The sequence below is a fragment of the Chionomys nivalis genome, chromosome 9, assembly GCF_950005125.1.
Source record: "Chionomys nivalis chromosome 9, mChiNiv1.1, whole genome shotgun sequence".
Classification (NCBI taxonomy): domain Eukaryota; kingdom Metazoa; phylum Chordata; class Mammalia; order Rodentia; family Cricetidae; genus Chionomys; species Chionomys nivalis.
Window position 1 is genome coordinate 13451931 of NC_080094.1, and position 113427 is coordinate 13565357.

A 113427-nucleotide genomic window follows, 5' to 3' on the forward strand; every position below is an offset into this window, starting at 1 on the left:
TTGAAGCTAACCAGGAACTTCACATCACTGCAGTGAAGTCCCCTCCACCCCTTCGCCAATGTTCTAGGGAAAACAGGATTCAAGCCACAGGTGACAGTTATGCCACGTAAGGACATGAAAACCAAAAACCTTTGTTTTCTAGCAGTGGTCTAAAAACACAGCCCAAACAGATCTATAGAAAGCTACAAACTATGATACCATCACAGAAAGCAATAGCAGATGATATCTATGAGTTAATGAATTCATTGCGAGCCAGGCCTGATTCAGAGAGCTATACATACAAAGCTTACGTGCTATGGCATTTTACCCTTACTTCAGCTGAACATAACATGCAATACTCTTACTCCCTGTTTGCAGATGAGGTTCAGGAAAGGGTCAAGCACAAGTTCCAGTTTGCCCAGCTGCAAAGTGGTGGAGCAGAGAGATGCGCATGGGCCATTCTGATCCCATAGCTTGTGTTCTCATCCACTGTGTCTTCACAAATGGTGAGGTCTGCCTATAAATTTGAGTCAAGGAATTTAAAACAATGGAGATCTGTTACTGGCTAGAGTCGCCCCATTGCCAGCCTAAGGGCAGCACAGGCAAGCAGGCTTCTAGTCTGTGCAGCCAGCTGAGTGAGGCTGCTGCTCCTTCTGCCCCAATCTCCATGGGTTCTCACCTCCGTCACACAGCTCCACGGTCCAGGAATCCCGCTAAGGGTAGTGCTAAGAAATGTGGATTGCTTTGGCTTCTATTAGCCCCCGTGAGCCCTTTGAGAACTGCAAATAAGAGAGACTAATCCCTTCGCCTAGACAGTAGACCTGTAGACACACAATGTTCCAGGGTGCTCTGACAACAGGGGAGTTAGAAGAAAACACACTAATGATCCTCAACCCTTTGGTGGCTGATGTACCAAGATCACCACAAGCTGGAGGCCAGCCTGAGCCACAGAAGCAAGGCTTCAGAAGCAAGCAAAGACAAACACCAACAGATGTTGGCGAAGATGCAAAGAGGAGGGCGGTGCTAATGGGGACATGAATTAGTACAGCTGTTACAGAGATTCAACTAGAGGTTCCTCGGGAAGTTAAGGGAACTAGCCTGTGTCCAGCAATTCCACTACTGGGCATATATCCAATGGCATGTGTCTCGGTGGGTGTTCCACTGCTGTGAAGAGACACCACGAGCACAGCGACTCTTAAAGAGGAAACTGGTTATTTGGGGGCTTGTTGTAGGATGGGTGTGGGCTTAGACAGGTCTGTGGAAAGGAGACACAGGGCACCTTAGGGACGAATCCAGCCTTTCCAGCTGCAGTGCTCAGCATCTCAGACTGAGACCCTCTCCCTTAGCCAAGGGCCTTTTTATTGTTCTCCAATTTACACCTTTAGAAAATTGATTTCCATATCCCCAAAACATCCTAACTAACCTTCCAAAGGGACAATGCCAAATGCAAATTCTCAATGAAGGAATATCAAAGTGTGCAGGATTTTTCCCAGTCAAGTTCTGCATAGGTTTAATACCCTTGGGAAACTCTCTGACAGGATTCATGGATGTTAAAAAAGAAGATGCTGAGGACAAAGTGCACATTAAGGCTAGTGTGACATTCTGGAGCCTGAGGTTGCCTTACAGTTTCAGAGGTTTAGCCTACTGTCATCATGGTGGGAAGTATGGCAGGGTGCAGCAGACACGGTGCTGAAGAAGGAGCTGAGAGTTCTACATCTTAATCCGCAGGCAACAGAAGACAAGAGACACACTGGGCTTGGCTTGGGCTTCTGAGACCTCAAAACCCACCCCCAGTGACACACCTCCTCCCTGTTAGTGTTAGGGCCACACTCCTAATCCTTTCAAATAGTGCCTCTCCCTGGTAGCCAAGCACTCAGATATATGAGCCTATGGGAGCCATTCTTAATCAAACCACCAGCATACTGAAATCAAAGATGCATTTGACATCATCACCAGCTTTCATCTTACTCACCAGCCATACTTTGGAGTCTACTAGTGATGAGTTAGCAGGTATACACGGATCTGGTACTCTTTATCGCAAAGAACAATGTTGCTTATGGGCAAAAGAGTGTATTTGAGCACAAGGTTACAAAGCTTTCATTCTGAGCACCAAGGTCTTAACTTTGCTTCTTTTGTGATGAAACTGTTGGGAAGCTTGGCCCAGCCTCACTCCTCCCATTCCAGACCCCGAGCCTGAGAAACCCTGCCATGGGCACCTATGGGCTCTTAAAGACCTGGCCCATTGATCTGTCACGTGTGCTCTCATGTTTTCTCTCTTCCCGAGCCTTCCTGAGAGCCACCCAGGAGTGCTCTGCTTTGCATTGCCCTGCTTATTAAATCTGGATTTATTAATTTGGTTTGATTTGGCTTATTGCATCGGCAGCAGAGGAACTCAGCAACTGGAGATCCAATGCTTACCAAAACCACCATGACCAAAGCAACTAATAAAAGAAACCGTTTAAGCCGAGCAGTGGTGGTGCACGCTCTTATGCTCTCTAATGGGTTGTGTACATCCCAAGGACAAGGATCTTGTCTGTTTTTCCCTTATATACCTCTAAAATCGAGTGATTTTGCCTTTTGCTTACGTTAGCTAGGCTGGCCTCCAACTCACTGAGTAGTAGAGGATGAGCACAGACTTCTGATCCTCCTTCCTTAACCCGAGAGTTAGGAGTATAGGCCTGCAAGAGCACACCAGTTTATGCAGTGCTGGGGATGCGTTCCAGTGCTTCCTGCATGGTGAGCAAACACGTTGCCAACTGTGCCATGCCCCAGCCCATACTTTGGCTAAATAACCTGGTTGGCATTTTTAAATTTTTATAATTTATGATTATTTTAAGTATTTATTTTTAGGTGTATGAGTGTATTGCCTAAATGCATGTCTGTGTGCCATATGTGTGTCTGGTGCATGCATAGGCAAGAATTGGGTATTAGAGCTCCTGGAAATGGAATTACAGACAGTTGTGAGCTGACATATAGGTGCTGGGAACCCAATCTCAGTCCTCTGCAAGAGTAGCAAACACTTTCAACTGCTGAGCCATCTCTCCAGCCCCATACCTTAGGATCTGTTTTGGAGAAGAAAGGATGAGTGTCTGTGGACGACCTAATTGACAGATTCTGTTTTGATCTCTAATTTCATGCAATTTTATCGTAATTTCTACAACTGTTTCTCCTACTTCTTCCCCCAGCACATACCTCAGTGTGCAGCTGCACACCCTAAGGTGGTTTCTCTTAACCTGGTCCATCTTTCTACTAGTCTCCATCTTCCAAGGGAACAGAGGAGGGTCTCTATTTTCTAGGGATGATAGGTACACAACAAGTCACAGAGTATTTTAAAGAATTATTTTATAATTAAAAAGAAAAGTTTTCAAAACAGGGTCTTCCTTGTTGGCCTGCAACTCCTTATGTATAGGCTGGCCTTAAACGCATAGTGATCTACTTGCTTCAGCCTCCTGAGTGCTAGGATTAAAGATGACTTTTTGTCTTATCATTTAACATCTCTCTCTCTCTCTCTCTCTCTCTCTCTCTCTCTCTCTCTCTCTCTCTGTGTGTGTGTGTGTGTGCATGTGAATGAACTCAGGTCTTGAAAGCATGTGTCTTTACTCCCTCACCAGCCAAGTTTTGAGGGCAGATATACAACAAACAATGAGTCAATGAGCAGACTGAACATAGAAGTGGATGTTCAAAGAAAATAGGCCTCTCGTCCTAGCTAAAGCAATAAGACAACAAAAGGAGATCAAGGGGATACAAATTGGAAAAGAAGAAGTCAAACGCTCACTATTTGCTGATGAAATGATAGTTTACATAAGCAACCCCAAAATTCTACCAAGGAACTTCTACAACCCATAAACACCTTCAGTAATGTAGCAGGATACAAGATTAACTAAAAAAAAAAAAAAAAAAAATCAGTAGCCCTCCTTTACATAGAAGCTAAATGGGCTGAGAAAGAAATCAGAGAAAATCCGTACCCAAGTTATGACAAAAAAAAAAAAAGAAAAGAAAAGAAATCAGAGAAACATGACCCTTCACAATAGCCACAAATAGCATAAAATACCTCAGAGTGACTCTAACAAAACAAGTGGAAGACCTCTATGACAAGAACTTTAAATCTTTGAAGAAAGAAACTGAAGAAGACACCAGAAAGTGGCAAGATCTCCCATGCTCTTGGGTAGGTAGAATTAACATAGTAAAAATGGCAATCTTACCAAAAGCAATCTACAGATGCAATGCAATGTCCATCAAAATACCAGCAAAATTCTTCACAGACTTCGAAAGAATGGTACTCTACTGCATATGGAAAAGCAAAAAACCCAGAATAGCCAGAACAATCCTGTATAATAAAAGAACTTCTGGAGGCATCACAATCCCTGACTTCAAACTCTACTACAGAGCTACAGTACTGAAAACAGCCTGGTATTGGCATAAAAACAGACAGAAGGACCAATGGAACCAAATCGAAGACCTGGATATTAATCCACACACCTACGAACACCTGATTTTTGACAAAGAAACAAAAAATATAAAATGGAAAATAAAAGATATTTAACAAATGGTACTGGCATAACTGGATATAAAAATGTAGAAAAATGAAAATAGATCCATATCTATTACCATGCACAAAAATCAAGTCCAAATGGATCAAAGACCTCAACATAAAGCCAGCCACACTGAACCTTATAGAAGAGAGAGTGGGAAGTACACTTGAACACATTGGCACAAGAGACCACTTCCTAAATATAACCCCAGCAATACAGACAACTGAGAGAAACAATTAATAAATGGGACCTCCTGAAACTGAGACGCTTCTGTAAAGCAAAGGACACAGTCAACAAGACAAAATGACAGCCTACAGAATGGGAAAAGATCTTCACCAACCCCACATCAGACAGCGGTCTGATCTCCAAAATATACAAAGAACTCAAGAAATTGGTCATCAAGAGAACGAATAATCTAATAAAAAAATGGAGTACAGACCTAGACAGAGAACTCTCAACAGAGGAATCTAAAACGACACTTAAGAAAATGTTCAGCATCCTTAGTCACCAGAGAAATGTAAATCAAAACAACTCTGAGATTCCATCTTACACCTGTAACAATGGCCAAGATCAAAAACACGGATGACAACTTATGCTGGAGAGGATGTGGGGTAAAGGGAACATTCCTGCATTGCTGGTGGGAGTGCAAGCTGGTACAGCCCTTTTGGATGTTAACATGGCAATTTCTCAGAAAATTAGGAAACAACCTTCCTCAAGACCCAGTAATACCACTTTTGGGTTTATATCCAAAGGATTCTCAATCATACCACAAGGACATGCGCTCAACTATGTTCATAGCAGCATTGTTTGTCATAGTCAGAACCTGGAAACAACCTAAATGCCCCTCGATCAAAGAATGGATAAGGAAAATGTGGTATATTTACACAATGGAGCACTACACAGCAGAAAAAAATGACATTTGAGATTTGCAGGAAAATAGATGGAGCTAGAAAACATCATATTGAATGAGGTAACCCAGACCCAGAAAGACAATTACCATATGTACTCACTCATAAGTGGTTTTAAAACATAAAGCAAAGAAAACCAGCCTACAAATCACAATCCCAGAGTACCTAGACAACAATGAGGGACCCTAAGAGAGACATACAAGGATCTAATCTACATGGGAAGTAGAAAAAGACAAGATCTCCTGAGTAAATTGGGAGCATGGGAACCACGGGAGAGGATTGAAAGAGAGGGGAGAGGAAGGGAGGGGAGCAGAGAAAAATGTATAGCTCAATAAAAATCAATTTAAAAAAGAACGAAAATAGGCCTCTCAATGTTCAAATTTCACAGCTACCATTTTACTTGATCTGTACTATTTGCAAGGGGCGGGGGTGGGGGAGCTGGGGGAGAAAACGAGACAAAGACCCGATGGCATCTAAGAAGCTCCCTAAGGCTATTCATGTAGCCATGGCTTAATGGAGAGCATTTTTAACTGTGTGAGCATATTCCATTCCCTGTAACAAACGCTAGATTAAATGCGGAAAAGAAAAAGCAACATTTTTACATGCTTCACGGTTCAAAAAGAAGCAGGACTATATCTCTAGAAGCCTTTTGCTTCTTGTCAGTGAAACTAATAGGGTACACAGCCTATTTAAATGTAAATTTAAATTCAGCTTTTTCTTAGCCTCTCTGCTCTTTGTTCCTTGCGATCAGGTTTGGAGTCTGCGGATTCTCCAATACACAGATCTACAGGTGCTTAGGTGTCCAGGGCTTTAAGACAGGACCGAGGGTATTGGGGGACTTAAATCTGTCGGCCCAGTTGCCGATGAGGGAAAGGCCAGACCGAAGAAGTCCTTTGCCGGGCTCCACAGAGACCCCGTTACTAGGCAACCGTTGGCGTTCCCAACCGCCGCCCGAGCGCCACTTCCCCTCGTCGCCAAGGAGATGGACGCCTCAACTCAGCCCTGCCGTAAACCCGCACGCTCTTTACGTCACTGCCGCGGCCGCCGCTGCGTGCGCGCCCTCTGCCCCCACCTCCACACTCCGCCCCGGCCGCCATTGCCTCGTGCCCGCGCCGGTCGGTTGGTGGCGCCTTTGTCCTACGGCGGGCAGGTGGGCTGAGGCCGAAGCCGTAGCGGCGGGTCTGAGGCGGAGGAGCGGCGGGGAGGCGGCCGCGCTGGTAGCGGTGAGTGCCGGGAAGCGGTGGCCGTCCGCCGAGGCGTAGGACTGATGGGCAGGCATTTGGGGGTTGGGGGGCGCTGTGGCGGGAGGGTCCGCTTGACGCGCGGCCGAGGCCTCTTCTCCGGGTGCGCGCGCGAAGCTGCGCATGCCCGGTGCGGGGCGCGGCTGCCTCCGGCTCCGGTCCGGCCCAGGCCCGGGTCTGGCCGAGCCCAGTTGGCGAGCGACTGTGGGCTGAGGTGGACAGCGCGGCCCGCGGCGGTCGCAGCCGCCGAGTCTTTGTAGGATCGAGTACGCCCTGAGCACCAGTCTGTGAAGTCGCTCGCTCGGCCGGGGAGAGGGGCGGGGGCGGCGGGAGGGGCTCGGCGAATCAGTGGGCGCAGGCGGGATTCGAACCCGGGTCATGGACACCGGTCTCGGCGTCAGTGTCCCGACGCCAAGCAACCTGGGGTGCGCTGTCGCCCTGGGCGCATTCTCGAGATGTCAACTTGTGTGACACCTCGCCCGTTTTATGGAAGCGCACGCTGGGCCCGGAAAACCGGGCGAGAGAAACCGTGCCCGAGGTTCTTACACGGACATAGCGCCGCAACCCACTGGCTTCCAGGGCCCTAGCGCTGGGTCCTTTCCGCTCCACGGTAGCGGGCCAGGGGCTGTGCTTAGGACCAGGTCCCCCAGCTTCCGTCCCTCGCGCTGCACCGTTACAGTCTGCCTGTCATCTTGTACTATTTACCGAATGTTAAATGTTTTTCCTAAAACCGACCCCCCCCCTTAAATACAGTTTGTTTAAGGCGGAAACTTCAACCCCAAACCGTATAATGGAAAGTCAGTTATTTTTCTGACGCTCATAAAAGAAAGAAATAAATACCTGTCTATTAAAATAAACACTGTGTCCTTGTTCCTCCTGAAGTTGTGCGCTCCAGGCTTTGGGAACCGCTGCCCTAGGACTACGGGGTTAATTGTCGTGTTGTGGCTTTCACTGTATATAGAATTTTCCCCCTGCGGCATTCCAGATCCCATTGAAATGCCCTGGGATCTTCGGGATGATAATTATCCTGGTTGTAAAAGGTTGCCATTACTGACTTGGAAGTGGAACCCCAACAGCTGCAAGAATCACCCCTCAGATACGCCGGACCTGCCGCCTCAGTTTTCTGTAGCACTGTGGTGTGGTAGTCCCCTTGACAGTTCATAAACCCATGTTTCTGCAAACACCGCTGGGACTTTTGACAACTGTACATTGACTCTTGTGTATCAGTATGAGTGTGAAACAGTAACTTTGTATTGACCTTTCTGAACAGGGCCCTGGTTTTACCTTAGGGGATTGGAGATCCTTGACCAATGATTAACATGGATGTCTTTCTTCCTTTTGATTTCCTTGTCTCTTCCCTTTAGCTCATCTTTCACCTTCCATATATTCTTTGGGACCTCTGACATGCATACTCTTAACCTCCTCATAAAGACTGCTTTTCCTTGTACAGTGTGCTGGTGCACCCACCACATTGTAAAGGCATTTGTCTAGATAGCAGTGTTAACTCTCCCACTGGTTCTCTCGTCATAAATTTGGTTTTTATAAATTATGAGAGCAGATTTACTTTAGTTCCTAAAATGAAACTCAGCAAAGCCAACTTGGTCATTCCAGATACCCCACCACCAAGGGCTGTAAGACAAGAAGTCTATGTTCTTAGCTATATGACCTTGATATTAAGAGTAGAACTAAACATAAGGTCAATCATTGTCCTCAGATTTCCAACAGCAATCCTGTGCAAAGAAGAAAGGGGATTTTATTTTACTCAGGAGTCCATTTCAGAACTGAAGCAAGTGGAGCCTCATTTATTAGTGCTCCTAACTAAAAATAAACAGCTTTTGGAAAGGCTTTAGAAGTCCCATGAGCAAAGGTTTGCTATGAAACTTTTTAAATAACCATTCTGGATGTTCCATGTCTGTGCCTGCAGGTGGCAGTGCCTTTGTAAGCTTGTCACTGTGAGAACTAGGATCTGCATGTGCTTTTAAGATTGAAAAGCCTTTTACGAAAAGGAAACCTTTAGAATATGCCCTTCAGTTTTCTGCTTTTGACTCCCTGCATGAAAAATAGTCTCTATTCCTAAACTCTCCATTGGCACTTAGTTGCAGAGGGGATCCACAGCTAGCAGCGCACGCAGTAACTACCATTCCCTTGCTCCTGCAGCTTGTTCTGTAAAGTGCGTGCATTAGTGGTATTAGGTGTGTTGTGAAGTTTTGTGCATATATGGAAATGGGAGCTCAAGGAGTTTTAAGATTTCTTGCCCAAGATCACATATTAAGAACATTTTGAGACAATATTGTTGGAGATAAAAGATTTCATAGGCAAGACTAGGCAATGTTGTGTAGCATCCGTAGTCTAGGAGTTCTGAGGTCTCTCTGTTAGCTAGCCCTGTGTGTGTGTCTGTGTCTCTGTATTTGTGTGTTTGTCTGTGTGTGTGTATCAATGCACCAGAGATGATGATAGTCTCTTTGACTTTGCCTCTTTCTTCCCATGAACTCCAGTTAAATGTCCCCCCAAAGCATTGTTCTTTCTACTGCATTGCTTCTTGTACACCTTGTGGTTCATGAATGATTATCTGTGTCTTTAAGACTAATACTTTTAATGCTCACTGTCAGTTTTTTGTATGTGCTAAAAGATGTGTCCTACGAACAGCATACACGGTTGTGTAGACTACTACTCTGCTTAGAGATAAGCTGTCAGAGCAGTGCCCAACAGAAGATGACCCTCTGTTACTCTCATTAATAGCAGCTTTAACAATGAAAGATAAAGGTAAGGCTACCTATTTATTCCTCCAGCTTCCACAGTGTAACATTCAGTTAGGCCATCTACTGAGAAGTCTTCCTAAAACCCTGGTGAAAGAGAAATAACCCTTAAACATCAACTGCTAGAAAGAAAAGTTATGACAGTGGCTAAAACATGGGAACACACAGTCCCTGAAAGCAGTGTGAAAAGTATAATCACACTGACCTCCAAAGGAAACAGGATCGCACAGGTGACACAGTCATGGTGGAGTCTTGGCCCTGTCATGGTGGAGTGCATTCTGATGTTTTCCTTTAACTGATTTTGTTGTTTTTGAAAGCATGTTACCTTCATTAGCCCATTCTCTGGCTAATGAAGAGCAAACTTAATTCTGTAAGCCAGAGCTGTCAGTATTGTTTTGCTCCTAGGGTCCTCTTTGAAGTATTTTGTTTTACTACCTAAATGTAACTTTTGGGAAAAAATTAAGATGGCCACATACTTTCACATCCACACCACTAAAGCAGTGTTTAGTAAATCTGAAGTTAATCTTGGGAGACATTCCTTGTTAGGAAAAGGCATTCTTCTGAATGTAAGGTATTAGCTATCGAAAGGTCCAGAGACTTTCTAAATATTCCTATTGTTTCTAGTTCAGACTACACTACAACTTAGCCGAAAAGCTAAGAAGCAATCTAGTTCACACTATGAAGCTGAACCATTTTTAGAATTAAGAGCATTTGAAGACAAGTGCAAACATAAACCAGAAGTTATCACTGTCAATAATAATCCTGGCTGTGACTAGATTTTCTTCCTGATAGTTGGTGTTTGTTACTTCTGTTTGAACAGATTTAGGGAGACGTGTAAATGAAAGGCCTGTGTGTTATATTGTGTAAGCTGCAGGAATAAATAGATAACAAACTAGTACTTCCCAAATATTTGTTAAGTCCCCTTAGAATTGAGCTCAGTTACAAAATACTGGTCTGATACTCAGATTCTGTAAACTTAGGACAGGGCCTAGGAATTTGATTTATTAATGAACTTTTAGTTGGGGATTCAACTCAGTGACCCTGGGTTCGTCCAGCCCTCTGCTCTGAAGACAGGAAGTAAATAAACTTTCCAAGAGGTCCTGACACATCACCATTAAAGCGGTGTGACATAGGGAATGAATGTATATGTATAATTTAAGTGGAAACATATCTGTATATATGAGAGAATGGGGGGAGGTTTTGTTTAATGGACACAGAGTTTTAGCTTTGTAAGATGGAAAGGTTGCGAGACTCCTGCCTGACTGTGAATGTACTCACTCCTGCCCAGAAGTGTTAAGATGGCTTGGGTGAAGCTGGTGCTGGAGCACACACCTAGTGTGCTCAAGGCCCTTTGGTCTACCCCAGCACTGAACTCAGAGCTAAGATGATGGTTTCTTTGTTGTTGTTGTTGTTTTGCTGTAATTTTTTCAATGATGCTAAGAAAATAGAGAATGGTTGTCATTTCTTTCTGCTATTAAAGTGTTAGAAAACTGGTTAAAGAGAAGCCTGGTGGCTATTCGATCAAAAGTCCATTTTATATTCCTTTAGTAAAAGTAAAATCATAATCTTTTGAAATTTTCTCCACCTCTTTCACTGTTAAACCAATGGTCCCCAAAGATTGATATTGTAATGGGCAGCATTCTGTTTTGAAAATTTTGTTATGTGGGTGTGATGTGTGGGGGTGCACACATGTCACAGCATTCATGTGGTGGAGAGTGGACAACTCTGTGGAGTCTGTTTTCTCCTTCCTTTTCATGGGTACTGGGGTTTGAACTCAGGTCACTGGGCTTTTGTGGCAATTGCCATTCTCCGTAAAGCCACCTCCCTGCCTGGCAAAAACTGCCTTAAGTTTAAATGTTCCTGCCCTGTTTTTAGGCAGGAAAGCTTTGTTAATTTGGCTTTGTTTTGGTAATTTAGTTCATGTCTCATATCTAGCAGGTCCTTTTGCCATCACTTTCTTCCTTTTTTCACAGCAAAGTGTTTTGTGATGTGGATTTAGCCTTAGACTGGCTTCATCTGCCCTCCTCAGTGCAAACCTTCTGTGCTGTTCTGATTGGCTGTGTCTTTTGCATCATTCCTTTGCATTCACATGTGCTGGGTGGTTCTTTCTTTTTCCCAAGCTGTTCTTTCTTCTGGTTCCACTGTTTCTTTCAGTCCTTCCTTCCTTCCCACCTCCATCACCTGCCATCTCCCTGTGAGTACCTTTCACCTTTATTAAACAGTGAACTCCTGTAAGTCAGGGATGTGAACCTTGTTGTCTCCACATATGTGACACCTAGTACAGTAAGAATTTTTTGTTTGGTTTTTTTGTTTGTTTGGGTTTTTTTTGTTTTGTTTTTTGAGACAGAGTTTCTCTTTGTAACCCTGGCTGTCCTAGAACTCACTCTATAAACCAAGCTGGCCTCAAACTCGGAAATCTGCCTACCTCTGCCTCCTGAGTGCTGGGATTAAAGGTGTGCAACACCAACGCCTGGTTTATACAGTATGAATTCGACAAATGGCAACATAAAAGAAATATTCCGTGCGTTAATTATAAATTGTCCTTCTCAAGTTCACTGACTTACTTAAGCTTTTCTTTTCTTTTCTTTTCTTTTTTTTTTTTTTTGTTGTTGTTGTTTTGGTTTGGTTTTGGTTTTCAAGACAGGGTTTCTCTGTGGCTTTGGAGCCTGTCCTGGGACTAGCTCTTGTAGACTAGGCTGGCCTCGAACTCATAGATATCCGCCTGCCTCTGCCTCCTGAGTGTTGGAATTAAAGGCGTGCGCCGCCACCACCCAGCTGAACTAAGCTTTTCTATTTTGCCTGTTTTTAAAACTGTATTTTTAAGGTTTTTGTAGTAGATGTTTACTTTATATTAGCTGAACTTTGTGACTCTCAGTAAATCTTTTAGTTTGTCTCATTAAATCATCATAGGAAACACAGTAGAATATTCGTTTTATCAAGAAGACACAGGCTCAGAGAAATCAAGCGATTTGACTGAATGAATTCCTTAAGTGGGACTTCAGCTGGGATCTGCTGATCCTAGCCAAAAAAAGGAAAGGGGGATCAGCAGGCACAGATAGGCAAAAACTCGGTGACCTTGTTTATGTGGACTCTGAAGCCATCTCACAGCAGAAGAGGATGATGGTTACTGTGGGCTGTGGGTTGGGGAGGTGATGGGGGAGGGGTAAAAATGCAATTAGGGATAAGTGTTGAAAGTGATGGATGGTAATTTGACTCAATTATTCCACACTACATATATGTATGTACACATGACACAGACTATGAACATGCATACCTCTGTACCTTATAACATCACAATGTGTCCCATAATTACAAATGGGTATAACTTGTGAGCTTTTTCATTTACATTTCTTCCTTGGGAATTTCATCCATGAATGCTATATTTATACCCCCCCAACTCCTATGTCCCCATCCCCAACTCCCTCTCAAATTCATGGCCTTTTTTTAAATTGTTAATTGATTTTATATTTATATATATATATATGTATATATGTGTGTGTTTGTGTGTGTATGTATATACATACTATTATGTGTATTATATTATATATTTTGTATGTATTATATATACATGTGCATGGATCTGTGCCTGTACGTATGTGTACATCTATGTAACTACTGAGTCTCTTTATTTTTGCTAATGTGTACATGAGTTTAGGGCTAAGCACTCGGGATTGGATAGCCTGTTAGGACTTGTCCCTGGAAAAAAAGTGATTCTGCCTCTCAGCAGCCATTGATTACCTATATGTAGCTCTTCCTCTAGGGGTATGGCCTTGTGAAATTTCCCCTTTCTACAGTGGCATGTAAACTGGTGTTGTCATTATACAAATATTGTCTAGACAGTGGTATTGTTGAGATTTCACGGGTGTTTCTCCCTGCCATGTCTACAAGACACTGTCTGACAGAAGGTGTTTTGGATCTCTAGCTGTTAATGTTGTTTTTCTGCCTCCTCTTCAAAGATGTTCCCTGAGCCTTAGGTATAAGGGTTGTGTTTTAAATGTATCAGTTGGGGTTGGGCACCCCATGGTTCTATACTTTCTGCATTTGACCAGCTTGTGGATTTCTTTTTTTTTTTTTTCTTCCTGGTTTTTTGACAGCTTTTCTTTGTATAACAGTCCTAGAATTTGCTTTATAGACCAGGCTGGCCTCGAACTCACTGAAATCCGCTTAAAGGTGTGTGCCACCACTGCCTGCAGTGTACATTTCTGTAATAGTCATTTGCTGCAAAAAAGAAGCTTCTTTGGGCTGGGTGTGGTGATGCACTCCTTTAATCCCAGCACTCGAGAGGCAGAGGCAGGTGGATCTCTGTGAGTTCGAGTTCAGCCTGATCTACAGAGTGTTAAGGACAGTCAGGACTGCCCCACAGAGAAACCCTGTCTTGAAACCACTGCCTGCAGTGTGTATATTTCTGTAATAGTAATTTGCTGAAGGGAAAAAAAAAGCTTCTTTGGTGAGGGGTGAAAGTTATATGGTGGTGTTGCCCACCCTTTACAAACTAGGTCATAGGTTCGATCCCCAGAGTGCCCACGCCTCTCATCCTCTCTCTAATAACACACAAAATTTCACAGTTAAAAGAGTAGGAAATTGGGGTTGAGTAGATGGCTCAATGGTTAAGAGCACTCACTGGCTGCTCTTCAGAGGCCCTGAGTTCAATTCCCAGCAACCACATGGTGTCTCACAACCATCTGAGGCCCTCTTCTGGCCCGCAGGGATACATGCAGGTGGAACACTGTATACATAATAAATAAATATTTTTTTTTAAAAAAAAGCAGGAAATTACTGTTCATTAAGTTTTTTTTTTTTTTTTTTTTTTTTTGGAGCTCTTTGATCCCAATATTTAGGAGGCTGGGACAGGAGAATTTGGAACTAAAGGCCAAAACAACAAAAATAATTTTCAACTGAAGAGTTAAAATATCAGTAGCAAAACCCAGAAATATTTTGGAAATATTTAGTTTGAGGTAATGGAAATTGATAAAGTAAATTCTACTCCATTGAGTATCTATGAGGCATTTAAACATTGGGTGTTCGGCATAGACTGGCCCTTTTCCAGGTTCCCTTGGGCTGTGATCAGTCAGCAAGATTGTTCTAAATAGAAACCATGTCTGTGTTAGGGCAGGCTTAGCCTGATACTTAAGCAGTTTGTGTTGGTTGGACTTGGATCTGAGTTCATATTTTTTGTGTGGGGGTGATATTATGTATACATGATGTGCACATGAGTATGAATATACATGTGCATAGTGATGTCAGAGTAGGACATAGGTTGGTTCCCCTATTGCCATTCACCTTATTGCCTTCAGACAGGGTCTCTCACTGACCTAGACTATCTGGCTGCCCTCAGGATCTGTTGTCTCCACCTGGAATTACAGGCTGGCCCAGTGCTTAGCTTTTAATGTGAGAGCCTGAAACTCCCAGACCTCTAGATTTTTGTCTTGATAATAATGTGGCCTAAGATAAACCACATGGTTTTTGTGACCCTCAGATTTCCTCGTCTACAAACTGAAAACCTCCTTTTTTGAGACACGGTCTCACTGGGTAGTTCTAGCTGAAGAGTTGTGAAAGGATTGGATCAAATCAAGCGTTTGGTGTTCTGTATGGGCTTTGGGACAGAGTGAACAATTAATAAGTTCCTCTTTCCAAGAATGGTATGCAAATACAGTTAAAAATACAATAAATGCAGAATGGAAGGTAACTGTGGGGGAATGTGTAGTAGTCAGAGGGAAGTTAGCCTGAAGTGCCAAATAGAAGAAATGCAACAAGTATGACTTCTTTTAGGGGGGTAGTTTTTGTTGTTGTGTTTTTTTTTCTTTCTTTTTTTTTTTTGTATTTTATTTTGGTTTTTGGTTTTAAGGTTTTTTTGTTTTGTTTTGTTTTGAGACGGGGTTTCTCTGTATCTCTTGCCTATCCTGAAACTCACTCTGTAGACCAGACTGGCCTCAAACTCACAGAGATCCGCCTGCCTCTGCCTTCCAAGTGCTAGGATTAAAGGTGTGCGCTACCATGCCCAGCTTCCTGGCATTTTTTTAATCTCTGGCCTGTGACAGTAAAACTTGTCACAGTTGTCCCTGATTTACATGTGTCACCAAAGCCATCTTCCTTTAGAAACCCTACAGTAGGTGATTTTGCTGTCTTTGTGGGTATGGTTTTTCCAAATGGTGTCATCTTCATATAATGCCAGTGTAGTCACTCCTGGTTGCTAGCTGCTTTTCAGCTAAACTTTGGGGGCAGTTTTATTTCATTTGTTGGCCGTTATTGGAATAATATGGGCTTCTGGAATCTTCAACAGTAATAATGGTGCTGTGAACCATTCAGGTCTCATGGTTCACACTGCTGTTACATCTCATGCTCATTGTTTTCTGTTTCTGTGCCTGCTGAGTTGAAGAATTTAGTTGAAGGGCATGTCTATGGCTCCATAGTAGAGAGCTTACTTCACATTCATGAGGCCCAGTACTGCAGAAACAACAAAACCCTTGTTTTGTAAATTATTTATATTCTCTCTCTACATATATACATATATATGCATGCACATACATATACAGATACATACATATACATATGTATGTATGTGGAGCAGAACAGCAGTTCATGCTACTATGAATGAAACACGCATGTTTATAACACACAAGGGCACCTATTGAGCCCTGTGTGGCATATTAGTCTGAAATAAAATGAAAGTGTAGATTGGAAGCTATACACTGTCTGGAATCTTCACCCTATTCTGTCACGGTTTAAAGTGGCTATTCTGCTTCTGTGAAACATGCTTTCTTGATTATTTTTCCAGTTTTTTCTTATTCTGTAAATCCCTTTGGTTGGTGTTGGTTTCTTGACGTAACAATCTTTAACTGAGTATTGCTTTGAACTTGAAGCTGTCAGAATGCTTGAAAACCACAGCTGTTCAGGCTGAGGTTCTATCTCCTGCTGATTATTGTAATGCCAAATGGCACCTTGCTGATCAGATTATTTAACTGTATAAGTAGCATCCAAGCAAAAGTGGAGAAGACATGGAGAGACTGACTTTGGTTCTTATAAAAGTGTTTGACCAGAATATGTCAGAAACAGAAAGAAGCCATGTTTTTCCCTCTTCTGCTCTAGAGAAGCATTCCATTTTTTTGTCCTGATAAAGCTCTGATTCTTGCTGCTTTTTTTCTTCTCCTTTAGATAATGCCATTTTTATTTCCTTGATGTTGGCTGTCTAGTTCTCTGAGGTGTCAAGAGGAAAAGAATGTGATTAATACAGAAGCTCCTTTATCAGTAACTGCGTGTGTTTTCAGAGAAAAGCTCCCTAAACCTTTGCCTCTGGCGACAGGAACTCGGATCTCCAGAAGTTGTGTGTGTACTAGGAGTGTGAGGGGCTCAACAACAGTGTCGGAGATGATGTTTTCACTACTGTCTGAAACCCTCTCCACTCTACCCTAACACGAGCAGTCCTCCTGAATGAGGTCCTTAGCCAGAAAGTCCCATTTCATTGTCTCTGCGTGTCAACCAAACTGAAAGATGGGTGAAATGAAGGTGGAAAGGCAAACATTTGGCAGACCAAACTAAAAGTGTGTTGGTCTCTGACATAAAAAGTAGTTTGTGGGGCTGGAGAGATGGCTCAGTGGTTAAGAGCATTGCCTGCACTTCCAAAGGTCCTGAGTTCAATTCCCAGCAACCACATGGTGGCTCACAACCATCGGTAATGAGGTCTAGTGCCCTCTTCTGGTCTGCAGACATACGCACAGACAGAATATTGTGTACATAATAAATAAATAAATTTAAAAAAAAAATGTAGTTTGTGTTGAAGATGCAGCTCCGTAGCAGAGAATTTGCCTACTACCACAAAACAAAACTAGTTATGGAGGCCAGCACTTGGTAGACTGACACCGGAGGAGTGTCTTGAACATGGGACTAGCCTATCTCAAAGAAGTAGGAAAGGGGCAGGGAATTAACAGTTCTCTATCTCTAGCTCTATCTTTTTTATAGAGGAAATATATGCCACACCATCTATATATCATTGCTTTCTTTTACTTAAGGAGAATAGATACTACATAGCAATTATGATAAAAATGGCTTAAGTATATAATTGTAAGTGTTCTTTAAATAATCTTTAAATCAAAAATTGTTTTTAGTAACTTGGACATAAAATATCCCCATTCTATCTTGAGCCTCAAATTTTGCCTCAAATTTTCATAATATATAACCACTTTGATCTTGTAATTCCTATATGGTGACATTCACAGACTGGATACAGTGTAATAACCTTTCATATGCAGAGGGAAAGGACAGATTTGACAGAAACTTAGCAGTTAACATAATACCACAGGGAGCAGTATGGTACCTAAAAATTCCAGCACTCCAGGGTATGTGGCAGAAGATCTGAAGTTCAAAGCAGCTTGTGCTACAAGCAGCACTATTTATGTGCACATACTAGGTGTACCCAGTGATAGTATGAGAATTCTGTGATTAGTTAAAGGTAGTGTATTTCCTCCAAATCCTGTCTGTACTTGAAGTGTGTAATGAGCCTGATAGATCAGTAAGCTCTTACAAAGCTTAACTTTTTTCTTCACAATTACATATTTTTTTAAAAAAATTAAGAATCAGAGAGATGCTCAGTGGGTAAAGATACATGCTTGCCTGACTTGATCCCAGGAACCCATGTTGTAGAAGGATATTTGTGAACTTAATTGTAAATTACAGAATCTCCTTCAGTATCAAAGCTCTGGCATCTATTTCTAGTCAAGTCGTACATAGAAAATATATTCTAACTTTAAGTAGAGATTATATTCTTCTGTGTCGTTGTAATTCAGGAGATAAGGAATGATTTGGGCAAACTAAGTTTCTCTGGTTATATAGATTCATGTTTTCTTCAGTTTTGTTAAAAATATCCTTCAGGTCATAATATAGAGACTTCTGATTTAAGTTCTCACTTAAATGAGAACTTAAAAATTGGCAGCTTACAGAGTGAGTGAAGCCTATACTAGACCACTGTAAGCTTTTCTCACTGCCGTGGTCTCGCACATGATTGGAAACTGCTTGGGATTTTTTTAAAAATACATAATTAGTATTTTAAAGTATTCTATTATCTGAGTGTTTAATACCATTTGAGTCATTAGTTGTGATGCTGTTGTCTGCTTCAGTGGAACAAGAGGGATGAAGCTGAACTGCAATAGGAGGCAGTGTCTCTGTCAACTTTGGAACTTCTAATGCATTCATTTATTTTCTGAGAAGATCAGCTGTTATTTTGAGACATTGGTTGGTGTGTTTAGTACTCGATTACCTCTTAGAATATGGTATTTTGTTTTTAACAAAACAATCTTTCACTGCATGCATTTATCGACCTTTCTCTAAGCTCTTAAAATGCTGTTCATCCCATGGCACATGCCATCCTCTCTAAATGAAAGTTGACTAGGAATGGTTTCACCACAACCCATATACAACGTGCTCGTGCTTACCTCAGCTTATAGACGTGAGCGAATCACATTCTTTTATTTTAAAAATTAGTTTCTTTCCTATATCTCATTCTGGAAGATTTCCATCCAATTAAAAAGCAATCCAGAATATGTTAAAAGGCTGTGTTTCACTGTATAGCGACGTTTTAAGACAGTTAATTCTAGCTTCTTTTTAATATAAGAATTATTTACCTTATCCCCACACACACACACACACAAACACAAAAATATCCAACTGACAACCACCTTTGCCTCCCTTTGGACAGGGCAATGTTAAGTTTAGGGTTTGGCAGGGTATTGAAATATAATTAAATTTGTACAAGATAGAGGGACATCTTTTACCTTTTACTTATACCTTTGCTGTATACCTTTAACTTAATAATAAAAACTGCCCAGATGCCAGTATGTCTCTGAATGGATTTCCTCATAACAGCTGGTTGCCATTGTATTTTTCTTTTTTCTTTTTCTTTCTTTTTTCTTTTTATTTTTTATTTTTTGGTTGTTGCTTTCATTTAAAATGTGCTGATGATCTTGTTTTTATTCCGTAGCATTGAACAGATGGGTTGATTATTCTTTACAGATATTAATAAGGCAGCGGAAAGAAGAAATATGAATACGGCTCCATCAAGACCCAGCCCCACACGAAGGTAAAGTACCCTGAAGCAGTGAGTTACCTTGGGAGAGTTGGGCTTTGGGGAATTAAGCCCAACTTCACACAACAAGGGTCTTTTCTTCCCCCCCAACAAATGAGAAACTCTCAAGCAAACAAGAACCTTGTGTGAAGGGCCTTCCTACTTTTTAAAATCATACATCAGGAGATGCAGAGGAAGCTTTGTGTTTTCGGTGACAAAACCAGCAAGTTCAGCTTGCAGCGTGAGTTGCAGGCAATTGGAAGAGGATAAACCTCTATTTTCCCCCAGCTAACGTGTCATTGGGAGCCTTCAGAGCAGGAAGAGGGCCCCAGGGTCGTGTTGGTGTCTGCCTGCCATGCTGCAATGCAACAGGCAGCAGAGATTTGATTCTTCATTGCAAATCGCTGCCGGTCCAGACGTTAACCCAGGTTTGCAGAAAGAGCTGCTTGAGAGATTGCTGCTGTGCCTGTGCTGCAGATCCTGTGTGCTCGCATGTTTGGGTTACTTAATTGAGGGGAAATAAAAAGGGCAAAACACTCCACTTCTCAAAAGTCTTCCTTTTTCTGAGCTTTCCTGCACATAGAGGAAAGGCATTTTCCCAATATGACCTTCCTTCCAGTATAGACAAAAGTCATATCCTTGGTGTGTACTCTCAAGATACAAAGGAAGAACTCTGCTAGTGTTCCATTGAGATTGTATGCACACTTTGTGGTCCCATGGCAACTTGCAAATGGGATGCAGTATGTGCAGTTTCGTGCGGGATGCAAACCAACGCAATGTAGTTGATATCTGATGTCCCTTGAAGGCTCAAGTGTACTCTGGATTTTGCCTTTGCTCCTAAATAAAATGCCAGATTTCCACAGAAACTACAACCCACAATAAACACATTCCAGGCCAGTGAAATGGCTCTGAGGGAACAGGTACTTGGCACTAGCCCAGCTGCTTGAGTTGGGTCCCCAGGACCAACATAGTGGAAGGAGAGAACTGACTCCCGTAAGTCTCTAACCTCCACATGTGTGCGCCGTGGCACCCCCTACACAGAATAAATGTAAATTTTGTTTTGTTCTTGTTTTCTGAGACAGGGTTTCTCTGTGTAGCCCTGGCTGTCCTGGAACATAACTCTGTAGACCAGGGTGGCCTCAAACTCACAGAGATCCGACTGCCTCTGCCTCCTGAGTGCTGGGATTGAAGTTGTGTGCCTCCACTACCCAGCTGTAAATGGAATTTTTAAATGAAACTACATTCCCTACATGAACTAAGTTTAGTTGTTCAGACAGAACCCTAATGTGCAAAGAAATTGAATTCAACACCACACTGCAGCTATGCCGCAGCTGTCACGTGGATGTCCTAGATATCTGTTGGTTTCATTCTACAAGAAGGCATATCATATATTTTTCCTTCTAATTCTTTAATGCCTGTGACAGACTGCAAGTATAACTCAGTTGGTGTTGGGGTCCAATGCTAGCCCGGACCCTCAATTATTTTTCTTAACCAGACCCCAACATAAACTCTCTCTGGACCGGCGTGGAGGAGACAGGAATAAAGACAGGACTCACATGGTTTTATCAGAAGGAGATTCTCAGAGATATCTCATGCTATCTTGAGTTTACATTCTGAAAATTTTCTCGTTTATTCTCCATTCTTTCATACCAAAACTTAACTGAGGTGGAAATACATTAGCATTCTGTCTCCTAGGTAACCAGGTGAATGGCTTTCAGTCCTGTCCACGACTACCTGTCTGCTGTGTACAAGTAGGTTTGATTTAGCATTTCTATTAGATGTCCTCCAAATTACAAAGGAAGGAGCAAAACATCTTGACCTTTTGTTAGGTTAGCTACAGCCTGCCTGGCAGGATACCTGACCCATCTCAGGTGTGGCCTATGGCTTGATGGTTTGGCTGCCATGCCACATAGAAATACAGGCCTACAAGTTGGTTGGTAGAAGGCTTGCCTAGTATATACTAAGCTCTGGTACAGTCCTCAGTACCACATAAACTGCGTGGTGGTACATGCCGTAATCCAGGCACCTGTGAAGTAGACGCTAGAGTTCAAGATCATCATCAACTGCATAGTAAGTTCAAGACTAGCCTGGGATACACTAGAGCTTGTCTTGAAAGAAAAAAGAAAAGAAATGATTGATTGTGGCTTACAAATAAATACTTCATTGGCTGACTTACAGGTGTGCGAGGAGCCTCACATATTATGAAGACACAAATCCTTAAAACTTAAAAAATTTCCATGTAGTATCTCCTTCAGTCAGGCTGTATCTAACTAGTGTAGGTTTGGGGCAGTCACAGTCCCATCTCTATTGTCACTCATTGCCTCAGTAAATATGCAGTGGGTATAGCCAAGAGTTTGCATCCAAGGTCAGAATTGTAATTGCTAATGACTTGAAAGAGGAGATGTGATATGTGTCATTTTCAGAGAGCACTAGTGTGTATTTTTCTCAACCAGGTGGCTTAAATGAATATGGAATGTATAACTATGAAGACATTGACTTTACTAGAAAAATTCTCTCTCTGTGATGCTTGTGGTCTCCGGATAGAATCAGCTATGTTTTTACAGCTGGAAAGACAAAAAGGAAAGTACACACACACTTTCTAGAATAGTCACTCAGGGAGCATGGGAGCACCATGGCACTGAAGCTACATCTGGCCCCTAGGCTGAGAAAATCTGGGCCTGGCATGGGCTTTTGAAACCTTAAAGCACACCCCCAAAGATAGACTTCCTCCAACAAGGCCACACTTCCTCATCCTTCTAATCCTTTCAAACATATGTCACCATTCCTTGGTGACTAAGCATTCAAGTATAAATGCCTATATATTCATTCTTACTCAAACTACTGCAGGAAGGAATAGTATTTTTTTTTCTTTTTTGAAAAATAGTTTCCCACAAGCAAACAAGTATATAAATAGCATTAGACAGAACCCTTTCAAATGATCTCCCTGCCAGATAAACAAATGTGCAGACATCTTGATAGACCTCAGAACTAACCTCTAGACAGATTGTTTGAATGTAGATAGGGTGTGGCTTCTTGCCATGTTCGCAATCAGCAAGACGGGTTGCTAGGCTAGTGCCGTTTGATTAACAGTTTTTCTTGTGATATATGACTGGGTTCCTCGGCATTTAGCACAGTGGTGTTCTGTATGGTTATGCTTATTTTGTTTGAGGGGAAAACAAAATGCTCAAGTTTGGTAAAATTTGTTTTGAGCACCACTTAAAACTTGAACAAAAGAAGCTCAAATTTTTACCTTTAAAAAAAATAGAAATAGATCAAGACAAAGTAAATGTACTGAAATAAAAGTAGTGCTGTTTTTGGTCACTGCTCTACCCATGCTTCCTTCTCTGGACACACCAGCAGAACAGCAGTGGAATACATGAGTAGGTAGGACAGGACTGCCAACCCCTTGGGCGCATGCTTCCAGTCAAAGCCTGAGGTAGCTCAGTGTCAGCAGGTGAGCTGCCTTCATTGAGCAGCCCAAACCCTTCTTCCTATGCCCGTGGTTGCTGTTTTCTGGAGTAAAGCTTGACACTGAACTGGCGACCAGCATTTCCTTTAAGATACACCATTATCTCTTTGTTCTGTCTACTCTAAAACAAAAAATTGTTTTTAGGTGTGCTGGCCAGGCCTTTATAACACTTGTTTTGCTGGACTTTAACCTTGACTGTCAGAACACCTCTGTGTCTCTGGGAGTTTTCACAGGATTATCACCTCTTTAGATGTCTCTGAACACAGTTCTGCTGGGCTTGCTCAGTGTTCAGTAAGGTACCTCCCTAATGATTCCAGCTGTCAAAGTGTAATTCTGACTCTGTTGACCTGGCCAAGCATAGAATCTGCATGAGGGCTCCTTATTCACAATCACATTTCAGCCTGGATCTTTATTGCACAGCCCTTGGGCTGCTTCCTTAGACCACTTTAGTGCACGGCACACTTATCCAGGTTGTCTGTAGCTGGTCAACAGGCATTGGTCTGCTTTCGGGGACTGAGTTAGAATTCTCATGACCCAGATTTTTGAAGTTGCCATTTTCAGTTTACCTTGAAAACCAAATTTTGCAACATACCCTTGTGCCAGTGTGGCCTCAAATACTATTTCCTAAACCTTCCCATATGACCTAAAGAACAATAAATAGAATTACTTTCTCCACAACAAAAGCTCCTTAGGGGGTTTTCCCCTTTACATTTTTGAAGGATATTGACCATATATATATATGCCTCTCTGGTGAGAGCTCATCAGAAGTAACCCAGCTCTGGACAGATTTCCTATATGGCCTCAGTGTTTTCACCTTGTCCATGTGGCCTTAACTTCTTCCATAATTGCTTGTTCCATTTGGTATAAGATTGCCCCAACTTTCAGTGGCATCACAGTGGAAGACTCTCAGGTGTGATTTACCTCTTCAAGAAAAGTCATCAGATCTCAAGAAGTGCCACTTCTATCAATGGAGGAGCCAACATGCTTCCCAGGGAGAAGCTTGAGCACCTAAAGAATTCGGACCTGTGAAGTGTACATCTCATTGTACCTCATTTCCTACAAGTATTTGATGATAGAATTCTACAAGTCCCTTATTTCTCACTGCCTGGGGCTGTCATGGTGGAGGCTCAGCGCCACACTACATTTAGATAATGGTATTTGTGGGCAGGATCTATAAAAAGCTGATGAAGGATTTTTCTCAGGATCAAATGAAGGCTAATCCTCCCAATACTTCGGTGGACACAGGAAGAAAGGAGTCAGTGACAAGAAAGAAAAGAAAAGAAAGAAAGAAAGAAAGAAAGAAAGAAAGAAAGAAAGAAAGAAAGAAAGAAAGAAAGAAAGAAAAGAAAGAAAGAAGATAGGGCCTTTCTCCTGAACCTCCTGGACTGCCAAAACCAAGGAACACTGTCCTGGATCTGACGTTTCAAGCTGGCTGAAAAACAGCTCAAGTCCAGCTCAGCCTTTTAAGCTGACCATCTGTCGGTTCTTCTCTGTATGCTTTCAAATGCCTAGTACCCTCCAAGCTCCTTTAGTGCCCAGCAAGAAAGCCTGTCAACCAGAAGCAAGTCACTGCTATTGAGCCATGGTTTTTCCCCCTCACCTATCCCTGCCTTATCTCTAGAATGTTGCCCAGTGATTTGATTGTCTCTTAAAGAGCATTTGCCTCCCCTTCCCTCTCCCCCGAATAGATCATGAACATGGAGCAAAATTGTGTGTTAACCACCTGTCACCCTCTGTGATCTCTGGTGCTGCTGCCTAACTGCCGTGTTGTGTTCGTTTGTGGTCTCTAGTGGTGTAGTACATGACAGTGTGCTGTTTCGGCTTCCCTTTGTAAACACTGCTAGTGCAGTGACCTTGTGAGCTTTCTGTGCTCCAGAAACCTGCTTGTAACATACCTACCATCTAAGGTCAAGCTCCTCAGGCAGGAGTTTGCCCTCTGCCAGCTCTGGATACTGAACACAGCACTACCTTGTTAACTGTTTTTGTTTTTGAGAAAGGTGGTGGGATCAAAAACAGGAGGGTCATTGCTCTGAGAATGTTATTTGGGTCCTAGAGTAGCCCTAACAGGATTTTATTGTTTCATTTTTGTCTCTGCAACAACAGTGCTCTGCCATGTTGTTCATCTGGAGGAGGGAAGCGTTTGCCTTTTTGTTTTGGAGAATTACTGTCTTTACTGCCCTCACTGCCACCACTCCTTTGCTTCCATCCATTCCCCTTTGGGAATATTGTCCCTTTTGCATGTTTATCCGGAAGAGAATTATTAGCTTTGTTGCACATGGACTTCAGAGTCTTTGAGGGAAGGGGAAGGAATGTTGTGTCATACAAGAAGTATGGACCCAGGCTATGAGGACAGGGTTGTTAAGAGTCAGCCTGCAAAGGTAAACTACCAGGTAAGATGCTTCAGTGGGGTGGAAAGAATAAGAACGACTTGGTGGCAGCGTGTAGGAGCACCACAAAAATAAAAACAGTAATAACAAGAGCCAGCTATGGCATTCATAATTGTCATAAGGCTGCAGATAACATGCTGTGATACATGGGGTTCTTATCCACATTCTCCCAGCCCAAGGCCTGTGTGGTCCTCAGTCCATCAGACTCATGCTATTTCAGCCCTGATTGCCAAGAACACTTGAAATCTGATTCCACCTCTAATGACTACTTCTAATCGCTCCCCAAGGCAGGTTTATCTGCTGGTCATTAATAATCTAAAAATACTTTGTATTTGTCACTTCCTGTCGTATCCTGACTGTTTGCCCACATTTACACTGCAGCAGATGTTCCACATAGCAGGACAGTTCTGTGATACAGTAGGAGCTTGGCAGTCTTGGTTAGTCTGCACTCGATTCTGGTAAAGAATGTTCGGCACCCATTTAAACACCTGGCTGCTGCTGTGTGACAGTGCTAACAAATCAAAGAGTACTGATGAGCCCTAAAATAGAGGACCAGAATTGCCACAGCTGTTCTGGAAACTGAGGCAGAAAGCTCTCTTGAACCTAGAGTTTAAGACCAGCCTAAACAACCTTACAAGCCCCTCATCTGGGGGAGGGAGGGCAAAAAATGTGTCGAAAACAAAATTGCATTTAAATTGTTTTTGCTGTGGCTGTAAGGATGAAGAGAAACCAAGGCTTTCTCAAGCCAATGGCATTGTAATAAATGCCTCATATGTACAGTGGTGATGAATGCCAGAATCTCAACAGAGATCAGTACAGACATTTCCTGAACTCCTTGCTGTATCTTAAGGGCACAGTCTTCAAGACAGCATTCTGTCAGTAGGGAGTCTATGTGAACAGGTGCCACCAACCTGCCACTGGGCAATTTTTTTGTTTTGTAAACAATATAAAGTGTATTTACATTCAGGCAGCCGCTCTGTGATATATCCTTAAAGGAATATTGTTGCACATGTGGTCCATTGTTGATTAAAATGTTGTGTGCCGTGTGACCATTACCTCAGGACAATTTGCTGAGTGCAGTAGTAGTGTGTGTAGGACACGCCCCTCCCAGCGTAGTTCTGTGTGGTATGTTTTTAGGGCAGAATCAGATGACATCTTTGTCCTGTAGATTTTGCAGTCTACTAGTGAATCTTCATACTAGTCAGTATGAGAAAGTACAGTTGTTGGGGTGGGATGCAGCTCAGTGGTAGAGCACCCACTTTTAACATGCATGATACCATGAGTTTAACCCCTAGTACCACCCCCCAAAAATTATAGCCTTGACATTTTAGAAGCAGAAAGTAATTTTTTCCATACTTATTAGTCATGTCTCACTGTGTAACCCTCACTGTATAGCTGTCTGTATTCCCTTTGTGTGCTAGACTAGCCACAAAGTCAATGGCAATCCTTCCACCTTACCCTCCTGAGTGCTGGAGTTTCAGTCAGATGTGGCACACACACCTGTAATCCCAGCACTCGGTGGGAGACAGGAAGATCATGAATCTAGGCTATGAGACCCTGTCTCAGATATCAAAAAATAAACTTATGAGAATCAGGGCGTAGGGGATATTTCTATACTGAAACCTAAAAATGGGATCTGGGTCCATCCTGCTGCACCAGAGGATCAGGAAAGATCTCAACTGGGTGTAGATGAAAGGTCCATACAGTAAACCGTGGAGGAAGGAAGTGCTGCAGGGTTGAGGAACTTAGGGACCAAGATTGTTAAGGCCCTTCCTACCCGTGGTGGAAATTATTTACTGAATTTAAATACTGTGAGAAATGAACAAAAGAGTTTTACTACATAAATATTCCAGCAAGAGCAGAAAGAGTTCTAGAAGGTTCTAACTCTGGTTTAGAAGTTAGCATTGGGTAGTACCAGTGAAGGTAAAGTGGACAGAACTGATGCCAGCTTTCAGAGAAGTAAACTAACATGTGTGTTTTAGACAGAACTTGGAGCCCAAGTGACTCTCAGTCATGTCATTTACTGAAGTCGAGAGCTGTGGTGGAGCCTGTTGCGGAAGATCAAAAGTTGAGGACAGGCATTATGGAGGATGTAATCCTGCTGGTGGGTCAGGAGGAAGTGGCTGGAAAATGGCACATGGGCTTGCTTGTGAGGATTGGTGGCACTTGGATTCATGTAGGAAATAGAGAAGCCATATGAACAGAAGTGTGCAAACAGGTGTGTTTGTGAATTAAGTCATAAAAGCAACTTAGGTTGAACCAGTAAACAAGGAGGAAATAGTGGAAAAGGACCTAAAAAGATTCTGTGCAAAGAGACTGCTACCAGCAGCAGAACAAGAGCTGATTGTTTTAGAACTGTTAGCTTGGCATACCAGACTGCTCACTTTTTCTCTTGTGATTGAGTGTCCTGTTAGATTTTTCAACTGGTTTCTATATATACTGTAAAAATTAGTCCTCCGGTTACTTTGTATGAGATTGTATCTGAGCAGGGTGATAGATGGAGTAACTGTCCTTAAAATTCTAGTCCTGCTCTCTCTGTTGAAGGGCTGTGTTTGAGAGGGAAGATTTGAAGGGTGGCACTTTATAAAGAGCTGAAAGGTTGGCTTTTCCTTTATGAACCTTGACCCTTACTGTGCCCTGTAGTCCTGACCCATGAAGTCTTTTTCAGATAACTGATCATGGGAGGAAATAGCATGTAGGGGAAAGAACACTCACTTTGAAAACCTGTTGTGATGGAAGAGCTAACTCGGCATGTGTGAGAAGCACTGCGTAATGCCTGAAGCCCGATGACTACTACTACTCCAGCCACAACTTTTGGCTTTTGTTTGCGCATACTTCTTTTGATGCTATAATCTTTGAGGTTCTGGAACCTTCTAGGACTTATTGTTAACAAGATGGGGACTGTCCTAACATTTTCAGTTATGTTCTCACTGTGTGTGCTGTATTTCAGAGAAAAATATTTGGAGGGAGGTGGCATTCTCCTATAAAGAACTGAAGGATTGGCCACCCAAAGTTTCTTTGTCTTAGCATGTTTTTGTTAACTCCCACAGGGATCCATATGGCTTTGGAGATAGTCGAGATACAAGGCGTGATCGGTCTCCAATTCGAGGAAGTCCAAGGCGAGAACCCAGGGATGGCAGGAATGGCCGAGATGCCCGGGATAGCAGAGACATTCGAGACCCTCGGGACTTGCGGGACCACAGAGACAGCCGGGACATTCGGGATCACAGAGACAGCAGAAGTATACGTGATGCTCGGGACCTGAGGGATTTTCGGGACTTTCGTGATCTAAGAGACTCTAGAGATTTTCGAGATCATCGAGATCCTGTGTATGACAGATACAGAGACATAAGAGACTCCCGAGACCCTCTGTACAGGTATGTCCAAAGCTTGTCCATCTGCCGTTTTGTTGGCAACTTTTCTTAGTTGTATTTGGGGGCACTTACTGAAAATTCTGTATAAGTGACCTTGCATTTCCTTATATTCCTATCAAGTAGCACTCATTAAGTTTGATGAATGTGTAAAAGATTGATGAATTGTGCTTATTATTAAAAGCATCTGGAGCTGGGTGGTGGTGGTGGCACACTCCTTTAATCCCAATACTCAGGAGGCAGAAGCAGGATCTCTGAGCTTGAGGCTAGCCTGGTCTGCTGCAGGAGCTCCTTCTCCTTCAGCCAATATCCTTTAAGATACCACCCCGCTTGGGCATGGTCTCTTTTGCTTTAAAAAGCAGTGATAGCCCTGCTTTCTCTCTCTTGCTTCCGGCTCTGCTTCCAGCTACTAGATTCTGTACCTGGTCTCAAAGAGGGCTGTTGTCTAGGACAGTGATCTGTAAGTTTTCCCTTTAAGTAAATAACCCTTTTATTAATCATAATTCCAAGCTGGTGTGGCATTGTTTGGTGACTTACGTCTACACTGGTCTACAGAGTGAGTTCCAGTAGAGCCAGGAGAAGCCCTTTCTCAAAAAAACTAAAAAGCATCTGAATCGTCCATGTTGTGAAAGACAGTGTTATACAAATGAAAGCAGAAGCAAATCCATAAAGACAAGAGATCGCTGGGGCTGGGGAATTTTAAGATTTAGTTGTTTATTTTATGTATATGCATGTATGACTTTATGCCAGAAGAGGGCATCAGATTCCACTATACATGATTGTGAACCACCATGTGGTTGATGGAGATTGAGTTCAGGATCTTTGGAAGAGCAGCCAGTGTTCTTTAACTGAGCCATCCCTCCAGCCCCCTTACTACAGTTTTTTTCAAGTAGAGGGAAGAGAGATGAGAAGGCATAAAATGGTTCCTCTGACAGCCATGTGCTCCAGTGCTGTCTTTATTCCATCTCTCTTCATCCCAAGTCCGTATCATTTTGTGAGATGAGTTAACTTAGTCACAGCCCCAGAGACAATAAACAAGTCCTACATACAAACCTGGATTCCAAAATTCTGTGACTACCTTGGAGGGACTTTGGTTTTGAAGTATTCTCTCCATCTGAGTTTTGCTGGATAAGACAGTGTTGTAACTTGAGAAATTGTCCCTAACTTTTCAGGAGGGAAGGCTCTTACGACCGCTATCTGAGGATGGATGACTACTGCCGGAGAAAGGATGACTCTTACTTCGACCGCTACAGAGACAGCTTTGATGGACGAGGTCCTCGTACAAAAGGTGAAGTCGCAACAATGTGTTCCTGTTACTGGGGGAGAGTCATTTATTAACACCACTGCTTCCACACAAAGGGCTTAGTGACCCAGCCAGGCAATCCACAAATGTTAATGTTGATGTTTAAATGCAAATTAGCACCATCCTGTAGGTTGGTCATCTCACCGGAAATGAGAGTGTCCAGCAGTGAGGAGGAGACGTCACAGGTGAAGGCTCTGAGACGTACTTACCTTTTTGCTTGTTTTGCAGGTAGCTGACCACACATATAGTGAGGGGTTTGTGTGTCTCTATCATGCTTACTTAACAGCTTCTCTTTAGGTAAAGGCAAGCATGGGTGTTACTTTTTACCACCTACGTTTCTCAACTCTGTCTTCAAAATTTTCTTATTGTTTTATACTAGCCAGATAAGAGATGGGAGGGACCTCACTACAGATGTCCAGAGTATAGTCACTCTTGCCCATTTGACTAGCACAGGCATTATAAAAATTGTACTTTGGTTGGTTGGCTGGTTTGTTTGTTCAAAAAAAGTACAAAAATTCACATTGGAATAGTAATGAAATATATCTGCCAAATGGGCAGAAGTTAAAAGAATAGCAATGCCCAGTGTTGGGTAAGGTATTCAGAGAAATAGACAATGGCTGATTTACTTTCTGGTTTAGAGATAGCCGAGGCCTACCTCCACCTCCATGGCATAGACCATCTTGCCCAACTTTTTTCTATTTTCTTTTTTTTTTTTTTTTTTTTTTTTTTTAGTTTTTTTTTTTTTAGTTTTTCGAGACAGGGTTTCTCTGTAGCTTTGGAGCCTGTCCTGGCACTAGTTCTTGTAGACCAGGCTGGCCTCGAACTCAGAGATCCGCCTGCCTCTGCCTCCCGAGTGCTGGGATTAAAGGTGTGCGCCACCACCACCCGGCTTCTATTTTCTTTTTTTAAAAAAAGAAAAGTAGCCCATGCTGGCTTTGCAGTTCGATTTGTAAGCCAGGCTGACCTTGAAGTCAGCAGTCCTCCTGCCTCAATCTTCCAAGTTCTAGGATTATACAGGCATGAGTCACCACACTGGTTGATCTACCTTTATTAAATAAATGGTTAACAGCCTTTCTTGGAGGATCATATAAAGCGCTACAGTGACCAAGGCCTGTCACCCATGGTTTAATCTTGGTGGATTTAAGATAGTAGAAAATAATAAAAATGGTTAATTTTGAGAGATGTATATGAGGATTAATTTAGAATGTCTTAATTACATTATGGAAGGACAGCCCTTACTTCCAATTTCCCTGTTGGTGTCTTGCAGAGCGTTTGAAACGTGAGGAAAGACGTAGAGAGGAGCTTTATCGTCAGTATTTTGAGGAGATCCAGCGACGCTTTGATGCTGAGAGGCCTGTGGACTGCTCTGTTATTGTGGTCAACAAACAGACTAAGTAAGAACCCGTGCTTCCTTCTCCTCAGTGTGGAAAAGCATCAGAAAAATGGAAGGTTTTGCTTAGCACTCCACTAGACCGGTATCTTCTTAGCTTAGCAAACCTGCTGAAGATAAGACTTTGCTTTCCTGGTATTTTTTTCTCTCTCTCTCTTCTCCTTCCCCCTTGGTATTCTCTCTCTCTGTGTGTGTGTGTGTGTGTGTGTGTGTGTGCGCGCGTGCCTGTGCATGTGTGTGTGTGTTCCTGTACACACATGAGCATATGTGTATGGATGCTGCAGAAGTCAGGGGACAGCATAGGCCCTCCCTCTATTACTCCCTGCCTTGTTCCTTTGAGAAAGGGCCTCTTAGCATGCCTTTAATCCAAGTACTCAGGAGGCAGAGGCAGCACGATCTCTTGAGTTTGAGGCCAGCCTGTTCTGTAGAGTGAGTTCCAGGACAGCCAGAGCTGTTAGACACAGAAACTCTGTCTTGACAAAGAGAGAGAGACAGGGACAGAGAAAGGGCCTCTTGATCAACCTAGAACTACTGTTACCTGCTAGGTTGTTGTTCTCACTCAGCTAGCGCTCTCAACTGCTAAGCCATTTTCAATTATTATTCTTTCAAAAGTCTTAGATTTTTTGTGTGCGACTAAACTGACTTACTATAATAACTTCTATGTCTGATTTTATCACTTTGGATAGGGGCCCAGAATATTGTAATTTACTAGGGCTAAGTTGTTTGCTATAGATTTAGTGATGAGATTAGCCCAGTAGAACCATATGATCTACGAGTAAGGTTGGGAGTATAGTCTAGTCAAGAAAAATAATTTATCTCCTCCACTTCCATAAGGGGCAGTCTTGAATGGAACAGAGCCTGGCCTTACTGAAGTGACCACATTAGTCAAGTCAAAGTCCACGATACCTCTCTGTTCCACTCTGTCCAGCTTACACATTTGGCCATGGCTATGTTCTGTTTCCCTATGTAGTTAGATAATCTGTATATTTTCTAGCCATTTGCAGTTAGAAAAGTTCATTTCAAAGTGCAGTGGCTCTGGAAGTTGATGTTAAAACACTAGCCATTAGGCAAGAGTTCACAGGCTTTGAGTTGCCCTGCCTTGTCTAGATGCCAAATAAATAGCCACTATTTTCTGAGTACCTACCCAGTATGACCCCCGAGTGTCTTATCCCATACAACCCCCTGGGTGATTTGCATAAACAGTTTTTATCATCACTAATTATATGTGTGTCATTCAGCAAGGGGGAGGTAGATGGAGGGGCTAGGTCCTGGGACTGCAGTAGTAATAAACAAACACGTCGTCCTATCTGCCTTTAGCTCTCAGCCTAGTGAGAAAGGTGACAGAAAAAGCATATGAGTGAGTCTTAAGCTGGGAAGAGGTTAGGGATTTAAGTTGGAGGGAAGATGAAGAAAATGACAGGCACTGAGCCATGTTCCTCATTTACTAGCTTTAGAAGAAAAAAGCTGAATTTGATAAGAGACAAACTTGCTCCATAGCTTTATAACTTTACAGATAAATCCTGGAACTTAAATCCAAACATATTTCTAACATCAAAACCCAGACTTTTCTTCCCATTGTGTTCCCAAGCAGCCTCCCCAAGGGATGAGAAGTACACCAGGTCTTAGCCATTGGCAGTAAGACTAGAGAATCAAAAGAAAGGTGTCAGTTGGTCATAGTGAGGCATGCCTATAGTCTCTGCATTCCAGAGTAAAGGTAGAATTGCTTCAGGGCTGGCCTGGACTACATGGTAAAATCCTGTTTTGAGATGTACACATATACTTCAGAACCCTGGGACTGCTATACTGCAGAACCTGTGTAGTATGTCCAGACAGTATACCTAAGAAAACCCTACTGATGGAGGAGAAAGATGTTTAGATTTTTGCCTTCCAGGTAGAAACTGCCCAGTAAATATCATTGATCATTAATACTGTCTGTTCAAATAAGTTCATTAGATGCTCTGGACAAAATCAGATATGAAAGCTCGACAGATCCTGATAAACTAAAACCTAGAAAGGAGCTGCACATTAATCCAATTCCCAGTCATCTAAGATCTGACCTAAGGCCAGCTTCACCAAGTCGAGGATTAAAATTTTCATGCGGACTGTGCAGGGTAGTGCAGAGTCCTGCATGATTGCCCAGTTTGGGGGGGGGTTTATTCGGTATATCTGGTTGCTGAGAAATGACATGATATTGATGCATGCTGTAACTGCTAAGCCTAGGTGTTGCCATGGTGGACTGACAGGGAGCCTGTGGGTCGTCGAACAAATGTCCCTTTGCACCAGGAAGAGGACTGCACCTGGGTGCTCAGAGAAAAGATGAATAAAGAAGGTTGTAAAGAAATGGTCCCTGGTTTTTTGGCTTATCTCTTACACTCTTCATGGAGAATGAATGAGAGTCAGCAGTGGTGAGGCTGAAGACAAAGAAGAGAAAGAAAAGGAAAGGAGTTTGATGCAGAACCCGTGATACATGCTTAGATCCATGGCAGAGGCAGAAGAAAAGGGTGGTGAGGAGCTTGACAGAATAAAGCCTATTTGGAAGAAGCCTGGCGACATCAGTAAAGACCTCCCCAAGTACTCCACCAGCAATTGGGAGGAACACTGGACTGCATAATCACAAGTTAGCCCCTTAGGATCTGAATTTTACTAGAGTCATTGTGGATTCCAAGAATCTCCTTCTTAAGTATTTCCTGTGAAATGTTGCATCAAAGCAAAATTTAGAAAGCTATCAAAATGAATTTGGTAAAATCAAAAAATGCTTAGAATTGTTTATTCATTGAAGTGGTAGAAGATAGGCTGGAGAGGTGGCTCAGGAGTTCAGTGCACTCCTGACTGCTCTTCCAGAGGACCACGGTTCAATCTCAGCACCCACATGGCAGCCAGCAACCCTCTTTAGTTAGTCCCAGAGGATCCAGTGCCCACTTTTGGTCCCCTGGGACACAAGGTACATGGTACACAGACATACATGCAGACAAAGACATTTAACCACATGAAATGAAAATAAACGTTTTAAATGTAATAAATTGGTGGACGATGAAGAGAAACTACAAAAAGTTTTGTGAAGCCTTCCCTCCAGGTTGGATATTCTCACAATTTATACCATACAACATGGCTGCTTTGGGGGATAAGGTGGGTTCTTCTAAAGACCAGAGTGAAAAAAAACAGAAAGACATCTGTTTTCTCCCAGGGGAGCCCTCTATGAACCATCTCCAAGGAGTGGCTCAGAAGTGATCTGTGTGACTGAACTCCTTGGTGCTGTGTCCAGTAGCTGAAGAGTTTAAGGTGAAGATATGTCAGTTACAAAAGTAGCTTGGGACATCCAGAACATGGACAACAGGAAGAGAACATCAAGTTTGAAAACTTAGCAAAATTATTAAATATCTTAGGAAAAAGATTGAAAACCTGGTTGTGTCAGATCTCTTGGTGACATCCTTATACTATTGTTGTCATGAGCACTTACGGGTAGACAGCAAATAAAAAAAAATCATGATGGTTTGACCCCTGAGAAACAACAGCCTTGGGGATAAGAGACAGCAGATGACCCACTGGAGATCCACCCTAACCACTCCATTGTTGAGATCTTAAGACAGAAGCCAGAGGCTGATGGGAGTGGCAAGTCTGGAGCTATGCTCCTGTCCTGTGGCTCCAGTTGGGAACTCCCAAGATGTACTCTAGCAGGCCCTACAGGATACTCAGGCTTTCAGTGTTGGGGAGTGTGAGCCTGCTGCTGTGAGACATGCTGCCCTTTGGAATGAAGAAGCAGACAGGCTTCTCCAGAAAAAGCATGTCTCCACGTGCTCAGTTCCCCTTCATCCCTTCTGACACTGTCTTTGCCGTGACTGAGAGTGGAGGTGTTATCATTTTAAACATCTGAGTGGCATGAGAACAAAGGTGAAGATGAAGTTTCTTCCATGTAAGTGAAGCTGTGATGACTCGAGCACGAAGTGAAGCTGGTGATGCTTCCTGGTGTCACCTCATACTGTAACTGCCAACTTTATGATCCAAAGTATTCAGCTATGAAGCTGAAGTCCTTAGTATGCCAAGTCTTTCCTTGTGGAAGTGTTGGAGCTATACCTTGATGTTCTAAGACTCATGAAATGGCTCACATTTCTTCTTGTATGTCCTCTTTACTATTCCCTCTGGTTCATTTATGGACTGGTCCTCTGGAAACAATTTGCTGAGCTAAATTTAGTGGGAAGTATTCTCCATGATACTTGTTTTCCAAGTTAAAGTGCCAGGGAACCGAATGATGAACTCCCAAGGTCTGAACAAGCTGGTTGGGACTAACAGAGCAAGACTCTGAATAGAAATAGTGCCCAGTGATAGTCAGCTTTAACTAGTAGATGAGATAGAGGGACAGGTGTCAAATACTGTCCTACCGACAACTTCCCTGTGTACTCATAGGCAAGTGAAACCATTGGGGAGCCTGACACTGGGTTCTGAAGAGGAGACACAGCTGGCTGAGGTCCAGCGGTGTCCAGATTGAGATGTGGCTAGGGAATGCTCATCTGGATCCTGTTCTTACAGAGATTATGCTGAGTCTGTGGGGCGGAAGGTCCGAGACCTCGGCATGGTTGTGGACCTGATCTTCCTCAACACAGAGGTGTCGCTCTCACAAGCACTGGAGGACGTCAGCCGGGGAGGGTCCCCATTTGCCATTGTCATCACCCAGCAGCACCAGATTCACCGCTCTTGCACAGTCAACATCATGTTTGGAACTCCACAAGGTATGGAGGCCCAAGGAGTCCACTTCCCAGAGATAGTCACCAGCACACTGATTCTGTGCCCTGCTTGTGAGACGTGAGTAGCTTTGGGGAATGGCTGACATGTTTCAGCTCCAGTATGGCAGATTCTTGTGCTGTGAGGAGACATTGATCATCATATTTTCCTTGGTGTTCTCTGATACTGCTCTGATGTGGAGGCAGGTGATTTGTAGCATCACTAATATCCCTGGGGTCAGTGCTCCCACTGTGTCTCATCTCGTGGAAAGACTTAGGCACACCTGGCTCCCAGTGAAGTCTGGCTTAGGCATCTGCTGCCTGAAATGCAGCTCCTGCAGACAAGAGACTGTCACAGACAGTCAGTGTGATGGAAAAGTAAGTAGGGGAGTCCGGAGAACAGGAGGAGGCTCTGGCCTCCAGAGGAAGGACAACATCCTTCAAAGTAACTTGTAGTGCTTTGAGCCCAAGCATTGAGACTCAGCCACTCATGTCCTGATTGTGGCTCTTAAAGCCTAACTTCCCCTTTTCCACCCTGGCAAGGATCTCTGAAGGCCTGGCTGTCACCCGCATAGTCACAGGGTATGTTAGAATCTCTAAGTCACTTGTCTCTGAGGAGCTGTCATTAGTATGTGTGAGGATATTTATATAAGGTTCCAAGACTGTTGCCACCATTGAGAAAAGGAGGTTATTTAGGGTTACAATTTGATCTTCGTCCATGACTTTTGAACTGATGAATTTAAAAACAGTGTTGGCTCTGCCCTGAAGAGCACAGCGGGAAACCAGGCTTTACAGAGATTCTTTAGCCTCCTGCTGCTGTCTAGAGGCTGCAGGACTGCTCCCCATGCGGTCTGTTTGACTCTGTGGGAGGCTCTTGTGTTCCTTTGGTTTTTATCACAAGTCTGTGATCCAGAAATCTCACTGAAGAAATAGCTCTGTAGGAAGGTGTGTCCCACACTAAGAGCACCGCTCTGTCCCTCAGCCCACCTCACTCTACTCCAGGCTTCTTGGCTCTGTAGTGCTCCTCTGCTTTGAGAATGAGAAAGGCTCAGCAGAGTGCAACCACAATGGGCACTTGGCTCTGTCATGGGAGAAATAACTGTCATTCCCTCCTACAGAGCATCGCAACATGCCCCAGGCAGATGCCATGGTGCTGGTGGCCAGAAATTATGAGCGCTACAAGAATAACTGTCGGGAGAAGGAACGTGAGGAAATTGCCCGACAGGCAGCCAAGATGGCTAATGAAGCCATTCTACAGGAAAGAGATCGTGGAGGCCCTGAGGAGGGAGGTCGTGGGGGGCACCCTCCAGCCATCCAGAGTCTCATCAACCTCCTGGCAGACAACAGATACCTCACTGCAGAGGAGACAGACAAGATCATCAACTACCTGCGTGAGCGGAAGGAGCGGCTCTTGAGGAGCAGCGCCGACTCTCTGCCTGGTGAGCTACGTGGCAGGGCCGAGGTGAAGTTCTCACTCTGCATTTCTCTCATCCCGTGCTCTGGTGGGAGGGTGGCATGCCCAGGGTTCTCTGGGGTGGATAAGGGAAATGAGCCATCCATTGGCTTCCCCCACAAGCCGTGCACGCTGATGATGCTGTTAATGATGATCTCGATTCACTGCTGAGCTCTGCTCCCTGTATTGGGCTAGTAGGGGGTAAACTAGTGTTGTTGGCTCCCTGAGAGCCACGATGGATGCCCCTTGTTTATTTATTTATTCCTTTTTTCAAGCAATTTTCTTGGGCACTAGGCTGCTTTCTGTGAAATAGTTCATATCCTGAGATAGCCCGTTTGGAATTCGATGCTTTTGTCTGTACTGTATGATTGTTGTGATGCATGGCTGCTGTTCTTCCTGTGGCTGCTGGGCCTCCTGCCTAGGGGGACTCTCAACCAGATGCCTCCCTCTTCTGTCTTCCAGGCCCGATTTCCCGCCAGCCACTCAGGGAGGCCTCGGGTGCCTCGCTGAAGACACAAGCAAGTTCCCAACCCCTTCAGAGCGGCCAAGTGCTCCCCTCTGCTACAACCACTCCAGCCGCACCCCCCACCTCCCAGCAAGAGCTTCAGGCCAAAATCCTCAGCCTCTTCAATAGTGGCACAGTTGCGGCCAACAGCAGCTCTGCATCCCCCTCAGTTGCTGCCGGAAGCTCCCAGAACCAGAATTTTTCCACAGCAACAAACAACCAGCCTCAGCAAAGACCACAGGCCTCAGGAAATCAGCCTCCAAACATTGTGGGACAGGCAGGGTCTACTCGGAACATGGGCCCCAGGCCTGGGGCTCCTTCCCAAGCACTCTTTGGTCAGCCTTCCAGTCGCCTGGCACCTGCCAGCAGCATAGCTAGCCAGAGGCCTGTATCTTCCACAGGTATTAACTTTGACAATCCAAGTGTACAGAAGGCTCTGGACACCCTGATCCAGAGTGGCCCTGCCCTTTCCCACCTGGTTAGCCAAACTGCAGCACAGGTGGGGCGACCCCAGGCCCCCCTGGGCTCTTACCAGAGGCATTACTGAGGCTCTACTAGTCCACTGTCCCTAGTCCCCTTTTCCCCTGGCCCCTCCCACTTCATCCTAAGTAGAGATGTTTGAAAGTGTTCTTCGCACTGTCTGGATCAACATCAGATTCCTAGGTTTCTCACACCGCTCCTTCCTGCAGCTGTTGCTTACCACTTAACAGAACCAGAACTCAGACTGCTTTGGGGCTGGAGCTTTTATTTGGGTTGAAAATAAGTATTCCTGGGGTCTAGGCTCAGCTTCTGTCTAATGGGGTTGCTCTGGCCCTTGCCTGGTAGATTTGGAGGAAAAAAGGAAGAAACCAAATCCCGGCTGCCCCAGTTTGGAGCACTATTTGTGGAGTCCGTGGTCACGGCCTTTTTTTCCACCTCCACACATCAGGCAGGCAATGTCATCAGGTCCCATCAGAGAATGGAACTCCAGCTCAAGGATTCAGATTGGCTACTCTGAACTGGGGAAGCGTGATATGGCAGCCACAGAAGAGAAGACTGTCTGCGGCAGAATGGTCCCTTGGGTGTTGGCTTGGTTTTGTAGTTTCCCATTTTCTCAGAGGGTCTGCAGATGACTAAGCGCCTCACTCAGGACTTTGACACGAATTGTGACTGGGGCCCGCTGCTCGCTCTCCACAGTGTTAGTCAGCACTGAGAGGGCATCTCCAGACTGACAATGGGCACCCATGTTTTCAGTGGTTTATTTTGAGCCCCAGACTTTTGTTTGCATCCAGGCTCTTGTTCTCTTTTCTGATGAGCAGGAGGTAGGGACCATTTGATGTGTGACTGTGGGCGCTGGATATGTTCTCAGACAGCATTCGTAACTTTGGAGTCAGTGGCACTTGGAGGGCTATGGCTGCCACCCTGAATGGAGCCGAAGGAAAACACCTCTGCCTTTGAGAAAGACTGCTCATAAGAACCCTGTGGATCAGATCTGTGGAGAGGGCCTGATCACCCTCAGTCAAGAGTGGGAGCTCCAGTTGAGTCCCTGCCAGGGTTGAGCAAACAGGTTTCAAAACCCAAGGTTCCCCAATGGCAGCAGTTTATGTTCTGATCTGTTTGTGTTATATGGTGGGTTTTTTTCCCCCTCTTTGGAACTCTGTGTTGTTGATAAAATGAAATAATTACTTTTTAATTAAAATAAGAAAGTCAGACCTGTGCTCACCTTTCTTGGGTATATCTGCAGCGCTTCTTTGCAGAGCACTCCCTCAAGATGAGGCCTTAGGATCTCTGCACCCAGCTTGAGCCTCAGTGTGCTGCATTTCCCACCTGGTGAGAAGGGTTAGTGATGGACAGAGCAAAGGCCTTCCATCAAAACCTGCCATACTCTGCGCCTGCTTCTAGTAGAGACAGCTAGCCTATCAGCAGGTATGTCCAAAGTGCATTGTGAGGAGCCTTGTGGATGATGGTTGGAGGCAGGGACATTCCTCTTTTGCCTTCATCTCTGTTGCTGCCTGTCATGCGGGAGTTTGGCATAATCTCTAGTCAACCGGAAAGCCTTGAAGAGCCCTTATAAGACTTGGCATGATGTCCAAGCTTCTAGAGACTCACTGCCTTCCACAGGATGCCATGTGACCTGGTACCTAGGAGGCATGTCCCGGCCCAGGCACAGGGCCCCGAAGCTGGTGTACTCTCTTCTGTGAGCAGAGAGGACAGTGTTTCCCACCCAAGAGTCCTGTTCTAACGATAAGGTGGCCCACACCTAAAATCCCCAGCACTTTGGAGGAGGAGGCAAGGGTATTGGAAGTTCAAGGTCATTCTTGGCTATCAAGGTCATTCTTGGCTACTAGCGAAGTTCCTAGCCAGCCTGGGTTCCATGAGACCATGTCTCAGAAAACAAAACATCTGTTGACAGTGGATTTGATTTCATCCTAAAGTGTCCAAACGGTATCCCTTAGGCTATCAAGGGTGTAATAAAATTATTTTTATTGCATTGTGTGCAGACAGGTATCTAAAAAATTAACACAGTAAAAGCCTTAAAGCATTAAATGGGAGCATTCAACAGTAAAGGAAAGAACCGACCCTCTCCTTTGCATATTGGCACAAAGAACACAAGATCAATACCGAGGCAGGATGCGAAATACCAAAACACTAAAATTAAAGGCAGGCCTAATAATAATAGTAATAACGATAAATACTCTTGATTTGGCTTGCAACCTCCTATTTACAAGGGTTTTGGACTGCATTGCATTGCCCTGCACATAGGTCGGCTGAAAGAAAAGCGACACTCGTTCTCACTACCAGGCTATTGAAATATTGCACTCAGTGAAAGTCACCTGGATGGACATGGAACATCTAGCTACAGTGATTTAAAGGTGACTTGAACGACACAAGGTTCATAACAAATATTGCACATGGAGCAGAGAAAACGGGTTTTTGATGTGGGATGTTTGTTTTCATCAATGGAAACTTTGCCTTTGCCAACCAGAGAATCTGGGCCCAGGTAGTGTGCAACTTTGGTTCCCTAATTGGTGTTGATACAGCCTCCTCCCCTTCTGCGCAGCCCCTCTCGCTCCAAAAGGCAAAACCCATAGCAAGGGAGAGCAGTCTTGAAGGATGACAGATCCTGGGTCCTGCACTTCCCAACTGAATGGCTACTGGCTGGAAGAATATCCAGTCCCCCATCAAATCTCAGAGGGGTCTTAGGCCGTGCAGCCGAGCAGCAAACCTCCAGCCCCGCCGATGGCCACACCTGACTTTGTCTAGACGGCACCAGCTGCAGCTCTCTGCTTTGGGCTCAAGGGAAAGGAGGTGGTGAGGTCAGCTAGTGGCCCCGGCCCTGAAGTGGGCAGGATGTCTAACTAGGTGCGCAGGTCAGGGCCCTGGGGCTGGAGGCACTGTACCCAGTCCCAGAGGGCGCTTAAAGTAGCATGCAGTGCCTATCCCCTTAGTAACGTGCCCTAGGGGAAGGGAACCGGCCAAATGCCTTTCTAAGGGCTGAGGGCACCTCCCCACAAGTGGGGCTGGTGTTGCGGAAGCGCCAAGGACGAGTTAGGGAAGCCAAAGAAAGGCCTTGGGTCCAAGTCAGAAGAGGGCAGAGAAGCGCAAGGAACAACGGAGCCCACGTGACTCCAGCCCTACTCCAGGACTTGGTGTCTGGGAGACTTAGCTAAGGGCCTGCTGCTAGGCAGCAAGGCCCAGCTCCAGAGCACTCAAGAGGCAGCTGGGTCCCCAGGCAGGACCTGCAGATGGGGACCAAGGAAGGAAACAGCAGAGGCTGCCCAGGCCTCTTGGTGAGTCGGCCTCTAGACTGGAATTGGCCCCTCGGCCCTCGCCTGTCCCAAGGCGGAAACTGGGGAGGGGGTGCCCTCCAGCTCCACGAATTCAGTCTTTGGCGAGGAGCCACGGGACATGGGGAGCAGGCGGCAAGCCAACAGAGGAGAGACGCCTGCTCTTCCGTGAAGGCACCGGGCGGGGCTTCCTCGGTGGATGCCGGTTTTCTCCCCCTGGAGAGACGACGACTCGCTCTCCTGGCCGCCAGAAAGCTCGCATCCACCGAAGCCGTCTCTCCTGTGTTTGCCAAGAACTGGAGGGATGAGAGGGAGACGCAGGGCGTGGACAGGGAAGGGAGAGAGCGCAGGCCTTAAAGCACTTGGCTCTCAGCTCCGGCGCGCAGGGAAATCTGGCTCCCGGGGCTTCTCCGTCCCAGGGCGCCCGCAGCGGGAGAGCGCGGCCGTGACGAGGAGTCCGTTGCGCTTCTAGTTACAGAAATATGGGGACATTAAAAATACACGCGATGTCTCCTGTACACTATGTATAGCGTGGCCGGCCGGCGCCCGGGCTCGGCGACCAGGGTCCGGGGGAACGCGGCGGGGCGTGGGGAGGGACGGGCCCGGGACCACGGTTCCGCTCCTCTCCACGCCGCCTCGCCACCTTTATTGCAGCGTCTGCTCCGGCGGGGCGAGGCCGGGCTCAGAAAAGGGGCCCATGGGACGCCCTCAGAGTCAGCCCCGACGGGTGCGGCCTCTGGGTTGCAGGCAGCGGGGAAAGGGGCCAGGACACGGGCACAGGGTCTTATGTAAACGGTGACAGCGGCGGGGTGGCGCGGCGAGGGCTCCGGGGCCGCGGGCCGGGCGCGCTCGGGCCGGCGTGACAGGTCCTGGCCCTCAGGAGTAGATGGTGATGACCTCGCGGCCGCCGCCGCGGACCAGCATCACCCGGTCCAGTTGCTCAGTGAGGACCTCTAGAAATTCCATGTCTGAGAGCTGGTCAAGGAGACAGCCTGTGCCTTCCCAGAGCCCGCGTCCCTGTCCAGTGCTGAGCCCGCTCTGCTATTTTAATTCCAGGCTAGAGGATACAACCCCCTTTGCCAACAACCCCCCTCTTCCCCCTAACTTAAGTTCAGGATACAGTTTTCATCACCATTGCGGTTGCGGGGAGGCCCGGGCATGTTGAGCAAGACTAGCTTGGCATCCCGGGATTTATTCACGATGACCTCGTTCAGCCGCACAGCCGTGTGCATGCGCCGCACGTTGGACTGGTTCCTGCAGAAGAAAGGAGAGGAAGGCAAGGGCATTAGCCTAGGCCAGGAAGAGCAAAGTCTGGTCACCCTCCCAGCATGAGTCGGGCTGCCCAGTCTGGTGCATGCCAGTCTGGGACCTCCCCCAACCCCAGATCTCTCCAAGTTGGGCCATTTAGAGGCCCCAGAGGCCAGGGACACCCCTTGAGAGTTCCATGGAGTAGGGACCCTAGAGACCTAGAAGAGAAGATGGAAAAATAGTGGCGCACTTACAAGTTTTCCCACTCCCTTCAGGAAACATAAAGAGAAGCAAAGAGAGAAAGAAAAAGAGAGGGGTCAGGAAAAGGCGGCTGTCATTGAGCCAACCGTCGGCTGCCCTGGGTGATCATGACCTCACTCTCACAGCCCCCACCACCTTCTCCATTTCAACACCTGCACTTAGGAGCTGGTCCTGACCCTTATCATTCTAGCCCAGCTCTGTAAGTCTCCAACTGGGGAAACCAAGGCAAGTTCTGCCCTGGATCATCAGACTGTCAGAAGAGGACCCTCCTGCTCATTGATTCTGCCATGTTTGACAAGTCCTTTAGCTCCCCCCCCCCCCGCTTCAGCCCCCAGGCCCGTACGGCTTCATGCTGAAGAAGTCCTTGATGCCCTCGGAGGAGACAGGACTGGGGCCTTTATTCTTCTCTGCCACTGACTTGTCCTTGGTCCAGGTGAGATGCACCTTCTCTGGGTCTGTTTCCCCCTCCCCCTCAGGCTCCTCCCCTGGAGACGGTGAGCTGCTGGGGCAGCTGGGAGCACTCTGGTCATGGATCAGCTGCACCTGAAGGAGGGGGATCATTCAGCCAAAGGCTCCGCTCCCACTTGCCAGAGCCAAACCACCCCAGCCACTCACCTCCTCCTCTGGCTTCTCCTCACTATCGCCAGCTGTCTCATCGGGAACATTGAGGCGGAGCCGAGTGTTAGCGGGATTCTTCCTCCGAATGGAGCCCCGAGACTCATCTGTGATGCTCTGGATCTAGGGAGTGACAAAGGTTGATGCCAGCTCTGCTGGGGGTCACCACCCACACCCTGCCAAGAGCCATTACTACAGTTGATGCTCACCCAGGTTACAAGTATTCCCGAGTGGCACACACTGCAAACGCTACCGCACCTCAAGACCAAACACCTAGGCATGGCTGACCTGGCCTCTGGTCTCCAGAGCTCAGACCTTCCTGCCACCAACAACCAGCAGGCTAACACCTGGCACAGCAAGGCTTGAGCCTAGCACTCTGGGTCCATGTCTCTCTGGCTGCCCAGCACACGCCAGCACATGCCATTTCTTATCACTATCAGCCTGGATGACACCCCATCCTTCAAGGGCCCATTGCTCACTTCCCTAAGCACCTATCAGATTCTCTCACCTGGGAGACCCATAGACCCATAATCACGGCTCTTCCACCTAGCCTACAGGACCTGCCACTCATTCCCCGAACAAGCTCACACCCACCTCTAGGCGCTCCTCTGTCCAGAGCCCTGGGCACCATCCCTCACTTCCCCTAGGGACTCCACTCCCTGGGGTGGCTCTTTTATCCATACTCCGAAAGACCAGTGACTGAAACCTAAGAGAACTTACCCCATGGGGTGCTCAGCACAACCACTCCCGAAAGCCCATCACTTGCCCCTGACTCCTACCCAGCATCCATGTTAAATATCCATCTGTTCCCCGCCCCAAGAGTCTGTTACATGAACCTTGTCTCCCACACTGGCAGCCCACACCCCTGAGAACCCGTCATCCGTACATATTTAGCATCCATTCTTCTCCCTCGGGCCTAGAAGTCTCCTACAGAGGAGCAAGTCTGTCTTGATGCCAAAGTCCTTGTGAGGGGGCTGGGAAGATGCAGCAAGACACACGTCCGAGTGCAGGGGAGCAGGGTATCAGGAGGTAGTGGCAGATAAGGGTTACTAAAGGTGAAGATGGTGGTGCTGATGGCCGGGGATGTCAGACCAGAACCTGTACAGTCCCACAGTCTGAGAGCCCACCAGAGGACCCTTACCTCCCGCTCCCGCTCATTCTTGGTGAGGTGCATCTGCTTGAGGATCTGAGAGCGTTGCTCCATTACCAGTGTCTTCTCATAGGTGTATGCCGAGATGTCGCTCTCATGCTGTGAGCAGGAGGGAAGCAGGAGCTTGAACCTGGGAGCCCTCCCTCCCACCAGTCTGCACCTGCCCATCACATGCCCTGGCACCAAGGCTGGAGGAGGCGGGGGGGGGGGGGGATGCGCTCACGGGGCCACGGCCTGGGAAAGCAGGCAGCTAGTTCCCTGTGCGCCCAGCGCAGAACCAAAGATGTGAATGGTGAAGCCGTGAGTGAGTGGCTTGATTGTCACCTGAGTGAATGAAGAAGGGAAGACGTTTGTGAAAAGAGCAAGGGATGAACGGACACACGCCTGTGAATGGAGTGCTAAGTGTACGGCTACGTAGGAGGTTTGTGACCACGGCAAGAGGCGTGGATCCGGAGTGGAGACCCTCCAGGAGCAGGCCCGGCAGCGGCCTGCCTGGGTTTGAACCCTGACTCTGCCACTCACTGTGCTGTGCAGTCAATTACTGAACCTTTGTGTGTCTCGGCATTCTAGTTGGGAATGAAAAGGTCTAACACGTGTATCTCTCTGCAGGCCAGGAGAGTCCCTACAGCACTCTGTCACAAAATGAGCACTCTCCAACATGGCGGCCACTGTGAGACAAGAGGCTAAGGGGTGGCAACCTGCGTCCTCCACTGATGGGTATCGGAGGAGCCCTGATTGGTACTGGGGCCAAGAGGAAAGAGCCGCAGGCGGGACTTGAAGAACTTGAGGCTTTTCTGGGGACTCACCATCTCCACCACCTCCACCTCTGCTGTAATGCGTAAGTGATACAGAAACGTCGTCAGGTCTTTCTTCATCTGGATGCTGTTGTCGTCCATCTGGGCCACAGTGAAGATCCGCATCTTGCATTTCCTCCAGACCTGCAAAGATCAAAGGCAATCCAGCCAGGTCCAGCCAGAAGCTGTGAGAAGACCCATGGCCAAAGACCCCTCCTGCAGACTCTTGGCACCCAATTCCTATCTGCAGATTCCCCTGCTCAGGTCTGGGGCGCCTCCACTAAGGGGCCACTCCCTGTATTAAGTGTCCCCTCCTTTGCAGCAGTGTGCTTGTCGGGGTGACACATCGGTTCCCCAACACCCTTGATAAGGAAGATGATCAGAGCCCCCAGGAAGGGCAAGCATGGAGGCTGGCCCAAGCCCCGAGCTTCCCTACGGACATCCCGCAGGCACACGCGCCCTCCCCACACCGCAGACGTGCATGTACACGAACCTTGTGATGGCGCAGCAGGAAGGGCAATAGCATGAGCATGCCCCCGTCGTGCACGATCCACCACACATCGATGCTGCCCTCGGAGAAGCGCTCAGGGTTCCCAGGAAACATGGACACATTCTTGGTGACCAGCAGGGCCAGGTGGCCAGCTGTGGTTTCCCGGACTAGTTCTTGGAAAGGCCAAAAAAAAGGACCAGAGGGCAACAGTGACCAATCCTCCTGGTGCTGAGGGAAAGCCACCAAGCCTCCTGGCACCAGCTCCCATCACACTCCTGACCTTGACCTTAGAGTCTAGTGCTGTGGCCTCCAGCATCTACCTGGGCGCTATTTGGCTGTAAGAAAGTACTCCAGTCTCTCCTGGCCTCAGTTCTCCCATCTGTTAAATGGCAACGATGCCCCCTGTTCTTTTTCCTCTCGTGTGTGCATATATGTGAGGGCTGCATGTTCATGTGAGCACACATGTGTTGATGTAGATAGAAGCAGACATCAGCCTCAGGCATCCTTCCCTCTTCCTCAAGAGCCATCACCTTGTTGGGGTTTTTCATTTGTCTTTGCTGCTGTTTGCTTGTTTGCTGGAGATGGGATTCTGCCTGACCCAACTGGGCTAGAGCTCCCAGACTGGCAGGCAGCTGAATCCCAGGAAATTCCTGTCTCTGCCTCCCCAACACCGGAGACCTCTGGATTCAGGATCAAACTCTGGTCTTCACACCTTTGTGATTAGCAGTTTACCAGCTGGGCACGCTCCCCTTCCTATGCCTCTACTAATTATTAAGAACCCATGGGAAGCCAAGCAGTTGTGGCCCATGTCTTTAATCCCAGCACTCGGGAGGCAGAGGCAGGCAGATCTCTCTGTGAGTTCAAGGCCAGCCTGGTTTACAGAGTGAGTTCCAGAATGACCAGAGATACACAGAGAAACCCTGTCTTAAAAAAACAAAAGGACAACTAAACCCACCATGGGTGGCCTCTGGCTGTTTTAAACACGACCTCCCAACTGTGTGACCCAGGCAAACTTCTTACTGTCGCTATGTCTCAGTGTCACCCCAACATGCAGACAGCAGTGCCTAATGCTCAGGGTGATGAGAGCATTAGAAAAGTCTCAACTTGCCTGGCACACAAAATGCATTCTCTAAATGATGGTTGGACACATCTGTCAAAGACCAGAGCCAAGATGCAGATCCCGACCACCATGACTCTAAGGCTGCTGCCCTCACCCCACCCTGTCCTGCCCCGTCTTCCTCCCAGGGCCTGACATAGACGCTAACGTGGTACCACCTGCACGTACTGAGCCCACACCCATGCTGTACTAAGGAGCCCTCAGAAGCAGAGCAGCCCACAAGCCGAGCACATCGTACCGATGAAGTTCCTCCATGTCTGGTGGTCCTCCTTCTGCCGCCAGTTGCGAGGCCAGCCTACTAGCACGGTGTTGTGCTGCAGCCCGCCGAGGCCCCCAGACTGGATCAGGTGGGACACTCCATCGCGCAGATTAGAGGAGATCACCACCTGGCAGAAGCCCTTCACCTTCTCAGCCTCCATCAGGCGCCTGATAGACTGTGGGGAAGGCATGTGTAGATGAGGGCCAGCCTCAGACAGCATGGGCTGAGGCTGAGGCTCACAGCCTCCCTCCCGTCTTTTCATCCATCCTCCCTCTCTCTGCATCCATCCCATCTTCCTGAACCTCAGCTGTGATCTTACCTGACTCCAGGGCCCACACCAGCACCTCATTACCTACGGCTCCTGTCCCTGCTCATCACCAGTGACCCACCCCACCTCCGCACACCCTGCTGTTGCTCTGAGTTGTCCTTTGCTGGACTCTCTCTCCATTGCCATCCCACGTGCTCCCTGCCTCCCTTGACTCCAGTACCATCCTCCCAGAGACCACCCTCCACCTAGACCACAGCTCAGCCAGGCTGCTCTGCATGGCCACACAATGTAATGATTTATTTTAACAAAAATGATGGGCATCTTCTGTGCACATTTAATCTGCACTGGGGGAAGGGTTCTCACTGTTCCCATTTTATCAATGAGGAAATCGAGGCCCAGAGAAATTAAGACTCGCGTAAGGACAGGCTGCTAATGTAAGTGACGATTCAGGAGCCAGGAGGCTCATTTCAGCCGCTCTGCCCTCAACCACTGACCTGATGTCTAACTAATTCCATCTCTGCCACCTCCCGGCTGTGGCTTCGTGCAAGTCACCTAACCTCTACTCTTATCGTGGGGGGGAGGGGGCAGTTCCACTTAGGAATCAGGAGGCTTACACAGCTTGATTCATGAAAGGGCTCAGGACACTGCCCTGTATCATAGCCCTAATGTGTCATACTGCCCTGTCCTTATTAACCCAGAAGAGCACTCAACAGTGCCAAATGGGGCTGGAGCCTTCCGTGTGTGTCCTGTGGCTAGCACTTGGTCCCGCTCTCCCTGTGCCTAGCCTAATGCCTGGTACCCAGCATGCTCTCTGCCAGTTCATGTAGCGTTTTCCTGACCAGCTGGGGCCTCCAGCTCTGAGTCTTGATAGATTGGTGTGAGCGGCTCAGTGAGGCGGAAACAGCAACTGTCACAGGCCATTGGGGTGCCCCTCCCCGTCTCAACCTTTTCTCTCTCTACTCCCAGCTGCAGCCCTGGGGGAAGACAGGCCTGAGTCGCAGGTAGAACCCACTTCCTCCTCTACCCTCTGGGTTCCAGGCACTTCTCATACAGTTATGCCCACCCGGCTGCCCCATTCACAGTGGCTCTGCATGCTCCTTTGTGGATGTGACAGAAGCAGGTGACCCAGACCAGGGGCGTGTGCGAGTCCTGGCTAGACTTCCAGCCAGCCTTGTGATTTCAGGAACCTGCCAGCCCATGCTGGGCCCTGGCTTCCTCCTAGAAGATCTTTGAATTTGTTTTAATTTTTTTTTTTTTTTTGGTTTGGTTGTTTTTATGTTTTTGTTTTGTTTTGCTTGGGTTTTAAAACACCTTGAAAGATTTAAAAGATTTCCCCTTCCCCTTGAAAGATTTAAAAGATTTCCCCTTCCAGAAGGAAGAGAGTAGTTTCTGCCTCAGGGTAACCTGATCTCTAAGCCTCAGTTTCCTTATCCATAAAATGGGCCCTTCTGGCTCTGTCAGCCTTTGGTTCTGTAGGTTGAATGTGGAGGTCAGAGGTCAATATCAACTATCTCCTTAAGCCACTCTCCATCTTACTTTTTTTGAGGTGCTCATTAAACATGGAGCTCACTGATTGGCTAGCCTTGCTATCCAATGAGCTCCAGGGAGCTTCTTGTCTCCACCCCCTACCCTCAGTGCTAGAGCTACAGACCCGCACCGCATCCCAGTGTCCGCTTTTACAAAGATTCTCTTGCTTTTTACAGCAAGTGCTTCATCCTCTGAGCCACCTCCCCAGCCCCTGTGGGTAGAATTGACAGGCACTCGCTCACCCTCTGACCCTCAGACTCCCCTTCTAAGGAAAAGACACGCTCCCGAGTGCCCTGACATCCCAGAGCTGTACCGAAAGGCAAGTACAGTAAGGTGAAGACCGCCTTTCCGCCTTTCGACCCCAACTGCCCACCCTGCCCGGCCTCCGCTCACCTCCTCTGCCCGCTGAGCCTGAGGGTGATTGTCCAGAAAGGTGCCCTCCAGGACAGAACCCACAATGGTCAGGCCCTTCCCTGCCTTGAGCTGGGAGGTCAAGGAGAGCAGCTGGGGGTGCACCACGTTCTGATCCTGGTCCACACGCACCAGCACCAGCAGCTGGGGCCTGAAGAGGATGCAGGTTCACGTGACCCACCTCCCACCCCCCCACCCCCCACCCCCACCCGTCCACCACATGAGTCACATCTGTTTGCCCGTTTGTCTCCTGGGCCCCCATACCTGGGCTCCATCCACCGCAACCTGCTGGGCCGCAGCAACCATTTCCTTGAGCAGCAAACCCTCCAGCGGAGGCCCACCCCTCTCTATCCATCCATCCAGCCACCCACCCATCGCTCCATCCCTCTCATTCATCCACCGTCCAGCCACCCACTCATCGGTTTCACCCTTCAGTCATCCAGCAGAATCCAGATGAATTTACCTACCAGGCCTTATTCACTCAGTCACCCACATACCCACCCACCCCTACCCATTCACACATCCATCTATTCACCCAGACAGACTTCCATAAGTGTAGATGCTTATCCAGCCATCCTCCCTGCCATTTCCCCGTCACTTCTTCACATACGCAGCCTGGCATTCCTCCCACTCTCCATCACTTTCATAGTATCCACCAAGTACCGATTCTGGGCTGGACCCTATGCTGACCGCGTGAGAATCTACAGACAGTGCCAAGCCCAGTATCTGGGAGCCCCAGGTTAGTAATATGTCCACAATTCTGACTTCCAGCCTGACCCTTGGTGGAACCAGGGGGACAGATGTCAAGCTGGGTGTGTACAGTAGCCACTTAGGAAGTACCTGACCTAAGGGCAGAAGGGGAAGAGTCTAGAACCCCCGGGGCCCCTCATGTTCAGTAGAAATGTTGTCAATAATTTGAAGACTCCTGCAAGACCCTGTCCCTCTCAAAGTAAGAGAGCAGGCTTCAGAAGTATCGTCTTTCTGCTTCTCTGTGTGCATTTCCACAGATCTGTGAACTGGCAGGTACCCCCAGGGCTAGGAAGGGAGTTGGCCGTACAACATGAGTTTGGGAATTTTTTTTTCACAAGTAATGGAATGATCAAATAGACAAATGTCCAGGACTCAGCTCATCATAGAGCTGTAGGGGGCTCAGGCGAGACGGGGTTAGAGAGAGGTACCGCTCAGCCAGAGGCAGAGGGATAGATCAGACCCCTGCTCTCCTGCCATCCCCCCCCCCACCGTCCTCCCCAGCCACCCTCACCACTCACCTCCAGTTCTTGGTGTGCGGAGGTCCTTCCTCCAGGCGCAGGAGAGCATAGCGAGCAGCGCTGAGAGACAGGCCTCGGATCCCATCACCCCACTCCTTCTCTGCTCTGGGGACCAGGAGGGGGGGTCACATGAGTCCAGGAAACCAGGAGTGGTAGATGAAGACATCCCACACATCTGGTTGTCCCAGGGCACAGCCATCTCTCCCATGTCACTCTCCTGACTCAGTCAAGCTGTAGCTGTGTCCCTTTGAAATCACTCCTAAATCTAGATGCTCTCTTGCCTGTCCCTCAAAGCGCCGTCAGCCTCCTCTCTAAACCTACTCCATAGGGTCCCTTCCTTGCACTCCAGCCTCGGACCGGCACTCAGTCAGCCCTCGCCCTGCCCACCCTCAGCTTCCCTGGCCTCCCGGCACTTACCCCCGGTACTCGATGTATTTATAGATGAGGCCGGCGATGAGCATGGCTACCAGCGCATAGTACCAGGAGCAAATGAACATGAGGGCCAGGCAGAGGCTCATGCCCAGGAAGGAGAGAGTCCTGGAAAATGAAGAGAACCCAGTCCCTGAGCTCTTTGCAGGGCTGATGATGACACCTGGGCTTGGGCAGCAAAAGCAGGGCGGCAGGCAAGGCCTGGGCAAGTCATGGGCATCTAGATCTAAATGCCACACTGGTGTCACCCTGAGCACCGTGCAGACTTTCTAAATAAACAAATAGCCATACACAGGACACTGATCCATGTCCCACTCGACTCCAGAGTCACTACCCCATCTAGGCTCTGTCCCTTAGACCCTGCCAGATCCCTCCAGGAACGTGGGTTCATCTGGTTTCTGAGTCAGAGGTCTGTGGACACACTGGAAGCAGGACCTTCCAGAAAGAGGCCAGCAGCAAGAGGAGGAGCCTTAAGACTGAAATCATGTGGCTTCCATGAAAGTCCATTATCCTGCCAGGCAGTGGTGGCGCACACCTTTAATCCCAGCACTCTGGATGCAGAGGCAAGCAGATCTCCATGAGTTTGAGGCCAACCTGGTCTACAGAGAGAGAGAGAGTTCTGGGACAGCCAGGGCTACACAGAGAAACCCTGTCTTAAAAAAAGAAAGACTATTGTCTCATAGTCTTATGGGTGACCACGGGTCAGGCACCTGCTATGAATTCAACTTCCCCATTGTGGAGTGAGCACAGGTCTTCCTGTCACAGAAGAAGATCCACAGGCTGACACAGTAAGGAGACCTAAGCCCCTCCAGAAGAGAATCCTCTCTGCATCACCTGCCAACAAGCTCACCAGAAACCTAGGAGGGAGCGTGGCTATTGTGCCCATTTCCTAGATGAGGAAATTGAGGTTCAAAGAGGATCTATCATCAGTCCAAGCTCTCACTGGTAGGAAGTGAAGAGTCAGGCTGTGAATTTGAGTCAAGCTGACTCTGACCTCCATGTACCGTGTAAGAGGTTGAGCACTGTGGCCACAGAGGAGTGGTCACCAGGCCGTTTCTGGCCGTGTCACATTACTGTTTGTAACCATAAAACCCTCCCTCCGGTCTTCCTTGAGTGTCTGTAGAGGAGGAGACACTGCTCAGACCTCAGATCTAATGTGGGGCTCAGGAGAGGTGAGAAATGGCTGTGGGAAGGGTGGGGAAACGGGCACCCACCAGTGGTAATATCGGAAGCGTGGCCTCCAGTTGGGTGTCCTCAGCAGCGTCTGCACCGCACAAGCCAAGTTCACAAACATGTAACACATGAGGAAGAACCTGGAATGCAAAAGACGCGGGTGAGGCGGACGCAGGATGCTGTGAAAACAGAGAAACTGGGGCTTGAAGAAGAAAACAGGACTAGGAGGAAAGAGGCAAGGAGGAGAGGAGAGGGTCAGGTCATGCCGACAAACCAAACCTCACAGCACAGCCTGCTGTGTGTGAGGCTGAATCTGTACGACAGAGGATGGGCTTCTGCGGCCGCTGGGGAACTTCCTGGGGCTGTTAAGGTGGTGGAGGAGGGACCCAGGAAGAGAGGCTCATGGGGCCAAAGGATGGGCCCCAGGCCTAGCACGCACATGGAAAGGATGGGGGCGACCTCGTCCAGGGAGGCGATGAGGATGCCAATCTCACAGATGCAGGCAGTCAGTAGCAGCGCCCAGGTTGGCTCTCCATTGGCTTTGCCATGGCCAAAGACCTGGGAACAGAGCAGCCATCATGGGAGACTGAAGCCTTCAGTCTTGGGAACCAGGAGAAGAGAGGCAGGACCCGTCTAACCAGTGAGGGGGTATGAGGAGGTGCCTGTGTTCTGCATCCTCTAGGGAACCCAAGGGAACGCAGGCTCTCTCTGTCTCACCTCCCCTCGCTGCCATAGTCGTGGAATGACACTGAAATGACCCCCAGAAGGACAGAGGCTCCTGAGGGACAGGCAACATGTGTCTGTATGCTCAATAGATTTTTTTTCCTTAATAATCACAGAAAAAGACAGCTTTTCCTAGCCCTGTTGCTGGCTCTCTGAGTCCCCAGCTGCTCCGAGGCTGGAGAAGTACCATCTATTCTTCCGCTACAAGCAGACAGTGTTCAGAGATGGCACAGATCACAGGCCAAATCCCAAATAAGGTCCCTTGTTTTTTAGTGCAGCTGTGGGGCACAGTACCTAGGAGGGAGCTCAAGGCTGGTGGTGACCCTGGTGCAGTGTCTTCTGGGCAGGGACCCAGATGACTGGTCTGTTGTGTGGGGTGGCTCTGCCACACTGACCTGCAGGAAGGGCACTATGCCATCCCGAGAGATGGCCTGAAGCAGGCGTGGGGCCCCTGTGAGGCTCTGTAGTCCAGCCCCACAGGTGGAGAAGAAAGAGCCGATGACAATGACCCAAGGAGATGGCCAGGCCAGAGTGCCCACCACCAGGTTGCCATTCACAGCTTCCCCGAACCTGGAGAGAAACAGTGAGGGGACAGAGACATTGGGTGAGCAATGCTACCACTGACGGTGTGCCCAGAAAGATGCTGACTGCAGGGCCTGGCTTTTGTGTGACCTTGAGCACATCACTGACCCTCTGCTGGGAGCTGCGGATCTTCATGAGCCTACCTCACACAAATGGTGAGGGAATAGGAGACACAATACGAAAACTCCCCAGGACAGGGTATAAATATGATCCTAATAAACAGTCCATTGTTAACATGGTGATCCTGAGAAAGTTAATTGGCTCAATGGGGCTGCAGCATCTCCATGTGAAAAATGGGGGCTCTGGCTTCAGTGTGCGCTGGTGGTATAAGAATAAACGGGAAAGGGTCTGCAATATGGCTTAGTAGGGAAGGGCACTTGTCACATCCCATGACCCACAGGGTAAAGGGACAGAACTGACTCTCACAGTTCTCTTCTGACATCCATATGGACACTAATGGCACAGATACACACATGTGCAAACACACACAGATACATACATGCAATAAATTAATGTTTAAAATAATAGAAAAGAATCAGGCCAAGCAGGGTGGCATACACCCTTAATCCTAACACTCGGGAGACAGAGGCAGGCAGATCTGAGTTCAAAGCCAGCCTGGTCTACAGAATGAATTCCAGGACAGCCAGAGCTACAAACAAAAGCCCTACCTCAAAAAAACAAACAAAACAAAATCAGAAGAAAGTATTTTGTTTCAGTGCCACTGCTTTAAAACAGTGTGGTCACTCACATGTGCCCACAGCACGAGCCACGTGAAGCTGGGCAGGAGAACTCCTTCAGTCCAAGAATTCCAGAGCAGCCTGAGCAGTGCGGCAAGACCTCACCTCCAAAGAGGGGGATGAGGCAAGAGTAGATGGATCAGATGTTGTTTGGTTTTTGTTTTGTTTTGTTTGTTTTGGGGGGTTTTGGTGTTTTGTTTTGTTAGTTTGTTTTTTGAGACAGGGTTTCTCTGTGTAACAGCCCTAACTGTCCTGGAACTCACTTTGTAGACCAGGCTAGCCTCGAACTCACAAAGATAAGCCTGCCTCTGCCTCCAAGTGCTGGCATTAAAGTCGTGCGCCAGATGGATTAGTTGTTAAGAGCACTGGTTACTGCTCCAGAGGACCTGGTTCAGTTCCCAGCACTCATATGACAGTTCACAAGCTGCCTGGACTCCAGTCCCAGAGGATCCAGCACTTACTCTGGCCTCCACGGACACTGGGCATGTATGCGGTGCACAGACATACATGCAGGTAAACACTCATACACATAAAATAAAAACAAGTACTCTTAAAAAGGTGAAAGAGAAAGGGGGAAGAGAGAGAAGGTGGAGAAGGAAGGAAAGTGGAGCTGCTGCTTAGCAGCTGGAATCCTGTCCCTGGATATGTGCTCAGGGGACATTGCTGAGCTCCTTCAAACACCAGGCAGAGTGGTGAATGAGGGATGCTGGACTGGCGGCAGTCTCATGAGAGGTCTATGATGAAATGAGATGCACAGAGGTCAAACGACTCTAAAATAACATCACAGAAGCAAATTTTCACTTGAGTGGGCCACACCCCCACCAAAAGACCTTGCAGTGGACTCCATTTCTTAAAACAAAATCAAGCTTTAATTTCCTTGTGGAAAAGCCAGGCAGCCAACCTGACTGCAGCCCAGGCCCCCATCCTGACTCCAGCCCAGGCCCCCATCCTGACTCCTGCCCAGCCTCACAACCCCATTGCATTGCCACAAAGAAACCGAAGTATTAATGTGAGTCCTTTTCCTCCCCCTGCTCCTTGTGTGTTTACATGCTCTTCAGAAGCGAGGGACCAGGGCGCTAAACCCAATACAGCTTTAAGTATGCACACGGACATACATAACACAGTCGTTTCTCCTCTTCACCCTGGAAAATGTCCCTACTGCTATAATGCCCTCCCTTCCTAGTTGCATAATCTCTGTCCAACACTGAAAGGGTAAAGGAAAATAAACTTTAAAAAGGGGCCAGTGAGATGACTTGGGACTAAAGGTGCCTGTCCTTCAAACACAGACCCCTGCAAGGCAGTCTCATGGGAGGTCTGTGGTTAAATGAGATCATGTAGATCAAACCTCTCCAAAACTAACAGTCATAGATGCAAAATATTCAGACCTGAGTTTGGTCCCTAAAATCTATAGTGGAGAGAGAGAACCTACTCTTGAAGGTTGTCACATGCACTGCTAATAAAAATAATTTCTTTGTTTTTTGAGACAAGGTCTCTTTACACAACCCTGGCTGGCCTGGAACTCACTAGTAGACCAGGCTGGCCTTGAATTCACAAAGGTCTGCCTGCCTCTGCCTCTGGAGTGTTAAGACTTAAGGTATGTGCCATCATACCTTTAGTATATGATAATAAATAAAAATTTTAAAGAAACTGGGAAGGAAAACTGAGGCAAGCATCACTCAGAATCTGTGTGGAGTGGGTCCCTGTTCCCAAGATGCCAGGTTCTGTGGTGGTCAGATCTACAGGTGACAAAGTATCCACCGGCAGGCACACACTTCCCTGAAGACTCAGAATCGTGTCTGATGACTTACAACTCCTAACACACTGGAAGTGTTGTGGACCTGGATGTCGCACTGTGTTGTTTAGGGAACCATGACCAGGGCAAGTGTACACTGGCTGATCTTCCAGAGGACCCAGGTTCAATCCCTAGCACCTACAGGGTGGCTCACAACTGACTATAACTCCAGTTCCAGGGCACCTGACACCCTAATGCAGCAAAACCCCAATGCACATTATTATTAATGATAATAATAGTCTACACAAGCTGAGCTTTAGTCTAATGATTTTGAAAAGCCTGTGGTTGGTGCAGGACAGATTACAATGTACAGAAGCCCCTTCCAGCTTTTCCTCGGATGTCTGCTGAAGTCCTTCAAATGTTGGATGAAGAGCCGAGGTGAAGGGACCCTGGTGATCTCTGGGAGGTCTATGACTAAAGGAGATAAATGGGCCAGGTGTGGTGCATGCCTTTAATCCCGATTGCCGAGGCAAGTGATCTCTGTGAGTTCAAGGTCAGCCTGATCTACAAAGCAAGTTCTAGAATAGCCAGAAGTATACAAAGAAGAAACCCTATCTTGAAAAACCAAAAAAAAAAAAAAAAAAAAAAAAGAAGTCAAACTACCTTAAAACTAGCAGTAATGTATTTATTAATGTGTTTGCTTGACTGGATCACACTGAACCTCCTGTGCTCTCTGTAGCCCTGTACAAAAATCTATGTTATTCTTTGCTTCCCTCAGAACCTTCAAGGCAGGTTCAAGGCAGTGAACAATACACAGGGGTGTTAGGTGAATGAATGAATGAATGAATGAATAGATCATTATCCCAAATCAAAGGAGACATCTGTGGAGCTTCTTAAGTTTCAGTGACAAGAAAGATAAAATACTCAGTAAGAAGAAAATGAGTAGACCAGCAAGTATTGTGCTCAGGCCACCCTACCAGGTCTATTTCTTCCTGAGCCTGCCCCTCCCCCAGGACAAGACCCACCCCCATTCCTTTACTTACTTGTCCCGCAGGACGACCCCCTCAATGCAGGCCCCGAACAGAACAACAGAGCTGATGTCTAAGGTAGAGAATTAAGGAGAATCCCTAGCAAGGTGATGCCCCACCGTCACCCATCCTGAGCCACCAGAGAAGGTAGCAACCTCCTGCAATACTCCCCCACGCCCAGGGTGGGCACCACCCAGCTGTGTAGGATACAGACAGCAGAGGTGGTGGCAATGGCCAGGATGGTTCCAGTAGGGATGGACTTCTGGGCATCCCGCAGGTCTCCAGACCGGTTGGATCCAGCCATGATCCCTGTAGGCAGAAGAGCAGTTCAGATAGAGGCTGGGGCCATTGAGGAAAGGACACATATTGGAGTTGGGAGCCTGGCACCTCACTGGTACTACCCTGGCTCCTGTGCTATCTTTTTGGAGCCTGATTCCTTCCTCTCTCCCATAGGGCCTGAACAAGTACCTACTGCGTAGGTGGCAGGGAGAGCCACTCGTCTCGTCTCCAAACCTCCTGCCCACCCACTCCCAGGCACAGGCCTCCCTCCCCAAGCTGCCCCTCACCTGTGACTGAGGGGAAGTAGATGCCGACAAGCAGAGTGAAATAAGAGGTCATGTCACTGAAGACATAGGGGTGGTCCATGTCGATAGGGGTGCCATCTGTCAGGCCCACTGAGGGCATCCCATGCCTCTCCACAATCACCCCCTTGGTCAGGTAGGAACTCCACAGGTTCTCTGTAGGAAGACGAGGCACTCAGGGAGACGACCGGAAGTTGGAGGCCAGAGCTTAGACCAGGAGGGGTAGGGAGCAGAAAGGTAAGACCAACCAGATCTCATTCCCACAACTGGTTGTTCACGCACACCATTTTCCAAGCTCCTATGTTTTTCCAGGGTGGAGACACAGATTTCAAAGCTGAATGGGACTGAGGCTCTGCCCTTAAATAGCCCAATCTAGTGGGACAGACACAGAAAATCTTCCCCAAGACTGACTCAATATGTCCCCAGTTGACCTCATCAGCCCTCAAGCCCAGCTTGTCCCTGCATCTCTCATCTTGGTAATGGCACTAGCATCAATCAATTCAAACACCCTGGCGTTGCTGTCAACTGCTCCTGTTCCCTTCCCCTGCTTCAAAGCATCTCAACTTCTACCCGTCACCACTCATTAATATTTCTCAAACAAGCTTTTCTTCCCTCTCCAGGGCTCCTCCACCTTGCAACAGCGGCAGCTGGGGTAGATGACTCTGCTACAGGGGCTCTCAAACAGCACCGCAGGGTGTTAGGTAGAAGCCTGTCATCTACACGTTAAATGTGAGTAGCAGCCCTCAAGTTTCCCTCATGTCTTATGTGCATGGGTATTGTGTCTGCATGCACATAAGACATGCTCATATGTGCCTTGTGCCTGCAGAGACCAGAAGGCATCAGATCCCCTGAAACTGGAGTTATAGATGGTTGTGAGCCACCACCTGGGTGCAGGAATCAAACTGGGTCCTCTGGTTCTCTTAACCTCTGAGCCATCTATCTAGCCCCAATCCCTCTAGTTTTGATGACCAAAAAAAAATATCTCCAGGGACCAGCAAGATGGCTCAGTCAGTGAAGGTACCTGCTGCCAAACCTGATAATCTGGGTTCAAACCCGGAGACCCACATGGTGGAAGGAGAGAACAGACCCCAGCAAGATGTCCCTATGACCCCTATATGTACATGGCATGTGTGTACATATACATACAAACACACAAAATAAAGTGTGTACGTGTATGTGTGTGCATGTGCACGTGGATGGGCTGGCCACCTCCAGGGCAGAACAGCTCTAGTTAAGAACCCCTACTCCACTGCCATTGAAACCATCCCTGTTTCTCAGAAGAGTCCTCATTCTCCTGGGCTCACAGCATCTGCCTCCTTCTGCACCCCTGCTGCCTTCAGGATGTAACCCAAACTCGGCAGCAAGGCTTCTAGGGCGTGCAACAGTGTGACCTGTGCCATCTTCTCTAGCATCATTCCGTGCTGTCTTTTCTTTGTACATTGCCCCCTGAGTCACTTCGAATGATTCGCGGTCCAAAGGACAGGCTATGATTCCCACAGCCACACACATTAAACAGGCTGTCCTTTGCTCTATAATTCCCGTGTTCCCTTATACAACTGACAGTCTCTTGCTTGTCCTCCAAAGCCTCCCTTGGCAAGTGCAGGAAGCCTTGTTCTTGACATTTGATATATACGGATGCTGTGTCTCCTCGTGCTTCTCTGTTCACTGAATACACATCTCTATGGATCAGAATCTATTAACAACTCTTTCTGTCACTAAAATTCCTAAGGCCAGGTACTGAGACTCGTGTATGCTGTGGTCCCAGTGCTTTGGCACAGTTGTTAAGTACTTAGTAGGCAGAGAACACTTATTAGACGGGCTTTCTTCTCCATAACAATGGAGTACATTCCACTCTTTTGCCTCTCCCTCTCCATACTGCTTAGGACGGAACATGGCCTACACAAGATGCCCAATTAAAGCTGACTGAATTGACTGAAACCCAAGGGATGCCCCTAATCCTGACCACTTAACCCATAATCCCCGAGGCACTCCATGGACGCCAGCCCTTTCCCTTCCTCCCAACCTTTGATGAGGCCACTGGCAGCGCCAGGAATGCCTTGGATCTCGGTGACATTGTTTCGGGTGAAGTACTCATCACAGGTAGCGTTGAGGAAGCGGGAGGAACAGAAAAGGCCCCAGAGCTGTGTGGTCACTGTCTCATTTCCTTCCCAAGCCAGTTTGGCACAGACGTCAAAGCCATGGCGAGACAGTGTGCGGTTCCCCAGGAGGCAGATCCTAGGGAGAGAAGCAAGCAAGGGAGGTGTGAAGAACAAGACCGCTCCCTGGTTTCACAGTAGAATCACTGGGAGTTTTAAAGACACAGATTTTTGGGCCCCACATCCAGAGATTCTGGTTCTGTCTGGCGCACGCCATTGGCGTTTCTATAGTTTCCCAAGCGAGTCTAGCATGCAGACAAGGTAGTGAACAAGCCTGTTGGCGCTATTGTGCTCAGCACCATGGACAGCAGCCGTGGAGCCCTGTCCTCTGCCACTGAGATAGAGGGAACTCGGTACTAGAGAAGCAAGAGAACCAAAGGGGACCTGAACCCTGAGTTCTCTCTTCTGGGTTCTTTTCCACCGTAGGGAAGGTGTCAAAAACTAAGATTCCAGGAGGCTGACCCATCCAGAAGCTTCCCCACCACACAGAGTGTGTTCCTTTTTCAGCAGCAAGCAGTTGACACACTCAAGAGAACCTCTTCCCTCCTCCAAAAATGTTATCCCATCCTAAATGAACTTGCCCTAAATAGGAAACATTTACCCTGCAGGGATGTTGCTCACAACCCACACACTCTCGTTCTGAGAGGTGAAGAGAGAGGGACCTGGTAGAGATTCTTACTATGCTGACCTGAGCTGGGTCAGTGAGGGCCACAATATTGTAGACTCAGAAAGACAGCACTCACGGGAAATTGGGTGGGTCGAAGGCAGACTTGATGACCCCTGCATAGATGGCCAGGATGGAGAGGATGACACAACCCAGGAAGACCAGGGCAAACTTGTTGACGTACTTGACACCCACAAAGACCACGGTGGCCATGCAGGTAAGCACACAGGTGCCATACACCCGCATATTGTTCAACATGGCCGCTGCCTCCCCACTGGCATCTTCTGCCTTGAAGATGGCCATAGCTGGGAAGAGATAAGCCTGCAGGAAAGGAGCAAAGCAAGTCAGACAGATGACCCAGGAAAGGCCAGCTGAGACTCACCCCAGGGAAATGATCTCCAAGATGGGAAGTGATATCCATCAACAATGCCCTGCTAAAGATGCTGTGGGCTCTTCTGCAATGTCTATGAAGCAGCCAATACAAATAGCACTCAAAGATGTTGGGAAAGGTTCTTCACTGCTATTATTTATTATAGCTATTAATTATAGTTATTACTTTTATTATCTATGATATAAAGGTGAAAAATAGATGTTTATCCCTAGAGGGTATTATATTTCTACTTAAACTACAAAGCTATTTAAAAAGATGGCATGGGATTGTGGCATGGCTCAGTGATAAAAAGTACATTTGATATGAATATAAGCCCTGGGTTCATCCCCAGCAGCAAAGGCAAAAAAGGCATAAATTTATAGGGACTGACGCTAAAACTATCCATGGTGAGCCTGGTGGTCCAGACTTTATAATCTCAAACTATGGGAAGCTCAGGCAGGAGAATTTGAAACCAGCCTAAGCTACATAGCAAGACCTCGTTTCAAGAGTTTAAAAACTGTGTGTGGTGGCATTGGATGAATAAGGTCAAAGTTCTATAAGACAATTGTATCTTATGATCTCATTTCTATAAATTTATATGTGGAAATATTTACCTATGTGTGTGTATATAATTGTAGATGTGTTTGTAGGGATATCCAAATATCAGTATCTGTAGTCCAAGAACCCAGGAGGCTGAGGACGGAGGATCAAAAGTATCAAATCAGCCTGGACCATAAAGAGACCCTGCCTAATGAAAACAACTAGCTGGGTGTGGTGGCGCAGGCCTTTAATCCCAGCACTTGGAATGAAAAGGCAAGGCAGGTGGACCTCTGAGTTCAAGGCCAACCTGGTCTACAGATCAAGTTCCAGAACAGCCAGAGCTACACAGAGAAACCCTGTCTCAAGAAACAAAAGAAAAGGACAACAGAAGTAAAACAACGGAAGCTTTTGTTGAATAATTAAAATGTGATGTCGTGCATAATTCATACTTTCTAAAATGCCTACATTAAACTTACAATTCTTATGTTTGTTTAAGTTACTTTTTATTTATAAATAAAGGGAGTTTTCGGGTTCTTGAGGAAATATTTATAGGTGGAGTTGTGTTTTACAAAGACAGAACAAAATATCATATAAAAGAACAGAAACACGAGAGCTACACACAAAAATACTTCTGATTTTCACTAGATCCCTCTCTCCCTCACTCTGACATTGTTCCAGTGTCGGGCGGTGGGCAGAACTGTTTGACAATGCATCTAGAAATGCTGTAAGTCACAGAGTCCACAGTGCTTGCCCCAATGTGCCCCCTCCAGCCCCCAGTCCCCAATTTCTTCTCTCCTGCCCCCAAACCAGAAGCTCTGTCTCTGTCTGTTTTGGTTCCTAAGACCATAGGAACAGTGGGCAAGCACAGAACCTGGAAGTCAGAGGGATGTAGGCTCACATCCTTCAACATGTTTCTGAGACTCTCTGGCCTTGCCCTCTCTTCTAACACATGAGAGATTCATGGGGGGGGGCTACTACTCTTAAAATCTTAGGACTTGCAGAGGATAGGGGGTTGGAAAATGTTAGCTCCACTTTTTTCTTTTCATTTGTGACAGGATCTCTTGCAGCCCTGACAGGCTTCAAACTCACTATGTCACTGAGGGCGATCTCATACTTCTTATCCTCCTGCCTCCACCTTCCAGGTGTAGCGTGTATATTGTTCTGAGAAGCAAAGCCAGGACTTGGAGCACTCTAGGCAACTAAACTGCACCCCTTTCCTTAAATCAAGGTTCCCTACTCTGCACCCATTCAAACAGAAAGAACAGGAGGCCTAGGCAGCTGCCCTGCCCGTCCTTCAGTCCAGACACCTAGACTCTCTCCATCCTAAGAGATCTCTCTACACGGTCCCTCATTGTTCTCGTTTACAACCCAAGAACATCTGTCCGAGCTCTGCAACTAACATCCAAAGAGCACTTTGGGTGGGTGGGTGGGGATTCAAGACAGGGTTTCTCTGTAGCTTTGGAACTAGTTCTTCTAGATCAGTCTGGCCTCGAACTCACAGAGATTCACCTGCCTCTGCCTCCTGAGTGCTGGGATTAAAGGCGCGCGCCACCACCGCCTGGCCCAAAGAGCACTTTGCACACTCCCTGGAATGTGGTAGGCTCTCATTATTCCAGCTGTTATTTTAACTCTTACCAACCCGCCTCTGCCACTTGCGCCACAGTGAAGTGACCTTGAGCTGGTGATCTATTTGCCTTTTGGGGCTTCTCATTCGTAAAATGCCATCATAATACTTAAACCTCTAAGGGTTCGCAATAATGACTGTAAAGCACTTGGAGCTCCGAGAGCTCAGTGGGTGCCTGATAAACCACAGCTGTTTGTGTTACATAATTATTGTATCTTGTCTCCCCAGCCAGACTGGGAACTCTTTCGAGACAGACCACATTCGACTTCCCTTTGGCCTTAGCTTTAGGCAGTGTGGCCTGGCCTATAGCAGGCGTTCGGGGAACACTGGTTAAGTGGCTGACAGCCTGGGACCCCATGCCTCCTCCCCTCCCCCTCTCACCAGCAGGATCTCGATGGTGCCCAGGATGTACATAGCCCCAGCAAAGGTAGTGCCCAGGTAAAAGCAGAGGCCCACGGCGCCCCCAAACTCTGGGCCCAGAGACCTGGAAATCATGTAGTAGGAGCCACCAGCTGCAGAAAAAAAACTAGTATCAGCGAGAAGGTCAGAGAGCCCTGGGCAGCTCTGCAGTGAGCAGGACTTAGGGACAGAGGGCAGAAGATGGTTTCTCTAGACCTCGGGCTGCCGCCCCAGAAAGGAGACTACAGCCAACCACTCTGCATGGAGTTTGTGGCAGTAATTATTCCCATGTTGCTAATTACCCCTGTAAGGAGGTCATAGCTCAGAAAATAGGATGGCAGAGAAGAGGTTCTCAGGCTGAGTAGGGGAGAAGGTGACCATTGCCCTATTCAACATCAGCATCTGCCTCCTTCCCTAACCCCAATAGGCTCGCCCTTACCTACCTCATGAACAATAATAGCCTTACTCTTGGTCTGCAATACAGTCTTGGGTCCTGATGGCCCACAAAGCCTGGCCCTCTGTTCCCCCTGTCAATCATCAGGCCCCAGCCCTCCCCCACACTGCAAAGGCCCCAGTCACATACCAGGCACAACACCATTGGTTGCAATCGCACTCATGGAAATGGCTGTGAGCATCGTCTGCAGGAAAGAGATCATCAGAATGGTGGCTGCTGGGGGTAGCAGTGGCCTGGCTGGCGGCCAAGCCAATATACCCCACAGCCACCAGCCAAACCCACAGGCTCTCCTCTCCTGAGCTTCTCTCTGGGTCTGTTCCAACCTCTGCACATGCCAAGCCCTTCTCAAAAAATAACCTCTTATTCACCATGAAAATGGGAGGAGCTACCATACATACAAGAGAATTCTGATCACTCTAGTTTGGTCCCTAGGTAACTTAGGACAATTCACAAGACAATTCACTTCTCAAGCCTCAGTATTTGTATGTATAAAATGGGAGGCGTAGCTTCAGCACTGATATATTTGAACTGGTCCCAAGGCTTTGTGTGAAGACACAAAAATATAAACTTGGTGTTCAATAGATATTAGATTTTTTTTTCAAGGTGGACGGGAAGAATCTAATTGCAAAGTTATCTGTGAGACATAATCTCATTTTTTTGTGTGTGAGTAGGGACCTTCCAAAATGTTACTCTTATGCAATTATGTTGAATTTTGTTTTTTTCTCTGCATTTATCATCAGCGAATCTGCAGTACTTGTGCACAAACATAGGCACACAGGTGAAGCCTGGCTGACAGTCATCAGAGAGAAGCCTATGAGACTCAGGAAGGACCAGTCAGACCTAATTTACTCTCAAAGAGCACAAGTAGTGACTCCTATAAAAAACTCAGGTCTCATGCTTCCTCCCCCCTACACACCCCCAGGCCTCGACCAAACCCCAGCTGTCTTCACTGAGCAGAGGAGAGGGGTCACTCACACAGGAGCAGCACATGAAGACCATACAGAAGGACTCCATGATGCCAGCGATGCCCACCACCCAAGTGAGCCGCAGGAAAAGGATGACGCCAAAGATGTTCTGCAGGCACGGGAGGTACACGCCCATGAAGGTGCCCATGCGTGGGGCCTGCCAGAGAGGCCAGCATCAGTACCAACAGCCTAGCCCACACCTCCTCCATATTCCTTCCCTGCCTTTCCTTGCTTGCCTTTCCCCCCCTTCATCCCTCTTCCCTCTGGCTCTTGCATCCTGTTCTCCTTTCTACCTGCCTCCAGGTTCCTCCCGTTGCCTCCCTCATGCGTCCTTCAAAACACCTCCTTCCTCCTCTCCTCCACCTTCACCCTTCATCTCCCATTCCTTCCCCTACCCCCATAGCCATCGTCCTCCTTCTTTCTTCTGTGTCACTCACTCCTCCATCCAGATCCATTTTCCTCTCCCATCCCTTCTCCCCCAAGGCCCCACCTGCACCGGCTTCTTTTTTCCACCCTCATTGTTCTCCGCTTCTTCATGCTCTCTACTTCCCTGGGGCAGGTTGGTGTAGTTGGCCAGCCCACTGAGCAGGGAGGACACCATAGGGCTGGTGTCCATCTCCTCCTATGGAGGAAAGGGGTCGGCATTAGGGAGCAGGAAGTCAGGGCAGCAATTGGAGTGAGATGGGGGACGAAGGTCAGGCCACTGAGTTTGGGATGCAATGGAAAGAGAGGAGGGGGAAGTGGGGGGACAGGAGAAGGAAGTGGTGAGGTAGGAGAGGAGGCAGGGAACCATGAGGTAAAAGCAGGAAAGACCAAGGAGGGCTAGGGAGGCCGGGGAAGATGGTGGACCTGAGGGAGGAATGGAGAGGCGTCTACTCTTCCCGAGGGAGGGAGGGAGCTCTGATGAGCCAGCGTGACTAACTGTCGCCCAAGCAGCCCACCTCAAACAGGGCCATGTTCTTGGCATCGTACTCTTTTCCCTTCTCTGTGTCAGTGCTGTTGATGAAGGGACTGCTTTCCTTGGGGTTGCCATCACCTGAGAAGAAGAGGAGTCAGGGGTGACACCCATCACTTGCTCCCTATCCATCCTGCATAGAGCTATGGGGCCACTTTAACACCTGGAGCCTTGGGTCACAGGCTGGAGAAACTGGGCTTGCACTGCCTTCTTGCATATTTTAGTTGGCAGTGTGGATAAAGAACCCAATTTACTGCTGGCTGTTCTGAGTGCCTGATGAACATGCGTGTCCTTCTTTGCTCTTGAGGAAGGGTCCTGGTTCGTCTACCACGAGTCTTCAGAGTTTCCTTCTTGGATATAAATGAGCCCATCTTAGTATGTAGGTGCATGCATGATTTTTTTCTAGAGAGGGCTGCAGAGAACCCTGCCACTGAACTCCCAAGGATACCCTTTTGGCATCTTATACCTCCCCTTCACTGTCATTCTCCCATGTGTCAACAAAATGGCCAGAGGAGGAATCAAGCATCCTAAGACACCGTTCCTGTCCTTAGAGACCCAAGCCAAAGCCAGGGGAGAAGCAGTAGACAGGACTGCTAGAGTCTTTGAAGGAAACATCAGGGACGCAGGAGGGCACCCAGCCCAGCCTGAGAGGTCACAGAAGGCTTCCCAGAGGAAGTGACGCGTCAGCTGAGAACTGAAGGATGAGTAAGGGCTAGACTGGGGGGTGGTAGGAGGGTGTTCCAGGCACAGAGAACCCAGAACAGTGTGTTTGATGTCCCAGATGTGGAAGCCAACAGAACAGGTTACTGCTGAACAAAGCGTGATCTAGCAAGAGTCTTAGGAAGGGGCATATTGGGGCTAAGGATGAAGGCTGGCTTGGGAGAAGATGACTCAAGGTAGTGTGAGCCTTAAGGAAGTGCCAGGCCATCTTGAAGAATTTGGATCCCATCCAGAGGACAACGGCAGTCACTGAAGTTTCAGGCCCAAGAGTGTCATGACCTGACTGGAGTATTGCAGCAAGCCTTCTGGCTTCAGGTGAGGAGTACAACAACTAGAACATTTCCACAGTCCGGGCACAGGCTGACAACACCTCGGTCACAGTAATCTGGGGCAATGGAAAGACTTGAGCATCGATCATTATGGAAGCATTGCTGTGCCAGATGTCTGGGCAGGGGGAGGGAAGAATCTAGGATAAAACCTGGGGTACCTAGCATGGGCCAATGGGTAGGATGGTGCAATAGCTTAATGGACTGAAGTGTGCAAGAGAGGGTGATCTATCGGAAGGTCCAGAAGCTTCCTGGGCACAAGGAGGGAGCAATGTCCATGAAAGAAGTTGCACACCAGAAGACCCAAGGGTAAACACACAAACGTATATAGGAAATGTGCCAAGCCAAGGAGAAACTCCGTTGGTGCAGAGAAGGGTCCCTCCAAGATATGAGCTTTCCAGGGACATGATTGGGTGTTTCCAGCCATCAGCCTCCTTCAGCGCCAGGGCTGAAGCCCCAGCAGCAGACATCTTCCTGGATTCTGGGGAAGAATCACCATTGTCCAAGTTCTAAGTAAAGCTGAGGCCCTGTGGACCCTGAGTCCCCCTAGCCCTCATCTCTTGGTGTCCTTGCCTGTCTAGCATCCTCCTCCCTGCCTCCTGGAACCCTTCTTCAGTCACCCGGCCAGGGACCTCTCTCAAGAGCATGATGTATCCCATCCTGTCTGAAATTTGGGGGCAAGGGACAGCACCTGCTCCAAAAAACACCCACCTCCACCTTGCCACATTGAGGCAGAAATGCCTGATTGCCTAACCAGGCCGCCAGCCATTTTCTCCTCTCACCGAGGTGAGTTCCTGGGAATAACAGGCCCCGTGATAGCCAGCACATAATAGATGTTCAGGAAACAGTATGTGGAGGAAAATTCAGCAAGGCTTCCATCTCAGACCCCAAAATCTGAAAAGATCTGTCTGGGACCAGAAACCAGGAGAAATGAGAGTGAGGTGGATCCCATCTCCTTCTAAAATGTTGGCCAGATGCCTTCTGCTCTTACCATAGGACAGTTGGGACTAGAGAAGCTAGTGGGGTGTAAGAGAAAAATCCCTAGCAGTTCAGGAAAGGACTGAGCTGGGAAAGCTAAGCTTTCAGTATCAGCCTCCCTGGCTCTGTCTCCTGTTGCAAAGGGATACTAAGTTGGCCTAACTCATAGAATGACTAGGAAGTCAACTGAAATAAGACATACCATGGTGGCGACCCAAGAGTACCTACTGCTACTATTGCAACTACCGTTCTTAGCACACCTGGTACCCATCTACCCTGGGCTTCTTATCCCACATCCTTCCCTTAGCTGCAAGATTTAAGGGCTTCTCTGAACAGCTGGGTGCCTTTCTTAGAAGCACCCTCCATTAGGTCCCAGACCACCATCAAAAGAGCCCCTCCCCTCTGTTTTTCGCGTCCACTCTCAAGCCTTCCTTCCTTGCCCCAGAGGATGACGCTTAACCAACTGGAAGGGGGACACCCTGGCCAGGGACCCCGTAACTAGGAGGTCGGGCGCCAGTCTCCATGGCGACAGCGCTGACCGACCGCGCAGCGCGCTGAGCCGGCCATGCGCCCGCAGCCGCTTATGTAACGTAGCGCGCAGCGCAGAGCCAGACTACAGGCCCGATCCCGGCCAGGAAAGGAGCGCAGGGAAGGGGGGCGACATGGTAGGCTCGTCCTGGGTCCCGCCTTTCCATCCGCTGTCTGGGCCAGACGCCAGGCTCCGGGCCTCATCAGCCAAAGGCTGATTTTGTCCCCTGCCTGGAACGCTGGGCTCACTGGTTAAGGGGGATGGGGAGTGAGCGTCTGCGTTCTCAAAGGAGCAGGACAGCAAAGGGGAAACTCGTCCTGACTCCCCAGAGCCAGGAGTCCGGGTGCTGGGAGAGCTCTAGAGGCGCGCAAGAGGCAGCCCAGACCCAGGCTGAGCCCTCCCCGCCCCCGCCCCCGTCCCCGCCCCCTGGGAGCTCTCAGCCTGATTCGGCTTTCAATTAAGCTGCGGAGGCCAGAGCTCGCCAGAGGAAACAGGCACAGGCTAAGGAGCCTCCCCCGAGGCCAGAGGCTGGGCCTGAAGGGAATCCCCAGAGCAGCTTGGGGAGGGAAAGGGTCGTCTGACCCCAAAGGGAAGGAGATCTGGATGCCAGGGACAATATCCTTGGGATCTTCTTTGGCTCAGAGGAGCCCTCATACTCTCCCTGAGGTCAACACCAGATCCTTCCATCTAGTTCCAGGAATCTAGACTCAGAGTCAGGGGCTCTTGGTCCTTCTTTGCTTAGACCCGGGAAGTCTTTAGTTCCTCATATCACCCTCACCAAGAGTCCAGGGAAGACCTTCCCACTCTGGGATACAGAATGCTTGACCCAGGTTCTGGCCACTCTAATTCCAAGCGCTGGACTCTGTATATAGAAAGAAAGTCTCCAGGTGGGCCTGCTACACTCGGTGTCTAGAAATGTACAGGGAGTCCTGAGAACTGGAAAGAACTATCAGAATCCTGCTTCCGGCACACATGTGCCTTCTTTTGGCGACCCCATAGAAACACAGAAGTCCAGTGAAGGTCGGTGTAGGAAGCAGGTGCTGAAGAATACACAGAACCCATTCTGGGGAGCAGGGATGTCTCATGGTGGAGGCATCTGAGATGGACCCCGGGAGGAAGTGACATCCCTTTCCTTCGTTCCCAGAGCACTGCTTCAAGATGCCTGGCACTGCCGCAGAGTAGACTTTTACAACCCCCTCCCCCTGCAGCCAAGGGAGAAGTGCCTGAAGAGGTGACCCCAGGGTCACTGGAGAGATGGATGAGCTGGCCAGCAGCAGTTCTGTCCCCTGCATAGGACTCAGCCCCGTGAGAGAATGGGAATGGGTGTCTCGGACAAAGGACCAGAGATGCTGATGCCCCCCCTCCCCCCAGCCTTTCACGCCTCCACTTGGCTCTGACTGTGATCCAAAACCAAGTACCTCAGAGTCAAACCTGCTAGTGTCTGTGAGATCATGCTTTCAGCTCTTGGAGCCTTGGGCCATTTCCTGGGGAGGTCTGTGGGAGTCTCTGCCCAGAGGGTCAAGCAATGTCTAAGGGAGCGTTTGAAGGCTCTGAGCGCAGACAGCAGGCACTGGAGATGCGCTAGTGCGCAGGGGACACAACGCCGCTAAAGGGTGGGGGCTGGGGGCGACTGACAGTCGTGATGGATGCCTGAGACCGCTGGGGGGCGGCGAGGGGCCTGGAAGCCCGAGGGGGTGCCTGGCCCCAAGACCTCAGAGCAGAAAAAACGGCAGTGAAGGATGACGGAGAACCGGAACTGCACAAGGATTTGCTCCAGAGCCCCTCAGCTCCTGACAAGTCTCTGCACCCACCGCAGCGAGTCCGCAGTGTCGCCACGGCGCTGGGGACTCAGCCACTGAGACCCCGTTTCTGAGGCTTCACCAGGATGCTAAAAGAGCTAACTGTAGAGATTTCCCCCTGCCCCGCCCTGAAAACCATCCTGCTGCCCCAGGGTACCAAGAGAAGGGGGAAAGAGGGAAGAAGGGATCTTGCTTCCTGTCCTGAATGGGAACCCACAGAGAACCGAGAGGGAGAGCAAATTCGGCAAAGTAGACCTGAAAATCCACAGAGGAGGTAGCTTCAGGCTCACAGATCAGGACTTCAGGGAGCCTTGGGGGAGGGTGTCCTGGTTGCACTAAGTACCACTTAAGGGGACGCCGCAGTCCAGACGGGAGCTATCATATGCCTCCAAACCTCAGAGCCATCACTTCCCCCACCTTCCAACTGGAAGCTCAGAGCGAGGGACTGCAGCAGACTGCGCCCCCAGAAGCCGCTGGTCCCTGCTCTGCGCCAGGACGCCCGGGTCCCCTCTCGGGGAAAGGAGCCTCCCTCCTGACCGTCGAATGGCACATCAGTCCTGTTCCAGCTATTCCATCCCTTTCCAACAGCCTCTCAGGTTTAGCTAATCCAAGTCTGGCCCCAGGCCGCAGATCTTCCGAACCCGGGGTCCCCAATCTGCCTCTGAGCGCGGCGCATTCCAGAACCTCGGACAGCGCCTATCGCATTCCAATGGAGCAAGCCTCACGGCGGCCTCCGCATCCGCAGCCCGGGTCAGTCCCCGGCTTTTCTCTACAGGAGACGGCCCCCGCTCCGCCTCTCACCCCGAAGCTGCCCTCCTCCTCGCCGCCCCCTCCCCCGCCGCCCCCGGACCACTGCTTACCCGGGTTGGCTCCCCCATCGCCGTCCTCGCAGTCCGTCAGGTTGTTGAGCATGGTGGCTGCGCGGCGCCGGCTCCGGGATGGCTGCCTCGCTTTGCCTGCGCCCCTCTGCCCGCCTTTGCCGCTCGCTTGCTCGAGCTCTCTTGCTCGCTCTCCGCTCCACGGAGGAAGAAGCTGCAGTGCCCGCCCGCCCGGCGCACACACACTCGCACACGGACACACGCTCACACCCGCGCGCGCCCCCTCTCAGCAGCGGCGCTGCTCACCTCATCCCGTATGCAGGAGGCGTGAGCCACTGGCGGGTTTTTTTTTGGGGGGGGAGCCCGAGGGAGGGAGGAGAGGGGATGAGGGGCGGACAGAGAACTCCAGTGGCCCCCTCGCCAGAAAACGGGGGCTTGTGCGGGTGGAATGGAGGGGGTGCTGCGGGAGCCGCGGCCCTTGCTTCCTAGAGCAGAAGCAACCCCCCCACTCTCCGGCGCAGGCGGGGCCCGGCACGTGGGCAGGTGCCATCCCGCGCCCTAAAAATAACGGCAGGGAACTAGGTCGCGGCCGCAGGGAGGCGGCCCCACAGCGGCTGCCTGACTGGGGGTCCGAGGTGACCCCTGGAGGGAAGATGTGGGGAACTGAGGCGGCAGGGGCGGGCACTGTAAAATATAAGGGCCCCAGGGAGCCTGCCTACAAAACTGGTGAGGCAAGGCCTGGAAGGAAAACCGACCCATTCCCAAACCTCTGTCCTAGAGTTGAAGGAAGATGGAACCCAGGACCCCCCATCAGTGAGGCCCTGTGCTGCCCCAGGGGCCTCAGGTCAATGGATCTGTCTGGCCCATCCTGTTTTTAAACCGGTGGCTGCCACTAGAGGAGTTGTAGAGAACTCTCTCATGATGCTCAGGTTGGTTGGAGTCTCAGCATCCTACCCCAAGACACCTCCCTGAAGCCCACACCACAGACGGGGGCTTTCTGATGTAGGAGGATTTATGGATGAAGTGCAGAGAGCTGCAGGCAGTAGTGAGGTTCAGCAACACCACCTTTTCACCAGAGATGGTGCAGCCCCTAGGGAGGGTACGCTGGCCCCAGGCTGGCCAGGAACAGGGTGGGGGAAGGGGGGAATGAGGCCGCCTGCCGGTTGGGGACCAGATTTTCTCCTGGGGCGGGAGTGTCTAATCCCCTAATCCAGGATTGCTTTCGGAGGCTTTCCAGCCCTGACGTGCTCTTCTGCGCTCCTCCTCCTCTCCAGCCCCTCCCCCGGGAGCTTGATTACCCTGGGAACCCCCAGCAACCCTAGAGTCCAGACACGCTGCAGACAGTGACATCTGAGGTTTGGACCCTTTGCATCTGGGAGATCTAAGCATACCATCAAGTGTAAAGGAAATAGCTTTACAGTCACTCTGGTTCCTGACTCGAGTCCTCAAAATCCCGGGCAGAAGAACTGTTCGTCTTATCTATTGCACAGTTTTCATTTCATAAATGAAAAAAACTAAGCACCAAGACAGAAAATGACTGCCCATGAATGCCAATGAATGGCAGAATTCAGTCTAGTACCCATTTCTATCTACTCCAGTTTAGGTCGCTCTTCAGCAGAACCTCTTTTTAAATTCATCTTGCCTCCAATGAAAGAATACAATCATATCTACGCTGCTCAGCTGCCTCTGATTCTCTGCTTCAAAAAAGAAAAGAAAAATTAACAGGGGTTTAGTCTGGGATGAGTTTTGCACCTTTTACGCCCAGGTTTCAAAGATCCTGGGGACTCTTGGCTGGAGCAGAAAGCCTCCTGTATCTGCAGAGATACCTTACAATGCAGGCATTTGTGGGACCTTGGACAGGGCCGACTGCCATACTAGCCCTGTGGAATTTGTCAATGATTTCAGACTAGGCCAACTGAGGAGACTCAGTTTTGTAGACACCCAGCTAATTCGTTAGGGAGGAGAATTAACTATTCAGACAAGATGTGAGCATTTGGGATCTGGTGTGATGGCTCTCTGATAGATAAAGGTACTTACAGCCAAGACCGACAACCTGAGTTCAGTGCTTGGGACCCAACTCTTGCAAGTTGTCTTGTCTACACATTCTACACACATACACAGTAACAATATAATATTTTAAAGAAGGTGTGATTATTTGGTACCATTGACTGTCCCAGAGTCAGTCACATGCATGCACGTGTGCACATGTATACACACATACACACACATACACATACCAACACACTGTAGAGGTGTGCAAAAAGGTAAAACAAAGTCTGAGATGTTTTCAGCAATCTACAGTCTGGGATGTCTCCCTGGGGACATATTTTTTTATCTATGGTCTATGGCCTAGTGCTATCGCATCTCTGATCATCCAGGGAATAAACCTGTATTTAGGGACATGTGGATCCCCACAGAAAACAGGTGAAAGCCAGAGTGACTGCCCCCCCCCCCGTGAATCCTCACTAGAGTTGACCTGGAGGGCCACCTGGAATGTGGAAGGCACTACTTTTATCCTGTCCTCTGCTGAAGAAATCTATTTATTCCCGGACAAAACCAAGCCCCTCTCTCTGGACCTCAGCATCAGTCTCCTTAAAGTGAAAGTTTTGGATAAAGGCCTTGAGCTCTTCCTGAGGTGGCCTTGGGATATAGCTCTGTTTGAGAGAGCTTGATTAACATGTACAAGACCCCCGAGTTCAATCCTCAACACCACAAAGTATTTAGGGGTGGGGGGAAGCCACCTGGTTGGTTGTAGAGGTGCACACCCATCAGGAGACAGAGGCAGGGTTCTCATGGCAAGTCTGGGGCTAGCCTGGTCTACAGATGAGTGCCAAATCAGACAGGGAACTGAAAAATGAGGAAGGGGAAAAAGCATTCCTCCTGGGGAGTCCAGACCAAGCAAAGGTAGAGTCTTAAAAAGAGTCCCCAAGCCCTTCAACTGACACTGCTCAGGGAGGCTGAGCCCTCTTCTTTGCCTTCCTGGTGAGGCTTTCAGAAAACTCACATCAAGCACCTCCTACATGGCCAGCCTGGCCTTGGCCAATAAGAGGTGGTCTTCAGTTCTGAGGCCCAGGAACCAGAGAGACCACTCAGCATACCCTCCCCATGCAGAAGACCAGAGCCCTGGGAAGATGGGACAGTAGAGGAAAGCCCCTAGATAAAGCAGTTTAAGAGACAGTGAGCAGGCTCCTATTTTTGAACTCAGAGTCTCTAAAATTCATACCCCCCCCCACCTTGTGCTTCTCAGAGAGAAGCTCAGTGGAGCTGCCTCCCACCACGTGAAGACTGAGGTGCAAGGAAGGACTTTATAAATTATTTTTCCACTTACCACTTATGATGGAATTGGAGTCTAGAAATGGAAATGGAATGGGAGGCATTTCTCCTCGTGGGCTGAATTTACAAGTGGAGACTAGAATCCAGCATCTCCACTAAGCCAGGATAGGAGCTGTCCAGAGGAGGCTGGAGGACCCAACTGTACCTTTTTGTCCACTGATACAGTATTTCCCACCCATCCTTATTACCACAGTATCACCCCCTTGACCTACCCACCTCCTGTCATGGAGCTGAGACCCCAAGACCTCTCCTTCACCCCTCCTCCTGCCACCTGCACGCCTTATCCTCCAGACCCAAATCCTGGCAGAGAGTTGATGAGTCCAGAGCACAGCACACCCCACACATACAGGGCTCGCAGCAGAGCACATCAACCACCACCGTCTCCATGGCAACCGGGGGCTTAATTAACAGGCTGCAGCCCCGTCGCCATGGCAACAGCACCCCAACAGCCCCCTATTCCCATGCAGACTCAGCCTATCTTCCCAATTTCCCAATCTGGACCTCTTCTCCTGTAACTCAACCCTATCCTCACCCCGCCTGGAAAGCTGGGGCCTGTAGATAGCTCTGGGTCATTGAGAAGAGAGTAGGGGAGAGAGGGGCATGAGAATGAGAGAGGGAAGGAGGGGAAGGGAAGGCGAGAGGGGAAGAGAGAGAGAGAGAGAGAGAGAGAGAGAGAGAGAGAGAGAGAGAGGGCTGTCACCATGGCAACTGCAGCCCTGTTCGTAACCAGTTTGTTGTCATGGAGATTCCTAGGGCTCACCTTGGGCTGAGGTGGGCAGTAAGGTTCTGAGTCTTGATTGAAGGTAGAGAAACCAATTGGACAGCACATACACATGGTCACACACACAGAGACAGACACACACAGATACACAGACACACACACAGAGATACACAGACACACACACAGATACACAGACACACACACAGAGATACACAGACACACACAGAGAGGTACACAGATACACACACAGAGACAGACACACACACAGAGATACACATGGTCACACACACAGAGATACACAGACACACACACAGAGACAAACACACACAGAGAGATACACAGACACACACACAGATACACAGACACACACACAGAGATACACAGACACACACACATACACACACAGAGATACACAGACATACACACAGATACACAGACACACACACAGAGATACACAGACACACACAGAGAGATACACAGATACACACACAGAGACAGACACACACACAGAGATACACATGGTCACACACACAGAGATACACAGACACACACACAGAGACAAACACACACACAGAGATACACACACACACAGAGATACACAGACACACACACATACACACACACAGCAATAACAGCATCATTCTTCCCAATTTACAGAGAGAGAGATTGAAGCATGAGATCTGAATCTAGGGGAGGCCCCACCCTTATAGAGCATCAAAAACTCTTGCCTCATTTTTTGTCATTTGAAGTGTTTTGTTCTGTTTTTGAAGGGTCTTTCTTTATAGTTCAGGCTAGGCTGCCTCAGTCTCCTGGTGTGAGGTGTGACTATCAGTCTCCTGGAATTACTGGTGTGAGGTGTGACTATTGCTACAAGCTCATCTTAGTTATTTTATGGAGGAAGGACATTTCCTGCTTTATACTACAAGTAAACTGAGTCCCAGGGAAGGAAAGCAGCATATTCAAGGTGATATCACAGAGTTTGGGCCAGAGAATATGTGGTCCATCCTATGGTCTTGCTTCATCCCCTAGCAAAAGTTAATTCATTGTCCTTCCATGAAGGCAAGCCTCAATTTCTGTGAGCCTGGCTGATCCTACGGTCCCTTTCCACTGTCCAGCCTCCCCCTGAAAAGTCGAGGGATGGGGTGTGGGCGAAAGGATGTGGGCTTGGCTCAGAGCTGTAAGGATTTGTCTACTTCTATCCTGGGAGGCTACCACCCGCCTTCCTTCCTACAGACCAAGACAGGCACCCGAAGCATGCGTGCTGCAGTTCAGGGCTAACGGTGTATTCGAGGCTCAGTCTCTCACTTAACCTTTTCATCCCTGTAGGTCATAAAGCAGACAACCTTGCAATGGCAAACCCTACAGCTGGACCCACAGGAAAACACGATGCTCACACATATGTGGTTTGCCAGGGTCCCTACAGCCCCTCCCACCCTTACATACGCTGTCATCGCTCCCTTTGACCCTGGGAACAAGAGGTGGGGAGAGCATCTCTCTGAGCTGCTCACTGACTGATTCTTGTCTGCACACTGACACAGGGCAGCTGTGGGAAAGACACCAGATGCTAAGCTCCTCCTGGGAGCACGCATCTAATTTCCCGCTCAGTGACCTTCAAGGAGGAGGTGCTTGAGGTCATCTGAGGGGTTGAGAGATGAAGAGTCACCCAAATCATGACAAAGGGGAACTTTGAATGAACTCATAGATACACGTGCCCACCCCACAGACAAAAACAGAAATCTATACGCCGTGTCCATCATACACACTGGCAGTACCGTGACACACATAAGCACTGGCTCACTGAGTTCTTGACAGGTCATGGAAGCCAGTATGGGATATACACATCAAGACATGCACACACAGCCTCAGCCATAAGCACACAACATCCCATACTCACATTCATTTCCCACATACACTTGGACAGTTAGGTTCTGGGTCTGTGCTTTACGTCAACGGTGCAGGTGTTAGTGTGAGTGGAAAGACTGAGCAATCACCTTGGGACCTGAGTCCCCAGCATATTATTCCCAGGTCAAGGTCTGAAGAACAGGAGGAGAAAAGACAAAGAGGGAGGAGACCAGAGCCACATACTCTCATCTGATGAGCCCTGATCGCTCACTGTCAGGCTCTGGGTATAGAACTCAGAACTCGAAGATAAAAGATGTGATCTCTGTCTTTGGTACGCTTCAACCAGCATCTGTTGATGTGCTCCAGTGGGCAGGCCGAGGAGGAATGACTACCTCTTCCTGGGAGCGAGGGAAAGGAGAAAGGGCTTCAGAAGAGGTGGAATCGGCTATAGCTTTCAGAATGAGTGGGAGTTCTCCTAGCTCGTGGAAGGGGGTGGGGGGGAACAGGGAGAGATGTACCAGATGCAAATGAGGAAAGAAGCTGAATGATACACTAAAGGGTCCGGCCTTTATCCTACAGTGGACGGTATCTTTACATTCCTTGTAAAATGGTTAGGACAGGCTGGCGGCAGGAAATCCAGAGAGGAGGATGTGGTCCTGGCTTTGTGAGCAACGTTGGAGTCTTGGATCAGGGGGATCGTGACAAGCAGAGGAGAGATGTAACAGAATTCTGGATCAGTTTTGGAGGTCAGTGGCCAAATCACGAGGGACAGTTGGGTTTGATGAGAAGAGAAAACGGTGATGAGACTCAGCGTTGCTGAATTTTTGATTCTGAGAGGCTGAATAAGCCATTTTTTAAAATGACAAAAAAGAGGAGTTACAGTAAAGAGAGAGTGTGAGAAGAAACCCGAGTTTCCACATCCACGAGGCGGTCGAGTCACCCGAATGGAACCTGCAGAAGTCCAGACCTGGAGTTGTCCATACCTTGAGGAGCCTCCTGAAGGATCCCCCTAAGAACCATGCATGTGTTAGCGCCAGGAAAGGCCAGCTCACCCGCGGCTCGTGAGCGACCCCAAGCGTCCAGGGAAGGCTCTCTCGTCTTGGCCTTGGGGCTACTCCAAGCCCATTCGCCCCTCTCCTTCCAAACATGAGAGGCGCAGAGTTAGGGAGAGGGAGAACCCTGCAAGTGGCCCTTGCAGAGGAGATTCTGTCTGCAACCAGGATATCACTTCGCTTCGGAAGGCCAGAAGGATCCTTCTGCCCTCTCCACTGTAGCTGCGCGTGACTTCCATTACAAGATCACTGCCCTGGGCCCCCCAATTCCGGCTGAGATAGCTCCTCCAAAGCCTTCAGGAGCTCTCTTTCAGAGGGAGTCCCGGGGAATTGAGACTGGGTCCTTTGGCATCCTTCCTGGAGCTAGCTACCCAGGATGTGACTTCCCTGTCTGCGATCTCCTTTAGGGGATACCCAGACGTTCCCGACTCTCTACAGAGAGGCAGTAGATTGAGGAATCCGTTGGGCATCAAGGGCCCGCTGACGTGGCTCCTGTCTCAGCGACCCCACCCACCCAACGTGGCCCAGCTTTCATCCTCCGGGCCCAGCCCTTCGTGGCCGGCCCCCAAATCGACTTAGGCCTGCTTTCCCGCAGTTCTGGAGCCCACCTCTTCCCCCAACATCATAGTCCCCGCTCTCTCTCCCCCTCCTATTCTCCCTTCTCAAGGTCCCCCACCTCCTTAGTGCTGGGGCCTACTCCCATTCAGACCCAGACCAACCCCTCCGTCTCCAGCTCTCCCCTTCTTCTCTCGCCCCTACCCCAGCTCTTTTCCTGGACCTACTTGCTCCCCTGTGGCCCCGCCCACCAGGATACGGTCCCGCCCCCCTCGCCTTTCCCGATGGGGCGTCCCAAATCCTTGGTCCGCACTCCTCTCGGCTCCCCGCAGCACCCCTCGCCCAGCCTAGGCCCCGCCCCGCCCTGCAGTGGCCCCGCCCTCTCGTCCCGCCCCCCGACAGCCCCGCCCCCTGCGGCCTCTACCTTTGACGTCTTCCCTTGGGAGCCGGCGGGGGTCGGCGACCGAATGCCGGCGAGACTCAGGGTCGGCGGCGGCAGCTGGCGCCGCGGGGGGCAGCGAGGTGACCGTGAACCTGCGGCTCATGGCGCGAGGGGCGGCGGGATCGCACAAGTGGCCGCAGCCGGGCTGCTGAAGCGCCAAGAGCTTCCCCGCCCGCCGCGCGTCGCGCCGGGTCCTAGTGCCCGCTGTGCCCAGCTCCCAATTCTGGCCACTTGAGACCTTGGGCTCTCGGTTTCACCAGAAGCACCAAAGGAGCCCACCCAAATGTGAGTCATTTCGCAAGGAGGATTCCTCCACCTTTACTGGAGTCTCCTGAACACCTGAGGTTTGTTCAGTCAGCACAAGTTGGTGGTGAGACTGTTTTAAGCGGTGGAGACCTCTGCCCATATAGTAGTGACTATCCACTGTCTACTTTGCCTTCCTGAGGCGTATGTTCTAAGGAGGACGTCGGAGAAAGTGTGTGAACAAATAGGTAGATATCATCATGTGAGCCTGTGCCATATCTTAAGAAAGAAAATTAGGGCCATTGTTGAGGAGACCTATAAGGTTGATCTGAAAAGGGCTCCCAGAAAGCCTGAGAGCTGAACTGAGACCTCACTGATGAGGAGAATCAGCGATGCAGAGATCTCAGGGAAGACTTGTCCAGCAGAAGCAGCAGTGCATACATAGATCTAGAGACGTGGTTCAGTAGGAGGATGCTTGCCCGGCATGCACAGGGCCCTGGATTTAATATTCGGCATTCTTGAGTAGCAAGGCCCTGGGGTGAGAAGGAACTTGGACTGTTCGAGAAACAGCAAGATGGACACTGTCTGCATCTGAGTGACAGGAGATGAGAAAGAGAGCAAACAGCACAAGCTGGAGCCATTTTAGAAAGAAACTCAACCGAGAAAATGTTTCCACCAGGCTGGTTTGTAGACAAGCCTGTGGTACAGTTCCTTGATTAATGATTGATGTGGAAAGGCCCCGCCTACTGTGAGTGGTGCCATCCCTGGTACTGCTGGTGGTTCTGGATGCTATATGAAAGCAGGCTGAGCAAGTCATGAGGAGGAAGCCTGTGAGCCATGTTCCTCGTGGCTTCTGCTTCAGTTCCTGCCTCCAGGTTCCTGCTCTGATTTCTGTAGTGATGGGTTGTAATGGACATGTAAACTGGATTTTAAAAAAACAAAAAAGCCCACTTTCCTCCCAAAATTGTTTTTGGTCTAAGTGTTCTATCAGCAATAGGAACCTAAGGCAACATTTTTGAGGAGGAGCCTGAATTCTCTTCTAACCAAAAATGGAAGCCGCTGGTAGTTTTGGTGCAGCAGGATAGTATGATCTAATTTATATTTAAACAAGATCAGTGACTCTGAGAGCTGGACTAAAAGCATGGGAAGATTGCTTAGTCAGCTAAGTGTACACGGGCGTGGATACAGTGCATGTGACCACAGGCAGAAGCCTGAGGATCCCAGGGACTCAGTGACAGCCAGCCTGGCCAGGCCCTGGGTCTCGGAGAGAAAGAGAGAGACCCTGCCTCAAAAAACAAGATGGGACTGGGTGTAGAAAGTTGGCTCCTCAGGTAAAGGTGATTTCCAGCAAGTCTGACGTGAGTTTGATTCCTGACCCATGCAGATGAAAGATGAACTCCACACTCAAACACGCAGGTGCCCGTAGACACACGCATAACAGTTAAGTAAATAGCCAGGTGTGGTGGCTCACGCCTTTAATCCCAGCACTCCAGAGCCAGAAGCAGGTGATCTCAGTGAGTCTAAGCCCAGCCTGGTCTACAGAGTAAGATTCAGGACAGCCAAAGATACACAGAGAAACTCTGTCTCAAAAAACCAACCAACCAAAAAACCCAAGTAAATAAATGTGTCTTTAAATCAAGATGGAGATGACTACCCAAGTTGACCTCTGGCCTCTGCTTGCACCCACACACATGTATATGCATGTCTACACACAACACACACTCAGGCAGGAGGCAGGAGCGGCTACTGGGAATACAGCAGATAAATTGGGGAAGTGCAGCCAGCAGGAACGTGGCATAGGGTGTAACAATGGAATCAGAGAGCGACTGCACTGTGGGCAGCAGAGCCAGTCAGAACCACTCTGGAGTGCTGCTTGGTCACATCCCTATCCCAAGGCTGGGCATATACTTGCCCTTTGGTCCAGAAGTCTTACTCCAGTTTGTGGGTGGAAGAAATGGCTACCCATGTGCTCTCAAAGACTTTTGTTTCCCTTTTATTTTTATTTATTTGTGTGTGTGTGTGTGTGTACAGTGCCCATGGAGCTCAGAAGAGGACTGAGGTTAACTGGGGCCAAAGGCAATTGTGAGACACCAGATGTTGGTATTGGGAACTGAATTGTCTGTCTTGCAGACAACCAAGTATTTTAACCTCTGAATTGGCTTTCCAACCACTCCCCAACCAAAACTGTTCATAGCAGCATTATTCATAATAATCCCAGACCTGAATCTACCCAAATGTCTACCAGTAGCAAAATTGATCATTGTCAGGTGTTTACACAATGGGATTGGGCATAGGACTAAGAATAAACCATCTACTATTTACAAAAGATGCACAAATCTCACAAAGACTGAACAAAGGATTCAAGAGACAGAACTGTTTAAATACCCGGGGAGAAAACTAAGATGGCTTAGTGGGTAAAATTGCTTGCTGAGTAGGCACAGTGGAATGAAGGTTCTCCTCTATGTATGAATGTGCCTGTTCACAAAAGTCAGGGGTAACACCTGAAGGAGGAGAAGTTGGGTCTGTTTAGGCGGAAAACCCATTAGGTCACAAAGAGCAGGCAGTCAGACCTGAGTCTCGGGCTAGGGGAGAGATTCAGTTGGAGACATCGGTTTGGACAGATATGGGGCTCAAAGTTGGACGGCTGGTGAGATCACAGGGAGTAAATGTCTACACTGGAGAATCTGAGAACTGAGCCGTAGGGCGTGCTACCGTGAGACACTCCAGTAAGGAAAGAAAAGAACTGCAAGGGAAAGGGTTCCTGACACCGAGTGTGAGAAAAAGGCTTCTGGAGAGAAAGACGGACTGTCATGGCACAGGTGTGGATGGGGATGGACTGTCATGGCACAGGTGTGGATGGGGATGGACTGTCATGGCACAGGTGTGGATGGGGATGGACTGTCATGGCACAGGTGTGGATGGGGACGGACTGTCATACCACACGTGTGGATGGAGGATAGGCAGTGTGCTGACAGTGGGAGGTCACAGGTGACTCAGTGGCACTGTGAGGTGGGAACCTGTGGTGATGTTGTAGAGAGCAAGGGAACAAGGAAGTGGAAACCAGCATAGGACCCACTCATGGGTAAGTTTTCTGTGAGTGGGCCTGGGGGGTAAGGAGAAGCGGGGTAGTACCCTAGGGGAGACACGTGGGAGTTTTTGAACAAGGCATGCTAAGGAATTCTGTGTGCAGATGGGAGTAGCCTCTCTTCTGCTGGATTTGGTTCTCAGTTTCCATGCACACAGAAGACTGCAGATTGCTACCCTTACTGTGAGTTTATCCCCAAATAAATAAATCTTTGTTATGTTCTATTCTGGGCTATTGTGGAACTCTTGGATACGCCTACAATATGGAGCCCAAAGTGGGTCTCAAACCCACGACCTGAGATTAAGAGTCTTGCTGTGGGACAATGGCTTTACCCTGTAAAAATTTGTTTCTTATACTTGTTTAATAAAATGCTGATTGGCTAGTAGCCAGGCAGGAAGTACAGGTGGGGCAACCAGGCAGGAAGTAGAGGAAGAGCAATGGGAACAGGAGAATTCTGGGAAGAGGGAAGAGTCAGTCTGCAGTCCTCATCCAGACACAGAGGAAGTAAGATGTGACTGCCTCACCGAAAAAGGTACCAAGCCATGTGGTTAACATAGACAAGAATTATAGGCTAATATAACTTATGAGAGTTAATAAGAAGCCTGAGCTAATAGGCCAGTCTGTTTATAAATAATATAGACCTCTGTGTATTTCTTTGGGACTGAACAACTGTGGGACCTGGTGGGACAGAAACCTCAGTCAACAGAGTCTAATGCTGTACTGACTGGGCAGAAAAGAGAGGCCATGCAGGCTTTTCATCTGCACATGCAGAACCTGAAACCACACCCGAAGTGGGCCTGTATCTAAAAGGCTATTGGCTGAAGGAGTTCCCACCACACCTCCCACACACCTCTCGAGTTCACACTTTTCACTTTCCAAGCTCAATGCTCTGCCAGGCACAGGCTTTCCTTTGTGAGAGAGCTGGATTCTCCAGAGTGGAGTCTGGGGTCTGCAAGCAGGTGTCCAGGACATTGAGAGTCACTGAGAGATCCTTGAAGGAAGGGCCAATAGCCAATGAATTCCTTTGTGCCCTGTGCCCAATACCGAGCCTGGGTCCCTAGGGAAGCTCCCAATGAATGTTTGATGAATGAGTAGCTTGGTGGTGTCCTCAGACGTAAAAGAGAAATAGTTACATAACACCTTCCAGTAGGGGTAACTGAATACCTTAATATTTATGCAGTGCTTGGAGCACTGCCTGACACACAGTAAGCATCTGTCAGTTAAATACATGCTTGTGAACGTGACCACATACATAATAAATAAAAGTGGCTGGAGTCAGCGAGGCGGCTCAGCAGATGAAGTGCTTGCCACAGAAGCCTGAGGGGCTGAGTTCAATACCCAGATCCCACCACAAAAAAAAAAAAAAAAAAAAAAAGGAAGGACATAACGGACTCTTCTGACCTCCACGTGCCTGTGTGGACATGCACACTACCAAGGAGAAGCCGGTCGATTAAAACAGCTGGTAACGGTTTTGGGAATCAACGTTTATTAGAAATAGGCCAACACAAAAGGAAGGTGTGAAGAGAGGGCCCAGCCCGCCTCCACTCCTCCCCATCCTCTAAATGAAATCACCAGTTTGTATCCGGCAAACTGGCTCCTGTCCCCCTGGGGTGGTCCCTCGCGCACCGCTGAAGCAAAGAGGAGCCCTAGTTGACAGCGCACTGCAGGATGTCGTAGGTCACGTAGCCCACTCGGTCCACTTGGTTCACCGCACCTTCGAAACTCACACGCCAGTAGAATTTGTCATGGCAGAAGTAGGCTTTGTCTGTGGGAAACAAGGAAACACAAGAAAGCTGAATCCTATACTCCCTCATGGGCACAGGAACAAGACTTTTACAGCCGCCCTGTGGCAGTTTGAAGGAAAATGGCCTCCATAGGCTCATAGGGAGTGGCACCATTAGGAGGGGGTGGCCTTGTTGGAGGAAATGTGTCACTGGGGGTGGGCTTTGAGGTTTCGGATGCTCAAGCCAGGTCCAGGGTGTCTGTCTTCCTGCTGCCTGCGGATCCAGATGTAGAACTCTCGGCCACCTCCCTAGCACCATGTCTGCCTGTGTGCCACCAATCTCCCCACCATGATGATAATGGACTAAACAGTAATCATCTGAACTGTATGCCAGCCCCAGCTAAATGTTTCCCTTTATAAGAGTTGCCATGGTTATGGTGTCTCTTCACAGCAATAGAAGCCTAACTAAGACACACCTGTCCCAGCCTTTCTATATCTTTCTGTGGTTTTTACAAGACACTTTAATCTCTTCTACTTGCCTAGGAGATGCTGGAGGGCATAGACATTAATACCCAAAGTACTGGCAAGCCCAGTGCCTGGTAGGTGTTCTACATAGAGGTTGTGAATGAATCGGCAGATTAATGAATGGGTAGTATTGAATGCTCAGATCAGTCCTTCCAACACCCATTTATTGGACAAACTCATTCATTTGTTCACTCATTCATCCATTTACCGAGTACCAGCTATGTGCCAAGCACTGTGAGAGGCCTGAGGAATACAGACATGATCTCAAGATACAGGTAGAAATAAAAGGAAGTGAGGACATAACGAAGGTTGAAGGTCGGGGGAGACTCTCTGAAATGGTGACCTTGGCACTGAAGGATGAGAGAGAGGCAGCATGGTGACAATGTAGGTGGGAAGCCTTCCAAACAGGGGACCGGCTGGCCCCAAGGCCTGAAGCTAGGAAAGGCCTTGAAGAGAGACAGCACAGGTGGAACACAGGGAACATCAAGAGTATAGGGAAGAGGAGAACTTGGAAGTACAGACAGCACAGTGGTCAGGCCATGTTAGTTTCTCCCACCTTAGCATCTGCTCGAGCTCGCCCTCAGGACCACTGCCCTCCACTCCTAATCCCGCCCCACTCTTACAGAATGTATTAAAGGTTACTAGATAGCCAGTATGATTGGAGGGAGGGGTATAAGGGAGATGGCTGAAAATGATAGATTTGGGAAATCTGAGTTTTAGAATCAGCCTAAAACTGCCAACTAATGGGGTATGGGTGTTGAAAAGAGAAGATAAAAGATAAAAGCTCTGTTTTACAGATGGGGAAACTGAGGCCCCAAGAGAGGCAGTGACTTGCCCAAAGACAGCTAGAATTTGCTTGCCTCTCGGAGTATCCCCAGTGGCAGGCCTGCACATTATAGCCCTTGAATACTGGTTATTATTTCTTTTTTTTTTTTCTTTTTTTAATTTTCGAGACAGGGTTTCTCCGTAGCTTTTGGTTCCTGTCCTGGAACTAGCTCTTGTAGACCAGGCTGGCCTCGAACTCACAGAGATCCACCTGCCTCTACCTCCCTAGTGCTGGGATTAAAGGCGTGCACCACCACCGCCCGGCTGGTTATTATTTCTTTATACCTTCCCAAGAACTGAGTTCTGTGATGGAGTTCCCAGAAGAGAAAGATAAGCAAGCAGTCTTGGACTTAGATCTGGCTGTGTGAACTGGGGGTGCTTTCCCTCAGTCTCCCAGGGCTTTCTCCTGCTGGGAAACTGGTCAGTAGCTAAGGGAGGGAGACCAGTGGGGGGGGGCATCTGATGAAGGGACCCTCCTCAGTCAGCATCAGCAAACCTCACCTTGGTACTGGAAAATGTCGTGTGAGTTCAAGGGCACCCCAAGGAACAACCTATCCAAGCGAGTGACACTCTGGGTATCCACCCTCTGTGTCTTCAAGTCAAACCTGTAGGAAAGCAAGCAAGTTCTGAGCTCCTTCCGCCCCCACGGGCTGCGGGTGAGTGGCGCCAGGGCTCCCCCTACCGGCGGCCGCGGTTGCTCTCACCTCCACACACGTTCCCTGCTGAACAGCAAAGCCTTCCCGCCATGATGCGGAAGGAGCCCCGTGACCTGGGTTACCCCTGCGCCTAGACCCAACTTATCCAGACGCCTGGGGCCCAACACCGACTCGCCTGTGTACACCCACACTTGGCGCCCTGCAGAAGAGAAGGGTCACATTGGTTTGGGGACACAACAGTGGGGCACAGTCTCTTTGAATACCAGGAGGGAGCAGCCAGAGAGGCTAGTCTCAGATGCCACTCAAGGGTCAGAGCAACCGAAATTCAAAAGCCTCCTTCCCATATGTCAAATTACATCTTCCAGGAGGGGACGCCCCCACACCTTTGCGTCACAGTTTCATGGGTTACCCTGAACTCCGTGTCCTAAGTTGATGGGTACTGAGGAATAGGTGAAGTAGAGAGGCACAAACTAACCAGAAAAGAAGAAAATCTTCTTGGACAACGGGTCCTCAAAGGCAGAGTCCAGTTTTGCAGGCAGAGCTGGCCATGTGCGGGCAATAAGAAAGGGGCCCTGCAGGCGGCTTCCTCTGCGATTCAGGAACTTCCAGTAGCGACTGAAAGAAAGGAGATAGCAGGACCCTGAACCTTGGCCTAGCAAGGAAAGTGGGTGGGAGACGCAGGCAGGTTCCTCTCTAAGCCCCCTTTCATCCGCACACTCCCTCCTGCTCACCCGTCCTTGAAGAAATACAGAGAGTCCTGGATCTCAGCAATTGCGTCGAAAATATTCACAGAGCAAGGATTGTCTGCTGGGCTCAAAGATATTGTAGTGGCCTCAGAAGGGCCAGCAGTAGGGGGACCTGTAGGGCCAGCTGCAGGGGGGCCTGTAGGGCCAACCGTGGGACTCTGGGTCGGGTAGGCGGTGGGGGGTAGGGTGGGGCACATAGTGGGAGGAGCTGTCGGCTGTGGTTCAGTGGTGGTGGTGGTTGGAGGCCTTGGGTCAGGCTTAGGGCCAGGACCTAAAACAAGACACTAGGTAAAACATACTAGTCAGCATTTCTCTGGGCCCCAGCCTACTCCTGAAGCCAGCAGTGATGTCTTCCGTTTCCCTTGAAGCTGGAGGCTACAAATAGGCCTCTTCCCACACACCAAGCCTAATTGTCCATACTGAACTCTGTGAAGATACGGACTGGGTTGTCAGAGCAGAACAACAGGCAATGTCTTCCTCCCTCCCCCAAATCAGGAGGGGCGAGAGTCTTTTGAGTGGCCACCATGTCAAACGGTACTCTAAGCATTATAAACTCACAAGATTAGTTCCTCAATATCCTTCCCTCCCCTTTTCTTTTTTTAAGATTGAGTCTCACTATGTAGACCTAGCTGGTTTCCAGCTCACAGAAATCAGCCTGCCTCAGCCTCCTAAATGTTGGGATTAAAGTCATGTGCAAGCACACCTGGCCTGCTGTGACGGCTAGGTGGTTAAGACCCTGGTTGCTCTTCCGAAGGACCTGAGCGCCCTTCCCAGCACCTATACGGTAGCTAACAATCTGTAACTTCCAGTCCAAGGGATCCAGCACCCTCTCTGGCCTCTGCTGGCATTGCACATATGCGGTACGCAGCCATAAATGCAGACAAAACACCCATACGAATACAAATAGGTTAATCTTTGGAAGCTCCTTTGAGTCAGGACCTTAAGTAGCCTAGGTTGGCCTGGAGCTTACTATGTATCTCAGGCTAGCCTCAAACTCATGGTAACTCTCCTCTCAACCTCCTAAGTGTTGGAATTACAGGCTTGCAACGTCATACCCAGCAAGCATCCCCATTTTTTAGGGTAAATGATGACCAAAAACAAAATAATCAAATGGCACTTAGTAAAGCCAGGCATCATTCTGCTTCCAATAACTCTATCAAAGCCTTATGTGAGGCATACTGTCATCCCACACCCACATTAGAGAGGAGGATATGAAGGGTGATCTGACATACCCAAGGGATGTCCCCTCCTGCTGAGGATCAAACCCAGGGCCTCACCTCTGCTCTGCAGCACCCAGTGCCTATTCTAATCACTAGGCTGCACACCTAGCCCTGGACTGGCTTCTGAACCCGGGTCTAGGGTGCCGTCTCCAAGCATTCACTGGGCTCTCAGGCCCTGTCCCTAGATGGATACTGAGGTTCCATTTCTTCCCTCCCCTCTTCTCTGGTCCTATAGCTGAGCCTCATCCGCTCCTCCATCTCTGTCCCCTCAACCTCACCATACAGATGCTGGATGCCTCTCACGTCGTCCTCGTGCAGAGGGGAGCCCTCGAGGAAGCGATACATGGGGTACATGAGCGCTTCTGGCACTGAAGAGTGATCTAGACCCAGCGCGTGGCCGAACTCATGCGCTGCCACCAGGAACAGACTATACCCTGGAAACGAAGAGACGCCCAAGATGTAAACAGGAGGTCAAGGCCCCAGTCCTGGCTGCTCCGCCACCACGACCACCAGGAGGTGCCTCGGAACCCATTCCGGGAGCCTCAGAGCGCCGCCCACCTTGGTCTGGGCAGAAACCCCATTTCTTGTCAGTGTCGAAGCTCGAGGTGGTAGCGCACCAGAGGCGCCCATCTCTGCGGCCCTCGCTGGTACAAGTGGAGTACTCCTTGCCCAGGAAGACGAAGGGGAAGACGCACAGCTCGCCTGCCGAGTTGCCCCCAATCACAGTCGTGTCGGCTGGAGAGACCAAGGACCATAAATGAGTCAGGTGGATAGATCTAATGTGATGGGGGGGGGGGGAGAAGCGGGGGCAAACTAAGGGCTGCACTAAAGAATCTCGATGACCTATTTTTGAAGCCTAGGGGGCGCTGTGGAACACTGATGAAGCCAGGAAACCCTAATGGATGGGCAGCGCCTAGAATAGGAGAGCAAAGCAGAAGCTTAAGGCCAAACAAAAAAGGCTGCCCAACTGGGAGTCACAGAGAGATGTGGAGGGAGACGGTGGGTGGTAAATAGAGAGAGAAAATGGATGGATGGAAAAGCCACCTTTTGGAGAACAATGCTGGAGGGCAGAGCCAGGCTCAACCTGTTAGGCAGGGCAGAGGTACCTCGGGTAGGGCAGAAGCCGTACAGCTTATCCTGGTCATAGTTGGCTGTAGTGGCGCACCAGCGGTAACCATCCGAGCGACCTTCAGTAGTGCAGGCAGAGTAGGAGCGGCCCTCAAAGATGAATGGAAACACACAGGGTTTGCCGTCCGCATTGCCGTGCTCCGTGTAGAGTTCTGAGGAGACCGCGTTATTACTTCCATGTGTTGCCCCTACCGTCAAGGTCTCAGCCCTCCTCCCATATCACAGAGGAGATTGGACCCAGAGAGAATGGGGGGAGGAGGGGAGGGGAGGGACAAAGAAAGGGGAGGGGAGAGAGACCTGGCCACACCACTAGTGGCAAAGAGGGAATGGAAACTAAGATTCTGGACCCTTAATGGTGGCTGGCATCCCACCCCGCAACATAATCCCCCACACACACCAGCGTATACTCACTCTCACTGGGGCAGAAACCGAATTTGCGGTCGCTGTCATAGTTGGCTGTAGTACTACACCAAGGCACACCATCGGTGCGGCCATCTGTGGTGCAAGCCAAATAGGAGCGTCCCTCGAAGGTGAAGGGAAAGTGACATGGGGCACCATTTGCGTTTCCAAAGTGTGTGGGAACCACTGTAGTAAGGAGACTAGAGTCAGGGCGACTGAGCACGGGCCACTGTAAGAGAAGGGAGCTGAGGCAGGGGCACGGGAGAATATAGGAAGGCTCAAGATCTCACCGACGCCTTTGCCCAGCGACCACAACTCTTCATCGTCGAAGTGGGCATCTCCCTGAATACCGGGGCCAGGGGGGAAGGCGTGTGCCAGAAGACCGTCCTTGCCGTCGAAGGGATACCCGTCTCCATGCTCTGCAGAGGCAGGTGGAGAGGAAAGGAGTCAACCAACGACAATTGCGTAGGCTTTGCTCTCTTTGGTGGCAGGAGCCTGAAGGCTGTGTCGCCCTGAACAACTCCCCAGGCTTTGCAAGGAGGTGACTGTGGCAATGATGCCCCGCAGGAGGGGGCATCCTTTGTGCGACTAGGGATCGTGGGGCAGGCAAAAAAGCTGTCTGCTGCCCCTTCTGTTCTGTCCGTGGTCGTTCCTCCTATGGCCCAGCCCGGGAGTTCTTACCTGCGACACCAAACTGAATAACAATGTCTGCTTCAAGGCCGTACACGCGGGTGAACGTGAGCGGTGTCACCGCGCTCCACACAGCAAAGGCTCGCGCAAAGGCGTCATCGATCACATCTCGCGGCAAGTCTTCCGAGTAGCTTTGAATCCTACAGGTGAAAAGCCGGAGTTGGTGGGGGCGGAGGGAGCGTGCCGGGTTCACAAAGGAGAGGGGGCGGGGTAGCAGCTACACACCCAGGGCTCCCAGCTTTCAGAACTTGTATTGCTAAAATACCTTGTCAGTCAGGCACAGGTGCAGCCTGGCCTCCAGTCCCGCCCCAGCCACCTGCTTCGAGCCCAGCATCTCACCAGTATGTGATGTTATGGTGGTGCCACTTGAGATCACCCTCGAAGGTTTGGAATTTGCCCAAGTCTGGAACACCACAGCGTGGTGCACGAATGGCCTCTAGTGTCCTGCTGTCCAGTTCACCAGTCTGGGGCAGGGACAGCTGCTTCTGAAGCAGCAGCAAAGCAGGCCGCAGGCTCTGCTTCTCGCCCTGCATCTCGGCTGCCCGACTGTAACCATAGCGGTACAGGTATTCCTATGGGCGGAGGGACAGAGTCATTGCAGAGTTCTGGCACCCTTTCCTTGGCCACTCTAAAACCAGTTCACCAGGGCTTCTCACACAGCTAGAATTTCCCTGCCCTGGGAATAACACAGCCCCTTCCCACCTAAGATGTTCTTAACCATGCCTACCTACCTCACAGCTCCCCTATGAATCCTTTCCAGCCTGTGCCTAATCCACAACCCTCCGAGGTCGCCCCAGCCCAATGCCCTAGTAAACTCGAATCTGTCCAGTATTTTCACCACTGCTCAGAGCCTCCACACTACACCTAGTGCCTAACACTGGCACCTCTGTTTCTTCAGATATGCCCAGTGCCAGGTAAATTCAGAAAGCATATCTGAAGCCCCATGCTTTCTCAGGGACACTGGGCATCTTCCTGACCCTTGCCGACTTTCCACCGAGGCATTTGTCTACCTGTGCCAGCTGAGTGTCGGTGAGGTTGTTGGTTCTCAGGTCTCTGGGGAAGACCACAAAAGTTGGCTGGCGCTGAAGAGGAGCTGCAGAGCTGCAGCCTAGAGCCAGGAGAGCAAGGACCAGGGGCTGCCAGGGACTCATGGTGAGGATGGCAGCGTCTGGCTGAAGCTGCCCTCTCCTGAGGTTTTTAAAGAGACCTAAAACTGAATCAGTAGCCCCGCCCCTCCCCTCCAGGCAGGTGCTGACTCAGGGTGTGTGTGATGTGTGTGTGTGTGTGTGTGTGTTTGTGTGTGTTGGACAGCCCAAGGAAAGGACTTACACCACCCCCTCCTTTCTGCCCTGCCCACAGTCCAACACTGCTGAGTCAGGCAGGACCCCAGACCCACAGGAAACCACAGCACTCAGGGGAGTGGTTGAGTTTTGCAAACTGCAGAATTTGTGGGAAGGGGGTGGGGAGATTTACCTAGCCCTAGGATTGAAGGCCCTAAGTGGTTAGTTCGGTAGAGGACTGGAAAAACTGCCTGAGATTCCCCCTTTCTTGGGCTTCTGAGACACCCGCTCCCTGGCCAGAGCTCAGCCTGGAGCCCCTCCCCACACTGTAGGGTCTGTCTTCTCACCCCTCTCCCTGATAGAGCCTTTGACTCAGCTTCCTCTCCTGCCAGCTGGGAGCAGGCTCTTTGAGGCAGGATTTGGGGAATTCCACTGGGCAAGCCCCTAGCTTCAGCAGGCTGACTCCTTGGGGAAGGAAAGATGAGCCTCAGGGGCCTGTGGGAACAAGCAGAAGCTTCACCCTCCCCAGAGGCCTCAGGCAAGCATCCTTCCTCTACTGTCCATAGAATCAAAACAACCAAAAATCCAGACCCTTCATCCCTCAGTCCTTTGTCCCCATATTGATGTGAGGCTAAAATGAGACTCATGAGTCACAGAAAATGCTTTAGCACAGTGTACATGAGCCCTTAATTGATGGCACTGATTCCTCTTAACTGTCTGATGGCACTGATTCCTCTTAACAGTCTGGCGGCTGGGTTTGGGATCGGAAGGAAGAGACTGGAGTCTTGACTCTGAGCCTCTGGGTGATGTGGAGCACACACCTTCCTTTCCCTGAGCTATGAATTCTTCACAGAGCCCTTCCCTCTTCCAGCCCGGCTCCAGCCATGAAAACTTCTGCATGGTGTCACCAACAGCCAACAGCACCCTGCCTTCCGCCCACCCAGCCTGCCGCCATGGTGAAACAGGCCTTTATTTGCCTCCAGCGAGCTGTTTTGACAGAGCCTCCCTTGTGTTCAGACTTTATCCACTCCTGCACTGAATGGACCCATGAGATGGAGAAGGGAGACTAGGCGTGCTCCCAGGCGTCTCTGCTTCTCTTGTTATATGCTTCTGATAGATGATCTTCAGTCCTGACTTGCACCATTTCCCAACTTCACCATTTCCCAACTATGTTCGCCTTGGGCAAGTCATTTCATCTCCAAGCCACAGTGATAATTCACTTTTTGTGATTTATTGTGTTGAATACTTTGATGTGCTCCCTATAAACCTTTCATTTCCTGTTCCTCCTTTCTCTTTCTTTCTGTGCGTGTGTCTCTGTGTATGTGTGTGTCTTTCTGTGTGTATGTGTATATATACAAGCTCATACATATAGCTAGGGTCTGCCACATGCTAGGCAAGCATCTGAGATGTCCCTAGTCCTTGTTTTTGTTTATTTGTTTTGGGGGTATGTGTGCGTCTACAGGTGTGTGTGCAGGGATGCACATCCATGCCTATCAAGGCCAGAGGAGACATTGGCCGTCCTCAGCCATCTTTCCCTCTTATTCCTTTGAGGCAGAGTCTCTCGCTACACCTGGAGCGCAGTGTTTTTCAGATAAGCTGGCAGCCAGCAAGCCTTAGCAGCACTCCTGTCTGAGTCTCCATCCCCCTAGTGCGGGGAATACAAGCATGGGTGGCCATGCCCAGATTTGTACGTGGATGGTGGGGATCCGAACTCAAGTTCTCATGCTTCTGCAGCAGATAGATGCTGTTACCCTGAGAGTGAGTCGTTTCCCTGGCCCATCCTTGATTTATTGAGACAAGAGCCTACGAAGCTCAGGTTTGTGTTGAGCTTCCATCTCCTGCCTCTGACTCCCAAGAGCTGTATTACAGGTGTGCACAGCATACCTGGCTTATGAGATTGATTTGGTGAGTAACCCTGGCTTTGTGGGAATAAGAAACTTCATCTCAGAGCCGTCAAGGGAATTGCCCGTGATCACACAGTGAGTTAAGACAGGATTCAAGTGTGGACAGCCTGACTCTGAGGCCCTTCAGCTGTGCAGGGAGCCAAGCAGATCAGAGTACAGATAAAAGAAATGGGTGGGCTTGCAGGGCCTTAAAGCTTGTACCCTCCTCCTCTGATCCCTTGCCACCTTCTTACGATGAGGACAGAGAGAAGCTCAGGACTTTGAGGGTTCATAGGCTGAAGGCAGGGATCCAGGCAACTATATTACACAGACTTGGGATTGTGGGGTCAAAGAATAATACAAGATTCGAAATGGAAACAAAAGAGGGCCTCCCTTTATCTAAGTGGCAAACAAGGACTTCAGAGAAATCTATGAAGTAACCCCATCTTGCTAGTAATTATGCTGAGGATGTCATATGTGTGGATGGCATGTCTGTGGATTATGCCGTGTCTATGTCAAATGTCATATCTATGTATATATGTCCTGTATGTATTGTATGTTACATCTATGCCATATGCCATGTCTATGTTTGTCTTGTTTCTCAAGCTGGGCATCCTGCCTGGCCTAGAACTTGGGAATATGGACCAGGCTGGCCTCAGACTCACGGAGTACTCCTGCCTCTGCCTCCTAAGTGATGGGACTAAAGGTGTGTGCCACCACACCTAGCAAGCTTGGTACTCTTGATACTTGGAGCTGATGGTTCTTTGTTTGGGGTCACTGAAGTGTGTGTAGAGGTGTCCTCCCTCTTCCTACTAGATGCCAGTAGTACCACCTCTGCCAGTTGTGACAACCAGCAATGTTGCCAAATGTTCCCTGGAGGAGGGGGAGGGGAAGAACCTATGGTGTGTGCTGATTTTTCTTTGTAAGTGGTCCAAAAGTTGCATCTAATACTCAAACCATTGATGATGATCCTCAATTTGTTGTTGTAGTTTTTGCTTTTCGCTTTTCAAGACGGGGTTTCTCTGTGTAGTCCTAACTATCCTGGAACTTGCTCTGTAGACCAGACATGAACTTAGAGGTCTGCCTGACTCTGCCTCCCAAGTGCTGGGATTAATGGTGTGTCACCATGCCCAGCTTGATCCTCAAATCTTTAATGACTGCTCTACTTTGCTGACCCCCAACACTTGGAAAGTAAAAGCAAGAGGGTCAAGAGTTCAAAGCTAATCTCTGACACATAGCAAGTTTGAGGCCAGCCTGGGCTACATGAGACCCTGTAGATAGATAGATAGATAGATAGATAGATAGATAGATAGATAGATAGATAGATAGATAGATAAATGGGTGGTGGTAAGGTAGCACCTTTAATTCCAGCACTCAGGAGGCAGAGGCAAGCAGATTTCTGTGAGTTGAAGGACAGCCTGGTTTATAGAGCAAGTTCTAGAACAGCCAGGACTACACAGAGATACTCTGTCTCAAAAAGTCAAAAAAGTAAGAAAATATATAAACCTATTCAACACATTTTTGTTAAGTTTTATGAGCCAGACATTATGCTAATAAATAAGCTATATTAATTAAGCTATATCCTGGCACTCAGGTGTCAGAGGAAGGTGGATCAGAAGATCAAGATTATCTGTGGTTGCATAGCAAGTTCTCACGCAACCTGGGCTACACGAGATCCTAGCTAAGAAGTAAAAGGGGAAAAGTATGAAAAAAATAAACTGGATTAGTAGCTACGCTTTTGTCCACTTGCTTGTTAGACTGATAGTCCAGTAGAAGAGGGACTGAATAAATAATCAGTCACCAGAGAGCCAGTTTCCTTATCCCCGAGCATGAGGACTCGGGCTCATCCCAGGGACTCACATGGTAGAAGAGAACCAGCTCCTACAAGTTGTCCTCTGACCTCTGCATTTGAACATACATACATACCACACACAAACATACACAGATAAAATGTAATAGACGATGATGTGTGTGTGTGTGTTGTTGTTGTGGTTTGAGGCAAGGTCTTGCCAGGTAACTCTAGGTGACCTGAAGCTCACTGTGTAGACCAGGCTGGCCTCAAACTCACAGTCCTGCTTGTCTCTGCCTTCTGAGAGCTGGAATTAAAGGTATACACTGCTGTGACCAGTTAGAAATTTTTATTTTATTTTATTTATTTATTTATTTTATTTATTTTTGGTTTTTTAGAGACAGGGTTTCTCTGTGGTTTTGGAGCCTGTCCTGGAACTAGCTCTTGTAGACCAGGCTGGTCTCGAACTCACAGAGATCCGCCTGCCTCTGCCTCCCGAGTGCTGGGATTAAAGGCATGCGCCACCACCGCCCGGCAGAAATTTTTTTTTGGAAAGCAAAAAATGTTAACAGAAATACAAGCGCCATAAATAGAGGTGTGCCTATCTGCTCCAATTCCTTCCACTATGCAGATGAGGAAACTGAGGCCCAGCAGAGTCACGTGGCAGAGAGAGTGTGCTGGGCAATAAGGGGTTGGACTGCCTCAACTCAAGCTTCAGTCCCTTGTGTGACTCCAGCGACTGGCACAACCTACCATTTTCCCCATCTGTAAAATGGGCTAATAACAGTGTTTCCCGTCTGGGCCTGATGTAGTGGTGCCTGGCACACTGTGTAAGTAGTGGTTACCACTTCTCAGCTATGCTTGTCTTCAGGATCCATGGTGGCTCTTACTAACTGAGAAGAGAGCGCCCACTGGGAACCCCAGAGCGAGGAGTCCATCTGAGCAAGAGTTCTCCTCTCCCCACCCCCAACTTCCTCCTTTACCACCACCTACACACACACACACACACACACCCTGCTCACCAGCCCCCATCAAAGGGAACTTGGGAGAAGCTTGGTTTTTCAACACAGCCATAGCAGGAAGTGGTTCTGGTTACCACATCCCCTTCCCCACTTCCTCAGCTCCCCCTAAGAACCCAGGAAAGGAGTCAGGGAGCAGGAAGTGCCCCCTCAGCAGGCACGACCCTGACCCCCTGAACCCCTGACCTGGAATCTTTAAACTCTAAACCCCTTACAGTAGGATGGGGACTGGGCTAGACCTGGAGTCCTGAGTCACTGGTTAGGTGACCCAGCCCCAGACAGTCTCCACAGCAGGGACAACCTCAGAGAAGAGGAACTGCACGCTCTATCTAGCATGGGGGAATTCCAAGTCTGCTTCTCCCAAACTTGCTGGAGAGGGTAGGGGAAGGTAGGCCTGAGAGGTTCCGGCAGGATGTGAGGGAGACAAGCTCCCTGTCTGGGACGAAACAGGTGTCCCCATGAAGTACATTACTAGATCCCAGCTTCCCCCAGGCATCCCTCCCACAGGCTGGGGGCAATTCCCCTTGCTGACTCCTAGATTCCTTCCTGATACTAAGCCACGCCTCCCCCTTGCCAATGCTTAGCACCACTGCATAGGGAAGTCAGGTACTGGCTTCAAACCCCAGCTCCTACCATTCACTGGCTGGGTGACCGCAGGCAGGTCACTTTATCTCTTTGAAACTCTAGTTCTTCATCTGTGAAATAGGGCAAGACTGGGGTACAGCTCAGCTGTGGGGTATGTGCCCTGCTTGCTGTAGGTCCTGCAAAGGCCTGGTTCCCAGGGGTCTGCTTCAAAGAGTTATGGTGAGGATTCTGAGATTATGTGCTGCAAATTTTACCACAGTGACTGACACCTGACAGACATGGAAGGAGGGGGTGGGGGAGGATGTGATGATTCCTTGACTCTAATGCTCTCATCTCATGGCTACAAATAAACATCCATTCATAATTCCATTTCACAGATGAGATAACTGGAGTTTCCTCAATTCCACACACCCAGCGGTCAGGCCAGTCCCGACACCAGTACCCCAGCCTTCTCCCCAGAGTCTGCCTGTGTCCCAGTCTACCTCGGTCGGGAGTAGTTTTAAATCTGTGCACATGGACACCAGAAAGTTTGCCTAGCACTGTCCCAGGCCTCAGCGCACCACGTCTGTACCGTAGGGTAGATCCTCGGGACGTCCTATTTGGATCTGTGATTTTCAGAACCCTTGACACTCATTGGAAGCAGAGATTGTGAGCTATTGTCAAGGTGACAGACGCAGATCCTAGAGAAGTGCTTTTTTGGTTTTGTCTTGCTTTTTTGGCACAAAGTCCCATGCAACCAGGCTGACCTCAAACTCACAAGATTGCTGAGAATCACCTTGAATTTCTGATCTTCCTCCCTCCCTCCTAATGCTGGGATTACAGATGTGCACCACACACCTGGATTTATGCAGTGCTAGGAATAGAACCTAGAGCTTTGGGGCTGGATGTAGGCCAGAAAAGCCACCTACCAATAAGCCACACTTCTGGCCCCCCCTTTTTTTTTGTTTTGAGATTGACTTGCTATACAGCCCAAGGTGGCCTTGAACTTCTGGTTCTCTTGTTACTGCCTCTGGAGCTGGGGACTAAAGGCATGTGTCACTATGCCTGGCTCAGAGAAGAGTTTAAATTGCTCATTGTCCCCCCCCCCCCCATGACAGGGCTCCTGCCTCAGGCTTCTGACTCTAAATCCCATGCTAGCCTCAGGTCACTGGTTCAGGCAAGAAGGAAGTCAATGGGGGAAGCATCTGGGGGGGGGGGTGCTCAGAAGCCAGGCTGGAGGGGGTGAAGTCTAAGAACCAACAGCGGGTACATTTTGCTGGGTTCTATAGAAAACAAAAATGAGGGGGACAGGAGGCGAATAAAAAGGAGAGTCAGGTACCTGGAAGGGGCACAGAACAGTCCAGAGGAGTTCGCTTAAGGTCTGAAGGTCTTGTTCCCAGTCAGAGAGAATGCTGAGAGTCACATCTGGGGAGGGGAGGAGGAGGGTGGAGGCGAGACCCATTCCTTCTACATTAAATTGCTCACTGACAGTTCAGAATATGCTTGGGGTCTCAGCCAAGCAGGTGCAGTCTCAAAATACACGTTTTTAAAAGTTGCTTTTGATATTTGCGGGGGGGGGAGCTTTAAAATGGCCAATGTGCAAAAAGTCCACCCTCGATTGGATGTCCTTCTATGGTCATTCCAGGGTTTAGTGCAGCTGTTTGGCCCTGGGTGACATCTGGAAAGCGCACTGTGACTCTTGATACCACAGCATACCTAACCCTGACTGTTCACGGTGGTGACAGTCTGAGGGGCTCAGCTCTTGCTGACAGAATGGAAGAGGAAGAGACCCTGGGGAATAATTCAGGAGGGAGGGGTGCACACAGCACACAGATTTGCTCCTGTTCAAGTTCAGGTGAAGTTCTCTTCCTGTGCAGGGGTCCCCAGCATCCTGCAGTAGCTGCTCCTATTTCTAAATGGGAACATTTAGAAAAGCAAACCTGCATCTGTCCCTACCCCAACAGTCCAAGTGGAGGTCAGGAATATTCACCATTCATTCATTTTTGAGGTGCTGGGATTCACCACAGCCTTGTACATTCTAGGCAAGCTGTCTACCAGTGATCCCATCTCTGTCTGCCCTACTCCTACAGCCTTAGACTTAACAAGCTTGCCAGGTGATTCAGGTGCCCGAAAACTCTGCTTTAATACAGCCTCATCCCTACAGTGAGTGGGAAGGGTTTTCACCCCACTTCCAGATGGGGAAACTGAGACCAGAGAATTAAAGCCAATTGCCCAGGTACATAACTAGTACCAACGTAGGCTGCCAATCCAGATTTTTTTTGGCCGTAATGCTGATGTTCTCCTTGCCATGTTATAGATGGAGGAGGCAGTCTAGCACTTCAGGAGCCCTGGGCTCTCAGAACTGGATGCAGTGCTAGGGCACAAGGCAGTAGCAAGGTTCAAAGTGGCACACAGGAATCTGCCAGTATGTTGATAGCGCTGCCTCTCTGCCGGTGTGGTGCAGGCTTCGCTCCAGGAGACCCCTGAAGGCTGTACACTAAGGCGCGGGGACTGAGCCGAACAGACTAAGAACACAGGAAGAGCATGTATCTTGCGGGAAAATCTGTCCAGCAAAGCTTCTTGCACATTGGTCTTCCTGGTACAGACGTCCTTTTGTGTCAATGCTGGGGGTAGAACTCAAGACCGCACACTCTACAGACTAGTTCTGCCATAGGTACCAGCCCTCCGCACACAGCCTTCCCACCTGGGACTTTTTTTTCGGCTAGTGGTGCCCCCGTTTCATCAACCCCTCTGACTTAGCTGGTCTGGGGCACAACCTGAGTGTGAAGCTCCAGGGATTCTGACCGTCACCGCTGGGAACACATCTACACAGCCCTTCCCCCACCTGCAAGAGACTAGATTAGCAGCTCCAGGTTTGCATCAGTACTTATCAAGGCTGGGGACATTTTTTTTCTTTTTAAAGACCAGGGTCTCACTGTCTCACTATGTAGTCCCAGCTGGTCTGGAGTTCCCAGTGTAGACCTGGCTGGCCTCGGTCAGACTCACAGAGACACACACCCGCCTTAGCTCCCGAGTGCTGGGCTTAAAGACGTGGGCTACTGCACTCTGTCCTAGGCTGGGGACTTTAAAAAGAATAAACAAATAAAAGAGTCTGATTCAGTAATCAGTGGGGTCCGGAAATGGGTGTTAGCAAGATCCCTGGATGTAGAAATGACGACAGGAACAGCCGCCCCCTTCCCGGCTGAAGAAACCCAGAGAGGTTCAGAGACTCTCCGCCCTCTCCCCCACAGCACCCCCAACGTAGCTGAAGCAATTGAGAACACCGCCAGGAAGTATCCAGAACCAATTTCCGCAGCGCTTCCTCCCCTGTGCTGCGGAGACATTGCTTCAAAGCACAGACTCTAAAGAGCACGAGCAGCCCTCCCCACTGCGGTGCCGCAGAGCCCGGGGGCTGCGACAAGCCGGGCCAGCTCTGAGCGGCTTCTGCTCCCGAATCCCGGAGACACCCTCATTTAGATATCTGCATACATTTGCATACTGGGCTCCAGCGCCGCCGCCCCCCCCCCCCCCCCAGCTCCACCTCTGTAGCGCCTTAGAGGAAAAGAAAACTAATATATTCACAAAACGTACTGAGACGTGTTTGAACCTGAACTTCCCGCAGCGCTGCGACTTAGATACACCTGAAGGGGCGGAAAGAAGTGGGAGCATGGTGCGGGAAGGCTTGTGACCGTGAGAGAGGTGTGGGGTCTGGCGGTAGCCCGTCCATCCCGCTCCCAAGGATAGATCATGCAGAATTTGTCTAGTGGGAAACACTAAGGATCACTAGGAAGATGGGGCGGTGGGAGCTTCCCCCTTTCAGGGATCTGAATGAGGGTCCTGGCTTGACCACCCAGAATATTCTCCCAGCTCCAGTCCTGGGCAACAGGTGGAGGCCAGTTAGGCCCCGGGCAGGGGCGTTAGATTTGGCCGACCTGGACTTGAACTGTGTGACCTTGAGTTAATTTTAACTGTCTCTTCTCAAATTTGAGTTTCTTCATCTAAAAATGGGAGGGTGGCTAGTAAAGCCTCTTGCCTTCAAGTCTGATGACCTGAGTTCAATCTAATCAATCCCCCAGAGCCCTGGCTATCCTGAAAGGCATGTGCCACCGGCCCACCTCCCTATCCTCCGCCCCCTCCCTACACTCCACCCTACAGAGAACTGACTTCTTTCAGATCGCTTCTGACCTCCACTTGTGTGTTGTGGTGCGCTCCTCCATGCATACCACACACACGCGCACACGCACATACGCACGCACGCACGCACACACACACACACACACAATAAATACATAAATAAAAGGCGCGCTGAGTGTGGTAATACACAGCTATTACCCCCAGCACTTGGGAAGTAGAGGCAAGAGCATCAGTTCAATTCAAGGTCATTTTTGGCTACACATAGAATTCAAGACCAGCCTGAGCTACATGAGACCCTCCAGTAAAATGGATTGGGGAGGGGGGCTTTTAAGTTCACTATGCGGTGAGAGAAACCATGTCTTCACCAGGCCCTTATGAAGTTTGGAAGGAACTACTAATGGGGGTGAGTCTTGTGAAAAGGGACCTCAAAGCTAACAATTGGAGCCGTGGCTCTTGCCTGGGAGTCCCAGCCCAGCACTGGGGAAGCTGAAGCAGGAAGGATGAGTTGAGCCTAGGAATTCAAAACCTGCTGGAATAGCATATTGAGACTCCCCTGCTCAAAATCCAAACACACAAAACAGGTGTGTTTCCTATCTCTGAAAACAACACGGTTTATTTTGGCCAATCACATTAGGTTGTGGTTGAGTAATCTGGATAGAAGGCCCAGGGCCTGCTCCTTCTGCTCGTCCGCTTGCTCACTCCCTCCGTGACTCTGCTTAGCCACACTGAACAGTCAGTCAGCTGGTGGCTGATGACAGATTGCAAGGCTCAGTGAGGTTTTGTTTACATTTCTGGACATGTTAATCACTCCTTTTATGTTCTCTAGTTTATGAGGCCTCCACATCTAGGTCTTCTAGGCCTTTAGTGGGACTGCCTCTCCCAGGATTAGCTGGATCCCAGAACAGTTTGTCTGCAAGCACCCTGGAAATGAAGCTGCAAGCCAATCCAGGCAGCCCACACCCCTTAAACCTCCTACCTACTCTTCTGACTCCTGCGCTTCAGCATCCCCCGAGACCCAGGCACTGGGCAACTAGGGTAACTCCTGGAAACCAGACCTCGGTGGAATTATTCAAACTAATTAGTCCTAAACTGCAATGTAGCTCATTGGTTAGAGTGCTTGCCTGGCATGCACAAGACCCTGGGTTCAATCCTCAGCACTGTCTCTTCCTCCGCACATCACCAGACCCCATCCAACACAGTTTCCACAGCCACTGTGGTAATTTGAGCACTCAGGAAACTGAGGCAGAAGGATTACCAAGAATGTTGAGTCAGCTTTGGCTAGATCGTGGTACTCTGGTGTTCCCTGGGTGGCACTCTTGGGGACTTAAATAGCAATCTCTTTTTTTCCCTTTCTTGATTCTTTAATATTTATTTATTCATTTAGTTAATTTTTCGAGACAGGGTTTCTCTATGTAGCTTTAGAGCCTGTCCTGTAACTCACTCTATGGACCAGGCTGGCCTTGAACTCACGGAGATCCACCTGTCTCTGCCTCCTGAGTGCTAGGATTAAAGGCATGTGCCACTACTGCCCAGAAGATTCTTTCACTTTTATTTTATCTATTTTTATCATTATATTATTATTTTGTTTTTCAAGATAGGGTTTCTCTGTATAGCTTTGTTTGTTCTGGAACTCACTCTGTAGACCAGGCTGGCTTCAGACTCACAGAGTCTGCCTCTGCCTCCCTAGTGCTGGGATTAAAGGCGTGCACCACCACTGCCTGGCTCCATTGCATCTTGTTTGTATGAGCTAACTGAAACAGATGTGATGAGAGCAAATGAGGGTCCCTACTAAGACAAGGACCATTCTCTTCATTCTGCTCAGGGGACTGGAGTTATAGCTCAGTGTTAGTGCCTGGCTAGCATGTGTGAGACGGGGGGTTTAAGTTCCTGAAGGCAACCATTAATTCCGGGGACTGAGATGCCCTACAGAAAAGAACACTGAACAGACTAATGAACTTGACTTCCTACAGCTCTTAAGAGCTTGAACCTACAAGCATCAACACCATGAGAAGGCTGGCTGAAATAGCCACCCATCAGCAACACTCACCGGGCCTCTGCCCAGTGCCAGGCTGGGTGCCAGGCAGGGTGCCAGTATAGAGAATGGAAGGGGTGCCAGGAAAGGAGACGGAGAAAGGTGATGGACTGATATTCCAGGCTACAAGCCAAGGGCACCCACCCACCAGCATTCTAGTCCCCTACCCCTACCAGAGCACACCAAGGCCCCCAGCTGCTGGATGCTGTTCCTTCCTGTGCCTTCCCTCATCCTCCCTCTCTATCCAGCTGTTTTATTCATTTCTTAGATTTCAACTGAGTCAGATTCTTCCAGGAAAATCCCGCTGACCACCCCAACCTGGGAAGGGGAGGTCTTCCCTGCTCCCATGACTCCCCTCAACCCGCCACTTCCCTTATTGTGGCATTTTTTTCATAAGTCAGAGTGAATTTCCTGTTTGTCTCTCTCTCACCACAGGAATAGAGGCTGTGTTTGTGACATTTACAGATATTTCTTTCTTTTTTTTTTTTAAAGATTTATTTATTTATTTATTATGTATACAGTGTTCTGCCTGTGTGCATACCTGCACCCCAGAAGAGGGCACCAGATCTCATTACAGCTGGTTGTGAGCCACCATGTGGTTGCTGGGAATTGAACTCAAGACCTCCGGAAGAACAGTCCATGTTCTTAACCGCTGAGCCATCTCTCCAGCCCCCTACAGATATTTCTTAAATAAAGAAATAGAATACCAATAACAGTCTACTTTTCTGCTACATGTATCTGTTTAGAGTGGGCATGTGTGGGTACGTGGGTGTGTTGGCACATAGGTGTGTGGGTGCGTGGCACGACGCATGCATGCATGCCACTGTACGAACATGGAGGCCAGAAGACAGCCCTCAGAGGATCTCCTCCCACTGTGTGACTTCAGAGCTTGATCAGTTTGAGTTTTGCAACAGGCACCTTTACCCACTAAGCTGTCTTGACAGCACCCTCTTTCCCTGGGGCCATCTGATTTGCCAGGCACTATCCTAAATTTTTTATTTAATAACTCATTTAATTCCCATAGTGACCTGGGTGCTGTTATTTTCCCCATTTCCCAGATGTAGAAGCAGAGGCACAGAAAAGTTTGGTAACAGCTAATATTTGGAAGACTAAGATTCAAACCCAAGTGCCCATCAGAAGAAGAGGTGGTGAACTCTGGGAGAAGTCAGAGGTTAGGGAAGTCTTCCACAGGGATGATGCCTTCAGCAGGTTTTGAGAACTGAATAGGAGTTTGCTGTATAGAAGAGGAGTAGGGATGGACAGCCTTGGCAATCTCCCATCTGAGTCCACCTACTATCACCACAGTCTTCCCTGCAGGGCAAATGAAAGGCAGCTGGCCACACCCCAGATACCGACAGCCCAGGCTCTGACAGAACAAATGTCTCAGGGCAAAATGAATACCTGGTCCAGTTTCAGTCTGAGTCAGTTGTGAGCAGGGCAAGGCAGAGTTCACATCCGGGGGTGAGAGGTGTAGTGTTCCTCTTGCCCTAAGGGCCAAGCTCTTGAAGAGCTGAGCCTCTTTCCTCCAGGGTGCTGGTACCTATGCTGGGAGCATCTCCAGGCCGGTGTGGTCCAGAGCTGACCTGGAGCCTTCAAGGGGAGCCAAAGATGTCCTATGGCTCTCTCTATAAAATTACAGCCCAATCAGACTGTCCTTGCCAGCTTGACCCTGGGACTTGGGGAGTGCCCCCCCCCCAGAGCTGGTTCTGCAGGGACCCCTGTGCTGAGTATAAATCAGTTGGGGAAGAGGGGCCACCCACCACCACCTCGGCCTTCCTGGGGCCCTGACACCAACAGAGCTCAGATGACTGCTACTGAGGAAAAACAGCATCTGCCAGGAACCCACAAGGCGGGCAATGCCTGGGCTGGGCTCCCTCAAGTGGACCCAGTCCTCCCCAGGTGAGGTGAGACCCCAGCAGCCGCTCTCCTGTCTCCTCTGTCTTGGCACTGAAAGGCAGTCCCCAAACTTCCCCTCCTCTACTGTGGAATAGGACTTTGACTATGTAAAGATGTGTTACATTTGTCTGTGTGGCGGGATATTATTTTAGCCATGTGAAGGTGTTTACATTTGTTTAACTATGTAAAGATGTGTTACTGTTTCACCTTGCTTGTTTAGGGCACCTGATTGGTTGAATAAAAAGCTGAACAACCAATAGCTAGGCAGTAGAGGGTAGGTGGGGCTGGCAGGTGGAGAGAACAAAAAGAGAGGAGAGGAGAGGGAGCTGCCTGGGGCCAGGCACTAGCCAGCCAGACACAGAGTAGGACCTACAGAATGAAAGAAAGGTAAAAAGCCCCAAGGCAAAACGTAGATAAACAGGTTAATTTAAGTTATAAGAGCTAGTGGGACAAGCAAAAGATAAAGCCGAGAATATATAACTAATAATAAGTCTCTGTGTCATGACTGGGGGCTGGCAGTCCAAGAAAACCTGCTCCCCTCCTCTCCACTCTTCCTTCTGGAAACTTTGAGTTTTGATGATACTTAGTAAGGACTGAACTCAGAGCCTCAGGCATACTAGACAAAGCTTCTGCCAGTGAGCTATATTATCACACATACTTACATAATTTGTGTGTGTGTGTGTGTGTGTGTGTGTGTGTGTGTGTGTGTGTGTAAAGGTCTCATGTAGCACAGGCTGGCCCACAAACACCCCTTTAGTGTCGGGCGGGCGATCTCATGTAGCACAGGCTGGCTCACATATTCCTTGTGTGTACGGGGGAATCCTATGTAGCACAGACTGCCCCCCACACCTCCTTAGTGTGTGTGTTTGTGGGGTTTCGTGTAGCACAAGCTAGCCCACACATATTCTTTACTGTGGAGGGGGGGGCGTCTCAGGACCTGGCCTCCAACACACTGTGCAGCTCAGCATAACCTCAGACTCCTGGTCCTCCAGTCTCTATCTTCTAAGTCCCAAAATTCCAGATATTTGCCACTACACCAGGCTTTCTCAGATCCTTTCTTCAAATTTTATTTTGAGATAGGCTCTCTCTAAGTTGCCTGGTTGGTCTTGAACTCCTTATGTCACACACATGGGTCTTGAAGTTGCAATCTCCCTGCCTCACTCTGCTGAGTATCTGGGATGACAGCCACAGGCCACAGGCCAGGCCTCAGAACACCTTGACCAAGCTCTTTCTGACTGCCAGGCACAGAGCCAGGCCCTGACCTCAGAGGATGACAAGCGGATGTACGGCCCACACAGTCACAGACTTTTACGACGCCCTCCGTCAGAGCCATGGCAGAGACCACATCTGTTTTGTCTATTGCTGTCATTCCACGGCCAAATGCTTAGGAGGTGCTCGGTAAACATGCGTGTGCACCCAGGAAGGAGTGACGAGGGGTGGTATGCAGAAGAGGCTGGGGACTCACAGATGCTGTGGGCCCCCCCCTTTTTTTTTTTTTTTTTTTTTTTGGTTTTTCGAGACAGGGTTTCTCTGTGGCTTTGGAGCCTGTCCTGGAACTAGCTCTTGTAGACCAGGCTGGTCTCGAACTCACAGAGATCCGCCTGCCTCTGCCTCCCGAGTGCTGGGATTAAAGGCGTGCGCCACCATCGCCCGGCTGTGGGCCCCTTTTTGACCCTCCCCTTCTCCCAGGACAAAGCAACACCTGTCTAGGAAAAATCCCAGGGAATCAGGACACAGTTCTTGTCCCTGCCAGCAGTCCCAGCTGTGTGTGCAGAATGAGCAAGATGGCAGGGGTGGTGTGGGTGCTGACTCAGAGGCCATGAGATCCATGGGTCATTTCAGTTAACATTGAAATTAAGTAAAATTAGAAGTCCCTTTAGTGTGATCAGACACATTTCAAGCGTTCGGATGTCACCCATGAGACATCACAGCTGGCTGAGTATTTGCATCTGGAATAGTACAGCTGAGCTAGGCACACAGCAACACCCAGATGTTGAATCCAGGATCAATAGTATGCTGTATTTCCAAAAGCCTGTGAAAAATGGCCAGACGTGGGGCAACATATTCCTTGCAATGGTTACTTGAAGTTGTCAATTTGACACGATCTAGAGTAAACTGTCTAGATGGGGTTGACCTGTGGGCATGTTGGATTACATTCAGCATCGTGGACTCAGGGCACCAGTTCCTGGGGCTGGGCCCAGAACTGAATGGAAAAGAGAGAGTGAAGCCAGGAGGTGGCACACACCTTTAATCCCAGCACTGGGAGGCAGAGGCAGGCAGATCTCTATGAGTTCGAGGCCAGCCTGGTCTACAGAGTGAGTTCCAGGACAGCCAGGGCTACACAGGGAGACCCTGTCTCAAAACCAAGACTAAGAACAACAAATGTCTATTGTGTAGAGACACAAATAGAAAGAGGAGTGACCCGTGGGCTGTATGTTCACAGCTTTGTGGCGGTGAAGGTTGTGGGTGCCCACTGTGCTGTTTCTGCTACTTCTTTAAAGTGCTGAGATCTGGGGGCTGGAGAGATGGCTCAGAGGTTAAGAGCATTGCCTGTCCTTCCAAAAGATCCTGAGTTCAATTCCCAGCAACCACATGGTGGCTCACAACCATCTGTAATGGGGTCTGGTGCCCTCTTCTGGCCTGCAGACATACACACAGACAGAATATTGTATACATAATAAATAAATGTTTAAAAATAAATAAATAAAGTGCTGAGATCTTCAAGACGAAAGCTTGGAAGAAAACTAAGTCATGGAAGTGGTGACTCCATTGCCAAACAGGATGTGAGAAAGTCTGAGACTGTATGATGTCTGTTACTGCCATCATCATTACTTTGCCATTATTGTTGTTATCATCATCATCATCATCATCATCTTATTATTATTATTATTATTATTATTATTATTATTATTATTATTATTATTATTATTATTTTGCCATTCCTGGGGATTGAACCTAGGACCTCAAACATGGCTGATCAGGTGCCCTACTACCGAGTTACAACCCCCAGCAGCAGGCCCTGTTCTACTGTGGGCTAGTAGACCGCCATTTAGCCCATTCCTGTCCTGACCAATTCCCATCTCTGTGTTCAGGCAGATGCCCACCTAGGATTTGTGAGTGTGACCTTACTTAGCAAAAGAGATCCTTCCAGATGAGATTATCCTGGTTAGGCTGAACCCTAAACCCAAGCACTGGCTGTGTTTATGTAAGTCCTTTAGCTGTAGCCATCTCGCCTGCCCCAGTGTCTGTCCCTTTAAGCCACCGAGTTCATGGTTCTTAACTACGGGAGCGCCAGGAAGTTAACACAGGTGTGTTCAATTAGTGCGTGGTCACTGAGGGTTTGTGCACATTTTCTCTATACGTGGTCTTTAAAAAACAAAACACTAAAAATAACCAGGATGCTTCCCACAGGGCAGGGAACCCTGATTGCTCTTAGGGATGACGAGGGAGGGGGACTTGATGGGGGAGGGGGAGGGAAATGGGAGGCGGTGGCGGGGAGAAGGCAGAAATCTTTAATAAATAAATAAATTAATTAAAAAAATAAAGTGTAAAGCCCATTCTGGTGCTAAAAAAAAAAAAAAATAACCAGGATGACCATCTGCTAGAAACCTGTCTTCGTCGGTGTTCTATTGCTGTGAAGAGACACCACGACCAGGGCAACTCTTCGAAAGCATTTAATTGGAGCTTGCTTGAGTTTCAGAGATTAGTTCATTGTCATCGTGGTGGGGTGCATGGTGGCACGCAGGCAGCCATGGTGCTGGAGAAGGAGTTGAGAGTTTTACATCCAGACTCACAGGAAGCAGAGCAAATGAGAGAGAGAGAGAGACAGAGAGAGAGAGAGAGAAAGAGAGAGAGAGACCCTGGGCTTGTCATGGACTTTTCAAACCTCAAAGCCCACTCCCAATATCACACTTCCTCCAACAAGGCCACACCTCCTACTCCTTTCAAATTGTTCCACTCCCCGGTGACTAAGCATTCAAATCCATGAGCCTGTGGGGGCCATTCTCATTCAGACCACCACAAAACATAAATGTCTTTAAAACCTTTTCTTTTTTTTTTTTTTTTCAGTTTTTCGAGACAGGGTTTCTCTGTGGTTTTGGATCCTGTCCTGGAACTAGCTCTTGTAGACCAGGATGGTCTCGAACTCACAGAGATCCGCCTGCCTCTGCCTCCTGAGTGCTGGGATTAAAGGCATGCGCCACCACCACCCGGCTAAAACCTTTTCATAGAGAGTGTGTGGTTAGTCCCTAAGAACAGAATGAGGGTGTGTGATGGGAAGGAAATTTAACAGTTACTTTCCCCATACACTGCTAAGGGCCAACAATAGTTTATCAGCACAGAGAGGCACCATCTTCAGACTGCAGCTCCAGGCAGAACGCTAAGAGGCACAACCTTCCAGGCAGAGTCACCAGGACAGGACAGCAAGTCCAGAAATTGGCCGACTCCCCCCGGGGAGTCTGGTATATGCTAAAGGCAGAAGGTACTATGGAGTACGGCGGTAAACCAATGGTAAGCTACTTGGAAGGAATGAAGCTACATCTACCTTGTTCCAAAAACTGCAATGAGAAGAATTATTTTGGGGCGAATCCTCTCCAGGAAGAAAAGAATAAATTATTTTTCTTTTCTAATCTCGAGGTAGGAATGGCTTTTGAGCCCACCTACTGTATCCTTACTCCCTGTCTCTGGGCTTTGTGCTGGGGCTGTGGATGGGAGCCAACTCCCCCAGGGACTCACTCATGTTCTAGAAGCGCTGACCTAGAATCCTGGCTTTCCATTTTTAAGACTGCATTGACTAACCAGGTTTGGCGGCTCATGACAGCCTTCCCCAGCATTTGCAGCCCTCTGGAGAGTGAGGAGAGAGGATTGCCTAGCTATTGTCCATTTAGCTTTTTATGAAGCCAATCAGAGTGATACATCTTCACAGTGTACAGAAAGATTATTCCATGACATTGGTCCATTCCCAAAAGATCCTGGTGACCACAGGCAGGGCCTAGAAAGTCAGTGTCAGGCAACCTGACAGGGCAGTGGTTCTCAACCTGTGGGCTGCTACCATTTTGGGGTCCTATGGTCACAGAGGTCATCTAAGACCATCAGAAAACACAGGTATTTACATTACAGTTCATAACAGTAGCAAAGTCACAGCTATGAAGTAGCAATGAAAATAATTTTGTGGTTGGGGTCACCACAATATAAAGAACTGTATTAAAGAGTTGCAGTTTTAGGAAGGTTGAGAACCACTGTATTAGGGGATCACAGGGTACCTCCCTGTGTGACTGGGGAGTAGAGACTAAAGAAAAATCCATCAAGATTAACAAAGGGCCAGTGTGATGGCTCAACTGACCCTGACACAAAGCTTGGTGACCTGAGTTTAATCCTTGGTAGGAGGACAGAAACAGAAAGTTTCCCTGTGACCTCCACAGCACACAGTGGCAAGCACCCACACACACACAAAAATTAAGACGTAATCATTTTTATGTTTTTGACTTTTCGAGACAGTTTCTCTGTGTAGCCCTGGCTGCCCTGGGACTAGCTCTGGACCAGGGTAGCCTGACTCAGAGATCCGCCTGTCTCTGCCTCCCGCATGCTGGGATTAAAGGCATGCACCATCACAGCCAGCAAAAATGTAATGATTTGTTGTTGTTGTTTTTGCATATTTGGTTGGTTTTTTGTTGAGACAGGGTTTTTCTGTAGCTTTGGAGCCTGTCCTGGAACTAGCTCTTGTAGACCAGGTTGGCCTTGAACTCACAAAAATCCGCTTGCCTCTGCCTCCTGAGTGCTGTGATTAAAGGTGTGCGCCACTACCGCTCGGCTATGTATTTTTTAAATTAACACATTAAAGAAACCATTTGACAGAGGAAGAGTGCAAGCCCTCCCCCAACCTGAGCTACGTGCCACGAACAGACTCACAGTTCAGCATAAGAGCGCATGCTTCTTCAGTGCACGAACCTCCCACTCCCATTCCCAGGAGCGTTCCCCTCTTTAAAATGTACCTGCCCGCACATTTTTGTTTGTTCGTTCATTTGTTTGTTTGAGACAGCGTGTCACTATGTAGCTCTGACTGTCCTGAAATTCACTTTGTAGACCAACCTGGCCTCGAACTCACAGAGATCCTCCTGCCTCTGCTCCCGAGTGCCGGGATCAAAGGCGTGAACCACCACCTCCTGGCTAGTTTTCCCTTTCTTAATAAACGTCTCTATTTCTATTTCTAACCATGCATTTCCGGCCCAATCTTTTGCCCTGGGATGCAAGAAACCCTTTCAGGTGTCCTGTGACTCATAGCCAAGACGGTATCACGGGATTTTACACTAGCTACCCACTCTGCTGGCGCTTCCACGGACTCCTAAGACTGCGGCTGGAAGTACCCTACACCAGATCTCCAGTCCTGCGGACCAGACCCAGGCAGAGTCAGCGGGCTCCCCCTGCTGTAAGACACAGGAAGTGAGCAGCTGGCATCCCTCCCTCCCTGAGAACTGCCTCTGGGGCTCATTTAAGCCCTACTCCGCTGAGAAATGAATAATTGCCTTCTCTCCTGGTTCCAAAAACGTAACACAGATATTCTAATGGCTCCCATTTCTGGATCCCTTATTAGGGTGGCTAGGAGTCTGCTCGACTCCGACTGTCCACTAATCACTCTATGACCTCTGGCAAAGCTCTGGACCTCTGGGTGACTCAATTTCGGGAACAAAATAGAGACAGTCTATCACCCAGCTCAGAGGCCGGCTTTGAGGCTGAGAGTCAAAGTGTAAACTGTTGAAAGTGGTACCCAGCGTGCAGCCAGGATTAGTCCCTGTGTGGTGCCAGACCTGGGGCTAATGACTGCTCGGCTGCGGAGGGCTATAGGCTACATTCTTTTTATTTATTTAACTTTTAAAAAAATCCTGTGTGTGTAATTATTTTACCTGTATGCATGGCTGTGTACCATGTGGGTACCTGGGGTCCACTAAGGCCAGAAGAAGGATCAGATCCCCTGGAAATGGATTTAGAGATGGAGGTAAAGCTGTCAGGTGGGCGCTGGGAATCGAACCCAGTCCTTTAGAAGAGCAGCCAGTGCTCTTAACCACTGAGCCATCACCCCAGCCCCAGTCAACATTCTTTCTCTTGATTATATTACCTAATGTCATAGCTCCATGCAGATGGATTTATGTTGACTCCTACTTTACAGGAGACAGGCACAGAGAAAGTAAGCAAATCAAGGTGACTGGGCCTGCCTTGAACCTGGGCAAATGTACTTTAGCAACTACATTCTATTCGCTGCGTCCTCAGAGTGCTGGTGAGACAGGCACTGGCCCTAATATCTGAGTGGGGAAAGGAAGGTTCAGAGAGGAGATGCGTCTTAGGTCATATAACTAATTAACACTGGAGTCTGGCCTGGACTTGACCCAGTTCTGTCTCCGCGCACTGTCTCGTGTAATACCATGACAACCCAGCAGGAGTGATGACCCCGCATGTGACAAGTGAGGACACAGAACTGAGATGGTTGACCCAGTCAAGGTCACAGAACAAGCAAGCAGGGAGCTTTTTGTTGAAGGCAGATCCCAAGGATGTGGGAATGGGGCTCAGCACTTTCTTGGTGCCTTGCTGCAGCTCCTGGCCCTATCTTGTCTTTGTGATCATCTTCCCAGCCTCCAAGGTAGTGCCACTTGTTCCCAAGCCTGCCTGAGCACAGCTGTCAAAGGCCCCATGCCAAGCTGCCACTCACACCAAGCTTGGCCTTATCTTCCACCCCCTGGCATATTAGCTTTTCTATTGCAGTGATAAAATACTCCCAGAAAAGCAACTTAAGAGTTTTATTATGGCTCACAGTTTGAGATACAGTCAATCACTTGGGGGGTGGTGGTGGCGGTAAGGCAGCAGAAGCTCGGAGCTATTGGTCACGTTGCAGCCACAATCCAGAAGAACTCAATGGATGCTTTTGTTCAGCCAGCTTCCTCCTTTGTATGAAGTTCAAGCCCCGCTGCCCAGGGAATGGTGCTGTCTATGTAACCAGGATAATCCCTCAGAGGCATACCCAGAGGCTAACCTAGTCAGACAGTCCTTACAAGGTGGCTTGTCTCCTGGCTGATTCAGGATCCTCTCAGGTTGATAATCAATATTATATCATAGCTGGTCTCTGGAGGCAGCTTGT

The 113427-nt window shown here is 48.7% G+C and overlaps 3 protein-coding genes across 5 annotated transcripts; 1 reads left to right on the forward strand and 2 right to left on the reverse strand.

Annotated features, from left to right (window-relative positions):
- The first annotated feature begins 6508 nt into the window (after positions 1 to 6508).
- Ncoa5 (nuclear receptor coactivator 5) lies at positions 6509 to 39754 on the forward strand. 2 transcript variants are annotated; one of them, XM_057780549.1, is made up of 8 exons: positions 6509 to 6642; positions 19419 to 19485; positions 28377 to 28703; positions 29870 to 29985; positions 31268 to 31394; positions 35915 to 36114; positions 37224 to 37544; positions 38021 to 39754. In XM_057780549.1, the coding sequence occupies exons 2-8, from the start codon at positions 19448 to 19450 to the stop codon at positions 38608 to 38610; spliced, it is 1719 nt and encodes a 572-aa protein (XP_057636532.1). In that variant the 5' UTR covers positions 6509 to 6642; positions 19419 to 19447; the 3' UTR covers positions 38611 to 39754. The 2 variants fall into 2 exon arrangements, with proteins under 2 accessions (XP_057636532.1, XP_057636533.1); XM_057780550.1 differs by having other exon boundaries at positions 37224 to 37567; positions 38021 to 38216.
- Positions 39755 to 40504: 750 nt separating this feature from the next.
- Slc12a5 (solute carrier family 12 member 5) lies at positions 40505 to 72024 on the reverse strand. Of its 2 annotated transcripts, XM_057780546.1 has the most exons (26): positions 71563 to 72024; positions 66337 to 66431; positions 65886 to 66017; positions 65406 to 65552; positions 64560 to 64614; positions 63959 to 64089; positions 61123 to 61364; positions 60247 to 60458; positions 58209 to 58379; positions 57853 to 57951; positions 57658 to 57715; positions 53959 to 54133; positions 53280 to 53398; positions 52882 to 52980; positions 51656 to 51775; positions 51239 to 51343; positions 49953 to 50121; positions 47744 to 47939; positions 46392 to 46561; positions 45911 to 46042; positions 45096 to 45203; positions 43955 to 44077; positions 43683 to 43882; positions 43333 to 43347; positions 42951 to 43084; positions 40505 to 42798 (listed from the first exon to the last, which is right to left on the reverse strand). In XM_057780546.1, the coding sequence occupies exons 1-26, from the start codon at positions 71612 to 71614 to the stop codon at positions 42707 to 42709; spliced, it is 3351 nt and encodes a 1116-aa protein (XP_057636529.1). In that variant the 5' UTR covers positions 71615 to 72024; the 3' UTR covers positions 40505 to 42706. The 2 variants fall into 2 exon arrangements, with proteins under 2 accessions (XP_057636529.1, XP_057636530.1); XM_057780547.1 differs by lacking the exon at positions 71563 to 72024 and having other exon boundaries at positions 66245 to 66351.
- Positions 72025 to 84282: 12258 nt separating this feature from the next.
- On the reverse strand, positions 84283 to 91859 carry Mmp9 (matrix metallopeptidase 9). The gene is made up of 13 exons (XM_057780548.1): positions 91716 to 91859; positions 91045 to 91277; positions 90697 to 90845; positions 90306 to 90434; positions 90028 to 90201; positions 89595 to 89768; positions 89047 to 89223; positions 88767 to 88922; positions 87254 to 87539; positions 86998 to 87137; positions 86571 to 86721; positions 86368 to 86471; positions 84283 to 84558 (listed from the first exon to the last, which is right to left on the reverse strand). The coding sequence occupies exons 1-13, from the start codon at positions 91854 to 91856 to the stop codon at positions 84440 to 84442; spliced, it is 2133 nt and encodes a 710-aa protein (XP_057636531.1). The 5' UTR covers positions 91857 to 91859; the 3' UTR covers positions 84283 to 84439.
- Between the last annotated feature and the right edge of the window lie 21568 nt (positions 91860 to 113427).

Coding starts and splice junctions, on each gene's coding strand:
- Slc12a5 (XM_057780546.1), bottom strand. CDS start 71,614: ATGCTCAACAACCTGACGGACTGCGAGGACGGCGATGGGGGAGCCAAC. Junction 66,432..71,562: donor CGATGGGGGAGCCAACCCGG/GTAAGCAGTGGT, acceptor TCTTCTTCTCAG/GTGATGGCAACCCCAAGGAA. Junction 46,043..46,391: donor TCCTGCTGCGCCATCACAAG/GTTCGTGTACAT, acceptor TGATCTTTGCAG/GTCTGGAGGAAATGCAAGAT.
- Mmp9 (XM_057780548.1), bottom strand. CDS start 91,856: ATGAGTCCCTGGCAGCCCCTGGTCCTTGCTCTCCTGGCTCTAGGCTGC. Junction 89,224..89,594: donor CGGCTTCTGCCCTACCCGAG/GTACCTCTGCCC, acceptor TGGTCTCTCCAG/CCGACACGACTGTGATTGGG. Junction 87,540..88,766: donor AGGCATCCAGCATCTGTATG/GTGAGGTTGAGG, acceptor GTCTTGTTTTAG/GTCCTGGCCCTAAGCCTGAC.
- Ncoa5 (XM_057780549.1), top strand. CDS start 19,448: ATGAATACGGCTCCATCAAGACCCAGCCCCACACGAAG. Junction 28,704..29,869: donor TCCCGAGACCCTCTGTACAG/GTATGTCCAAAG, acceptor CTAACTTTTCAG/GAGGGAAGGCTCTTACGACC. Junction 36,115..37,223: donor CATGTTTGGAACTCCACAAG/GTATGGAGGCCC, acceptor TCCCTCCTACAG/AGCATCGCAACATGCCCCAG.